Source organism: Hevea brasiliensis, chromosome 10, assembly GCF_030052815.1.
Source record: "Hevea brasiliensis isolate MT/VB/25A 57/8 chromosome 10, ASM3005281v1, whole genome shotgun sequence".
Taxonomy (NCBI): domain Eukaryota; kingdom Viridiplantae; phylum Streptophyta; class Magnoliopsida; order Malpighiales; family Euphorbiaceae; genus Hevea; species Hevea brasiliensis.
Window position 1 is genome coordinate 11,135,650 of NC_079502.1, and position 107,945 is coordinate 11,243,594.

At 34.3% G+C, this 107,945-nt stretch overlaps 4 protein-coding genes, 2 long non-coding RNA genes and 1 other non-coding gene across 8 annotated transcripts; 4 read left to right on the forward strand and 3 right to left on the reverse strand.

Moving 5' to 3' along the window:
- Positions 1-1,536: 1,536 nt before the first annotated feature.
- LOC110644681 (uncharacterized) lies at positions 1,537-2,631 on the reverse strand. Its single transcript, XM_021797584.2, has one exon. The coding sequence runs from the start codon at positions 2,549-2,551 to the stop codon at positions 1,952-1,954; it is 600 nt and encodes a 199-aa protein (XP_021653276.2). The 5' UTR covers positions 2,552-2,631; the 3' UTR covers positions 1,537-1,951.
- Positions 2,632-16,911: 14,280 nt separating this feature from the next.
- Positions 16,912-21,619, forward strand: LOC110644691 (glucose-6-phosphate 1-dehydrogenase, chloroplastic). 2 transcript variants are annotated; one of them, XM_021797595.2, is made up of 10 exons: positions 16,912-17,290; positions 17,899-18,095; positions 18,239-18,333; positions 18,428-18,542; positions 19,548-19,753; positions 19,833-19,982; positions 20,082-20,202; positions 20,285-20,514; positions 20,620-20,820; positions 21,214-21,619. In XM_021797595.2, the coding sequence occupies exons 1-10, from the start codon at positions 17,065-17,067 to the stop codon at positions 21,467-21,469; spliced, it is 1,797 nt and encodes a 598-aa protein (XP_021653287.2). In that variant the 5' UTR covers positions 16,912-17,064; the 3' UTR covers positions 21,470-21,619. The 2 variants fall into 2 exon arrangements, with proteins under 2 accessions (XP_021653287.2, XP_021653288.2); XM_021797596.2 differs by having other exon boundaries at positions 16,913-17,290; positions 17,902-18,095.
- Positions 21,620-45,078: 23,459 nt separating this feature from the next.
- On the forward strand, positions 45,079-49,756 carry LOC110644687 (transcriptional regulator STERILE APETALA-like). The gene is made up of 2 exons (XM_021797591.2): positions 45,079-45,443; positions 48,423-49,756. The coding sequence occupies exons 1-2, from the start codon at positions 45,192-45,194 to the stop codon at positions 49,575-49,577; spliced, it is 1,407 nt and encodes a 468-aa protein (XP_021653283.2). The 5' UTR covers positions 45,079-45,191; the 3' UTR covers positions 49,578-49,756.
- A 17,825-nt stretch (positions 49,757-67,581) lies between these two features.
- Positions 67,582-69,457, reverse strand: LOC131169492 (uncharacterized). Its single transcript, XR_009140432.1, has 4 exons — positions 69,142-69,457; positions 68,882-69,039; positions 68,379-68,437; positions 67,582-67,799 (listed from the first exon to the last, which is right to left on the reverse strand). It is a non-coding gene; the product is annotated as an uncharacterized LOC131169492 (long non-coding RNA).
- A 6,022-nt stretch (positions 69,458-75,479) lies between these two features.
- LOC131169493 (uncharacterized) lies at positions 75,480-76,283 on the reverse strand. The gene is made up of 2 exons (XR_009140433.1): positions 76,223-76,283; positions 75,480-75,647 (listed from the first exon to the last, which is right to left on the reverse strand). It is a non-coding gene; the product is annotated as an uncharacterized LOC131169493 (long non-coding RNA).
- A 1,504-nt stretch (positions 76,284-77,787) lies between these two features.
- LOC131170066 (small nucleolar RNA R71) lies at positions 77,788-77,894 on the forward strand. The gene has a single exon (XR_009141009.1). It is a non-coding gene; the product is annotated as a small nucleolar RNA R71 (small nucleolar RNA).
- Positions 77,895-86,718: 8,824 nt separating this feature from the next.
- On the forward strand, positions 86,719-104,639 carry LOC110641644 (receptor-like protein 7). The gene is made up of 3 exons (XM_058128537.1): positions 86,719-86,798; positions 87,069-87,297; positions 101,853-104,639. The coding sequence occupies exons 1-3, from the start codon at positions 86,719-86,721 to the stop codon at positions 104,637-104,639; spliced, it is 3,096 nt and encodes a 1,031-aa protein (XP_057984520.1).
- Positions 104,640-107,945: the final 3,306 nt, after the last annotated feature.

Here is a 107,945-nt window from a genome sequence, read left to right on the forward strand (position 1 = left end):
GGGAAGAGATGCTGGTTTATGAAAGTATATTTATTCGTAAGTGGTGAATGTCTATTTAGTGGAGGGGTTTGTATGTCTCTTTCATCCCATTTTTCAAAAGGGAAAAATGTTGGGGTGTCTCATAATGCTGACATGCTCTTTAAGTGAAAATATAAGCATCTCTTACTCTGGTTGGAGCTTGTCTCTGTGTATGCAAAATTGCTTAAATGATTGTGCATAATTTTCACTTAAATGCATGAAATTTACCTATAGATGAGTTGTTGATTTTACCCTTTCCAATCTAAGTCCTAGCACTAGCAAGACACAGGAAAAGTGCTCTAAGAAAGAGTTGATGTTCTGCTTGATGAACCTCTTTCAATGCTCAATGCCATGTTTGATAATATTAGTTGTTCTAGCAACTGTTAGTTGTTTTAATAATTGTTAGCTGTTAGTTATTACCTGTTAGTAATTAGCTATTTATATAATAGTTTAAAATAAAAGTATTCGGTAGAAATAAATGTTATATTAGCCATTAAATGTAAAAATAAGAGTATAATATTGTTATTGATTCTAGTTAAAACGCTCCCCCAAGGAGTACCTTTTAATAAACAACTTTATCAACCTTTAAAAACTAGTACAAACACTATGTTATTGACTGATATAAATAATAAATAATAGAAGTTATATTTTGACTAAGTCAGAACGCTAAACTCTGAGCCTAAATATTTAGCAGGCAAAGAAAGTTGCCTTGACAAGTCTCTTTGATGATTAAAGTCAGCAGCAAGCAATCGTGGAGACTTGTATACCTATTTCTATTGGCAAGTCATGAATCCTTATCAACAAGTATTATCCTCCAACTCATAAGGTTGTTAAGGCATGATCTTAAAGATTTATTAGGAACAATGAGACAATTCATAAGCTAGTTAAAACATGATCCCATTACAATCTTGGGATCCAAATTTTACACTGGAGGACAAACATATATACCTTATCAATATTAGGCCTCCCAGCTCAGGAACCCAAAAATAAAAGATTAGAATCTTGAGTGTGGCATATATATAAAATAATAAATCTTTAAATGAATAAATGAGGAGACTCGATTATAATATAATAAATTAGGCCAGGTAGGTGCAGAAGTGTGAACAAGGAGACTAGCTGGATTTGATCAATTCACTTTATTGTCCTTTTCTGTTCAAAGACCTGAAGTCAATAGACTAATTGCTTGGTAGCTTCTTTCCAAGCCATTATGAAAATAGAAATGTCAACAAATTTATCCAGATATTAAAAAATTATAAAAATTAGAGCTGACGAAGGGTCATGGATTTAACAATCTCCATAGGATTATATTTAATGTTATTAATTACACGTAATATGGAGACATAATTGCCCTATGAACTCCATGCGTGTGGCTCTGAAAGTCATTAATTAAAACTTTAATGTGTGTTTTGGGTTACAGTTTTATAAAGGGTCCGTAAAGTTACGTTGTGACTAGGCCACAACCCAACAGATAACGCTGGAAAGGGGAGAAGAAGAAAAGATCGAGAGGGAAAGACAGAATTTAGAGAGAGATTTCTTTGTATTATTTGATTGATATCATATCCCCGATTACAAATCTTGATTCTTATATAACTACAAGACTCTGTTACTTGGAACTAGCAACTATTAGCAACCCTAACAGAAACTAATTCTCTTTCTTGCTACCTTTACATGTCACAAGAAGTTAGGTCTCTTTTATGCATAGGGATTAGGGGGACGATTGATGCAGACAAGGGTGCACTGCACTGCGCAATTTTGTAATGGTAGATAGAGCACTTCTCAATGCACAAATTTCACAGAAAATTAATTAGCATTACAAGAAACCAGACAAGGGCTTGTAGAATATTTATACACAGCAAAATTATGGAAAAAAAAAACCCATAAAATATCTTAGTAAGTCTCTCTCCCTCTTCCCCTGCCACTAATGAATTAAGACTCATTGAGCTTCAAATCTGATTCCTTCTTTCATCTTTCTTATAAAATCATCACATTTCTTGTTTAACTCTTCTGCACTCAACAATCCAACTTCTTCTTCTTCTTCTTCTTCTTCTTCAACCGTAGCTATCCCATTCTCAATCCACTGTTGATCATCAGCTTTGTCTTTTGCGATCAAATGAACATTTCTCACCACAATCGAAGACTTGTGCTCAATTTCTCGTGCTTCTTCAACTTCCATGCCCACATTTTTTTCTTCTGTAACCACTGTTTTCACCTCTGATAATTCTTGTGATTTCATGGGGCTTCCTCCAATCTTTTCTCTGCTCTTACCAGTAATTTGATTAGACTCTTGAGGTTGAGAATTGCTGATGAGACCTGAATTCTTGACGATTATAACCAGAATCCCATTGCAAAGAAGGAACATGTAGTTCTTGCCCATCTTGCAGTTAAGGAACTGCATTAACTGGAACATTAAAGGAAATAGTGAAGAACTAAGAAGTATCACAAAGAACAAAATCACAAGCTGCAGGGAGTGAGAATTGCTGAATTTGCTCCAATTGGTTGGGTAGTTTTGATGCTTGAGCTTGATTGATTCCATCTCTTCTCAATTGGAAGGGAGCTTCTGGGGGAGGATAAGAACTAATGAGCTTTTGAATTTGGTCTGTTATGGGCTAGAAGAAGATGGTGGGTACTCATATAAAAATTGTTAGAACATCACAATCAATCTCCAATGTTTATTGGCAGAATTGCCCTTGCACACCAGACAAAAAAGATCTAAATCTTTTGGGTAGTTTAGGAACTGCACAAGTCAGTCAACTACTCTGTCATTGTATGGCTCTGATATTTGAAGGTGACTTCCAAGTTGTTGCGTTATTCAACTGAATAAGTTTAAAGATCAGTAATGGCAAGTGTAATGTTCGGGCAGCATTTGTTCAGTCCTAGAATCAAAGAAATTCGTTATTAAATTTTTCTTTTTTTTTTTGTACTTTTTTTTTAATTTGAAGTCTAAATTTCACATATGTGGAATGTTTCTAAAAAAAATTTTAGAAATTTATCGATTCAAAAGATGTTTATCTTAACTTATAAGTTGATTTATTTATTTATAATAATTTTTAAATTTATAAATTAAGTTTATAAGCTAAAATAATAAGCTGAGTAACTCAATTTTTCATTTTCATACTTATAAATTCTGCATTTATAATATATTTTGATCAAATATTTTATTATACTATTTTCATTTAATTTTTAAAATTTTATCATAAATATTATTTAATATTTTTTTATTTTAATAATAAATATGCTAATAAATTATTTTTTTATCAAAACATAATAATTGTTTATCAATAATTTATAAACACTTTAAAATTTTAAATATTTATAAGTTCTAATTAGTTTATAAGCACAAAACTGATTTTTATAAGTACCCTCTTATTCAAGATAAATGATAAATTCATATTGTAATATTTGTCTTATGCAATTAATTTTCTTAATGTGATGATTTGTAGAAGACTAAGGGAGTATAATTTCTCTAATTGCTTGGAGTTTAAGCAGGAATTATTGACTAGTAGAACTTCATGATATTAGAGACAACTGAAGCCGCTTGAGTTGTCAAATTGAATTTTGCTTATTTCATATCTGAAAAGTATTTCTGCTTTGGATGGTTCTTTTAATTTTTCATTAATTTTTGGATGAATTACCTTGAAATTTTTAGAATTTGTCATTTTTTCATATTTTATCTCTGAGTTTTGATAATTATATTAGAAAGTATTTAATTCTCTATTCATCAATTAACTAGTCCTTTTATTCAAACTTCAAGGATTATTTTCGTAATAAAATAAAACTTTAGAAATTAAATTATTTCAAATTGAAAAGTAGTTAGGGAATAACAATTAATTTAGACGGTATAGACTTATTTGTTAATAAAAATAAATTTTAAGAACTAAATTGTTATTAAAATGTATATTAGGGATTAATTTATAATTTTTGTTATACTTTAGGGACTAAATTATAAATTAATCATTTAAAAAAATTTTAAAAGGAAAGAATTAGGTAAGCATATTTAACGAGGAGGATTATGAACTTTTAAATTACCTACATAATACCACCCTCCCAAAATAAAGTAAAAAACTTAAAGATATTTTCAATACAGATAGTTAAAGCAAGAAATACTTTCAACGTGGCAAAGAAGGAAGCTTGAATGTAGACTTAAAGTGCCGAGCAAGAACAAAGGATCGAACAATGGCAAAGGCGAACAAAGCTATTGTTAGGTCCTTTATTCTTGCTTAGCTCGTTAAGTCTATGTTCAGGTTCCTTCTTCGTCACGTTGAAGTATTTCTTATTTTAACTAATTATGCTGAAAATATCTTTCACTTGTTGACTTTATTTTGAGAGATTGGTATTATTATATGTGTGAGAAAAAAAAATTGTGTCTTATTTGTATCCACAGTGGTATTTAAAAAGGATTCATAAGGAATTGGTAAGTTAAATAGCAGCATTTTTTTACTCTTTAATTGTGAATTTTTTGAAAAAAAAAAGGATTTATTTATTTGTGAAAAATTGAAGTAGTTTAAAAAAAAGTTTTTCAATAAAACTGGAAAATAGAATTTCATATTTACAAGTTCTTTAAAATTTAACTAAGATTTGGATAGCAGCTTTAAATTATTTTTTTATTATTTTCTTTTATAATTAATATTTTGTTTTTCAAATGAAAAGCCATAATTTTTTTTATAATTAAAAGAGTAAAAATTTAAACTAGCCCTTAAACTTTTACCTAATAGTCAATTTAGCTATCCTGTATAATTCAATTTTAGCTCAATTAAGTTTTATTTTAACAGTGTTAAGCATTTACTGTTAAAAATTAATAAAGTTAATTATTAATGAATAAAATAATATTTTTTATATTAAATAATATAAAAATATTGTTTACAAATTTAATATATATATATATATATATATATATATATATATATATATATATATATATTCTGTCATTAATTTTTGATCCATCACCAGATTTCTTCAAAATTTAGAATATGTTCTAAATCCACCTCTATAGTTACTAAAATACCCAAAAGTCCAATCTTTCTCTGCTGCAATTCCCCTTTATACTAAGAATATAATTGAAGAAGTGCAGATGAAACAAAAAAGAATAATAGAACAGTTTACCAAAGAAAATTTGTATTAATGATTTTTAAGAAACTCTCATGATAGCATTTCATTCCTCTTCCTATTCAATTAACTTCTAATTTCTCCCAAGACAACAACCAAGCAGATAATGAATTAATAAACCTCAAAATTCAACATTCAAAAAAACCACCAAATTGTTTAGAAAAAAGTTAGAAAATTAAAATAAGAGAGTATAAATTTTTGTTGATACTGTGCAAGCTTCCTGGTTGAGTTCTATGATCTTTGGCTTCTTCACAAATACAACAAGTTACAATCAAACTACTTATCAATGAAAATTAAGGGAAAAGCAAAGCTTTTAGATTGGGAAACTTTAGGTCAAACTCCAAAACTCCTTCACTTGTGTTGTTGTCTCCATCAATGTTGTTTTTCTCAATTTTTTTTTGTCATAAAAATAAAACGTACAAACAATATTTATGAAGTATTTAGCAATAGGACTCGACATATTGATAAAATCATGGCATTTTTAACTCATGATTATTTAAAAAATATTTGAGCCTGTGGTCTAATTAAAATTATGCTACAACTTTTAATTTCTAAAATTAAATAATTATTTAAAAAATATTTATTTATAATAAAAAATTAATTATATTATAATAAAATAAGTAAATAAATAATATATATTAAAAATTTTAAATTTAAAGCTTTTAAATATGTTTTTAAAATAATTTATTTTTTTATTATAAAAGTTATGAATAATCTTTTTATAAAAATCATTTCCTATTGTCTATGAGGGAACATGTTTTTTTATGTTTTTCCTTGTTTTTCTTAGAAAATGAAAACCGTAATTTTCTTTGAAAATGGAAGATAGAAAATTATTTGTCATAAGTAAATAGATCTTAAAAATTTTATTAATTAAAATAGATCTAATTATGAGTTAGTTTAGAATTAAAATCAAATAAAAATTAGACCAATTCAATATAAAATTGAAATCAAAGTGAAATCGATTAAAATTAAATGGATTAAAATTGGTCTATTTGATTTTAGACAAAAATCATATTTTTTTTTAAAAAAAAAGTCAAAATATTCTACCAGTTAAATTTGATCATAATCAAAATGGAATAAAAACCAAATCAAAATCAAATAAATCCAATGATCTAATTCTGATGCTTTAAATCCTAAACTTAAATCATCAATTTCGATTTGAAATTGGCTCGGACTGACCCTTTGCCAGCTCTAATCAAGCTTTAAAAGTTTAAATACAAGGAAGTTCATATAATCAATTAATATAATATGTCTTTTTTAGATCCTAATTCTTTTCACATCATTTAAAGTTTAAATTTCAGCACTTTCTTGAAATTATCCATTATTTCAGAAACTTTTTTCAAAATGCTAAAAAAAAGCCCCACCTAGAGAGCAAGTTATTGAAATGACTATAAAAATTTAATCAACTAAATTTATTTTTAAAATTAATATTTTAATATTTATTAGATTATATTTATATATATATTTTTATAATATTTTTAAATTTTATATGAGATATTAAAAGTATTTAAATTTTAAATATTTTTTCAATATTTATAATTAATATTTAAAATAAAAAAATTTTATAAAATGAATAATTATTTTTTAATATTTATAAAATATTAATTATACGTCTGATTCATTGGTCAGCCGTTGGTTTAACATGAATTAAAAAAAAAGTAATAAATAATTAAAAAAAATCAAATATATGTTTGGAGATTAAAGTTCAATTTCACCCATATTATAACACCCCTAATTTTTAAATTTATTATTTTGTGGGTAAATATTGATATTTTATTTTAATTAAATTTTGGAAAATTATTTGAGATTTTTTGGATTTTAGAAATCGGGTTCGATTTTTTAAAAATATAAAACTTTGATGATTTTTAAAAATTAATTTAAAGATCACGTGGCAAAACTAAAAATATATTTGGACTCAACGAATTTTTCTGAGTTTTCTATAATTTTTTCAAAATTTTTGGGCCTTATTTTCGGTCCCAAGGCAGAGTAAAAAAATTTAAAATTTTGTATCCTGAATCGAACTAGCCGAATCGAATCAGACCGGCCTCCCTTCTTCTTTTATTCTCTTCCCTGCGCGTCCCGACCCTTCTTCCTCTCTCTCCTGTTTTCTCTTTCCTCCCTCCTCCCCACGCCGGTCAGCCATCACCCTAGCCTCACTAGCTCGCCGGCGCGCCGCTTGGCCCTTCCCTCCTCGCCGGCCGCAACCTGGAACGCCTGGAAAGCGCGCGCAAAGCCACGCGACGCGCAGCGCGACGCCTCGCCTTCCCGGCTGAAATTCGGCCGATTTCTAAAATTCGAAAAATCTTTTGCATTAGCTTAGTAATATTGCTAAGGACCGCGGAGCAAAGTTTTAGAATTTTTAGAGCTTATTTGGGTAGTTTTTGCAAAAAAGATAAATTATAAGGACTAAACTGTAATTTTACATCGTGTGATTGATGACTGTTTGGATAGGCACAGGAGGGGCTGTGTGATGTGATTGAGCTGTGGATATATGGTTTTTGGATATAGAAGTGTGTTTTAAGCCTTTTTGCAGGTTGGGTAGGTCCTAGGTATAGGGGAAACTCTACCGAATTTTCGGCACGACTTAGGACATCTTTGGTCTTTTCTTAGCTTGTATTGAGTCAAATGTACTAAATAATTATAATAAAATTGTCAGATAAGCCGAGACAGCCTTTCTCCTCCGTCCAGCTGCCACAGTGACTTCGGTTGAGTCTGTGAGTAAAATATCAATTTTAATTGTAATTTCGATATTATTATATGTTCAAGCATGCCCATGCATCACTTATAAATATGTATTTATGTAGTTAAACACTAGACACGTTTTTATGTTGCATTCATAATTGTTGTAGTGCCATGGATGTTGTTTGTGGTGATTTGGAGCAGTGTGCGTAAGTTGATGTATGTGTGATATGGTGTTGGCTATGAACAGGACGGGTAGACACGGCTTGAGATCTTCACTAGGACCCGATCCTTCGGGGTAGACATGGCTTGAGTTCTTCGCTGGGACCCCGATTTGGTTTATTAAGCGAAAGTCCGGCTTGAGTTCTCCACTGGCACAGGTTGGATTAAGCGGGCTGTATAGGGGATCAGCTCCCATACATATGTATTGTTTGACATTATCGGGTGTGTGAGTGCTCCAAATTGCCTTTTTGATGTGATTTATATGAAAATTATGATGATGTTGCATTTCACTTCACAGGGTGCATTAGCTTTAGATAGCTATAGAGATTATGGTTAAAATTGATATTTTACTCTCTGAGTTGAACGCTCACTCATGTTCATTATTTTTCCAGGCTACAGGAGGATATTTGTTCTGGTTAACCTACTTTTCTTCTTCGCAGGTCGTCTATTAATGTTTGTATAATTCTGTTAACCCCTAGAACTTTGCATGTGTTAGAAATATTTATTTGATTGGGTTTGTAATATAATTTACCATGTTGGATCTGTAAACTTATTATGTGCATATATGTTGGACTGGATGAGGGAGCTGAGCTCCCATTTGACTTTATGTTATTATGAGTATGTGGATGGTGAGCTGAGCTCCCCAATTGATTATATATTGTGTTTACAGGTCGGGTGAGTCAAAAACTCTCTGTTGAAAGGTCCATTTTATGGTCGGACTCTGTCCGGTTGAATTCTTGAAAGTGGGCCCAAATGGGCCTTAGAGTTGGGTTGAGGAATAGTTAGGCTTACTACGGGCCTCGGGGGCTTTAGGCTGGCCCAGGTCCTAGTGCCAGTTCGGCCCATAGGTTGGGTTGTGACAAATGTGGTATCAGAGCTTAGGCTCTAGATTCATAGGCAAAAATTGTCTAAAGTGTTAGGAAGAGTCTAATAGGAGTCACATGTGAAAAATAGGGTCCACATTCGTCTTGCATTATCATCTTTGCTTCTAGTTTCTGCTTCATATAATTATGTGTAAATATAAGTCTATAGAGTTGTGTAACATGCCATTTTGAAATTTTGTGGACTAATGCTATTGAATTTCAGGAAAATGCATAGAAGCAGGAGAGCTGCCACTGCACCAGAACCAGATGTGCCTGACAAGGTGTCGGCATAGGATGAGGCGCCTGCCCCTAGGAGGCGGGGTAGGAGGCCTAGAGCTGTTCAAGTAGAAGAGCAGCTGCCGCCAGTTTAGGATTAGTCTTTTATGGCACAGGGTTCCATGGACCCAATGGCAGTTACTCTAGCTGGTTTGTAGAGAACCATTGATATAATGGCGCAGTATATGATTCACCCTCCACAGCAATAGCAGTCCACTGCACCAAGAGGGAAACCTTGCAAACAGATAATCAATTTGAAGAAGTTGGTGCCTGGTACTTATGATGTGTCAGATGATGCCTATCAATTTTTGGATTCCTGCAGACAGGCAGGAACAGAGTTGCAGTTGACTGATAAGAGACTTATAGAGTGTATGTAGCATGTCATGGGGCCTATGCCTAGACAATGGATGAATGATTACATATTACCTAGGATGGAAGGTTTGTCATGGATCCAGTTTGTAAAACTGTTTATCAACCGGTTTGTACCAGAAAGTTTCAGAGATCAAAAGCAGTGGGCCTTTGAGGCCTTAAGGTAGAATGGCAGGTCTATAGATGAATATGCTACAGAATTTCTAGAATTGAGCAGATATGCCCCTACAGCAGTAGCTACAGAAAGTATGAAGGTGAAAAGGCTCCTGAAGGGGCTGGACAGGAGGTGTGCAAACCTGGCCATAATGTCTGATCAGTCTTTTGATGTGGTAGTTGATCGAGCCTGACAAATTAAGATTAGCTACACCAGAGATGACAGTGGAAGAGCAAAGAAAAATAGAGCAGAGGGTTCTTCAGGTGTTCCCCACATGGGTGCTCCGGATAGCAGAGGCCAGAGTAATTATAAAGGAAGAAGTAGGAACAAGAGGAGTGGTTTTAGACACAAATCTCGAGGATTCAGACCCGGGTATGGATGCAGCAGTGGTCACAGTTCAGGGTACAACAGTTCTGGGTCTGGTTCAGGATCCTCCCTTGCGCCTTGTGCACAGTGTGGAAGAGGACATTCAGGACCTTGTCTGATGGGTTCAGGAGTATGTTTCAGGTGTGGCCAACCAGGTCACTTTGCTAGGGAATGCCCAGTGTTCAACGAGCCACAAATGGGGTCACAGGGTTCTGTTGCAATTGTTCCTCGTCAGTTGTATCCTGGTGCATCCAGCATGGTAGACAGTCAGTTCAGTGGCCAACAGGGCCGAGGACAAGGGGGACATGGATTTGGAGGCAGATCAGGAGGTAGAAGTCAGTACCAGGGTTCTGCAACCCAGGGTAGGGATCAAGCTCGAGTTTTCACCCTGACCCACCAGGATGCTCAGGCTTCCAATGCAATTGTGGCAGGTATTCTTCTAGTCTGTTCCTATGAGGCTCGTGTTTTGATAGATCCGGGTGCTACGCACTCCTTTGTCTCCCCAGTGTTTTCCATGAGATTGGGTAGAAATCCTATAACTTTAAAATGCCCTTTGTCTGTAGCTACCCCGCTTAGTGACACCATAGATGTAGATATGGTTTTTCCGGGTAGCCCAGTAGTAGTGGATGGAAAGATCCTCCCAGCAGACTTAGTTCCTTTACCAGTAATGGATTTTGATGTAATCTTGGGAATGGATTGGTTGGCCACTCATTATGCCACTTTAGACTGCAGGAATAAAAAGGTGTATTTCCACATACCTGGTGTGGAAGAGTTTAGCTTTGATGGTGACAGGAGCGTGGCTCCATATAATTTGGTGTCAGCAATTAGTGCTAGAAAAATGTTGAGGTGTGGATGTCAAGGGTATTTGGCATTGTTGAGATACATCTGTAGAAGGTGTCAACATGGAAAATGTTCCTGTTGTCAGAGAATTCATGGATGTCTTCCCTGAGGAGCTTCCAGGGTTGCCACCAGGAAGGGAAATAGCGTTCTGCATTGATGTTATACTAGGTACAAACCCCATATCAATGCCGCCTTACAGGATGGCATCAGCAGAATTGAAAGAGCTGAAGGAGCAACTACAGGAGCTTTTGGACAAGGGTTTCATACGTCCGAGCACTTCACCTTGGGGCTCTCCTGTTCTATTTGTGAGAAACAAAGATGGGTCATTGAGGTTGTGTATTGATTATAGACAGCTGAACAGGGTGACCATGAAGAATAAGTATCCACTTCCTCGGATCGATGATCTGTTTGATCAGCTCCAAGGAGCTAGATTCTTTTCCAAGATAGACCTGTGATCAGGCTACCATCTGTTGAGAATCAGGAATGAGGATGAGTCCAAAATAGCATTCAGGATAAGATATGGTCATTATGAGTTCTTGGTGATGTCTTTTGGACTCACTAATGCACTAGCAGCCTTTATGAACTTAATGAACAGGGTGTTCAGGCCATTCCTGGACCATTTTATCATCGTCTTCATAGATGACATTTTGGTATATTCTCGAACCGAGGAAGAACACGTGTAGCATTTGAGGATGGTATTGCAGACTTTGAGGGAGCACTAGCTATATGCTAAATTTTCAAAATGTGAATTTTGGCTAGGAAGCATCTCATTCTTGGGACACGTGGTTTCTAGTGAAGGCATTCAAGTGGATCCCAAGAAAATTGAGGCTGTAACTGATTGGCTTAGGCCTACAACAGTCATTAAGGTGCGAAGTTTTCTGAGCCTAGCTTGCTACTATAGGCGTTTTGTGCAGGATTTTTCCAAGATAGCAGCTCCCCTAACTAAGTTAACTCTGAAGAATGTTCCATTCATTTGGACAAATGATTGTGAGGAGAGTTTCCAGAAGCTTAAGGAGTGTCTAAACACTGTCCCTGTTGATATTACCGATGAGTGATGAAGGATATACCATGTACTGTGATGCCTCCAGAGTTGGCTTAGAGTGTGTTTTGATGCAGAATAGAAAGGTAGTGGCTTATGCTTCAAGATAGTTAAAGAGGCATGAGCAAAACTACCCCACTCATGATTTGGAAATAGCGACTGTAGTCTTTGCACTAAAGATCTGGAGACACTACCTGTATGGTGAAGTGTGCGAGATATACACCGACCACAAGAGTTTGAAGTACATCTTCTAACAGAGGGATTTAAACTTGAGAAAGAGGAGATGGATGGAGCTTCTAAAGGACTATGATTGCACCATCCAGTACCACCCTGGGAAGGCCAATGTAGTAGCAGATGCTTTGAGCAGAAAATCTTCTGGCAGCTTGGCGCACATACCAGCGGAAAAGAGACTGTTGATTCAGGAAGTACATGAGTTGATGGATCAAAGTCTGATCTTAGATCTTTGAGATGAAGGAAGGGGTATTGTTGGCTCATTTTTCAGTGACACTAGACCTGCAAGACAGAGTTAGAGTTTCCTAGCACAGAGACTAGCGATTGATGAAGATCATAGAAAGAGTACAGCAAGGTGAAGGTGGTGAGTTTGAATTTGCCAATGATGGCACCCTCATGCAAGGTTCTAAGATATGTATGCCCAATGTGGACAATCTCAGAAATGAAATCATGCGAGAGGCACCCTATACACTGTACAATGTCCACCCAGGCTCTACCAAGATGTACCACGATGTGAAAGATAGTTATTGGTGGAATGGCATGAAGAGAGACATAGCAGACTTTGTGTCCAAGTGCTTGACTTGTTAGAAGGTGAAGTTTGAACACCAGAGGCCATCAGGGAAGCTGCAAGAGCTCCCTATCCTAGAATGGAAGTGGGAAATGATTACTATGGATTTTGTGACTGGGTTGTCTCGTACCACGCAGGGATATGATTTGATATGGATAATTATAGACCGCCTAACTAAATTAGCTCATTTCTTACCTGTGAAGACCATATATTCTGTTGCACAGTACGCCCGGCTCTATATTCGAGAAATAGTCAGATTGCATGGGTTTCCTGCTTCCATAATATCTGACAGAAGGCCCCAGTTCACTTCTCAGTTTTGGAGGAAGTTGCAGGAGGCACTTGGCACACAGTTGAACTTTAGTACTGCTTTCCACCATCAGACAGACGGACAGTCCGAAAGGACAAAACAAACACTAGAAGATGTGCTTCGCATGAGTGTTTTGGATTTTGGAGGTCAATGGGATGATCAGCTACCTTTGGTGGAGTTTGCCTACAACAACAGTTATCATTCCAGCATAAGGTTGGCACCTTATGAGGCACTATATGGAAGAAAGTGTAGGTCTCCTCTGTGTTGGAAAGAAATGGGAGAAGCGAAGGTGCATGATGTAGACCTAGTGCAGTATACTTTAGAGATGGTTCCTTTAATCAGGGAACGATTGAAAACAGCTTTCAGTAGGCAGAAAAGTTATGCAGATCCCAGATGGAGGGATGTGGAATTTGCAGTAGGCGACTACGTATTTCTGAAGGTTTCTCCAATAAAAGGAGTCATGAGATTTGGGAAGAAGGGCAAGTTAGCACCCCGGTGTATTGGACCTTTTGAGGTTACTGATAGAGTTGGAGCAGTTGCCTACCGGTTGGAATTAGCACCCAATCTTTCTCACGTTCATCTTGTATTCCACATCTCCATGCTCAGGAAATACATTCCTGATCCTTCTCATGTGCTACAACAGTATATAGTAGAGCTGAAGGAAGAATTGACGTTTGAGGAGCAACCTATAGCCATAGTGGACTACCAAGTGAGGCAGCTAAGATCAAAATAAATCCCTATGGTTAAGGTTTTGTGGTGGAGCCAGTAAGTGGAAGAGTGCACCTGGGAGTCAGAGCGGGACATGCGTAGCAAGTACCCTTGTCTATTCAATGTGTAATTCTGTACTTTATTCTACCTTGTGTAAAATTTGAGGATGAATTTTCTATAAGGGGGGAAGAATGTAACACCCCTAATTTTTAAATTTATTATTTTGTGAGTAAATATTGATATTTTATTTTAATTAAAATTTGAAAAATTATTTGAGATTTTTCGGATTTTAGAAATCGGGTTCGATTTTTTAAAAATATAAAACTTTGATGATTTTTAAAAGTTAATTTAAAAATCACGTGGCAAAACTAAAAATATATTTAGACTCGACGAATTTTTCTGAGTTTTCTATAATTTTTTTGAAATTTTTGGGCCTTGTTTTCGGTCCCAAGGTAGAGTAAAAAATTTAAAATTTTGTATCCTGAATCGAACCGGACCGAATCGGACCGGTTGAATCGAACTGGCCTCCCTCCTTCTTTTCTTCTCTTCCCCGCGCTTCCCGACCCTTCTTCCTCTCTCTCCCGTTTTCTCTCTCCTCCCCACGCCGGCCAGCTATCGCCCCAGCCTCCCTAGCTTGCCGGCGCGCCACCTCGCCCTTCCCTCCTCGCCGGCCGCCGCCTGGAACTCCAGGAAAGCGCCTGTGAAGCCACATGACGCGTAGCACGATGCCTCGCCTTCCCGGCCGAAATTCGACCGATCCGGCCATTGTTTGGGTTGGGTCTTGTGCCAAACACCATCTACACCTCGAGAGCTTTCCATAGACACCAAGAACACCAAAATTCATCAAGCGGTTTGTCCAATTTTTGTTCGAAAATTTTTAGCCCATTTCTACTTTTGGGCTAGATTTCTCGCAACCCGTAAACCTCAAGAGAAAACCGAGAATACCAGAGCGCTCCACTCATCGAGAGCTTCGTGGCAATATAAATTTCAAAATTTTTCAATACCGTTTTTCGATGGGTCTCACGAAACTTTGTAGTATTTTTCCGAGCATTAAATGAGCTTAGAAAATTTCGTAAAAATTATACACTAACCCTCGTGTTGTGGGTTTCATGTAGATACCTTCAATTCATGGAAATTAGACAGTTGTCCGAGTTAGTGAATTTTCGGCTAGATAGACAGGCTACCAAAAAAGTCTCGGAATTGGATTGAGATTTTGACTACCCCACCATTGTCAAATGTCCCGAGAGCGCCCTCGGAGTCGGAATCGGCATAGGTAAACCCGAACCTTACTTTTTCGTAATTTTCTAGTGCTTGAATGGGATTAAAAATCCATAAAATATTCGTGGTAGCTCAGAAAATTATGATTCTTTTTTCATTAGCTTAGTAATGTTGCTAAGGACCGCGAGGTAAAGTTTTAGAATTTTTAGAGCTCATTTGGATAGGTTTTGCAAAAAGGGTCAATTATAAGGATTAAACTGTAATTTTACATCGTGTGATTGATGACTGTTTGGATGGGCCCAGGAGGGGCCGTGTGATGTGATTGAGTTGTGGATATATGGTTTGTGGATATAGAAGCGTGTTTTAAGTCTTTTTGCAGATTAGGTAGCTCCTAGGTATAGGGGAGACTCCACCGGATTTTCGGCACGACTTAGGACATCTTTGATTTTTTCTTAGCTTGTATTGAGTCAAATGTACTAAATAATTGTAATAAAATTGTCAGGTGAGCTGGGACATCCTTCCTACTCCGCCCAGCCGCCACAGTGACTTCGTTTAAGTTTGTGAGTAAAATATTAATTTTAATTGTAATTTCAATATTATTTTATGTTCAAGCATGTCCATGCATCACTTATAAATATGTATTTATGTAGTTAAACACTAGACACGTTTTTATGTTGCATTCATAATTGTTGAAGTGCCATGGATGTTGTTTGTAGTGATTTGGAGCAGTGTGCGTGAATTGGTGTGCATGTGGTATGGTGTTGGCTATGGACAGGACGGGTAGACACAGCTTGAGATCTTAGCTGGGACCCGGTCCTTCGGGGTAGACACAGCTTGAGTTCTTCGCTGGGACCTAGATTTGGTTTATTAAGCGAAAGTCTGGCTTGAGTTCTTCGCTGGCACAGGTTAGATTAAGAGGGCTGTATAGGGGATTAGCTCCCATATATATGTATTCTTTAACATTATCGGGTAAGTGAGTACTCCAAATTGCCTTTTTGATGTGATTTGTAAGAAAATTATGACGATATTGCATTTCACTTCATAGGGTGCATTAGCTTTAGATAAAGATTATGGTTAAAATTGATATTTTATTCTCTGAGTTGGACGCTCACTCCTGTTTATTATTTTTCCAGGCTACAGGAGGATATTTGTTGTGGTTAACCTGCTTTTCTTCTTCGTAGGTCGTCTATTAATGTTTGTATAATTCTGTTAACTCCTATAACTCCGCATGTGTTAGAAATATTTATTTGATTGGGTCTATAATATAATTTACCATGTTGGACCTGTAAACTTATTATATGCATGTATGTTGGACTGGATGAGGGAGCTGAGCTTCCATTTGACTTTATGTTATTATGAGTATGTGGAGGGTGAGCTGAGCTGCCCAATTGATTATATATTGTGTTTACAGATTGGGTGAGTCAAAAATTTCCCGTTGAAAGGTCCATTTTATGGCCGGACTCTGTCCGGTTGAATTCTTGAAAGTGAGCCCAAATAGGCCTTAGAGTTGGGTTGAGGAATAGTTAGGCTTACTACGGGCCTCGGGGACTTTAGGTTGGCCCAGGTCCTAGTGCTGGTCCGGCCCATAAGTTGGGTCGTGACACATATAATTAAGAAAATAAAGAAATTAAAATTTTAAATTTTTTTAGCTTAAATCAAAAAATTAAAATGTTCATTTTTAAAATTAAAAATTTGAATTTCTTAATTTTTTATTTAAATCAAAAAAATTAATAAATTTAATTCATATATTTAAGTTTTAGGCTAAATTAATTTTAAATAAAAAATTAAATTAAAATTTTTTAATAAATACAAATACTAAATTAAGTATTTTGCCTGTGTTTTGAGTAAGAAAAGCAACTTATAAAACTCAAAATTGAATTAATAAATTTGTAGTAATAGAAAAATGTAGAAAATAATAAAAATAATTAAAAAAAATCCTGGACCTCATACGCACAATCTCTTTCGCGTTTGAAAAGATGTTCCTTTTCAACTGCTCAAAAGGCCGCTCTGCAACTCCAGGAGCAATCGATGTATTCAAGTATTTTTATGTATTTATCCAATTTATTTTCGATATATTATTCCTTAATCTCAGGTTTCATTTGAATGGCTACTCGTTTGACAACTCCTTGTTCATCTTCTTCAACCAACTTCTCTCCTTCCTCGTCTTTCAACAATGAGGCAAAACTCTTCACTAGATTTATTTCCATGCCAAGAAAATATGGTCTCTCCACATGGGTGTCTCATATTCATTCAAAAACGCATGCCAGAAAGCATTTCCTCCTCAACTCCTCTAACGAGCATCCTCTAAATGCTTTCTCTTTGCAGGATGGTAAGTTCTTAATCACTTAGCTTGAAGTTTTAGTTTTAGTTCTTTAATTCTCCTATTTTAAGTTTTAGGATATTTCAGAAATATTTTGGTTTGATAATAATGGAGACTCTGTATTATTTGTCTTATTTGTGAATGCTGGATTTGGAAATTGGAATAGCATATGTTCATGTTAGGATGTCATGGCCAACATGAAGATAGGACCCTTGAGTTGGCTTTGAAATGAGAGTAATTGTTCATTAGAATATTATATCCCAATTGTTTTTTTTTTCTTCTTCCATCTATTAGTTGTATACTGGAAGCAAATTTTTTCTTGATTGCCCCAACAACTGGAACTCTCACTGATTCTCCAATTCGTGGTAGGATGGCTGTTTTGTTGTCAGCAGAAATAAGTAAATAAATGGGAAAACAACAACCTCTTTTGAAGTTGAGAAACTTGATCAACAGTCTAATTGTCACATAGCATGTCCACTTTTTTTTTTTTTCTTTTCCAGTATTAGCTTTTCAATGAACTGTCACATGACTATGCCTTTCAACGCTGCCCACATTTGTTCTGCATCATTTTTTTTTGTTCTATTACTTAATATTAATCATTGGGTGAGATTTTGAAGCAGGTTTAGCTGGAAATCCTCTAGCCAAAGAACGTATTGAACCTCCAGGCAAAGAGAGGCCATCCATTCCCATGTCAGAAGCCGAGAAAGAAGAGTCTACTCTCAGCATTACTGTTGTTGGAGCTTCAGGAGACCTTGCTAATAAGAAGATTTTTCCTGCACTTTTTGCTCTTTTCTATGAAGATTGTCTACCTGAGGTTCTAAATCTTGCTACTTTATTGAGTTTTGCATTGGGATAATGCAGTTAAATTAATATGTTTCAGTTTAGTAATAGTGTCCAATTCCATAAGTCGATGGCTGCTGACCAGTTTCTGTTTTCTCTTTAATGTTTTCTACAAAGAATTTTACAGTATTTGGTTTTGCTCGAACTAAGTTAACTGATGAGGAGCTAAGGAACATGATTAGTAAGACATTGACTTGCAGAATTGACAAGAGGTTTTTGACATTGCTATTCTATTTTGTACGGGCACTACTTAATTATTTGAACTTTCTTTTCATTATAACTATTAACACATAAGAGGATGTACAGGGAAAATTGTGACGACAAAATGGATCAGTTCTTGAAAAGATGTTTTTATCAGGCAGGTCAGTACAACTCTGAGGAAAGTTTTCTGGAATTGGACAAAAAGCTGAAAGAGAAAGAGGTGATGTATTATGAATCTTGTAAAAGCTTGTGCAGCATTAAATGTTTATTGTGTGTTTTACAATCTCTTTTGGGGTAAATGCAGCAATTTGGTGGTCATCAATAGATTTTAGCGGCAGATGTTAAAATTGATTTAGACTTTTTTACCAAAATGAATCAGCAATTGGGGTGCTCAGGATATCTGATAAACACATCCTACTGCCCTCTAATTACGTCAATTATTATGCTCTAAATTTAGTTTTTAAGGTTGGTGATTTTATGTCAGTGTTGTATATTTGAAATCCCATTGCTTTCTAATTTTATTTTTTTAGTTCCATATAGCTGATTTCACCATGAGCAGCTCCAGCTGTCAGGAGTGTCTTTGTTTCCAACTCTTTGCATTTGTCTGTGCCAGTGGGGATGGAAATCCAACTTCATATCTAATATACACAACTAGTAAACTTCTAGCAATGAGAAATTGGCTTTATGAGAACCAACTTCATGTCTAATGCATGTTTTAGTTTCAAAACTTTTTAGAGTAACTATTGATCTTCAATATCTTTTAAAAGAAATAATAAAAAAAGGTTGGGTAAATTCTTTTAATTTTATCATGGAAAACAGGAGTCTAATATAATTTTGTTATTGAGATCATCTTGAGATAGAGTAAACATGAGGTATTAAGTTGATTTTCTCTTTGGTGATGATAATGAACAGTTGAGATTTTATTAGTCCCTTTCTAAAATCTAAGTTTTGAAAAAAGATCCCAATTTTTTATTTTGAAATATCATAGTTGAAATTATGAAAATTGAATATCGTATGTTTGTACTAACACTAAAGAATCAAATCTTAATTTTGAATCCAAATAGAAGTTTTCTTTTATCTGCTGGCATTGCCTCAAATAATTATGTGGTTGATGGAATTCTTTATTGCATTATCAATTCTCTTATAAAATGTCATCAGTGTGAATTTATTTATTTAATAAAGATTTTCTTGAAGAAACTAATTATAAATTAATGCTTTTTTTTAGGCTGGAAAATTGTCGAATAGGCTGTTTTACTTATCTATCCCTCCAAACATATTTGTGGACGTGGTAAGATGTGCCAGTCATAGAGCTTCTTCTGCGAATGGGTGGACAAGAGTGATTGTTGAGAAGCCATTTGGTCGTGACTCTGAATCATCTGGTGAGCTAACCAGATGTTTGAAGCAGTATCTGACTGAAGATCAAATATTCAGGTTCATTTCACTTAGTTGCCACTCATTTCAAAATATTCATAATTATCAGAGAAGTCTATTTATGTTCAAAATTTATTAGGATTGATCATTACTTGGGCAAGGAGCTTGTTGAGAATCTATCAGTCCTTCGTTTCTCAAATCTTGTTTTTGAGCCCTTATGGTCAAGGAACTACATCCGTAATGTACAACTGATATTTTCTGAAGATTTTGGTACGGAGGGACGTGGAGGGTGAGTTATTTATGTTAATGGTGATATATCGTTGTTAAACAAAGATTGTTCTTAGAAGGATGAAATTCTTGAGTTCTACTTTTTAATTCATTTGATCAGATACTTTGACAATTATGGAATCATAAGAGACATAATGCAAAACCATCTGTTACAAATACTAGCATTATTTGCAATGGAGACGCCAGTTAGCTTAGAGGCTGAGGATATTAGGAATGAAAAGGTATTGCAAATAAATGTCCTTTATCACGAAATTATTATGAGTTGGTCTTAAATTGGTGACTTAATTAGGATGTTTGATTCAGGTTAAGGTTCTGAGGTCAATGAAACCACTGAAACTTGAAGATGTAATTGTGGGCCAATATAAGGGCCATGGCAAGGGTGGTAAATCATATCCTGCTTATACAGATGATCCAACAGTGCCAAAGGATAGTCTTACACCAACATTTGCAGCTGCTGCTCTTTTCATTAACAACGCCAGATGGGATGGAATTCCTTTTCTTATGAAAGCAGGCAAAGCTCTTCATGTTAAGCGGTAGGTAGAACATCTAACTAGGATCACCCCTCTTCTCTCTGTTATGTCCTGCTAGATTAGGATACAATGATCTTATGACCTAATGATTTTCTGATGGAAATCCAGAGCGGAGATCAGAGTGCAGTTCAGACATGTTCCAGGTAACTTGTACAAGCGGAATTTCGGAACTGATTTAGATAAGGCCACAAATGAGCTTGTACTACGTGTACAGCCTGATGAAGCTATATATCTGAAGATCAACAATAAAGTTCCTGGTCTTGGAATGAGATTAGATCGCAGTGACCTAAATTTGCTATACCGAGCAAGGTAAGAAGATTTACAAGGAAATGATAGGGTAGAGATTATGCCAATAATTTAACTATTTACCGTGCTAAACTCTTCATATGACCTTCATGGCAATTCAAATCTGAAGGAATACTCAAATTTATTTATCATTCCTGCATTGCTGCCCTTGGTATAGGCTAGAAGCATACAGCCTTCCACTTGCATAGTTTGAACACATCCTTCATGTCACAATGAGAAACCTTACTATTATGCCAAGGCTCAGTGTTAAATAGTTTTTCCTGATATAACTGTTACTGCAAAAGCAGAATTATGGACTAACGACTTTTTTCAATAGCAGTTGGAAAATTCTTAAAATGTTGTTGTTCTTCGGTTTCATATTTTCAAGGTAATTAACATTTATGAGTCAATATGAAGGTATCCGAAAGAAATACCAGATGCATATGAGAGGCTTCTTTTAGATGCAATAGAAGGAGAGCGAAGGTTGTTTATCAGAAGCGATGAGCTCGATGCTGCTTGGGCACTATTCACACCATTGTTAAGGGAACTTGAGGAAAAGAAGATTTTTCCAGAGCTTTACCCCTATGGTAGCAGAGGTCCAGTGGGAGCACATTATCTTGCTGCAAAACATAATGTTAGATGGGGAGATCTTAGCGGTGAGATTTATGAATAGAGAAGAGTTCATTGGAGCTGTGGTGTATAGGTGGTGGAGAGCATTTTAAAGAACTGAATGATATAAATTAAGATCAAAGTGGTAATCATTATGTATTGTTGAATAATAAGCAAATGAATGATATAGTTAAAATCAATGATGGTTAAATTATGTGTTTGCCTGAGTTTATTGCTTTTCTTGCCAATCAATGAGACCATATGCTCAACTGTCTTGGCTGAAGAAAAACTCCTAATCCTAAATGTTGAAACATAGTTCTACCTTGTTGCCAATGTGGAAGCATTGAACTCAAAAAATCAAAAAATAAAGAAGAAACAACATGATAATAATATTTACATAATTGACTCTCAAAATAGGCTATCATCTTTTACTATAGGTGTATTCTATGATTACTTGATTTAAAACAAAGTAAAATTACTTTTTTTTATGAAAAATAAGGTGAGTTAACGAAATTTTATAGTTTATCTCATTAAATTTTTGTAAAATGATACTTTTTTCTGTAAAGTAGTCGATTACGGAAAGTCTATTAACTTACGAAAAAAATAAAATTTCTATAATATTTTAAATTATTATATTTTTAACAACATCTTATATTTTAATTAAAATAATAGATATTGAATATGAAATGATAAATAAGTATATTTTATTTAATTTTATTTATAATATTTATAATATTATTAAAAAAATATTTTTTATGTTCTTCCATGTAAAGAAATTTTACTTTTCCCGTTAAGTTAATAAATTTTCCGTAATTGAAATTTTATGAAAAACAACATCAATTTACAAAAATTTAACAAAATAAATTATAAAACTTCGTTTAATCACTTTACTTTTCATAACAAAATAATATTTATTCTATTTTAAACCCAATAATTATAGAATACCCCTTTACTATAATCAAATAACTATATCAATAAACTCACTTTCTATAAATCCCATTACATCTAAGAGATTCTCGTTGATCAAATTATTACTAGTAATAAATATATTAGTTTGTCCTTATTCTCTTCTAAATATAACTTGATGCATTTAATACTTTAACTACATTATACATATCATAAAAAGTGTTTTCACTGCAATTTGCAAGTCATCTCTCTCCATGGGACTACAATGGAGAAGTCTTTTCCCTTGGACTCTTGTCTTTTCTTCACACTTCACAATGGGCAAAGGCTATCTTTTTTCATGGGCTGCAATGCAATAGACAATAGTCTTTCCTTTTTGAATTATGGCCTTTCTCTTCTAATGGAATAAAGCTAAACTCCTCCCACGATACTCCACCACTTACTTTATGAATAACATCATAATAGAAAAAAAAATTTTTTTCTTCTATGTAGGAAATAATCATTCATCTAATTAAAGAACATTTTTCTCATTCAAATTGAAAAAATTCTTTTTCAAATCTGATTAGGTTTTTAACTATATTCCAACACTAAACTTTGTATATTATAAGATAATATTATAAAAAAATTTACATATATATGCAAATGTTCAAAAATAAAACACATGTAATTTTTTTCAACTAGTTCCATTGAAAGCTATTTTCTACTTTTCTTTTTTAAACGTAGTCAAATTACTTTGTATTAATTAGTTTTATTTTTTATATTAATTTTTATATTTGTGTTAATTATCTAATTTTTTTTATTTCATTAATATAATACAATTATAGGTAATTAATATATTTTTGTTTAATTAACCAAAACCGATGAACAGTTTGTGGGTCAGATCCATACAGTAACCGGCCCTGCACCACCATAAAATCTTTGGCTGCTTCCTATGCTCTAGCTATCTAGCTCGTAATTAATTTGACGTAGAAAAGTAGGAAATCATAATCACAGAAAAATTAACTCCCGAATTTTTTAAAAGAAAAGAATTATTATTTAATTTTTATATTTTAATAAAATTAATTATTTAATATTTTTATTTTAAACAATATATTATTTATTTTCTTTATTTTTTTTAAATTCATGAAATGTTTAGTTTCTCGTTATTTTAAATCTAAATTTTCTCTAATTCAATGTATTTTGAGTAATATAATTATTTAATTTTTATAATTTTAAATTTATTATTCATTCAGTCATTATCTATAATTATTCTATCTTTTTTAATTAATTAGACTAATAAAAAGTTAACTATATATAATAAGAGTTTATTTGACATTACTACGGTCATGACCTAAACTTTGGGCCAGACCAGCATTAAGACTTGGGTCAACATAAGACCTTCGAAATTCGTAGTAAGCCTAATTATTCATACCCTAAATATTAAGCCCATAAATGTAATTCAATTTCAAGGAAACAAACAGATAGAGTCTAGCCATAAATTGAAGTATCCAATGGGGAGTATCAACTCACTTGACTTGTAAACACAAAATATTAAAATCTAGGGAGCTCAACTCACCCTCACAATTCCTAAACAGATAAATAATCAAATGGAAGCTCAACTCTCTATATCCATAGAAAATAAATATCTCGAACATCCCAACATGTCCACATAATAAGTTTACAATTCCAAAAGATTAAGTTATTACAACTCCATATAAGATTAATATACTACTAATATATGCAAAGTTATAGAATATGAATCAAGGAAATAAAAACACAATTAAACTTTTTTGGTAAACTTGCGAGAAAGAAAGCAGGTTATTTTCAAGAAGTACACCTATCACCTGAGGAAAAATAATTGAACAGAGGTGAGCGTTCAACTCATAGAGTAAGATATTAGTTTTAAATATAATTTTCATAATTATCTAGAATTAATGTATTGCCTGGATATGAAATGCAACATAGTCACGTAGTATCAAACAATTCAAGCAATATTCGCACAAAAGATAATATGGAGCATGCGCATACACGTGTGTCACATCAACATATATACATATGGGAGCTAATCCCCTATACAGCTCTCTTAATTCCAATATTTGCCAGCGAGATCAACTCAAGCTAGACTTTCGCTTAATAATCCAGGTGCAGGGATCAACAGATCAACTCAAAGCCGTATTTATCTCAATTTATTCACATATAAGGATTGGGTCCCAGCGAGTCAAGCTCTAGCCGCGACTACCCATCCTACCCATATCCATATCCACACCACACGCACGCTGACACACGCACATAGCTCTAAATTATCTTAAGGCGACATCCATAATAATTTAATTAAATAAATATGCAATACAAGACATGCCTAGTATTTAACTATATACATATATTTATAAGTGAATGCATGGGCATGCCTTGAATATATAACAATAATATTGAAATTATAAATAAAATCAATATCTACTTACAGATCAATCGGAAATCATTGAGGTGGCTGAACGGAGAAAGAAGGTTAACTTGGATCACCCAAACAATTATATCTATGAATTTATCAAAATTAAAGCAAAACAATAATTTAAATTGTCAAAGACATTCTAATTTTATGCCGAAAATCCGGCAGAATTTTTCTTGTACTTATAACTTACCCAACCTGCAAAGCAACTCAAACAATACTTCTAAATCCAAGGGACTTAGGCCCATATCACAACAACATCATACGGCCCCTCCTGGGCCCGCCAAACTGGATAAATTCTAAGTAACTACACAATTCAGCTATAAGCCTTAAAACTAACATTTTGCAAAAACAATGCAAACTAACCCCAAAAATTCTATAAACCTGTCTCGCAGTTCTTAGCAATACTGTTATATTATTGCAAAAGAAATTATAATTTTCTGGCTACCCACGAATATTTTATGAATTTTTATTCTAAACACGGCCTTAAGCAAAAAGGGCATTTCAGAGTTCGGGTTTACCTATGTCAATTCTGACACCTAGAAAGCATGTGATGCGTCTGAAAATGGTGAAAAACACTGTAATATTTACCCACTTTTGAAGTGGGTCTAGTAGCCTAATTGTCCGGCTCAAAAATGTAGTCCTGGTCTTCGGTGAAATTTTCTCAAAACGAGAATACTTACGCGAAGCCCACAACACCAGGAGTTAGAATATAATTTTTATTTAATTAAACAGACTCATTAAAGACCTTGAAAAATCACTGCGAAGTTTGTGGGATCCACCGGATTTTCAATATTGGAAAAATTCAGAATTGGGGTTGTTGCGAAGCTCTCGCCAAGCGAAGCATAATGGTGAAATCGGAGTCTCAATGTGGTTCACAGTTTGGAAAAAATCTATCTCAAAAGTCGAAATGAGTTAAAACTTTTTGGGCTTAATTCACACAAATCGTCTGATAAAAATTAGTGAAATTGGTGTCTATAGAAAGCTTTCGAAGAGTAAAACACAAAGGAAACTGGACCCAGTCTAATTGGTGGCCTGATCGGTTGAAATCGGCCTGAGAAGTTGAAACGTCGCGCATGAAAGGAGGAGGATTCTAGGGCATTTTATGGCTGGCTGGACCGGCGGCGCCTGTAGGAGAGGGTGGCCGAAGGTGCGCTAGTGTGTGGGGGAGGCCGGGGGATGGTTGGTTGGTGATGGGGAAGGGAGGAGAGAGAGAAAAATAAGAGAGAAGAAAGGTGTAACACCCCAAAATTTTAAATTTTATTATTTTATGAGCATTTTTGGTATTTTAATTTTATTTAAATTTTAGGAAATTTTTTTTGATATTTTTTGGATTTTAAAAATCGGGTTCGATTTTCCAGAAATATAAACTTTGATGATTTTTAAAAATTAATTTAAAGACCACGTGGCAAAACTAAAAATATATTTGGAATCTGCGAATTTTTCTGAGTTTTCTGGAATTTTTTTGGAATTTTTGGACCTCGTTTTCGGTCCCGAGGCAGAGTAAAAATTCAAAAATTTTGTATCCTGAATAGACCCGGCCGATTCGAACCGGACCGGATCGGACCGGTCGAATCGGACCGGCCTTTTCTTTTTCTTCTTCCCATCCCCGCGCGCGTCTGACCTCCTCCCCTTCTCTCTCTCTTTTCTCTCTCCTCCCTCCTCCCCTTGCCACGCTGCCACCTCCCCTGCCTCCCCACCTCACCGGCACCCCACCTCAGCCCTCCCCAGCGGCCGGCCGCCGCCTGGAACGCCGAAAAACTGCTCCAGAAATGACGCGCAGCGCGCGCACGACTCCTCGTCTTCCCGGCCAAAATCTGGCCGATCCGGCCACCAATCGGACCGGGTCTTTGTCTAAACTCATTTACTCGTCGAGAGCTTTCCATAGACACCAAGAACACCGAAATCCATTGAGCGGTTTGTCCAATTTTTGCCCGGGAAGTTTTAGCCCATTTTGACTTTCGGGCTAGATTTCTCGCAAACCGTGAATCCCACAAGAAAACCGAGAGTACCAGAGCGCTCCACTCGTCGAGATCTTCGCGGCAACATAAATTTCGAATTTTTCCGACACCGTTTTTCTGTGGGTCCCACGAAACTTCGTAGTATTTTTTCGAGCATTAAATGAGCTTAGAAAATTCTGAAAAATTTATGTACTAACCCCCGTGTTGTGGGCTTCGTGTAGGTATTCTCAATTCGCGAAAATTCGACAGTTGACCGGGTCTGTGAATTTCCGGCCAGACAGACCCGTTACCGGAAAAGTCTCCGAATTGGACCGAGGTTTTGGCTACCCCCCCATTGTCAGACGTCCCGAGCGCGTCCCAGAAGTCGGAATCGGCAAAGGTAAACCCGAACCTTGCTTTTTCGTAATTTTCTAGTACTTAAATAGGATTAAAAAATTCATAAAATATTCGCGGTAGCTCATAAAATTATGATTCTTTTTGCAATAACCTAGTAATATTGCTAAGGACCACGGGGCAAAGTTTTAGAATTTTTAGAGTTTATTTGAGCAGTTTTTGCAAAAATGATCAATTATAAGGACTAAATTGAAATTTTAAATACGGTGATGAATGATTGATTTGATGGGCCCAGGAGGGGCTGTGTGATGTGATTGAGTTGTGGATATATGGATTGTGAATATAGAAGTGCGTTTTTGGCCCTTTTGCAGGTTGGGTAGGTCCTAGGTATAGGGGAGACTCTGCCGGATTTTCGACACGACTTAAGACGTATTTGGTCTTTTCTTGATTTGTGTTGAGTCATTTGTATTAAATAAATGTAATGTAATTGTCAGGTGAGCCGGGACAGCCTTCTTCCTCCGCCCAGCCGCCACAGTGACCGTTGTCAAGTCTGTGAGTAAAATATTAATTTTAATTGTAATTTCACTATTATTATATGTTCAAGCATGCCCATGCATCACTTATATGCATATATCTATGTAGATAAACTTTAGGCACGATTTATGTTGTATTCATAACTGTGAAAGTGCCATGTATGTTGTTGTGGTAATTTGGAGCAGTGTGCGTGCGTTGGCGTGCGTGTGATGTGGTGTGGACTATGGATAGGACGGGTAGACACGGCTTGAGATCTTCACTGGGACCCGGTCCTTCGGGGTAGACACGGCTTGAGTTCTTCATCGGGACCCCGATTTGGTTATTAAGTGGAAGTCCGAGCTGAGTTCTTCGCTGGCACAGTTGGAATTAAGAGAGCTGTATAGGGGATCAGCTCCCATATATATATGATTGATATTGCTGGGTGCGTGAGTACTCCAAATTACCTTTTTGCTGTTATGATGTGAATTTATTGCTGATGTTGCATTTCACTCTACAGGGTGCATTAGTTTTAGATAGTTATAGAGATTATGGTTAAAATTGATATTTTACTCTCTGAGTCGAACGCTCACTCCTGTTCAATATTTTTCCAGGCCACAGGAGGATATTTTTGAGGTTAACCTGCTTTCTTCCTCGCAGGTCGATTATTAATGTTTGTATAAATTTGTTAAATCTTAGAATTTCCGCATGTGTTAGAAATATTTAAATGATTCGGGTCTGTAATATAAATTGTTATGTGGACCTGTAAAATTATTATATGCATGTTTGATGGACTGGATGAGGGAGCTGAGCTCCCATTTATCTTTATGTTGATTTGAGTATGTGGAGGGTGAGCTGAGCTCCCCAATTGATGATATATTTTGTTTACAGGTCGGGTGAGTCAAAAACTCCCCGTTGAAAGGTCCACTTTATGGCCGGACTCTGTCTGGTTGATTTCTTGATATTGGGCCTAAATGGGCCTTAGAGTTGGGTTAATTAACATTTAGGCTTACTACGGGCCTCGGGGGCTTTAGGCTGGCCGAGGTCCTAGTGCCGGTTCGGCCCATAGGTTGGGTCGTGACAAATGTGGTATCAGAGCTTAGGCTCCAAATTCATAGGGAAAAATTGTCTAAGTGTTGGGAAGAGTCTACTAGGAGTCACATGCGGAAAAATAGGGTCCACATTCGTCTTGCATTGTCATCTTTGCTTCTAGTTTCTGCTTTATATATTGTGTGTGTGAATATGAGTCATAGAGCTGTGTAACGTGCAGTTTGAATTTTGTGAGCTAATGTTGCTGAATTTCAGGAAAATGCGTATAGGTGAGAGCCGCCATCGCACTGTAACTGGATGTGCCTGACGAGGTGTCAGCACAGGATAAGGCGCCTGCCCCCGAGGAGGCAGGGTAGGAGGCCTAGAGCTGCTCAAGTAGAAGAGCAGCTGCCAACCGTTCAGGATCAGTCTTTCATGGCACAGGGTCCCATGGACCCCATGGCAGCTACTCTAGCTGGGTTACAGAGAACCATTGACATGATGGCACAATATATGGTCCACCCTCTACAGCAGCAGCAGTCCACCGCACCAAGAGGGGAACCTTACAAATAGATCATCAATTTCAAGAAGTTAGTGCCTGGTACTTATGATGTGTCAGATGATGCATATCGATTTTTGGATTCCTGCAGATAAGCAGGAGCAGAGCTGCAGTTGACTGATAGAAGACTTATAGAGTGTATGCAGCATATCATGGGGCCTATGCCTAGACAGTGGATGAATGACTACATATTACCTCGGATGGAGGGTTTGTCGTGGACTCAGTTTGTGGAACTGTTCATCAATCGGTTTGTGCCAGAAAGCTTCAGAGATCAAAAGCAGTGGGCCTTTGAGGCCTTAAGACGTAATGGCAGTGCGTAGATGAATATGCTCTGCACTTCGAATCGAGCAGTTATGCCCCTACAGCAGTAGCTACAGAAACTATGAAGGTGAAGAGATTCCTAAAGGGGCTTGACAGGAGGTATGCAAACCTGGCCATAATGTCGGATCAGTCTTTTGATATGGTGGTTGATCGAGCCAGACAAATTGAGATTAGCTATGCTGTGGATGACAGCGGAAGAGCAAAGAAAAACAGAGCAGAGGGTTCTTCAGGTGTTCCCCACATGGGTACTACGGATAGTGGTGGTCAAACTAATTATAGAGGAAGAAGCAGAAATAAGAGGAGTGGATTTAGACACAAATCCCGAGGGTTCAGACCAGGGTACGGATCCAGCAGTGATCACAGTTCAGGGTACAGCAGTTCTGGGTCTGGTTCAGGATCCTCCTTGGCACCTTGTGCACAGTGTGGAAGAGGACATTCAGGACCTTGTATGATGGGTTCAGGAGTATGCTTCAGGTGTGGCCAACCAGGTCACTTTGCTAGGGAATGCCCCGTGTTCAGTGAGCCACAGATGGGGTCACAAGGTTCTGTTGCAAATGTTCCTCATCAGATGTATCTAGGTGCTTCCAGCATGGCAGGCAGTCAGTTCAGTGGCCAACAGGGCCGAGGACAAGGGGGATGTGGATTTGGAGGCAGATTAGGAGGTAGAAGTCGAGATCGTGGTTCTCACACACTCAGTAGGGGTCAAGCTCGGGTTTTCACCCTGACACATCAGGATGCTCAAGCTTCAAATGCAGTTGTGGCAGGTATTCTTCTAGTCTGTTCTTATGAGGCTCGTGTTTTGATAGATCCAGGTGCTACGCACTCATTTGTCTCCCCTATGTTTGCCATGAGATTGGGTAGAAACCCTACAACTTTAGAATGCCCTTTGTCAGTAGCTACCCCACTTAGTGACAACATAGATGTAGATATGGTTTTTCCGGGTAGCCCAGTAGTAGTGGATGGAAAGATCCTCCTAGCAGACTTGGTTCCTCTACCAGTGATAGATTTTGATGTAATCTTGGGGATGGATTGGTTGGCAACTCATTATGCCACTTTAGACTGCAGGAACAAAAAGGTGTATTTCCACATACCTGGTGTGGAAGAGTTTAGCTTTGATGGTGACAGGAGCGTGGCTCCATATAACTTGGTGTCAGCAATTAGTGCTAGAAAAATGTTGAGGCGTGGATGCCAAGGGTATTTGGCATTGGTGAGAGATACATCTGTAGAAGGTGTCAACATGGAAAATGTTCCTGTTGTCAGAGAATTCATGGATGTCTTCCCTGAAGAGCTTCCAGGGTTGCCACCAGAAAGGGGAATAGAGTTTTGCATTGATGTTGTTCCGGGTACAAACCCCATATCAATGCCACCTTACAGGATGGCCCCAGCAGAATTGAAAGAGTTAAAGGAGCAACTACAGGAGCTGTTGGACAAAGGTTTCATACGTCCGAGCACTTCACCTTGGGGCGCTCCTGTTCTATTCATGAGAAAGAAGGATGGGTTATTGAGATTGTGTATTGACTACAGACAGCTGAACAAGGTGACTGTGAAGAACAAGTATCCACTTCCTCGGATCGATGATCTGTTTGATCAGCTTCATGGGGCTAGATTCTTTCCAAGATAGACCTGCGATCAGGCTACCATCAGTTGAGAATCAGGAATGAGGACGTGTCCAAAATGGCATTCAGGACAAGATATGGTCATTATGAGTTCTTAGTGATGTCTTTTGGACTCACTAATGCACCAGCAGCCTTCATGGACTTGATGAACAGGGTGTTCAAGCCATTTTTGGACCGTTTTGTCATCGTATTCATAGATGACATTTTGGTATACTCTCGGACCGAGGAAGAACACGTGTGGCACTTGAGAATGGTGTTGCAGACTTTGAGGGAGCACCAGCTATATGCCAAATTTTCAAAATGTGAATTTTGGCTAGAAACCATCTCATTCTTGGGACACGTGGTTTCTAGTGACGGCATTCAAGTGGATCCCAAGAAAATTGAAGTCAGAATCGATTGGCTTAGGCCTACAACAGTCACTGAGGTGCGAAGTTTTCTAGGTCTAGCTGGCTACTATAGGCATTTTGTGCAAGATTTTTCCAGGATAGCGGCTCCCTTAACTAAGTTAACTCGGAAGAATGTTCCATTCATTTGGACAGATGACTGTGAGAAGAGCTGCCAGAAGCTTAAGGAGTGTCTAACCACCGCCCCTGTGTTGACACTACCTATGAGTGGTGAAGGATACACCGTGTACTGTGACGCCTCCAGAGTTGGCCTAGGGTGTGTTTTGATGCAGAATGGGAAAGTAGTGGCTTATGCTTCAAGACAGCTGAAGAGATATGAGCAGAACTACCTCACCCACGATTTGGAAATGGCGGCTGTAGTCTTTGCATTAAAAATCTGGAGACACTACCTGTATGGTGAAGTGTGCGAGATATACACCGACCACAAGAGTTTGAAGTACATCTTCCAACAGAGGGATTTAAACTTGAGACAAAGGAGATGGATGGAGCTTCTGAAAGACTATGATTGCACTATCCAGTACCACCCTGGGAAGGCCAATGTAGTAGTAGATGCTTTGAGCAAAAAATCTTCTGGCAGTTTGGCGCACATATCAGCAGAGAAAAGACCATTGATTCGGAAAGTACATGAGTTAATGGATCAAGGTTTAATCCTAGATCTTTCAGATGAGGGGGTATTGTTGGCTCATTTTTCGGTGAGGCCAGACTTGCGAGACAGAGTTAGAGTTTCCCAGCACAGAGACCAACAATTGATGAAGATCATAGAAAGAGTACAGCAAGGTGAAGGTGGTGAGTTTGGATTTGCCAATGATGGCGCCCTAGTGCAAGGTTCTAGGATATGTGTGCCCGATGTGGACAACCTCAGGAATGAAATCATGCGAGAGGCACACTACACACTGTACAGTGTCCACCCAGGCTCCACCAAGATGTACCATGATGTGAAAGATAGCTATTGGTGGAATGGCATGAAGAGAGACATCGCAGACTTTGTGTCCAAGTGCTTGACTTGTCAGAAGGTGAAGTTTGAACACCAGAGACCGTCTGGGAAGCTGCAAGAGCTCCCTATCCCAGAATGGAAGTGGGAAATGATCACTATGGATTTTGTGACTGGGTTGCCTCGTACCACGCGAGGATATGATTCGATATGGGTAATTGTAGACCGTTTAACCAAATCAGCTCACTTCTTGCCTGTGAAGATCACATATTCTGTTGCACAGTATGACCAACTTTACATTCGAGAAATAGTCAGATTGCATGGGGTTCCGGCTTCCATAATATCTGACAGAGGGCCCCAGTTCACTTCGCGATTTTGGAGAAAGTTGCAGGAGGCACTTGGCACACAGTTGAACTTCAGTACGGCTTTCCACCCTCGCAGACGGACAGTTGAAGGACAATCCAAACACTGGAAGACATGCGTCGCATGAGTGTTTTGGATTTTGGAGGTCAATGGGATGAGCAGCTAGCTTTGGTGGAGTTTGCCTACAATAACAGTTATCACTCCAGCATAGGGATGGCACCCTATGAGGCACTATATGGAAGAAAGTGTAGGTCTCCTCTGTGTTGGACGGAAATGGGGGAAGCGAAGGTGCATGATGTAGACCTAGTGCAGTACACTTGCAGGTAGTTCCTTTAATCAGGAACGATCAAAACAACTTTTCAAGAGGCGTAAGAGTTATGCACTGCACGGAGGGATGTGGAGTTTGCAGTAGGCGACTATGTATTCTTGAAGGTTTCTCCCATGAAGGGAGTCATGAGATTTGGAAAGAAGGGCAAGTTGGCACCTCGGTATATTGGACCTTTTGAGGTTACTGATAGAGTTGGAGCAGTTGCCTACCGGTTGGAGCTACCACCCAACCTTTCTCACATTCATCCCGTGTTTCACATCTCCATGCTCAGGAAATACATTCCAGATCCTTCTCATGTACTACAGCCGGATGTAATAGAGTTAAAAGAGAACTTGACGTTTGAGGAGCAACCTGTAGCCATAGTGGACTACCAAGTGAGACAGCTGAGATCAAAACAGATCCCTATGGTTAAGGTTTTGTGGAGGAGCCAGTCAGTGGAAGAGTGCACCTGGGAGTCAGAACGGGACATGCGTAGCAAGTACCCTTACATGTTCAATGTTTAATCATGTGCTTTATTCTGCCTTGTGTAAAAATTCGAGGACGAATTTTCTGTAAGGGGGGGAAGAATGTAACACCCCAAAATTTTAAATTTTATTATTTTATGAGCATTTTTGGTATTTTAATTTTATTTAAATTTTAGGAAAATTTTTTTGATATTTTTCGGATTTTAAAAATCGGATTCGATTTTCCGGAAATATAAACTTTGATGATTTTTAAAAATTAATTTAAAGACCACGTGGCAAAACTAAAAATATATTTGGAATCTACGAATTTTTCTGAGTTTTCTGAAATTTTTTCAGAATTTTTGGACCTCGTTTTCTGTCCCGAGGCAAAGTAAAAATTCAAAAATTTTGTATCCTGAATCGAACCGGCCGAATCGAACCGGACCGGATTGGACCGGTCGAATCGGACCGACCTTTTCTTTTTCTTCTTCCCTTCCCCGCGCGCGTCTGATCTCCTCCCCTTCTCTCTCTCTTTTCTCTCTCCTCCCTCCTCCCCTTGCCGCGCCGCCACCTCCCCTACCTCCTCACCTCACCGGCGCCCCACCTCAGCCCTCCCCCACGGCCGGCCGCAGCCTGGAACTCCGGAAAACGGCTCCAGAAACGACACGCAGCGCGCGCTACTCCTCATCTTCCCGGCCAAAATCCGGCCGATCCGGCCACCAATCGGACCGGGTCTTGTGTCTAAACTCATCTACTCGTCGAGAGCTTTCCATAGACACCAAGAACACCGAAATCCATCGATCGGTTTGTCCAATTTTTGCCCGGGAAGTTTTAGCCCATTTTGACTTTCGGGCTAGATTTCTCGCAAACCGTGAATCCCACGAGAAAACCGAGAGTACCAGAGCGCTCCACTCGTCGAGAGCTTCGCGGCGACATAAATTTCGAATTTTTCCGACACTGTTTTTCGGTGGGTCCCACGGAACTTCGTAGTGTTTTTCCGAGCATTAAATGAGCTTAGAAAATTCTGAAAAATTTATGTACTAACCCCCGTGTTGTGGGTTTCGTGTAGGTATTCTCAATTCGCGGAAATTCGACAGTTGACCGGTCTGTGAATTTCCGGCCAAACAGACCCGTTACCGGAAAAGTCTCCGAATTGGACTGAGGTTTTGGCTACCCCTCCATTGTCAGACGTCCCGAGCGCGTCCATGAAGTCAGAATCTGCAAAGGTAAACCCGAACCTTGCTTTTTCGTAATTTTCTAGTACTTAAATAGGATTAAAAAATTCATAAAATATTCGTGGTAGCTCATAAAATTATGATTCTTTTTGCAATAACCTAGTAATATTGCTAAGGACCACGGGGCAAAGTTTTAGAATTTTTAGAGTTTATTTGGGCAGTTTTTGCAAAAATGATCAATTATAAGGACTAAATTGAAATTTTAAATACTGTGATGAATGATTGATTTGATGGGCCCAGGAGGGGCTGTGTGATGTGATTGAGTTGTGGATATATGGATTGTGAATATAGAAGTGCGTTTTGAGCCCTTTTGCAGGTTGGGTAGCTCCTAGGTATAGGGGAGACTCTGCCGGATTTTCGGCACGACTTAGGACGTATTTGGTCTTTTCTTGATTTGTGTTGAGTCATTTGTATTAAATAAATGTAATGTAATTGTTAGGTGAGCCAGGACAGCCTTCTTCCTCCGCCTAGCCGCCACAGTGACCGTTGTCAAGTCTGTGAGTAAAATATTAATTTTAATTGTAATTTCACTATTATTATATGTTCAAGCATGCCCATGCATCACTTATATGCATATATCTATGTAGATAAACTTTAGGCACGATTTATGTTGCATTCATAACTGTGAAAGTGCCATGTATGTTGTTGTGGTAATTTGGAGCAGTGTGCGTGCGTTGGCGTGCGTGTGATGTGGTGTGGACTATGGATAGGACGGGTAGACACGGCTTGAGATCTTCGGGACCGGTCCTTCTGGTAGACACGGCTTGAGTTCTTCTGGGACCCCGATTTGGTTATTAAGTGGAAGTCCGAAATGAGTTCTTCACGCACAGTTGGAATTAAGAGAGCTGTATAGGGGATCAGCTCCCATATATATATGATTGATATTGCTGGGTGCGTGAGTGCTCCAAATTACCTTTTTACTGTTATGATGTGAATTTATTGCTGATATTGCATTTCACTCTACAGGGTGCATTAGTTTTAGATAGTTATAGAGATTATGGTTAAAATTGATATTTTACTCTCTGAGTCGAACGCTCACTCCTGTTCAATATTTTTCCAGGCCATAGGAGGATATTTTTGAGGTTAACCTGCTTTCTTCCTCGCAGGTCGATTATTAATGTTTATATAAATTTGTTAAATCTTAGAATTTCCGCATATGTTAGAAATATTTAAATGATTCGGGTCTGTAATATAAATTGTTATGTGGACTTGTAAAATTATTATATGCATGTTTGATGGACTGGATGAGGGAGCTGAGCTCCCATTTATCTTTATGTTGATTTGAGTATGTGGAGGGTGAGCTGAGCTCCCCAATTGATGATATATTTTGTTTACAGGTCGGGTGAGTCAAAAACTCCCCATTTCAGGTCCACTTTATGGTCGGACTCTATCCGGTTGATTTCTTGATATTGGGCCCAAATGGGCCTTAGAGTTGGGTTAATGAACAGTTATGCTTACTACGGGCCTCGGGGGCTTTAGGCTGGCCCAGGTCCTAGTGCCGGTTCGGCCCATAGGTTGGGTCGTGACAAAAGGGAGGGAGTGGGGCACAGGGAAAGAAGAGGGAGGGGAAAAAGAGACCGGCCTGATTCGATCCGCTTCAATTCGGTTGGCTCAATTTAAGGTATCTGAAATTTTATTTTTTTTGCTTTACCTTGATACCCAAAATGAGACCTGAAAATTTCGAAAAAATTATAGAAAACTTAAAAAAATTTATGGAGTCTAAATATATTTTTAAACTTGTCACTTGATCTTAAATTAATTTTTAAAAATTATTAAAATTAATTATCTCAAAAAATAAAAATTTGATTTTAAAAACCCAAAAAATTCAAATTAAATACTATAATATTTAATGTATTAAAATATCATAATTTACATATAAAATAATTATTTTAAATTTAAGGTGTTACAACTATTAGAATAACTATTAATTATTTAATATTTCTATTTTTTAAAATATATTAATTAGATAATATTAAAAAATAATTTAAAATTAAATTTAATAAATTTTACTAATAAGAATACTTAAATAAAAAATAATTTTTTCAAACAACATTTAAAATAATATTTTTTCTAAAAAAATTAAATAGTAAATTTTATAAAATCAAGATATTAAATAATTAATTTTATTAAAATACAAAAATTAAATACTAATTCTTTTACCTCTAATTTAATTTTATTAATTTTTATATTTAAAATGAAAATTTTGATAATTTTAATTTAAAAAAATTTTTATTTTAAAAAAATAAAATACTAATTCTTTTACCTCTTATTTAATTTAATTTTATTAATTTTTATATTTAAAATGAAAATTTTGATAATTTTAATTTAAAAAATTTTTTATTTTAAAAAAATAAAATAGGTAAAAATTATTTTAAATTCTTTTCTTATAAATTATTCAAAATTAAGGAAAAGTAAAGAGAAATGGAGAAGGAATTGTCATCGTAGGGTGAGCCATTGATTTCCCATTCCTAGTGTGAAGCCCCATATATCGAGCGGATAGATAGGAGCAGATTCTAGCAGATTTAGGAAACTAGACTAGCCTGATGGTACCACTCCTGAAAAGAGTGGATCGTCGTTACTTTGTACTTTGCTTCCAAACGGTTCTATCAGCGTTTGCTTTGCATTAAAAGCAACAAACCAAACCATGCATAATTTAAACTTATCTTTATATTTATTCAGCCTTATTTAAAAATATATATTATAATAATATTATTAGTTGTTCTTTCATTCCATCGAGAAAATTGGTATCAAGACACGAGCGTGCAATCTTTCTTTTGAGTCCCCTCACCGTTCCAGTCAAAAAGGGCCTGCTCTGTGTTAGCCTGCCTGCATCTTCTCTCTCATGAGAAAATTGTTTATTCACGTTAATCATATCCATCGCAAAAATAATGTGTGCGTGGGTTGATTGGCTAAACTCAGCGGATCTCCTCCGCTCAATAGCAATAGATTTGATACTCTTCGAAGTTTGAGTTGATCAGCTACTACTTCATGATACATGCGGAGTGTTGTATTCTATATCTTGGTTGATCTTATGCTTTTTTCTTATCTTTTTTTTTTTAAAAAAAGAAAATTTATAAGTTTTTATTCTCAAACAAAAAATTTTACAAGTTCTTAATTTTTAAAGTAAATAAATTGTCATTAGATTATTTTCACGAACAAGTAGATTTTTAGGAATGACAAAGAAACATAATCCAAAGGGTTAGTACATTCAATAAGAAATTTGCTTTTAGTTCATCTTGTTTAGAAGTTTGCAAACTTAAGTTCTCAGTGTAAATGAATTGTATTTAATTGAATTAAAATGATTAATTCAATATAAAGCTGACCCATAATAATAAAAGAAAATCATTAAAATAAATTCACACTATAATAAATGTTAAATTTAACGGTAGTAATTTTTATTATTAAATGCATAAAATTTATTGTCAAAAATTTATACAGTAATACATGAATTGTTATATATATTTTTTTATTAATAAGTAAAATAAATGCATAAATGAGTTAGTGAAAGAAATAGATTACTGTTAAAATCATGACAAATTTAATAGAATTTTTATTTCTGTAAAACACACACGCGTGCGCGCACATTCCATATCCAATATAGGATCCCAAAATACCAGTCCCTGAGCATGCTTGACTCACTCACAAACCTCAACTAGGGCCACATCGGAAAACTCAGCTTTCCCTTATTTTCATTCAAGTGCCTTTATTTTTTTGTTAAAATCATGACAATTTTAACAAAGTCATTGTTTTTTATAATCCACACTCACGCTCAACTTACTCGCAGACCTCAACTAAGGCCACACCAAGACACTTAGCTCTCTCTTGTTTTCATTCATGTGCCTTTCTTTTTTTATAGATAGATATAACACACATACGTACAGATTAGTAATAGGAATAGATCATTATTAAAATCATAACAATTTTAATAAAGTCCTTATTTCTATATAACCCACACACACGCACACTTTATATCTGATATGAGATCTCGACTGATCGAATTACTACATGTTACTGCTATAAAATTGTGGCGATAATTATTTTACAATAAAATTGTGATTACTGGAAAAAATAATTATTGATAACAACAACTAATGTTGCAAAAAATTTGTAATGATAACAACTATTATCATTATATATATATATTTTTTATATACTATTAACAACAATTATTTATAGGGCTGGATGTTAATTTTATAGACAATAAAATTATTATTATTATAAAATTTTTATTAAAAAAAATAACATTTATAGTAGTATAAATTAAAATTTAAAAAGTTAAGTTACTGATTTGCAATACAGATCACCAAAGGCTTAAATTTTGTAATTATAACATTAAAATAATTAGTCTAAATGAATTACATAAGCCCCTTTATTTCTGTTTTGTTTGAGAAAACAATGCAATCACATTGTATTTTGGGAGCAATGGCTATCATTGTGGAAAAAACATGAGAACATTCTACCGTAAAACAAATAATTCTTTGTAAAAAATTACAACCACAAATGATTAATTTAGCACGGAATTAAAGTTATCTCAATTGATGTTAAAGTTTGTTCTATATGTTATTAAATTTATAATTTAATAATCGAATTATCATAAAATATATAGAATTAACTATTTAATTAATATTATCATGACCCTTTTCTTTTAAAAAATAAACTTTAAACTTTAATTTAATACAACTTGAATTATAAAATTAAAATTCCAATGTGTTTAATTAATTTAGCCTATACATTTCTTTCTTTAATGATCTTAGATTAGGTGTTTGTTCATTGGGCGATTAGATGGGTTGAGGAAAATTCATATATATAACTCTTATAACTCATTAAAATTATTTTTATCCAATTAAAACTTTTAAAATATTATTTTATTTAATAAATTTAGACTGATTAATACTTTACACACTTATTTTATTTTAATCTTTTAAAGTAAATAATAAAATCTCAAAAAGTCAAAACTTATTACTAAAGTCTAAGACTTTATTTGGAATAAATTATTTGTAAGAAAAAAATTTAATTGAACTCTCATACAATCATATTTGATTTTTAATTCTTTTAAAATGAATTTTTTTAAATTAAAAAGAATTAAATTCTTTTCTTTTAAATATGAGAATTAATTAAAAAGAAATTACTTGAATTAAATTATTATAAAATTCTATTTTTCAAATAGGGGTAAAAGATGTAGCCTCTTTTTTTTCTCTAATTCTTAATTAATTTTTATTTCTTTTCTTTCTCATATTCATACAATCACAGTTTTCTCTCTCCCTCATTTCTGTTTTTTATTATTTTCTCTAATTCTCTATTAATTAGTTTTTTTTTTATTTTTATTTTTATGTTAACAAAATTAGAATGCAAACTTAATTTCATAAAATAAATTTTTATTTCTATTTTATAATTAATATTCTATTAATAATAAAAATTAAAATTTTCAAATATTTATGTTTATTTTAATTAGAGGTAAATTTTATTTGTTTAAATTTATAATCGATTGACAAATTGATATTTGTTGATTTTTCATTTAATCTTATGTCATTTCAGTATTTTATTTTATACTTGGTGGATTGAGAATTATTCTACTTATTATTTTGATAATTGACATGTAATGTATGAAAAGTTTAGTATATTCATTAATTCATTTATTTTTGAAATTGGCATTGATAATACAGATTACAACTGTAAGTTTTAAAGGGCTTTTTGTGGATTTTCTCACATTGAGTGGAGTTTTTATATGTTTCTGTTATTGAATTTTTTTTTTTTTTTGGAAAAAAGTATGTATTTTATGATATGCAAATTCTTCTTTCAATAAGAGATCTAAATTTAAAAATTATTTGATGGAGTGATAAATCTAGTAAAAATAATATACAGTAAAAGAGTGGAGTGCATGGCTCATATATTGGTCAATGTATGGCTCATATATTGGCTAATCTATATGCTTTGTCAACATTGTTGAGTTTTTCAAATTTTTTTATATTATTTTTTATATGAGTGATTAGTTTCATTTATAAAAAATAAAATATATTGATTTATACTTTTTTAATTCTATTTCTAATTAATAAAATATTTTTCATTTCTATAAAAAAATATCAACACAAATTTTATAATAATTTACCCCTAAAAAGATTTATTCTAATATCATCAAGGACTTGTAAGTCATTTAATAAGTAATCGTTAAATAATTTAAATTATTTTAAGTTTTTTTATTTTTTTAATTAGTCTTTTTGTAGCTAATTTATTAGGTATGCATTTATTACATTTAAAAAAATATTTAATGATTTGTTTAAAATTTTATTAATTGTATGACATAATTCTTTTATATATATTATCTAATTACATATGTAATAGTTTCAATTATATTTTAAACAATTAAAAAGCATAATTCTAGATTTATTTCAATAATTATTGATTTTAAAAAATTTTCTCTCAATTCCAATCTTTTTTCCAGAAGTAATAATCAACTTAAAATTATATAATCTTTTAGATATACATTAATGCGATTAAGGTAAAATTAAATATTTTAAAAAGTAAATATTAAGATATTAATATCCATATCTAAAAGTTTTATACTTTTACTTAGCTTGATTGAGTGATTAAAGATAATTATTTATTAAATTTAAATTTAAATTGAAATTTTTACTCTCTTAATGTTCTATTTAAAAAAAATACATAGCAAGAAAAATTTTAATATTAATGAAAATAAATTCTTTAAATAAAAAATAATTAAAAAGAAAAAGAAAAAAGAGAGCAGCAAATCGAGGGAGTAACAAGTACCATGAAATGACAAGTCTTGCATTCCAATAGCTGCTTGGCCACTACTGAGGCAAATCATTACTAGAATTCACAGCTTCTTTTATATATCACCTTTTGTATAGATTCTATAGAACAAATAGTACGTACAGCTAATTAATAATCATATGGAATGCAGACAAGAGGGACACCAACTTCACGCTTGATTTAAGTTTTATAACGTTTTTGTCCAAAACTCGTCAGGTTTGATCATATCTCACTCCACAAATCATCATATATGCTTCCTCCTTTCAACTGCTTGTTTAATTTGCCTCCTAAGTATCTCCATTCTCAACCCATTGAGGCTGGATTAATTATTAGGCTTTTCGACTCTGTCTTTGTCCCCTAAAGTGTAAACCAATGATCTATGCAGTTCGGTTTTATTTGAGGTTCGAAAGTCAAGTACATCTCTTGCCTTTCCCAAGTCATTTCTTGTTTCTTTTTAATATATTTACTTCTAATTGAAATTTAAACTCGAAATTTCTCAGTTTAAATATAATTTCAGTATATTTAGCCTCAAATTATTTCTTTTTAATTTGTTCTTGCTATTCTGTTTCTTTATTAGGTATGCCTTTTCATTTGCTAAACGAGGCTAAGTTATTTTTTATCTAATCCCAAACAATAGAATCTATTTATTGTCCAAATTGATTAAATTATATATATATATATATATATATATATATATATATATATATATATATATAATTTTAATAAATTCGAGTTTTATTAATTAAGTCAAATTAAATTTAAAAAAAAAACTTCAAAGCCCTATATTAGATACAGCCGGGGGCAAGCCTTGAATCGGATCATAATATGCTTAGGTCAAATTCAAAATCAACCTAGTCAACAGTTTAAAGGATTGAAATGGAATCGAATTGGCTACAGAAGGCTAGTTTCGATACCCCTTCCCAAACTCATAACCGAAACTAGATTGAAATTAACATTTTGGTCTAATTCAAATCAAATTGTCTTTTGTGTTTTATTTAAGGTGGTAGTTTTAAAGGAAATCACATAGACCAAACCATTTTTCAAATTGGAAAGGAAATAGTAAAAAAATCAAAATTAATATTATCAGACTAAAACTAAATAAAACAATAACTGGTTGAAATCGGATTAATCTAATCCAATTCTAATTGACTCATTTCTCAATTTTTGAATCACTGATTTCAATCCGTACTAGACCGACAGCCAGTCATACCCTATATAACAACTTTAAAGTTTGATTTGAATAAGATATATGATATCAATTTTTCAATCAAATCAAATATCTTAGAGCCCATAAGCATGCATGTCTATTATTTATAAATTTGCATCCCATTTTAAGCCATAATCTCTCTCTCTAGGTTTTAGAGACAGAAAACTTTCTCAATTTTTATTTGTTTTCTTGCATCAAGGGTGTCTCTTTTGCCGGTCACACGGCTTCCCCTGCCCTACTGGGTAAGAAGAGCTCCTCTCTCCACCTAGCTATGGGTCGGTTCTCCCCATTTTAGGTGGTTGTACATATTTACTTTTAGGTTTCTTTGGTAGTTTGGGGTTCAAAGAGAGAGCTTTTTGTTTAATCGACCATGTTCTGGGCTTATTTTCCTATTTGTGGTTGATTTGGTGCCGATCTAATGAGTCTGTCTCTAGATATACCATATTGTAGGTGTTTTGTCTAGCCTGGTGGTTGGTTGAAGGATATGTTCTTCATCCGCATCATGCATTATGCATCTCTGGCTCTGTGAGAGTTCGTTTTATGGGGTGGGGTACCTCGAAGGTCTCTCACCGGCTTATGCCATCAATGGTCGACCCTTGGCTTCACATGCCATCTAAGCTCTGCCTCACCACTCTCTGCTCTACGAGCTGTTAATCTATCTTGCAATACCTTTTGCCTTCCATGGTCTCAGATCTTCATAATTTTAACTGATCTTGCTTTGGAAGTTCTCTGAGTTGGAGTTTCTTGGCTTAGTTTGGGAAGCTCTAAGTTCATTGGAGACTATCTGGGTTACTCCTTGGCCCCTACATCGATGATGCAGTGGTTCTTGGTTTGTTCTTTTGCCAGGTTGATTCCTAAACCCGTGTAGCTAGGGTTTCTGCATGGGCTTTGTCCTTTTTTCTATGGACTTGTATTTAGGAGCTTTGTTAGGTAGATTATTGTTGTAAACTATGGACTTTATAACTGGGCTTTTATTGAATGAGGATTATCTTTCGGGAAAAAAAAAAAAAAGCCATTTCCCTTTATTTTAGTTAGAGACTAATAAAATTTGAATCACATGACCTATATAATACTGTAGCTTCCATTAAGTTTGCAGTGAACCCAAGGTTCAGGTGTGACTAGCATTGAGGTCCCTCCGCTAAAATAGAAGAGAGAATTAGAGCCTGTTTAGCATTGAGTTTTAGAGTGTGAAACTATTTTTTTGAATAAAAGCACCATTTTTATGTCGTTGAGAAAAATAATTTAAAAAAAATTTTTTTGTTATTTTAATATTTTTATGACTAAAATTGAATAAATTTAATTTTTAATTATTTTTAATACTCTCTAATTAATATATTTAAAAAAATAATTTTCTCAATAATAATTTGAACAGTAATGCTAAACAGACACTAGGTCACCATGGCATGGATATTGAAAACTCACATACTGTAGCATCAAAATCTACACCACATAAAGAACAAAACTAAAGAAAACTCCATAATTATTTACCATATATAATATCATTTAGGAAATAAAGAAAAATGACAAAATGAAAGTTTATTTTGTATAGAATAAAGTACAGAATGAAAGTTGGTCCAAAGAAATGTACGAGTAAAAGAGCACCTGAAAGCACCATGACTAAATGCTATGGCCACAAGTTTGTTTTATGAACCTCAAGAAACAGAGGATTTTCCCCGCCGTCTTTGCACTATGCAGTGCTTCCCAACTGCCACCACCTAAAAAAAAAATTAGTTAGTGTGAAAGACATAATATATATATATATTTTTTAAAAATGATAAATTAATATTAAATTCATAATTCAGCCTATTAAATATGTATGCAAATAATATATATATATATATATATATATATATATATATATATATATATATATATATATATACACACACACACTTCCAGACACCCTCTTTTGAGATTCACCAGATAAGTTTTACTTGCACTCACCTTAATAGTTTTATTTTAGTCATCATATTTTAACATGTTTCAATAAAATCATTTATCTTTCATTTTTTATTTATCAGCACTCAGTCCTACTAGAATCTAATAAATTTTTAGTAAAATCTTTTATGTGATGTATCTTATATATTTTTAAATCATTTTTAGGTTAGATTAAAATTTATTCTTCTTTTTTAATTTTTTTTATATAATAAGTAACAAAGAAACAAAATTTATTTATTTATTTATTTTTTAATCTGACCTGATAATGAGATAAGTTTTTTATAATTTAAATTCACAAACTGTATAGGAGATTCTACCATATTTTGGTCTGAGTGATTATTAGTGAAAAAAAATAAAAGATAAGTGGAGGGACTGCTGGAGAAATTTATCTGACCCCCACCCTGCGTCTTTATCTACAACTTTTTGTCCTTGTTGCTTTGCAGCCATATCGTCTTTCTTCCTTCTTCGATAGCCTCTTTCACTTGTTATATATTTGTTAAATCTATTCATTAATGTCTTCTTCTTCTTCATCATCGTCTGGCAATGGTGGAAATGGGAATGGGAGTGGCAGAGGGAATGGTAGCGGAGGTAATTATGGTGCAGGAGGGGGAGAATACGAAGGTCCATCAAGGTCCCGTCCACGTGCCATAAACGAGGTCTGGCCTGAGCCTTTTCTAGAGGCTCTAGCTGCCCAGGTCGCCATTGATGCTTCTCGCATTTTTGGCCGCCTTGCCGCAGCTCAAGCTCTTGCTAATGTGTTTCAGGTGTGTTGATCTTGATCTTGATCTTGATATATATGGATTCATTATCAGTGTATATATGAAAAAGAATAAGCCATGTTCATGGTTAGTTGAGGATTCTTGATTGAGATTTTTTTTGTGATATTGGTTTTTGATTTCTTTGGATAATCTTGGTAATCAGTTAGACTGGAGAGAGAATAGGCACTAGAATAGAATAGAATAATTTACATTATTACCAGCATAAGCGACATATTGTTCCAAGAATGGACAAAAATCTTGGTCTAGTCAAAGTACTGCCTGGGACTCTGCAGGATGCTATAATTTCATAAACTCCAATTTTCAGATTATGATGTGAGATTCCTTCTTATTTGAATGCAATATATACAAGCTGGGAAACTGAAGAAATGCTGACATTGGAATGTGCTTGGATTTATACGAGCATCCAAGGAGAAACTGAGCCTTTGGAAACAACTGCTTTTGATGGGTCCATTTCTAACTAAATTTATGGTCTCTTTCAGATTGTGTAATTTCAATCTTTGCAAATTTACTTCCTTCTATCATTACAGATGGTCTATTTTTGTGCCCCCCTTTTCATATCTTGAGGAAAAGGACTTTTTTGGGCTTGCATTTCCCTTTCCCTTTCTTGGCATGATCCTTTTTAAACTCTAGAATCCCTTGCCTTTTTTACTGAACTTTCGTATCTCCCTGGAAAATTTATCCAAGATACTTTTCTAAACTAAAATGTTCAACTCTGCTTGTCTTGAGGAAAGGGACTAGCTATTTGCTAATAAGCAACTTCCCTTCCTCTTCTTATTACTCAGAAATGATAGTTCGACTAAAAAAACTCAGAAATGGTAAAATAATAAAATACCCATTTTATTTTCATAATTACAAATAAAATTTTGTAGCAAAACAAGGGAATAATTGTTGACAAGATCGTTAAAAAATGAGTTATTTAGGAAAAGGAAAACGTTAGAATAATAGTATTGTATTACTATTAAAATAGTACCCTCCATTAGGCTTTTAAATGGATCTCGTAAGTTGATTGTTGTAGTGGCATCAGTCAATGCCAAAAAGCACATGAAGCCTAATGCTGGTTTTATAAACCGATGTCTCTTTGTCACTTCAAAGATAAGCTGTTCTCGCTGCTGCTTAGCCCAGAGTCCGTTGGTGACTTCTCTTTTGTTTTTTCCGTTTATTGAATCATGGCTGGATGTTCTTTCTTCTTATTATACTATATTTATGTTTTCCATTTTTCTCTTCCTTGTTGATTCATGAGATTTTCATTCTCTACCCTCAAAAAGCCATCCCAATTAAAATTCTTGTTTAGCTGCTTTAAATTTTTATAATTAAATTAAAAGATTTCTTTTTATTTTTTGTCAGAGAGGTAGGTCTATGTACTCAGTTGCTCAGATGGGCACACATAAAGTATAGGGAAGATTATAAATTTCTCTCAATGCAGAAGAAATAGTGTTGTTTTTTCAGAAAAGTGAGTCTTCTTTAAAGAATATAAAACAAATTTTATATAACCGTGAAAGATGATATATGAAAAAAGTGTATATTCTTTTTGTAAAAAAATAATTATTAAATATATTAAAAATATTAAAAAATAATATTATTTTATAAAATATAATTTTTTTATAATATAAATACTAAATTTTATATAATTATAAAAAATAATATATATATATATATATATATTAAATGCAACTAATAATTTTGACTGGTATACGGAGATATGTCTGGGAAGTAGAAATTACAGAGAGTCAAAGAAACAGCAGAAAAGGTAAGTAAGCGAGGGAAGATGATAGATTCGCTTCTTTTAACGAGACAGGTCTTTGGCCAACTCTTTCTTGGAAATGAAAGAGAGAGAGAAATATTGTGGGCAAGCACGCTTGGAGTTGTAATCCTATGTTTTATACATGCATGTATAAGCGATGTATATATATATATATATAAGTTGGACCACAGCTAATGGGATTTTGTCCTTTTCTGTTCTCCTCACAACTTTCAACCACTCCGAAATTTTCCCATTTGCTGCATTCCTCTATCTCGAGTACTTGACCCAGGGGCTTATTTTTTAATTTTATTTTGTGCATGTCTATTGTTTCTTGTTCTTTTATCTCTCTACGTGTGTATAGATTCGCATTGTACTTTGTGTACTTATCCTAACGCATGGATTGAATAATAGCAAAATCTTGCAATGACAATATAACAATAAAGACGGAGGTGTCGCAGTCTCCCTGATAGTAGGATGTAGGTTGTGTTTGAGGCTCTCGTACCACTACATGTTTTTGTCTTTGCTCCAAGACAAGTCCATTCTCCATTGAAAGACACTCTACCCATCTTTCCTTTATTTAGAATTCTGACTGCTTATGTCTTCTGACTTCTGAACCAAAAACAAGTCTCTTTCTTTCGCATCTCTCTCTTTCACATTTACAACTACTTTCTCTTTCTGCTTTCTATCTGTGTCCTGCTTCTCCTGCTGTGGGGCCAGCTTCAAGTCCTTTCACAGTTATCATTAAAGCTAAACGGGGTTTGCCCCATGTAATGCTGATGGAGTTAAGCTTATCTACCTCCTAGCCTGGCGATCACCTTTCTCTTTCGTGTTGTTGAACGTTCACATGCCAAACATCTTAGCAGCTTATTTCACTTCCTTTGGTGCTCAGTTCCTTTTGATTTATTGATCATATAGCTATAATGATTTTGGATCGTTATTTGCTGAGTTTACCTACTTATAAAACAAAACTCAGCGTCCACTCTCGTAACATTATGATCTAAATTGACTGGAGAATGGAAGAATTTTCAGTGCAAAAAATCTATATCATATTTATTTTTCCTTGCATTAAATAAGAATATAAAAATTTGTTCCAATACTGGGAAAATTTTGGGGGACAAGAACCTTGCATGTGCTTACTCAGTTTTTTATGAGGGTTCCTGCCTACGTGCATGCATCATGCATGGCCGTCCTTAATGCATACGTGTTACTTTCTTTGCTTCCAGGTATCTTCCACGTGGCGAGCCGTCTCGCGCTCCGATCTCCTATGGCACCGTCTCGCTCGCTGTATCTGGGGCCGCACTCAACTCCTCCACGATTCGTGGCGTGAGGAGTACATTTACCGCCATCGCACGGCTAGGAACTTCCGCAACGGTACATCATCCCATTTTATTCTTCACTTCGATCCTACTGATGTCGAGGACCCAAACGATCCCGACGCTCTGACGTGCCTCTGCCTTGCTCTCTCTGATCACCACCTTGCTTGTGGCTTCGCTGATGGTGCCGTTCGACTGTTCGACCTCCACACTCGTCTTCACAGGCGCACCTACCTCCCCCAGCACCGCGACCGCCTGGGCCGCTTCTCCCGCGCTCTCTCAGGCATCATCATTAATGATGCGCACTTGGTTTTTGCTACATTAGATGGCGACATCCACGTGGCAATTATACACAGCAATGAGGCCCCACGTAGGGTCCACTTTGGTGACGTGGTGAGGGATGGAGTGTTGGTGGACTTCACTGGTCGTGGGCAATGGTGGGTGGGCCTCCATGCTGGAGTTCCGGGCCGGGCATTTCACATATGGGATAGCAACACCGAGCAACTCATCTACGTTGGCGGGTTGCTGACGGATCCGGACTCGGTGAGGGCTTGGCACACATTAACAGAGTTGACCGAGTTAATAGGGCGAGTGAGGATTACGAAACATGAATCGGTGGTGGCATGCACGAGTCAGAGGCTGATGGTTATTGATCTAAGGAACCCAGAGGTAATATTGCATGAGGAGGAGTCCAGGAGAGGAATCATAGTTGGGTGTTTCGATGTGTGGAATGATGCTTTTGTAGTGGTGGATAGCAGAGGCCTGGGTATCGTGCGCAGGGTGAACACATTACAGGAGGTGTGCAGGTTTAACGTGAGGCCACAGAGGGGGGCGATGGGGTGCATTAACGGAGGTTACGCACTAATGTGCGCAGGGGGAGTAATTAGGGTATGGGAAATAGAGGAGCACGAAGGAGGAGATATAGGGGAATTACGAGAGTATTTGTACAACTTGAGGGAGCGAATAGGAGATGTCAACGCTCTAGTGGCAGACGATAGACACGTGGCAGCGTCATCAAGTGAGGGGTCTATACACGTATGGGATTTTGGGGCACAGGAGGTATAGAGCTGTAGGGTAGGGGAGGCAGCGTATTAGGCAGTTGGGTTTGTTGCAGAATGGTATAGTTAGGGCCGGACGCTAAGAATAACTGACATTAGGAAAGACAGTTTGACAAAGAGAGCTGTGTCACAGTCTCTCTCTCTCTCTCTCTCTCTCTCTCTGTGTTTATGTTCAAAGATGGTGATTCGTAGTTTTAATGCAGGGACTGGGACGCAGGGGGGATGAGATTCGATGTGTTCCTTTCGTGGTAGTTTAATTAATTTGTAATTGGGACATTTTGATTAATTAATCTTGAATCTCAAGTTGATTTGAATTTACATAGTTTTGGGCCATAATTATTTAGTTTTCTTAAATAAAAATACCATTTAAATTGCTTCAAAAAAATATAAATACAATTTAAATTTTAATATATTATAATTTAATTATTGATAAGTATTTTAATATTTTATTTTCATAAAACACAAATTAACTATATTTATTATATATAATAAATATATACATAATTAAAATTATCATATTATTTACTAAATTTAATAAAATTTATGTAACATGTTATTTATTATTAATTTACTTCATTTTATCAAATGATAGATTTAATCACTTAATTAATTTAAATATATAATTTAACATGTATTTAAAATTTGCAATAATTATTTCATAATATTAAATATCTTATTATGATATAATAGTTAGAATCTTTGATTATGAATGAAGTTTAATTAAAAATAATTTTAGTTTTATTGATTTAATAAATTTATAATTATAAATTATTAAGAAATTAAAGAAAATGAGAAAAGGTATAATATAAATATTTCTATTTATACATATCATTGAAGTACATGTTTAATTGTCATAATTAAATACATAATTAATAATATTAAAGTATTTAAAAAAATATGCATAAAATTGATTATAGTACCAACTATTCAGTTCGATATAGTCAAACAAGGATTTAGTACATTCTTAGTTTAATAGTTAGTAAATAACCAAGAGTTACATTAAAATAATAAAATAAGTTTATTTTATTATTTCATTATAATATTATTCATATATTATTTATTATTTATTTATAATTTTTTCTAATTAAATTTAGGAGCAGGGCTGGTGGACCCACCTTCCTGTTGAGGGGCACTAGCCCCTTTTTTTTTTTTTTAAATGAGATATGTTAATTATTAAGCAACTTCTTTTAAAAAAAAACTTTTTTTATAAAATATGAGTTACACATTATTATAATCATTATGAAATCCGTGATTTAATTTTTTTATAAAATTTTATATTAATTTTTTTATATATAATATTATTATAATATTATAAATGTTAATTAAATAATTTTTTTTAATAATAATTTTATTTTAATGTGAAAGATATTTTTGTTCTTCCAATTATTTCTCTCCTTTCCACACACACATACACACACACACACACATATATATATATATATATATATATATATATATATATATATATATATATATATATATATATGCTAAAATAAATTATATAATTTTTAATAAATTAATAATACTTATAGGATTATAATATATTTTTGAGTACAAGTAGAATCATTATTAAAATAATATTAAAATTTTAATTTATATTAATTATTGTAATATTAAAAAAATAATTATTAGGTATTTAGTAATAAATATTTTATTGCTAAAAGCTATTAGTGACGATATATATGTAAAATCATAAAAAATTTAGCGATAAATTTTTTATTGGCTAAAAGATTAGCGATCATAATGTTTGAAAGATATTAATTGCTAAAATTATCAGCAACATATATTTTTGTCACTAAATAGTATTAGCGACAAATTTACATGATTAACAACATGTTATATTCTTTAGTATAAATTATTGGCGACAAATTATTTATCTTGGCTATAAATATTTTTTTATATATTTTTGTAAATAATAGATGGAATGATAATATTTTATTTTTTATTTATTAATTTTTTATTTTAGTTAATTACTTTTTGAAAAATTTTATATTTAATTAAAATTAAATATATGTAGAATTAAGAATTTAAATTTATTTAAACTCTAAAATTAAGAATTTTAAATTGATACAACTTTAAAATTAATTTAAATAATAAACATATAATTAATTATTTTAAAATTTTATATTTAATTTAAGTTAAGTAGGAATAAAACTTTTAAATTTATATGAACTCTAAAATTAAAAATTTTAAATTTTTACAAACTCTAAAATTAATTTAAATAATAAAAATATAATTATAATTAATTTTAAGAATTAAGGGCAATTTGGACAAAGTCAATGTTCCCCTTCATGCATTTATATGTAATATAAATTAAAGTTTTAATAAATTTTATATTTATTTAAATTATTAATAATTTTAAAATTAGTGATTAAATTTATTAATGTCTCTAAAAATTTTCTTTCGAAATTTGAGAATAATAATATTATCAAATTTAATATTTAAAATTAATTTTACCATTAATTATGAAAATAAATTAAATATTAAAACTAAAAAATTATTTTTTTATAAAAATTTGTCTCTATTTTTTTTATTCATATAGAGTCAAATTTTTAGTCATTATTTATTATAATAATTATAAACTATTATTTTAAAACATTTATTAATTTTAAAAATCTCTACACACACTTAAACTCTTAAAACCAAAATTTAATATTTTTTTATAACACTCTAACTCTTTAATAGAGCATTATTACAGAGCTGACATTACTCTCAATTTAAGTTCAATAAATTATATATCGTTTATTCTTAGTTCAACTTTAAATTTAAAAGAAATGAATTTCTCAATTGATAACATTTGTCAATTAAAAATGAATATCTCTTTAACTGTTTGCTATTATATATTGCTAAAGAAATTATTGAAAAGTTTATTGTAAATTTATTTATAAATAATTTTTGTGATATAAAAAAACAATACATTTTTTTTAATATGTTACATATAATAATAAAAGTAAATTAATATTTAAATTTTGACCCTCTATACTCAATTTTGTGTTCGCCACAATTAAGAAAAATAAAAAATTGTGCCCACACCCCTGAATTTAATTGCTTGTGTGCTACTTTTTGACCAAATACATCATTACATGAACTATTTGGAATTTATTTGTTGAACACTAGATTTTCTTTTTTTTTTTTTAACTTATTAAACACTTGAAGTTAGAGGTAAGCACTGTTCAGTTTGAATCAAATAAATTAAATTGAATCGCTTTAATTTAATAATTCAGTTTGATTTTACATTCTAAAAATTTCGATTATTTCAGTTCGGTTCAATTTTGGAGAGAAAAAAATTGATTGAACTGAACTGAACCAATTTACTTTATTAATTTTTAAATTAATTTATTTTATAGGAAATTTATGAATTATTTGTAATTATATATATATAAATTATTTAATTTCATTGATTAATGGTTATTAGGTTCAAATCAATGTCATAATTATATCAAAAACTTAAAAATTAAGTCCAAATTAAAAAATCTATTAAAACTCAAAATTGATCGGTTTGAATCAAACTGAAATAAAATAGAGCGGTTCGATTCAATTCATTTTTTCATTTATTTTAGTTCAATTTAATTTTTAAAACATAATAATTCAATTAATTCAGTTTGAACGGAATGCTCAGCCCTACTTGAAGTTGCTAAAATCATAGTAATTAAACACAAATTGATTTATTCAATAAATTTGGTAGCTACATTCGCAAGAGTAACTCTTTAAAACAATATTGCTTATGTGTAATTTATCATAATTTAATAATATTATTTTGATAAATTATTGAGTGTACTCATCATTGATAAAAAAATTATTTATTTTTTAAATTTAAAATGTGGGATTCACAGTAGAAATTCTACTGTGATGATGCATATATATCAAGAGTAACTAATAATTATCTATTATTTTATTGTTAATAAGACCGGAAACTCTCCTCTCTCTCTCTCTCTCTTTCTACTGTACCGCCACTATTCTATGCCCCTCCATCATCATCACCATCCTCCTCCCACTCCTCCCCATCCTCTGCATATTTTGAAGGATGCAAATAGAGCTTCAGATGGCAAACTTGTGGGTAATGAATTGCATTAATCTTCTTTCATCCTCTGGTATTGCAATGCTTCAATCTGCATTGTTACCTTCTCTTCTTGAAGTGTGTTTATCATAGCCATACTCTGGTTTATTGCAATTGCAGAAACACTCCTCTCTTCCTCCAATTCTGCATATAAAGCGTTCAAATCCTTTCGCTTAGCTTTAAGAGCTCATTCTCATTTTATTAAACCTTTCTATTTTCCTAGAAAAATTTAAAACTGTATAACATGAAGTTTAATAACAAGTTATTTATCTATATTACATAGGGAGAACATTCTTGCTCGGGCCGATTTATGGATCACCTGTGGTCCTTGTATACTTTGCAAATCGACCAGCCATATATATGTATATATATATATATATATGATTCCATCTCTCCATTATGTTGGGAAGTGTAGAGTTTCATATATCAGAGGTGTACATTAGTGTACCCTAAAAGACACTATCAGCAAATACATAGCCCTGAAGACAATTGATGTGTACGGTCCTTCTCTTCTGGTCTGATATGAACAGGAGTATTCCTTGTGCAAGCAATGAAAACTAGGACTGATATGGAGGTCTCAAAACACATTAACCATTTGCTGACGGCACCATTCTGTATTCATCCAAAAATAGGACGTGTTTGTGTACCTATTGACCCAAAACATTGTGAATAATTTGATCCTACTATGGTACCAACACTTTCCTAGCTTTTGAAAGAACCTAACATGGGAGGAGTGAGAGCAGATGATGGTAAAGAATTGTAATAGAACCTCACTTGGACAATCACTCAGCTTTTCAGATTGTCATTCTTGCGACCTCTTTTAAAATCTGTAAGAAAGAGATTGAGAGTTTACATAATGCGGAACTACAACGGTCAAAGAATTCACAGAGTTGGTAAACGCTTTCCCAAATCATTTCATCTTTGCATGGAGACGGTCCTGTTGTATTTTGTTCTTAGCCGTACGTGCTCTACAATACCAAACAATATATATAATTATATATATTATAGTGTAACTTAACGTATAGATGTCTTGCTCTCTGCTTTTCTATATAATCATTAGCATCTCAAGCCAATTATTTATACGCTTGCTTTGCTCTTATGTCAATTCAACAAAGCATGATAATTCTATGTTGACTCTGATGAAGATACTAGATGAATGAGAACTAAGAAATATTAAAATAAAAAAGGTAAAAGAAAACTCTCAACAGAAGTTGGTGTCTTAGGAATTTTTCTTCCTTGGCTTCATTTGATTTTGAACACATAGATGAATGTTTGCTTACTGCTTCTTGGTTCTTATCAGCTGAAATCAACTTTTTCCTTTCTATGGAAGTTTTTTTTCTCTATAGTTTGGACCTGTAGGGCAAAACTTGCTTTAGAGAGGTGGTGCTTCTGGACTCTGGCTTAAGGTCTAGTTCAGAAGTTAGATTGTGGATCTTAGGGTTTTTGAAAAGTGGCATCCCATGAAACTTTTGAGAATACAAGGATAAAGTGAGGGGCATTTTTGTATTTTACTAGAGCACAATCATATCATAGTCAGCAAGAATTGGCTTGAATTTTGACTTTTTAAATGCGTTTGAAACACGCGTTTGATATCTAAATTCAGGCTTAATTATTTTGATTTAATTGAGTTTAGGTGTTCAGTAGATTAAAAAAAAAAAAATTAAGTATTTAACGGACAATACAAAATAGTTTAAGTGCATAATGATGTATTTGGCCACTACTTTTTTTGTCCCACTCACTATTTTTATTAGAGAACAACTCCCTTTTAAAATCATACTAGTTTTTAATATATTAATCTACCATATTATACCTTATATATACCCTTTTTTCATTTATATTTAAAAATTTTATTAAAAAAGTTAAAAATTCTAAACATTTACATTCATTTCAATTTTAAGTAAAAAGTTTAATTTTATTAATTTAACCTTTGAATTTTGACATTAATTTTAATTTTAGACATTTGCATCGAAAATTACTTCAATTGAATTGAGTGTTTAATTCATAAAAATATATATTTTTTAATGATAAATGTGGAGCTCACTATCCAAATCAGCCCATCATAATCGTGATTTCATATATTTTCATTAATGAAATAAATTAATTTTTAAAATTAAGATAAATAATAAAGGTTGAGGATAAATTGATGAAATTTAAAATTGAAAATGTACCCAAAGATTTCGATTTTTTTAATTTTAGTAATATTAAAATTTCAAATATTCAATCTACAAAAATAATGAAATTGAAAATTTTGTGAAATATATGTCTTAATCGGGCTAACTCACCCTCAAAAACTAGCTCAAGGAGGTAAGAGTGTTCAAGGTCTTATAAGGGGACATTACCCTTATCCAAAATCAAAGTGGGACATTAACACACCCCTCTCATGCTTAAAATCAAACACTTAAAGTTTGAAACACTTCTGGGAGTCCCAAACATTAGTTAAGGAGGCTTTGATACTATCTTAAGAAAATGGGTTGGACCTAACTAAACCCCCAAAAGCTAGCACAAGAGGGAGGAGTGCCCAAAACCTTATAAGAGGCATGTTACTCCTATCTCAAATCAATGTGGGACATTAACAATATATGTCACCCATTAAAGAAGTACTTTAGAATTATTTCTCTAATGAGCTTGGATAGCCTTTGCAAACTAATGAACATAAGCCTATGAGAGAGAAATGATTGAAAGATTAAAGGAAAGAAACAAGGATATAGAGAGTATAAGAATTTAAATATGGATAATTTGGTATTTATTATAAAAATAACAGCAATAAAAGATAATAACATGTAGAGAGAGAATAGAGAGAATTTTATTATATGGATGGAAGATAAGTCCAAAAATGATGATCGCTATAGACTTGAGGAAACTCTATTTATAGCATGCAAATAATATCCTAAGAGATAAAATATTAAATCAGATATTAAATAAACTCATGGAGAAGATAAATTGATTCATTGAAAATCTAAATGGACATCCATCATAAATATAAATTTATAACACTCCCCTTGGATGTCCATTACATGAAGAATATGTCTCATTAAAACCTTGCTAGAAAAAAAAACCCAGTGAGAAAAAAAATCCTAGTGAAGGAAAAAGAGTACAGTATTCTTTGTACCTAAAAAATTAGCTCCCCCTTATGGAGATCTGCTTTTAAAATCTTAAGCCAACGCATTCCAAACTTGTACACCATTTTCTGAAATGTTACAGTCAATAAAGACTTGGTGAACAAATTTGCCAAATTTTTACTTGAACAAATTTGTTGCACATCAGTGTCATCATTCTTCTGAAAATCACGTGTGAAAAAGAACTTTGGTGAAATATGTTTTGTTCTATCTCCTTTGATGAATCCTCCCTTTAATTGGGCTATGCATGCTGTATTATCTTTATATAATACTGTAGGTATGCTATTGTAAGACAAGCCACACTTCTCTCGAATAAAATGAGTCATGGACCTCAGTCAAATGCATTCTCAACTTGCTTCATGAATTGCTATTATTTATGCATGATTTGAAGTAGTAGCCATGATATAACTATACTGTCACAAGCAAATAAATAGCCTGTTTGAGATCTTGCTTTGTCTAGGTTGGATAAATATCCTGCATCTGCATAACCAATCAGATTTAGTCTAGATTTATTGAAATAAAATAAACACATATTAATGGTTCCTTTTAAATATCGCAATATATGCTTGATTCCATTACAATGTCTTTGAGTAGGAATGGAACTATATCTTACGAGCATATTAACAGAAAATGCTATATCCGATCTTGCAGTAGTGGCAAGATACATAAGTGCACCAATTGCACTAAGATCTGGTGCTTCAAGACAAGGAGTTCAACATCTTTTTGAGATCAAAATGGGTCTTTATTTACATCAAATGATCAAACAACCATTGGTATGCTCAATGGGTGTGCTTTATCCATATTAAACCATTTCAAAATCTTTTCTACATAGATAGATTAATGAATAAAAATTCTTTTTAGTAAATGTTCAATTTGTAGATCGAGACAAAATTTTATCTTTTCAAAATCTTTCATTTCAAATTCTTTCTTCAAATATTTCACTGCCTTTTAGAGCTCTGCTGAAGTTCTATTGAGATTTATATTATCAACATATATAACAACAATAACAAATTCAAATACCAATTTCTTTCCAAAAGTACAAGGACAAATTGAGTCATTTATATAGCCCTCTTTTACCAGATATGCACTAAGGCAATTGTATAACATGCACCCAGATTGCTTCAAACCATACAAAGATCTTTGCAATTTAATTGAATATATTTCTTGGGAATTTGACTTATAAGCTTCAGGCAATTTAAATCCTTTTGGGTTTACATGTAGATGTTAATATCAAGTGAGCCATATAGACAGGTTGCAACCACATCCATCAAATGCATTTCAAGACTTTCATGTAGTGCCAAACTGATGAGATATCGAAATATAATTGCATCCATAATAAGAGAATATGTTTCTTCATAATTGGTACTGTTTTGTGTCCGCAAGTGCACGGGTCACAGTAGTATAGTTTTAAAAATGATATCGATCCCACAGGAAATTGTGCTTAAATTGAAAATAAAAGTATAAGCTAATTAGAATGGTAAAATTTAAAGATATTAAAAATGAGATTTAAAATTAAAATTTGTATTTGAGGAATTTAAACTAAATCAAACAATTAACTAAATTAATTAAATTAGATTATCAAAAATTAATTTGAAATTTCTATTTATGAAATTAAGAGGAATTAAATCTAAATTCAATAAAAATTAAAGTGATTCTAGAGATTGGATTTTCCATATTGTTTGCATGTGGTTTATCCCTAATTTAGCCAAACACATGAGAATTGCAATTTTGAGGGAAATCAATTCTTAAATTTTTGAAACCTTTTTCAAGCATTTCAAAGTTGGTTTTCATTAAATCAAACCCTGTTTTCACGGTATTTCAAACCTAACAAAAACCCAATTAAAGCTCTAATTGATTTTTGGAAAGTTCCCCTTAATCCTCTTAGCTTATCTCTAACACCAAGAAAATAAAGTTTATTGCAAGATTATCTATCCCTAATATTCACTTTTCAGTCCATCTATTAAGGATTAAAGCTTAACTTAATGAGGGCCCATTCATCAAGCAAGGCAACAAGCTCACAAGTAATAAATCAAAATGTAACAAACCTCATTTAAATGGCTAAATCAGTTCAAAACCACAATACAAAGCAATATTTACAAACCCATCTCTAGAATCTCAAACAACTACTCACTAATCATAGTTTCTAAACAAACCCAAATGTATAAATGAAGAAATAATGGAAATCTAAGTTAAGGAATAGAAAAACCCAGAAAAACGCAGAAGAATCTGCTGCTGGATGAGTGCAGAACGTGGGTTTTGCTGCTGCAGAAATGGACAGACGAGCTCCTCTCTTTCTCTCCTTCTTTTCTTGCCAAAAATGCCTCCCTTGCTCCCTTTTGAAAGAAAATGATAAAGGAGGCTTTATATGGGTTAGGGGTCTGCCCTAGAATGGGTAAAAAGGTGAAAGATTCCAGAGAAAGTGAGGTAAAAAATCAGAGTAACGCAAATGCCACGTCAGCCATTTCCAGTAAAAAACGACATAAGCTGAATCGGTTGTGTCGCGGGTTATGTCGCTGGTTGTGCAGCAATCTGTCTGAATATCTGACGATCGACACAACCTGCGATATAAGCTCAATTGGTTGTGCTGCAGGTTGTGTCGCTCTCGACCATTTTCTACTCAACTTTAAAATTGTATTTGCAATTCAACTCTAATCTCTTCCAAATGGCCACTCTGATCAAAATACACCAAATTTCTCCAAATTTAACCTACAAAACAAGAAAATTCTAAAAATTAAACTAAGAAGTGTGAAAATTATAAAATTGACTAAATATATGTTAATATCTATAATAATAGCTATGAACAAGGGTAAATTGTGTGCAAAAATTACCCCTAAATGATGATCTAAAATGCATGCATCAAATTCCCCCATACTCAAACTCTTGCTTGTCCTCAAGCAAAATTTCATTAAAACTCATATGGAAGGGAATAGAATCAGTCTTTGAAAACACAAAAATCACTAATCCAAACCACCAACTTACCTCTAGCCACCAACATTCCAAGTTCCCACCAGCGAAGCACAAAGAATGAAGCAATCACTCTCAACAATTACAAAATAGCTAAGAATTAACCAATCAACCCAAGCAACAAATACCAACCAGCTACAAGAGTCAATTGTGCCAAAACAAACCTAAATGAAATAGATAGCCAATGTGTCTCAAATAGATGGTGAGTAATGTATGGAAGATTATATTGCCAAACCCATATGCAAGCATAAAAGATCTAACTCTACTAATGTAACAAGCATTTTTCAAAGAATCATTAGGTCTTTTTAAGGGTTGTAATGGGGTCAAATAGGGTAAAATTGTGGTTAACAAAGAAAGGGAATAAGGTAAACAAAATATGAGAATAATATTAATCATGAAACTCAAAGTGCATCCATATACTTTGTTTTTTTTTTTTTTTTATCAAGAGGAAAGAAATTCATAATGAATCTCAAGTGCTATCACAATGACTATATAAAGGGACTATTTTTATACTTTTTTTATTTATTTATATATTTTTTTTATTTTGTATATGTCCCTATTTCACGTCACACCCAAAATTACCTTTGGGATATTTTTGGTGATTTTTTTTTCTTTATCAACTTTTCACAATTATTCTAGCACTTTTCAAGATGTTTCAATCCTCCGAGTTTTTTTTTTTATTTTTTTTATTTTTTTATTATTATTATTATTTTTTTTCTTTTTCTATATGCACTTAATTGCTAAAATATTATTCTCATAAATAGGTGGTAGTGTTTAGGTTTTATGGCTAGGTAAATGATTTGGGTTTCAAAGAAATTAGGGAATTAAGCTTCAAGGGGGTTTGCAAGGGTTAAAATGAAATTAAGGTAGGTTAAGGCTAAATGTGAGGTTTAAAATATGAAGGAATGCCTAAATCATATTCTTATCAAATGCAAGTTAAAAATTTCGCTTTGAAAGATCTAAGATGCTTGTTCTAGGAATGGTGAGACGACAATAACCATTTTCTTCCTTAAGGCTTATCCAGACACTCAAAACTCAAAATAACTAATCAGAATCTGCATACCTAGATAAATATATTAATTTTCAGCTATTAAGTAAGAGAAAGAATAATGCTTATGACTTTGTATCCAGCTGGAACTTTCATTCCACTAACCATCTAAAGGCAAGTTGGATTGCTTGAATAAGTTGCTTATGGAGTTCAAAGACTGGTTTAAAAATTCAAAAATTTTAAATGAACAAATGAAATGCATGGATGTATAAATGTATAGTGAATCTATATGCCACTAAGTACTAAGTATATGAAACTATATGCAGTGTATGTATGTGAATATGTACAAGTATGAAGTAATGAATGAGTATGTCACTATATGCAAATGAAAAAGGAAAAATAATTTTTGCAAAAAATTTACCCTCTCCCCCATACTCAGAATGAACATTGTCCTCAATGTTAAAAGAGTGCAAGGAATGGGATAATTTGGCTATGTGTGCATAAAGAATTATTACCCTGTTTCATAAGTGATAGCACAACTTGTGTTGAAAGTGACACAAGCTGAGATAAGAATTGTTATCTCATTGAAGGTGCAGCCAATTTAATTAAATAAAATTTAGACAGCTGCTGCACTCATTACAAAAGAAACAGTGGAGTGGGATCCATTAAATCAATTAAACTCAAAAAGTTGAAATAGGGAAGTTAAGCTCAAAAATATAACCATGAGATACCCACTCATCAAGTGAAATTCCGAAGTAGCATATAAAAGCAAGTGAGCAAAGTATTAAAGATTCAAAAGAAAAATATACTTATGAGCAACTAAAAAAAAAAAAGAAAAAATACTGAATAAGTAAATGTTTCAAATAAAAGAAAAACAACACAAGCAAAATATTAACTAAACAAGTTACTAAAAACACTAATTAATTAAGCAACTAAAATAAAGACATGAAATGTTTTTTTTTTTTTTTTTTAATCAAAATAGGTTAGTGGGCTTTTGGGCTTGGGGTGGCTGCTGGCCCATTCTGGTGAAGTGAATTCTTATCCTGCAAAACAAACAGGCGACACAAGTTAGAACATAAGGATAGGGGGGTTATGTCGGAAGTTGTGCAACAATCTGCCCAAAATTGTGCCCAGCGAACATAAGCGATGACACAAGCAAACCGGTTATGTCGCAGGTTGTGTAACAATCTGCCCAAAATTGTGCCCAGCGAACACAAGCGACGACACAAGCAAATCGGTTATGTCGCAGGTTGTGTAACAATCTGCCCAAAATTGTGCCCAGCGAACACAAGCGACGACACAAGCAAACCGGTTATGTCGCAGGTTGTGTAATCTGCTGCCCAAATTTGACCAAATTTCATAGCACCTAAAAAATTGAAACAAATTAGATTTCAAATGATTAAACCTTCATAACATGAATTCTAATTGTTCAACTTGTTATGTTCATTAAATACTCATAAAAAATAATTTTTCAAAGCACCAATTCACACATCCATATTCAAATAATTTTCTTGTTAAACCAAGATGACAAGGTTTGGAAAAATTTTCTCTTAAAATAAACAAAAAGGGCAATGAATCCAGCAATATGTACCAGCAAAGTAAGTGAACAAATTTAAAACTAAAATTTAAAGCTAAAAATTTAAAGCTAGACTAAAACAAAAAATTTTTATATGCTCATTTGCTTGCAATGCATTGCATCTCATCTGCACAAGGAAATTAGAACAATGTCAAACTCTGAATAAGGAGTATATGAAAGAAATAAAGAATCAATGAAAAATTATGAGTTATGCACAAAAATGCTAAGTTTAGGTCTTTAGCTTGACCATACTCACTCAAGATGTTATGGAGAATGAGAAAGATAGCAAGTTGCTATCTTCTCAATTGGCTCACCAACTGAATAGTGCCTCAACCTTTGCCCATTTACCTTGAAATTACCAGATTTTTCACCAAAAATTTCCACAGCACCATGAGGAAAGACTTTTACAATTTTAAATGGACCGGACCACCTTGATTTTAATTTTCCTGGAAAAAATTTTAACCTTGAATTGAATAAGAGAACCAAATCTCCTTCTTTAAAGTCCTTTTTCTTGATATGCTTATCATGCCATTTTTTAGTTCTTTCTTTATAGATCCTAGCATTTTCATAAGCATCAAGTCTCAATTCTTCTAATTCATCAAGTTGCAAAAGTCTTTTATGTCCAGCAGCTTGTAAATCAAAATTGATTGCTCTAATGGCCCAATAAGCTTTATGTTCTAACTCTACGGGCAAATGGCATGATTTCCCAAAAACTAACCTATAAGGTGTAGTTCCTATGGGGGTTTTAAATGCTGTTCTATATGCCCAAAGAGTGTCATCTAATTTAAGGGACCAATCGTTTCTGGACTTATTGTGATTTTCTCCAAGATTTGCTTGATTTCTCTATTTGTGATTTCTACTTGGCCATTTGTTTGAGGGTGATATGGTGTGGCAATCCTATGCTTTACCCCATACTTTCTCATCAATTTTTCAAATTGGTGGTTGCAAAAATGGCTACCACCATCACTGATTATGGCACGTGGGGCACCAAATCTTGTCAAAACAAATTTTTTCAGAAATTTCACCACAACTTTTGCATCATTGGTAGGTGTAGCTATAGCTTCTACCCATTTAGATACATAGTCCACCCCTACCAAGATATATTTATTCCCATAAGAAGATGGAAATGGCCCCATGAAATCAATTCCCCACACATCAAACAATTCAACTTCTAATATGGACTGTTGGGGCATCTCATCTCTTTTGGAAATGTTGCCTACCCTTTGACACCTATCACACTTGCTTACAAAGTCTCTCACATGTTTAAACATATTAGGCCAATAGAAACCTGATGTCAAGACTTTTTCAACAGTTTTTGAGACACTAAAATGACCACCATATTCAGAGGAATGACAATGGTAAATAACATCATGTATTTCTTCCTCTGGTATATATCTCCTAATTATTCCATCATTACATCTCCTAAACAAAAGAGGTTCTTCCCAAGAATAAAATTTAATATCATGCAAGAATCTTTTCTTTTGCTGCCAAGATAAATCAGGTGGCAAGACACCACAAGACAAGAAATTCACAATATCAGCAAACCATGGAAGTGCAGAATTCAACACATACAACTGCTCATTCATGAAAAACTCATCAATTGGCACAATTTCATCATCTTTATTTTCAGTTTTTATCCTAGAAAGGTGATCAGCCACCACATTCTCAACACCTTTTTTATCTCTTATTTCCAAATCAAATTCTTGAAGTAACAAAATCCATCTAATCAACCTAGATTTAGCTTCTTTCTTGCTCATTAAATACCTTATTGCTGCATGATCAGTGAAAACTATTACCTTTGAGTTGACCAAATAAGAACGAAATTTATTGAGTGCAAATAATACCGCAAGGAACTCCTTTTCAGTTGTAGCATAATTGACTTGCGCTTCATCAAGGGTTCGGCTTGCATAGTAAATGGCATAAGATTTTCTATCTTTTCGCTGGCCAAGGATAGCTCCAACAGCAAACTCGCTTGCATCACACATGATTTCAAATGGCAAAGTCCAATCTGGGGGTTGCATGATAGGAGCTGTTGTTAAGGCCGTCTTCAACCTGCAAAAAGCAACCATACAATCTTGATTAAAATCAAATTTAACATCATGATTCAAAAGATTTGTTAAGGGTTTAGCAAGTTTAGAAAAGTCCTGAATAAATCGCCGGTAAAACCCGGCATGTCCAAGAAAACTCCGCACTCCTTTAACAGTGGTTGGAGGGGGCATTTTTTCAATAATTTCTATTTTAGCTCTATCCACTTCAATTCCCTTATTTCAGATCAAATGCCCTAAAACGATCCCCTCTTGGACCATAAAGTGGCATTTCTCCCAATTCAACGCCAGATCATTATCAGCACATCTCTGCAAGATTTTAGACAAATTAGTCAAGCATGAATCAAAATTATTACCATATACTGAAAAGTCATCCATGAAGACCTCCATAATTTCTTCAATAAAATCAGAAAAAATGGCCATCATGCACCTTTGAAATGTGCCAGGTGCATTACACAATCCGAATGGCATCCTTTGATAGGCAAAGGTGCCATAGGGACAGGTAAAGGTAGTTTTTTCTTGGTCATCAGGATGTATTGGAATTTGAAAGAAACCAGAATATCCATCTAAGTAACAAAAGAAAGAATGCTTGGCTAATCTCTCTAACATTTGATCCATAAAAGGAAGGGGAAAATGGTCTTTTCTTGTAGCATTGTTCAACTTCCTATAGTCTATGCACATTCTCCAACCTGTAACAGTTCTAGTGGGTATCAATTCATTATTCTCATTTTTAACATTCATCACCCCACCTTTTTGGTACAACATGCACAGGACTAACCCACTCCTCATCGTAAATGGGGTAAATAATTCCAGCAGCTAGTAATTTTAGGATTTCCTTTTTCACAACATCCTTCATTGTAGGATTCAATCTTCTTTGGTGTTCAATGGAAGGTTTACTATTTGGCTCAAGGAAAATCCTATGCATACAAACTGTTGGACTAATTCCCTTTATATCATCAATTGCATAACCCAAAACTCTTCTATATTCTCTCAAAACTCTCAACAATTTTTCATTCTCAATATCAGTCAAAGATGCATTAATTATAACAGGATATGTTCCATTGGGTCCAAGAAAAGCATACCTGAGGTTGGAAGGAAGAGGTTTAAGATCTACCTTTGGGGCATCCTCTACCTTTAATGATGGTGGTTTGATCTCCAAAGTTTGCACTTCTTCAAGCTGAAAAATTGTGGCTTCAGGATGTGGTGGAGAGCTCTTCAAGTGTTGTGTAAAAGTAGCTATGTTGTGATTATCATCATCAATGCTCCCACCATGGACTAAGCAATTTTCAAGAGGGTCTTGTGGATAGCTTTTTCTGAAATGCTCTTGAACAATCTCATCAATAATGTCTACCCGCAAACAAGACTCAACTTCTTCATGTTTCCTTTTCATGGCTGGATTGATGTTGAAAATCATTTGATCATCTCCCACTCTAAGTGTCAATTTCTCACCCTTTACATCAATTAATGCACCAGCTGTTGCCAAAAAGGGTCTTCCCAATAAGATAGGAACTTTTGTGTCTTCTTCCATATCTAAAATGACAAAGTCCACCGGAATGTAGAATTTCCCAACCTTGATAGGCACATTTTCTAGAATGCCTTCCGGATACTTAATTGAACGGTCAGCCAATAAAAGATACATGTTTGTGGGCTTCAACTTCTCATATATTGAAAGAGGCATTAGGCTGACACTAGCTCCAAGGTCACATAAGGCATTTGCCACACAATTATCACCAATATGACAAGGAATGGAAAACACACCCGGATCTTTGAGTTTGGGAGGTAACTTCTTCTGAATTATAGCACTACATTGCTCTCCCAAGTTAATGGTGTCATAATCTTCTAGTCTTCTCTTGTTGGAAAGAATCTCCTTTAAAAATTTGGCATAACTTGGCATTTGGGATAGTGCCTCAGTGAATGGCACATTGATATACAACTTCTTTAGCACTTCAAGGAATTTGCCAAATTGTTTGTCTAGCTTGTGCTTGATGAATCTTTGAGGGTAGGGAAGGGTGGGCTTGTACGGTTCAGGTGGGATGTATGGTTTCTCTCCCTCATCTTGCTCACTTTTGCTTTCTTCTTCTTTTTCATTTTTCTTGCTCTCAACTGAATTTTCTTCTTTTGTGCTCTCTTTTTCTTCTCTCTTGTTTTCACTCTCTTGACCAACTTTCTTACCACTTCTCAAAGTCACAACCTTACATTGTTCATGAGGGTTTTGTGGTTGGCTAGGAAGTTTCCCATAGGATTTACTTCCCGATGAGCTTGCTTGTTGAGCCAATTGAGTCTCCAACATGCGGTTGTGGACTTGTAATTGATCCATGGTTTGTCTCATGTGTTGCATTTCTTCCTCCAATTTGCTATTCATCTTGCTTTGTTCAGCAAAAAATTTCTCCATCATGCTTTCCAAGGTTGGTTTCGGTTCATGAGATGGAAGGGATTGTTGTGCTCTTGCTTGATATCCAGGTTGTGGCTGCCTTGTGGGCTGAAATTGAGGCTGAAATTGAGGCCTATTTTGCTGCATAAACTGCTGGTTATGAGCATAATTTGAGCTTTGACCTTGTTGAGCAAAAGTTGCTTGTGGTCTCCATGTTGAGTTGTTCACATTAGAGTAAGCATTTCCCATTGGTTTTTGTTGATAACCTCTTGCATAAGCAACTTGTTCTTGCAAATAATCATCACCATAAGAAGAGTAATCAACTCCACAACTTTGAGTTCCATCTGTGTAGGCAACTTGTTGCATAGTTGTAGGAGTTGAGGTTGTTGCCTTTGTGCAAAAATCACTAAGAAGCTGAGTTAACTGATCAAATCTTGCATTCATGTAGCTAACTGAGTCAAGTTCATAAATCCCAGCCTTCTTTGGCTCAAGTGCTTTAGGATTTCCCCACAAATGGGTATTATGAGCAATCTTCTCTAATAAATCATAGCATTCTTCACTTGTCATTCTCATGAAATCTCCTCCTGCTTGTGAATCAATTGTGTTTCTTATGGCTGGAGTAACTCTGGTGTAGAATGTCACGACCCAACCTATGGGCCGGACCGGCACTAGGACCTGGGCCAGCCTAAAGCCCCCGAGGCCCGTAGTAAGCCTTAACTATTCATTAACCCAACTCTAAGGCCCATTTGGGCCCAATATCAAGAAAACAAACGGACAGAGTCCGGCCATAAAATGGACTTTCCAACGGGGAGTTTTCGACTCACCCGACCTGTAAACACAATAAACAATCCATTGGGGAGCTCAGCTCACCCTCCACATACTCATCAACATAATAATAAATGGGAGCTCAGCTCCCTCATCCAATCCATCAAACAGACTTAAAATATTTAAGTTTACAGGTCCAACATGATAAAAATATTACAGACCAAATTCAAATAAATACTGCTAACACATGCGGAAATTCTAGGAGTAATTAAAATTACACAAACATGGATAAACAACCTGCGAAGGATAAAAGCAGGTTAACCCAGAATAAAATATCCTCCTGTGGCCTGTAAAAATTTTTGAACAGGAGTGAGCGTTCGACTCAGAGAGTAAAATATCAATCTTAACTATAATCTCTATAACTATCTGAAACTAATGCAACCTGTAGAGTGAAATGCAACATTAACATCATATTCACATCATAGCATCAAAAAGGTAATTTGGAGCACTCACGCACCCTGTAGCATCAATCATAATATATTGGGAGCTGATCCCCTGTACAGCTCTCTTAAATCCAACCTGGTGCCAGCGAAGAACTCAAGCCGGACTTTCGCTTAATAAACCAAATCGAGGGTCCCAGAGAAGAACTCAAGCCGTGACTACCCCTCGAAGGAACGGGTCCCAGCGAAGAACTCAAGCCGTGACTACCCCGTCCTATCCATAGTCCACACCACATCACACGCACGCCAACGCACGCACACTGCTCCAAATTACCACAACAACACTCATGGCACATTAACAGTTATGAATGCAACATAAATCGTGCCTAGAGTTTAACTACATAAATATATTCATATAAGTGATGCATGGGCATGCTGAACATATAATAATATCGAAATTATAATTAAAATTAATATTTTACTCACAGACTTGACGACAAATTACTGTGGCGGCTGGGCGGAGGAAGAAGGCTGTCCCGGCTCACCTGACAATTACATTACATCTAATTAATACAATCTGACTCAATACAAACAAAGAAAAAGACCAATTACGTCCTAAGTCGTGCCGAAAATCCGGCAGAGTCTCCCCTATACCTAGGACCTACCCAACCTGCAAAAGGGCTAAAAACGCACTTCTATATTCACAATCCATATATCAACAGTTCAATCATATCACACCCCTCCCGGCCCATCAAATCAATTATCCATCACAATACGCAAAATTTCTTTTTAGTCCTTATTATTGATCATTTTTGCAAAACCGCCCAAACAAGCTCTAAACATTATAACACTGTGCCCCTCGGTCATTTTCAATATTACTAAGCTATTGCAAAAAGAATCGTAATTTTCTAAGCTACCACGAATATTTTACGGATTTTTAATCCTATTTAAGCACTAGAAAATTACGAAAAAACAAGGTTCGGGTTTACCTTTGCCGATTCCGACCTCGGGGACGCGCTCGGGACGTCTGACAATGGGGGGGTAGGCAAAATCTCGGCCCAATTCGGAGACTTTTCCGGTAACGGGTCTGTCTGGTCCGAAATTTGCAGACCCGGTCAACTGTCGAATTTCCGCGAATTGAGAATACCTACACGAAGCCCATAACACGGGGGTTAGTACATAAATTTTTCAGAATTTTCTAAGCTCATTTAATGCTCGGAAAAACACTGCGAAGTTCCGTGGGACCCACCGAAAAACGTTGTCGGAAAATTTTGAAATTAATATCCCGCGAAGCTCTCGTCGAGTGGAGCGTGCTGGTAGCCTCGGTTTTCTCGTGGGATTCACGGTTTTCGAGAAATCTAGCCCAAAAGTCGAAATGGGCTAAAATCTTCCCGAGCTAAAATCGGACAATCCGCTCGATGGATTTCGGCGTTCTTGGTGTCTATGGAAAGCTCTCGCCGAGTAGATGGTTTTGGACACAAGACCCGGTCCAATCGGTGACCGGATCGGCCGGATTTGGCCGAGGAAGCTGAAGCGGCGCGGCGCGCGCAGGGGGAGAATCGCGCGCGTTTTCCGGCCGCTCGCGCCGCCAGCCGGGACGGCCGGGAGGCGGCGCCGCGAGGAGGACGCAGGGAGGCAGCCGCCGGGCGGCAGGGGAGGGGAGGAGAAAGAAAAGAGAGAGAGAAGGGGAGAGCGTCGCGCGCGGGAGGAAGAGGAAGAAAAAGAGAAGAGACCGGTCCGATTCGACCGGTCCGGTTCGATTCGGCCGGTTCGATTCGAAATACAAAATTTTGAATTTTTACTCTGCCTCGGGACCGAAAACGAGGTCCAAAAATTCCGAAAAAATTCCCGAAAACTCAGAAAAATACGTAGACTCCAAATATATTTTTAGTTTTGCCACGTGGTCTTTAAATTAATTTTTAAAAATCATCAAAGTTTATATTTTCGGAAAATCGAACCCGATTTTTAAAATCCGAAAAATCTCAAAAAAATTCCTAAAATTTAAATAAAATTTAAATATCAAAAATACCCATAATTAATAAAATTTTGGGGTGTTACATTCTTCCCCCCTTACAGAAAATTCGTCCTCGAATTTTTACACAAGGCAGAATAAAGTACATGATTATACATTGAACAAGTAAGGGTACTTGCTACGCATGTCCCGTTCTGACTCCCAGGTGCACTCTTCCACTGACTGACTCCTCCACAAAACCTTAACCATAGGGATCTGTTTTGATCTCAGCTGTTTCACTTGGTAGTCCACTATGGCTACAGGCTGCTCCTCAAATGTCAAGTTCTCTTTTAGCTCTATCACATCCGGCTGCAGTACATGAGAAGGATCGGGAATGTATTTCCTGAGCATGGAGATGTGAAACACGGGATGAACGTGAAAAAGGTTGGGTGGTAGCTCCAACCTGTAGGCAACTGCTCCAACTCTATCAGTAACCTCAATAGGTCCGATATACCGAGGTGCCAACTTGCCCTTCTTTCCAAATCTCATGACTCCTTCATTGGAGATACCTTCAGAATACATAGTCGCCATCGCAAACTCCACATCCTCCGTCTGGGTCCGTGCATAACTCTTACGCCATCAAAAGTCTGTCTTGATCGTTCCTCGATTAAAGGAACTACCTCTGAAGTGTACTGCACTAGGTCTACATCATGCACCTTCGCTTCCCCCATTTCTGTCCAACACAGAGGAGACCTACACTTTCTTCCATATAGTGCCTCATAGGGTGCCATCCCTATCTTTGGAGTGATAATCGTTGTTGTAGGCAAACTCCACCAAAGCTAGTGCTCATCCCATTGACCTCCAAAATCCAAGACACTCATGCGAGCATGTCTTCGATGTTTGGATTGTCCTTTCTGATTGTCCGTCTGTCTCGAGGGTGGAAGGTCGCATCAAGTTCAATTGTGTGCCAAGTGCCTCCCGCAACTTTCTCCAAAACCGAGAAGTGAATCGGGCCCTCTGCCGATATTATGGGCCTAACTCCATGCAATTGACTATTTCTCGAATGTAGAGCCGGGCATACTGTGCCACAGAGTATGTAGTCTTTACAGGTAAGAAGTGAGCTGATTTGGTCAGACGGTCTACAATTACCCATATCGAGTCATATCCTCGCGTGGTACGAGGCAACCCCGTCACAAAATCCATAGTGATCATTTCCACTTCCATTCTCGGGATAGGAGCTCTTGCAGCCTTTCCCCGACGGTCTCGTGTTCAAACTTCACCTTCTCGACAAGTCAAGCACTTGGACACAAAGTCCGCTATGTCTCTCTTCATGCCATTCCACCAATAGCTATCTTTCACATCATGGTACATTTTGGTGGAACTCGGTGGATATCGCATGCTGTGTAGTGTGCCTCTTGCATGATTTCATTCCTGAGATTGTCCACATCGGGCACACATATTCTAGAACCTTGCACTAGGGCGCCATCATTGGCAAATCTAAACTCACCACCTTCACCTTGCTGTACTCTTTCTATAATCTTCATCAATTGTTGGTCCCTGTGCTGGGAAACTCTAACTCTGTCCTGCAAGTCTGGCCTCACTGAAAAGTGAGCCAACAATACCCCCTCATCTGAAAGATCTAGGATTAAACCTTGATCCATCAACTCATGTACCTCCTGAATCAATGGTCTCTTCTCTACTGAAATGTGCGCCAAACTGCCAGAAGATTTCCTACTCAAAGCATCTGCCACAACATTTGCCTTCCTGTGGTGGTACCGGATGGTGCAATCATAGTCTTTCGTAAGCTCCATCCATCTCTGTCTCAAGTTTAAGTCCCTCTGTTGGAAGATGTACTTCAAACTCTTGTGGTCGGTGTATATCTCGCACACTTCACCATACAGGTAGTGTCTCCAGATTTTTAGTGCAAAGACTACAGCCGCCATTTCCAAATCATGGGTGGGGTAGTTCTGCTCATGCCTCTTCAGCTGCCTTGAAGCATAAGCCACTACCTTTCCATTCTGCATCAAAACACACCCTAGGCCAACTCTGGAGGCGTCACAATACACGGTGTATCCTTCACCACTCACAGGTAGTGTCAACACAGGGGCAGTGGTTAGACACTCCTTGAGCTTCTGGAAACTCTCCTCACAGTCATCTGTCCAAATGAATGGAACATTCTTCCTGGTCAACTTAGTTAAGGGAGCCGCTATCTTGGAGAAATCTTGTACAAAACGCCTATAGTAGCCAGCTAAACCCAGAAAACTTCGCACCTCGTTGGATTGTAGGCCTAAGCCAATCGCCATGCCTTCAATTTTCTTGGGATCCACTTGAATACCGTCTCTAGAAACCACGTGTCCCAAGAATGAGATGCTTTCTAGCCAAAATTCACATTTTGAAAATTTGGCGTATATGGTGCTCCTCAACGTCCGCAACACCATCCTCAAGTGCCACACGTGTTCTTCCTCGATGCGAGAGTATACGAATGTCATCTATGAATACGATGACAAAACGGTCCAAAAATGGCTTGAACACCTGCTCATCAAGTCCATGAAGGTCTTGGTGCATTAGTGAGTCCAAAAGACATCACCAAGAACTCATAATGACCATATCTTGTCCTGAAAGCCGTTTTGGACACGTCCTCATCCCTGATTCTCAACTGATGGTAGCCTGATCGCAGGTCTATCTTGGAAAAGAATCTAGCCCCTTGGAGCTGATCAAATAGATCATCGATCCGAGGAAGTGGATACTTGTTCTTCATACCACTTTGTTCAAATTGTCTATAGTCAATACACAACCTCAACGACCCATCCTTCTTTCTCACGAATAGAACAGAGCACCCTGGGTGAAGTGCTCGGACGTATGAAACCCTTGTCCAAAAGCTCCTGTAGTTGCTCCTTGACTCTTTCAATTCACTGGTGCCATCCTGTAAGGTGGCATGGATATGGGGTTTGTACCCGTAAAAAAATAAAAGCAGAACTCTATTCCCCTTTCTGGTGGCAACCCTGGAAGCTCTTCAGGGAAGACATCCATGAATTCTCTGACAACAGGAACATTTTCCATATTGACACCTTCTACAGATGTATCTCTCACCAATGCCAAATACCCTTGGCATCCACGCCTCAACATTTTTCTGGCACTAATTGCTGACACCAAATTATATGGAGCCACGCTCCTGTCACCATCAAAGCTAAACTCTTCCACACCAGGTATGTGGACGTATACCTTTGTTCCCGCAGTCTAAGGTGGCATAATGAGTTGCCAACCACCCATCCCGTGATTACATCGAAATCCACATCGTAGAGGAACCAAGTCTGCTGGGAGGATCTTTCCATCCACTACCACTGGGCTACCCGGAAATACCATGTCTACATCTATGTTGTCACTAAGTGGGGTAGCTACTGACAAAGGGCACTCTAAAGTTGTAGGGTTTCTACCCAACCTCATGGCAAACACAGGGGAGACAAATGAGTGCGTAGCACCGGATCTATCAAAACACGAGCCTCATAAGAATGTACTAAGAATACCGCCACAACCGCATTTGAAGCTTGAGCATCACGGTGGGTCGTGGTGAAAACCCGAGCTTGACCCCTACCCCGAGTGGCGTAACCTTGATATCGACTTCTACCTCGACCGCCTCCAAATCCACGCCCCCTTGTCCTCGGCCTGTGGCCACCGAATCGATCGCTGCCATGTTGGAAGCACCGGATACAATTGTCGAGGAACATTTGCAATGAACCCTGTGACCCCATCCGTGGCTCATCAAAACGGCGATCTCTAGCAAAGTGACCGGTTGGCCACACTGAAGCATACTCGACCCCATCAAACAAGGTCTGAATGTCCTCTTCCACACCGTGGACACGGTGCCAAAGAGGATCTGAGCTGACCAGAATCGCTGTACTTCGAATCGTGACCACCGCTGATCCGCACTGGTTCAATCCTCGTGGTTTGTGTCTAAAACCACTTTTCTTGTTCCTACTCTTTCCTCTGTAATTACTCGCCACCACTATCCGGAGTACCCATGGAAGGGACACTGAGGAACCCTTCGCTCGCTTTTTCTTTGCTCTTCCATTGTCATCCACAAAGATAATCGATCTCAATCTGTCTATCTCGATCAACCACCACATCAAAAGACTGATCAGACATCATGGCCAGGTTTGCATATCTCTTGTCAAGCCCCTTTAGGAATCTTTTCAACTTCATCTTTTCTTTAGCTACTGCTGCATGTGCATATCTGCTCAATTCAAGAAATTCTTTAGCATATTCATCTACAGACCTGCCATTCTGTCTTAAGGCCTCAAAGGCCCACTGCTTCTGATCTCTGAAGCTTTCTGGCACAAACCGATTAATAAAAAGTTCCACAAACTGAGCCCATGTCAAACCCTCCATCCGGGGTAACACGTAGTCATTCATCCATTGTCTAGGCATAGGCCCCATGACGTGCTGCATACACTCTATCAATCTTCTATCACCAATCAGACTGCTCTGCTCGTCAGAATCCAAAACCGATATGCATCGTCGACACATCATAGGTACCGTGCACCAACTTCTTGAAATTTATAACTGCTTGTAAGATTCCTCTCTTGGTGCGCGATCGCTGCTGCTGTGAAGGGTGGACCATATACTGCGCCATCATGTCGATGGTTCTCTGCAGACCAGCTAGAGTAGCTGCCATGGGGTCCATGGGACCCTGTGCCATGAAAGACTGTTTCGACCGTGGGTAGCCGCTCTTCTACTTGAGCGCTCTAGGCCTCCTACCCCGCCTCCTGGCAGCGCCTCATCCTGTGGCCGACACCTCGTCAGGCACATCCGCTCGTGCGATGGCGCTTCTTCGCTTCTACGCATTTTCACGAAATTCAAAAGATTAGCCCACAAAATTCAAAACTGCACATTACACAGCTCTATAGACTCATATATATACATAACATATGGAGCATAAACTAGAATCAAATATGACAATTAAAGACGAATCTGGACCCTATATTTCCGCATGTGACTCCTAGTATACTCTTCCCGACACTTTATACAACAATCCTAAGAACTGGAGCCTAAGCTCGATACCACATTGTAACGACTGACCAAATTTGGGCCAAGATTGTCCGCTTTGGCCCGTGGGCCTCACGGATTTGTCCCTTGGGAGGTTTCGCTCCCAAAAGCGCTACGACCAGTTTAGGTGACCCCACATATATGGCCTGATTCCCTTCTCCCATTTCCGATGTGGACGGGCGGCACTGCAGCGTTACGTATCGCCGCCCCACACCGTTACAACCCACCACCACTGGGGCGCCTCGCACCCACTGCATCGAGGGAGTCCGGCTCTGATACCACATTTGTCACGACCCAACCTATGGGCCGGACCGGCACTAGGACCTGGGCCAGCCTAAAGCCCCCGAGGCCCGTAGTAAGCCTTAACTATTCATTAACCCAACTCTAAGGCCCATTTGGGCCCAATATCAAGAAAACAAACGGACAGAGTCCGGCCATAAAATGGACTTTCCAACGGGGAGTTTTCGACTCACCCGACCTGTAAACACAATAAACAATCCATTGGGGAGCTCAGCTCACCCTCCACATACTCATCAACATAATAATAAATGGGAGCTCAGCTCCCTCATCCAATCCATCAAACAGACTTAAAATATTTAAGTTTACAGGTCCAACATGATAAAAATATTACAGACCAAATTCAAATAAATACTGCTAACACATGCGGAAATTCTAGGAGTAATTAAAATTACACAAACATGGATAAACAACCTGCGAAGGATAAAAGCAGGTTAACCCAGAATAAAATATCCTCCTGTGGCCTGTAAAAATTTTTGAACAGGAGTGAGCGTTCGACTCAGAGAGTAAAATATCAATCTTAACTATAATCTCTATAACTATCTAAAACTAATGCAACCTGTAGAGTGAAATGCAACATTAACATCATATTCACATCATAGCATCAAAAAGGTAATTTGGAGCACTCACGCACCCTGTAGCATCAATCATAATATATTGGGAGCTGATCCTGCATGCCTCTCTTAAATCCAACACGGTGCAGTGAAGAACTCAAGCGGACTTTCGCTTAATAAACCTAATCGAGGGTCCCTGAGAAGAACTCTAGCCGTGAATACCACTAGAAGGAACGGTCCTGCCAAGAACTCAAGCCGTGACTACCCTGGCCCCTATCCATAGTCCACACCACATCACACGCACGCCAACGCACGCACACTGCTCCAAATTACCACAACAACACTCATGGCACATTAACAGTTATGAATGCAACATAAATCGTGCCTAGAGTTTAACTACATAAATATATTCATATAAGTGATGCATGGGCATGCTGAACATATAATAATATCGAAATTATAATTAAAATTAATATTTTACTCACAGACTTGACGACAAATTACTGTGGCGGCTGGGCGGAGGAAGAAGGCTGTCCCGGCTCACCTGACAATTACATTACATCTAATTAATACAATCTGACTCAATACAAACAAAGAAAAAGACCAATTACGTCCTAAGTCGTGTAAAATCCGCAGAGTCTCCCTATACCTAGGACCTACCCAACTCGCAAAAGTGCTTAAAACGCACTTATTTATTCACAATCCATATATCAACAGTTAAATCATATCACACAGCCCCTCCAGGGCCCATCAAATCAATTAGCCATCACAATACGCAAAATTTCAATTTAGTCCTTATTATTGATCATTTTTGCAAAAGCGCCCAAACAAGCTCTAAAAATTATAAAACTTTGCCCCGCGGTCCTTAGCAATATTACTAAGCTATTGCAAAAAGAATCGTAATTTTCTAAGCTACCACGAATATTTTACTGATTTTTAATCCTATTTAAGCACTAGAAAATTACGAAAAGAAAAGGTTCGGGTTTACCTTTGCCGATTCCGACCTCGGACGCGCTCGACGTCGACAATGGGGTAGGCAAAATCTCGCCCAATTCGAGACTTTTCCAGAACGGGTGCATGCAGTCCGAAATTTGCATCTTGGCCAATCGTCGAATTTCCGCGAATTGAGAATACCTACACGAAGCCCATAACACGGGGGTTAGTACATAAATTTTTCAGAATTTTCTAAGCTCATTTAATGCTCGGAAAAACACTGCGAAGTTCCGTGGGACCCACCGAAAAACGTTGTCGGAAAATTTTGAAATTAATATCCCGAAGCTCGCCGAGTGGAGCGTCTGGTAGCCTCGGTTTTCTCGTGGATTCACGGTTTCGAGAAATCTAGCCCAAAAGTCGAAATGGGCTAAAATCTTCCCGAGCTAAAATCGGACAATCCGCTCGATGGATTTGGCGTTCTTGGTGTCTATGGAAAGCTCGCCGAGTAGATGGTTTTGGACACAAGACCGGTCCAATCGGTGACCGGATCGGCCGGATTTGGCCGAGGAAGTCGGGCTGAGCGGCGCGCAGGGGAGAATCGCGCGCTTTTCCTGCTCCGGCACAGGCCGATTACTGGGAGGCGGCGCCGCGAGGGGAGGACGCAGGGGAGGCGGCTGGCCGCCGGCAGGTGATGGGAGGAGAGAGAAAAGAGAGAGAGAAGGGGAGGCGCTGCGGAGGAAGAGGAAGAAAAGAGAAGAGACCGGTCCGATTCGACCGGTCCGATCGGCTCGATTCGATTCGGCCTTCGATTCGAATACAAAATTTTGAATTTTTACTCGCCTCGGACCAAAAACGAGGTCCAAAATTCAAAAAAATTCAAAAACTTCGAAAAATACGTAGACTCCAAATATATTTTTAGTTTTGCCACGTGGTCTTTAAATTAATTTTTAAAAATCATCAAAGTTTATATTTTCGGAAAATCGAACCCGATTTTTAAAATCCGAAAAATCTCAAAAAAATTCCTAAAATTTAAATAAAATTTAAATATCAAAAATACCCATAATTAATAAAATTTTGGGGTGTTACATAGAAATTCTGAACAATCATCCATTTTGGTATTTCATGATGAGGACATTGCCTTTCAAGCTCCTTAAATCTCATCCAAGATTCATACAAAGTTTCATCATCCCTTGGCTTAAAAGCTACCATCAAATTCCTCAAATGAGTGGTCTTCCCAGGTGGGAAAAATTGAGATAGAAAAGCTTGAGATAACTGTTCCCAAGTAGCTATAATAGCTTGTGGAAGTGAGTCATACCACTCTAATGCTGAATTTCGAAGAGAGAATGGAAATAAGGTGAGTCGAATCACTTCATCTGAAACTCCAGGTTGTCTTTGTGCCACATATCATCAAAAATTTCTTCAAATGAGAATGAGGATTTTCAAGTGGACTACCTCCAAATTGTGAATTCTGAACCATTTGAATGAGACCAGTCTTTAACTCAAATTGATTAGCTCCAATGATAGGTCTGTTATCTCTCACATCAGCACATCTAGGAAAAGCATAATCTAACATGGATCTTCTCTGAGGATCATTTTGATTAACAACTTCATTTTGCCTATTTTGCTCATTTCCTCCATTGTTTCCACCAATAGCTCTATTTTGATTCTCCATATTTTCAATTGTCTCCTCTTGCTCAAATCTTTGTTATTCTTCTTTTTCTACTTCCTTTCTTCTTTTGTATTCCTTTTTGTTGGCTCGACAGAATTTTTCAATTTCAGGATTGAACAACAATTCAGTATCACTTGTGCTTTTCGATCGTCTCATAAACAAGAAAAGTACCTGAAAAACACAAGGAACAATAGTGAAAATAAAAGAAAATAAAAATTCTAATCAGCTTAAAACAATTAAAATCCAACTTAAAAACAAACAATTCCCCGGCAACGGCGCCAAAAACTTGGTACTGTTTTGTGTCCGCAAGTGCACGGGTCACAGTAGTATAGTTTTAAAAATGATATCGATCCCACAGGGAATTGTGCTTAAATTGGAAATAAAAGTATAAGCTAATTAGAATGGTAAAATTTAAAGATATTAAAAATGAGATTTAAAATTAAAATTTGTATTTGAGGAATTTAAACTAAATCAAACAATTAACTAAATTAATTAAACTAGATTACCAAAAATTAATTTGAAATTTCTATTTATGAAATTAAGAGGAATTAAATCTAAATTCAATAAAAATTAAAGTGATTCTAGAGATTGGATTTTCCATATTGTTTGCATGTGGTTTATCCCTAATTTAGCCAAACACATGAGAATTGCAATTTTGAGGGAAATCAATTCTTAAATTTTTGAAACCTTTTTCAAGCATTTCAAAGTTGGTTTTCATTAAATCAAACCCTGTTTTCACGGTATTTCAAACCTAACAAAAACCCAATTAAAGCTCTAATTGATTTTTGGAAAGTTCTCCTTAATCCTCTTAGCTTATCTCTAACACCAAGAAAATAAAGTTTATTGCAAGATTATCTATCCCTAATATTCACTTTTCAGTCCATCTATTAAGGATTAAAGCTTAACTTAATGAGGGCCTATTCATCAAGCAAGGCAACAAGCTCGCAAGCAATAAATCAAAATGTAACAAACCTCATTTAAATGGCTAAATCAGTTCAAAACCACAATACAAAGCAATATTTACAAACCCATCTCTAGAATCTCAAACAACTACTCACTAATCATAGTTTCTAAACAAACCCAAATGTATAAATGAAGAAATAATGGAAATCTAAGTTAAGGAATAGAAAAACCCAGAAAAACGCAGAAGAATCTGCTGCTGGATGAGTGCAGAACGTGGGTTTTGCTGCTGCAGAAATGGACAGACGAGCTCCTCTCTTTCTCTCCTTCTTTTCTTGCCAAAAATGCCTCCCTTGCTCCCTTTTGAAAGAAAATGATAAAGGAGGCTTTATATGGGTTAGGGGTCTACCCTAGAATGGGTAAAAAGGTGGAAGATTCCAGAGAAAGTGAGGTAAAAAATCAGAGTAACGCAAATACCACGTTAGCCATTTCCAGTAAAAACGACATAAGCTGAATTGGTTGTGTCGCGGGTTGTGCAGCAATCTGCCTGAATATCTGACGATCGACACAACCTGCGACATAAGCTCAATTGGTTGTGCTGCAGGTTGTGTCGCTCTCGGCCATTTTCTACTCAACTTTAAAATTGTATTTGCAATTCAACTCTAATCTCTTCCAAATGGCTACTCTGATCAAAATACACCAAATTTCTCCAAATTTAACCTACAAAACAAGAAAATTCTAAAAATTAAACTAAGAAGTGTGAAAATTATAAAATTGACTAAATATATGTTAATATCTATAATAATAGCTATGAACAAGGGTAAATTGTGTACAAAAAATTATCCCTAAATGATGATCTAAAATGCATGCATCAATAATCAATACCAGGTCTTTGCGAAAAACCTTGTGCCACAAGGCATACTTTATATCATATAATTTCATTATGCTCAGTTTTTTTTCGAACAAAAATCCATTTGCATTCCACTGGTTTCACACCCTTTGGTGTCTAGAGTATAGGTCCAAAAACTTTACATTTTATAAGTGAATTCAATTCTGATTGAATTGCATCTTTCCATTTTGGCCAATCATGTCTTTGTTGATATTCTTCAACAGATCGAGGTTCATGATCCTCACTATCTTTAATAATATCAAGAAAAATAGTATAGGCAAAAACATCATCAATTACTGTTGCCATTCGATTTAAATTTCTCCTTACATTGATCAAACTTATTGATTTCTCCTCATTTTCTTAAGGTTCGGGTCTATGAATTTTTTAAGGAATTATCTCTGTAGGAATTTCTTGATTAATAATATCTTGATCCTTTTCATTTGATTCTTTAATAGCGCTATTTATTGTTTTCTTCCTTCTAGGATTTTTATCTTTGCAACCCAATGGTCTACCATGCTTCAGATGTACATTAGGCTCATTAGCAATAGCACTAATAGATGGTCCTGTGAGGACATTAATCCGAACTAGAATATTTGTAGCTAGTATATGTGGTTTGGTTATTCTTTTTGAATTGGTAAATGCGTCTAGCATTAATTTGCTATTATTTGCAAATGAATAATCTTTTGAACTTCTTATTCACATATGGTTGCATGAGGGTCAAGATGATGTAATGATGGATTCTTCCATTCAATTTCTTGTTTGATTTCCTACATTTCTCCCTTTAATTTTAGAAAAATCGTTTCATCAAATTGACAGTCAGAAAATGAGCTATAAATAAATCTCTTATCAATGGTTCAAGGTAGTGAATTATGGAGGGTGATTCATACCCAACATATATGCCTAACCTTCTTTGAGGACCCTTCTTGGTGCATTGTGGTAGTGCTACTGGCACATATATAATACATTAAAAAATTCCTAGTTAAGAAATATTTTGTTTATGACCAAAAGCCAATTGTAATGGGGAGAATTTATAATAATTTGTTGGCTTAAGACAAACAAGTGATGCTGCATGAAGAATAACATGACCCTAAATAGAAATGGGTAATGTTGTTCTCATAAGTAGTGGTATTCTTATCAATTCGAGACATTTAATAAATGATTCTACTAAGCCATTTTGTGTATGAACATAGGCTATAGGATGTTGAACAATTATTCCAATTGATAAACAATATTCATTAAAAGCACGGGATGAGAAATCCATAGCATTATCAAGGGGAATAGATTTAATTAGATAATCTAGAAATTATGCCCTTAATCGAATTATCTGTGTAAGTAATTTCACAAACATCAGGTTGCGAGTTGATAATAGACACACATGTGACCATTTAAAAGATGCAACTATTAAGACCATAAAATATGTAAATTGTCCACTAGGTGGGTGTATAGGTTCACATTTATCCCAATGGATATGTTTTAAAAGTGCAAGAGATTTAATTTCAACCTTTGTTAGTGATGGCCTAATAATCAATTTGCCTTTATAACAAGCAGCATAAGAAAAGTCGTTAGTTGTAAGAATCTTCTTAGCACAAGAAACGTTAGGTTTTTTAAAGGGTGGCTATATGAATTTTCAATTATTCTTCTCAGCATTATAGATCCAGGATGGCCCAATCGATTATGCCAAAGTATAAAATGTTTGGATTAGTAAACTTTTGGTTTACAATCGAATGTGCTTTAATTGGTTTACAACAAAATTTGCTTTTGTATTTTGATCTTTCCTTTTTAGTGATGGTTGATAAAGATCAACAAGATGTTTTGGCGAGGTATGCGACCAGTGTCCTTTCATACCACATTAATGGCATACTTCTTTTAAATTTTTACATTGTTTTGTTTCTTGTTTCTTGTCATTCTTTTTCTATTTCTAGTGGTAGATGTATTTTTCCATTTCTGGTGGTGAGATGTATTCTTAAAATCTGATGAATTATAAATATAATTACCACAATTGAAATGCATATTTCTTCCTCGACCACAGCCATGACCTCTTTCACGTCTAGAATAATAAGTAGAAGCTTCATTCACTTCAGGTAATGGGGTAAAACTAGTTGGTCGACTTTCATGACTTTTTATTAACAATTCATCATTTTGTTTAGCCATAAGAAGGCATGAAATTAATTCAGAATATTTCTTAAAGCCCTTCTCTCAAGATTACTGCTGTAAGAGCATATTCGAGGCATGAAAGGTGGACAATATTTTTTTTCTAACATATCATTATCAGTAATAGTTTCTCTACATAATTTTAATTGAAAAGTTATTCTGAACATAGCAGAATTATACTCATTGATTGATTTAAAATCTTGTATCCTTAAATGTATCCAATCATACCTTGCTTTTGGAAGAACAATCATTTTCTGTGTCATACATTTCTTTTAGATTATTTCATAGGATAAGAGGATCCATCACAGTTACATATTCAACTTTCAATCCTTCATCAAGGTGATTGTAGACACCATATTTTGGTCGACCTTCGAATACAAGGATTTTTTAAAATTGAAACTTCATTGTGTTATCCGTTCTCGATCAATGTCCCAATCACAAGTAGCTTTTCTGAACTCACCAATGGCTCGTCTCTGGAACAAATCGATCTCACGCTCAAGTTAGATTGCTTTCCGATCCCTTGGTCTTTATCCGATGAGTTTGAGTCAATATTGGATCTCCGGACTGTCCAATCTTGCTTGCTATTGTTCTTCGATCTCTCTATATACAAATACCGCAAAATTTCATTTAACTAATGTTGTGATTAGGTTTCTCACTTGAATTGCCCAGATATTCCTCAAATGAAGTTAAGGTTTTATCCAATCTCTAAATAATGGTTCCGACCTTAAAAAATTCAAGTCATTTTCAAATCTTTACAATTCTAATATTCTAAAGTTCCATTTGATATTTCGTCATGGCTCCATCTGATCTCATGTTCACGTGTAATGTTTTCCAATCTCTTGGAGTAACTTGATATCCTATGATTAAAAATTGCTCTCGGGTTTAATGTTTAACTGCATTCAATCGATTAAGTACTTAGGTAATTTGGTTTGGTTGCTTTCCGATCTTATCAAGAAATTGAACATAAAAAGACTTTGATTCATTTTAAAATAAAAATGTACAAGTCATTCGGCAGGAGGGTCTCCCCTAACCTGTTCTCTAAGTATATTATCAGTTCCATCATCCTCTCTCTCACTCAGGCTCCTCATCGCTCTCCTCTCCACCTCTAGGGACAAGATCCACCATCCAGGAGAAGTCTTCCTCAGGATAGCGCCTCACAAGCTCGGCCAGAAGATCGCCAAGAGCATTTACATAAGCACCAGCTTCTCTCGCTACGACCTCTTCTTCTTTCACTTTGATCTCCTTGGTAAAGCAAGTGACATCGGCAGTTCGGCAGGCCCGAGCATCTTCGAGTTTCCACTCTAGTTTAGCTATCCTATCCTCATAAGATTTCGTCTGACCTTCTATCTCGGCGATATAGTCCTGAGCATATGAAAGTTGGGTTTTGGTGCAAGCTACGTCCTGGACCGCTTTCAGAATTTTGTGTCTCAAGAGATGAGCCTTTTCTCTGATTATATGTTGATTCACAAGGCTCTCTATGCTCAAGCTCATTGTTTGAGTCAGGAGGTCGTCAATGCTATCCGGAGTCAATCTATTTCGATCATCCGGAAAGTAGATGGTGGCACCCAAAACCTTGGCCAGTCCAGGATTCCCCCAAACTGAGCGATTCTTCTCCAACGAGTGGATGAGGACCTGGGCACCACGAGAGAGGGTCCTCGCATTAGGCTGGGAAGTCCCTCCTTCCGCACTTGAAGAAACCAGTAGAGGCGGTGGTTCATCTTGTCGAGGAGGGGAATGAGTGATCTCTATCTCTGGGGTTGGCTGTTCTGGAGGTCAGGACGAAGAGCCCGACCCTTCTATTGAGTCATGCCTCGGCATCTGGGATACAGCAGCAATTTTCATTTCTCAAACTTTTTGGGTGACCTCCCTTTTCCGCTTACGACTCTCCTTCGTACTCTTGTCTCCTGCTATACCTACACAGAAAATAAGTTAGTGAGATCAACAAAGTTAGGAGACTGAAGATTTAGGTTGTACCGATCCCGGGTCCAAGGTTAGAGAGCTACAGCTCATAATTCTCATGGGCGATCATTTGCATTAGCCACCACTTCAGTTCGGCCATAACTGCATCTAAACATGAATACTTGTGAGTGGTCGCCTGATCCTTCAATTCCTTTACCATGGCATCCTCATCTCTATTTAGGGCGATCTTCTTTGGAACTGAAGGGACCAGGTATTGCCAACTGCATGGGATACCCTCAAAGCCATTCGGGATCTTACTCCTCAATATGAAGAATCAATTCTTCCAATTCTTCAATGAAGAAGGGAGATCGGTAAAAAGCCCACAGTGCAGCTTGGCTTAGAAAAACCAATACTCGTCGTCCTTCAGCCGAGCGAGCCTGTGCAACTCAGCAAAAACCTTTGCTGTAGGCTCGAGCTTCTTAGCTCAACATAAGCCTCTGAAAGCCACCAGAGTCCGCCAAGAGTTCAGGTGCACTTGGGCTACACAGACATGATGAAACTTCAGAACGGCTCTAAAGAATTCGTCCAGGGGGACCGAAGCCCGGCCTTCAGTTGTTCTTCACATACCATGATCATATCATTTTCTTCAAAGAAATGTTCAGCTTGGAGATCGCCATGACATCTAATGAGCTCGAAGGAGTAAGTTCGAAGGTTGTATTCTTGACTAATAGACTGCAGATCGGTCTCTTTGAGAACCGACAGCAACTCATCCACGAGTAAGTTTTCTTTCCCTAAAGAAGATGCTTGTTTTGACTCAGCCCCCCGACCGTGGGCTGGGATAGAGGTTGTAGAAGGTTCAGATCACCCGCTAGGCCTGACCACCTAAACTTCGTCCGATGTCTATGAGATATGAACAGAGGAAGGACTAGCAGCTCTCTGACCATCGGTACTGCTCATTTTCAGAAAACGAAAGTGAGAACCAACAAAGAAAAGATCAAAACTCTTATCGGAGTGTGAATCGGTGCCTGAAAACTTTAGAAAGCTAGAGGGAGTGTTGAAGTCATTGGGGGAAGGTCTGAAAATGACATAAGGAAACAAATGGCTAACCTTTCCCCTATTTATACTCGTCTGAGCATTAAATGCTTACGAAGTCCCAAGTGACGCATCAGTTAGCCGAACCAAGCCGCCTCCATGACACATCACAAGAAGATTCCAGAAACATAGTAAAAAGGTCGGATAAATGAGATCGGTCAACGAAGGTCATCAGAATGAACAAGTTTCCAAACCCACGGATCGGCAAATGGCGATTCGTCTAGGGATCAGATCGGGCACATTTATCAAAGATCGAAAAAATAACCAATACAATAATAAAACAAAAACATTCAAGTAAAATTTCATTTCATTTTCAAAAGATCAGATTACATCATTTGGGCGATCTCAAAAGATCATATTACATCATTTGGGCAATTTCAAAAGATCAGATTACATCATTTGGGCGATCTCTCAAAATCAGCACTACATTCTGCCTAACTTAAGACTACTCCGAAGCCCAGAATGCTAGCCTATGTCAAAGCCTAGTCTTGTGGCTGAATCAAAAGATGTGTTTGATCACAAAGCCAACAATAAATACTGGGCAGATGTACAGCTCAGATGGGGTGACTTTGACTCTCATGATATTGAGCGGTGTCATTATCGATGTCATCGATAAGAACCGAGCTGCAATCAGGACCTTCGAGATGATAAGAAGCCAAGTGAACTTCAAGGGGTGGTCACCGATATTAAGATTGAAATTACCCGTCCTCTTATCAGAGATTGATCTACGAGCCATGTCGATGGGCCGACCTGAGATCGGCGTTGTAGTTAGTTTCAACCTTGATTGGTTAATTAGTCCAATTCCCTCACCATCATCGGATGACACCCTCATGAACCTCTGATCACCGGAGTTGCTCATTTTTAAGAAATGAACAAAGAAAGCATTTGGAAAAAGATTAAAGTGGTTGTCATGGGAAAGATTCTTGTTGGAAAAGCCAAGAATTGAAGAATGAAACATTGAAGATTCATCAGAGAAAGTTGTGGATATGCAAAGGAAAATCCCTCGTCATATATATAGGACATCGGTATTTATTGCATATAGAACTCGAAGAGGATGCATCGGTAACTAAATAATTTATTGCTTTGATCGATACAGGTCAGATGGAGAGGAAAGATCAGGAATAAGAGAGATCGAGAAATAAGAAGGGACCCGATGCAAGAGACAGAGATCGGAATAATGACCCTAAAAGGGGTCGGTCATAATGGGAAGATCGAAAAAATGAGGGACGACCCATAAGATCAGAGAACTCAGGGAATTGAATAACTTCTAATCATGGCCTTTAATTAGCTCCCTCCACCGTCAGATCCGAGTTAGTTAAAGCATCGCAGGCATGATCTGATCCTCATCACACATCTCATTTATAAGGACACACTCCTAGCCGTCAGATTCCAAATGGTTAAAGTAGCCCAGTACATCTCGATCTACGCCGTTGATTATAATTGTAAGGATGGATTTAGAGCCCTCGGATCAAAAGCAGACGGCAGAATCGGCACCTTTTATTCCTGACCTTTGGATCCATTTTGTAAGGCAAGCCCCTTAAACTTTGGATCAAGGGGTGAAAGGACAGAAATTTTGGATGAAATCCCAACCCTCAATTTTGATTCTCTTTAATTTCCAGATATCAAATTATATCCTTTTGAATCTAGGCCTTCCGTCTCCTCTTGATGTAATTCTAACCCTCCACTTTGAGCACTCATTCCCTATAAATACCTGCATGCAATACTGTAAAAAAAAAGGTGTTGATTATCGTGAGAAAACTTTGAACTTTAACATAACCTTATTGTTTGTCATTCAAAGCTCTCAAAGTTTTGAGAAACTTCTGAAACCAGTTTTCTGGAGTATTTTGCTCGAAAGAGCTCTAAACCCTGTGACTCTCATCCTTAGTATCTGTTCATTGTCTGGCGAGCCCAACCCCCACTTCACTTCGTCCCTCAAGTCGGCTCTAGTTTTGCGGCCATCTCAGTCTTCAGCTCCCAAAGATTTGTTGATACCGGTGTCAGCTCACCCGTCGTCTAACTTTCTACAGGTAAGCATCTAATCTACCATTTGTCGAATACCCTTGGCTCGTTTCTTTAAGTTTTTTAAGGCATCTGATCACGCTGAATCTTAAGATAGGTTGTCTTAGCTCGTAATCAATATTTTTGCCTCTTTTCGTCAATTCACAAATTTCATCTTTATCGTCACTTTATTTTATTTCCCTCAAAAATGAATGTTCGAGTCATTAGTGACTCGTAAATACTCTAAATAGTATAGGTTAAGGTAATGCCCCGATAGCTTTTAGTCCCAACAAATGAAAATAATAAGAGAACGAGCATGACTCAAGTAATCATAGAAAAGTCACTATAAGCTGGAAAGGTCGGAAGGAGAAAATAAGTCACAAGATCGGGCCCTTAAGTGAGCCTAGACGATAAGACAATGGATCGAGAATCGAGACAAAGTTCAGATTTCAGATAGGCGACCCGAAAAAGGACAGAGTCAAGAACCAAAGGGTTCAGGTAAAGCAACCATGCGAAAGATCAGCAAGGAGCTCGGCTCAACGTTCACCGTTTAGTTATGGGATTCCATAGTCTAGGAAAAGCGTTTCAAAGGGGCCTCCGTGCCTTCTGTAATTTTTTTCGATACGAAGGGGATCGGGATAGAACCCTTACCTGAATCCCAAGGTTAGAATTTTAATAAAACGCTATTCTTACAAACACTAAGAGATCGGGGGAGAGTTCTTACTTGAGTTCTCAGCTTAAACTTTTAGTAAAACATATTAAGAGATCGGAAGAGAGTTCTTACACAAATTCTCAAATTCTTAATACACTAAGAGATTGGGGGAAAGTTCTTACCCGAATTCTCAGCTCAAACTTTTAGTAAAACATATTGAGAGATCGGGAGAGAGTTTTTACTCGAATTCTCAACTTAAATTCATAATACACTAAGAGATCGGGGGAGAGTTCTTACCCGACATCTCAGCTTAAACTTAAAATATATCAAGAGGTCGGGAGAGAGTCCTTTCCTAGATTCTCAACAAAAATTCTGATAAAATACTTCGAAATGGGAGAGAGTCCTTCCTCCTTTAATCCTAATATATCACGAAACTCTCTATATGTTCTAAACAAGGGATTGGCGGGAGAGTTCTTCCAAAGTACCCTGAGTATTATGTTGAGGCCCGATAGGGGGTCCTCTTCAAGGTGCTCATACCTATGAAGCAAAATTCCCTCTAAAAACATCATAATTTCAGTATTCATATTAATTCTCAAAATACCTATTATACAACGCCCATTCATTGAAGGGTCATCTCATGTACTCGTGTTCTTGGGCAACCCGTAATAGTGAAATATTAAATATTCCTTTTGTCCATTACAAAGGATTAACATCATCATTCTCCTCCCCCTAACATCAATTTCAATTCATAAAGAATACCTCATTAAATTCGTTTACCCTTGTTGAGGGACGAGGTAGGGTGCTTAACACCTTCCCTACCCGTATGTGGACTCCGGACCTAAAATCTTTGTTTTCGAAGTGGTTCTTAATTTTTTTTTTTACAGATGATTTTCTTTAATTTTCCTCAAAATTAAAGTGGCGACTCCTCACTTTTCCCACTTCAGTGAGAATCGTCCGACAACCGTAAAGTTCTTACGACAGTGATGGCAAAGGAAAATTATTACTTTGACACGGTCTTATTTTGATGCTTTATTTTTGTCCTTGATGGTGTCTCCAATAACCATTGCATCTAAGCGAATTTCAGCATCTAAAATCCATGATAGATAATTCTTACTCGAAATATTAAGGGCCACAAATTCAAGTTTTGCAAGATTCACCATAGCGAAGAAAGTACCTTAAGTCTACTTCAAAACAGGCGCTCAGAATGGTAGAATCACGTGGTAATAACGTACTATAAAAATAACAACAATAAAAGATAAGAATATGTAGAGAGAGAAAGGAGAGAATTTTATTATATAGAGAAATCCTATTTATAACATACAAAAGAGACACAATATTAAATGAGATATTAAACAAACTTATGGAGAAGATAAATAGATTAATTGAAAATCTAAATAAACACCCATCATAAAATATGGATTTATCACAGTATTTCTATAATAAATTAATGGCAAAATATTTTTATTGCGGATGGAGAGACTACTAAAGAAATAAAAAAAAGGACTAATTAATATAATTATAAAAATTTAAAGACAATTAATAAAAAATTTAAAAATCTCAAAGTAATTCACCTTTTCATAATAATGTAATAAACTTTATAGGAGTTTTATGATATAATTATCTATGGCTTCATTTCAAACAAGTCATGTGTGAGAAAAGAATTTAATTAAATTTGTAAATAATTATATAATTTTTGGCTTAATTTATATTTCCTTTAAATGAGCTTTTTTTTTAATTAAAAGAATTAAATTCTTGCATTAATTATCTTTTTAAATATGAAAATTAAAAAAAATCAATAAATTAAATTCTTATAAATTTTTAGTTTTAAATAAATCATTAATTAAAAGAGAATCACAGTAACTTTTTCTAACATGTGTGTGTGCGCGTCGTGCGCGTGTACATAACTTATTTTTACAATATCGCAACATCACTTAGATATTAGGTTCACTGTGATTTGCTGGCTTTATAGTTCGGTTCGGTTAGCATAAAGAAAAAAAAAAAAATATTAGCTAATCAGTTCAGCTTGGTTAGTTTAGTCAAAATAATTGAGAAAACCAAAATTGTTTGGGCTCATATATTATTAAGAGAGTATTAAAAAATAATTTAAAATTAAATTTAATAAATTTTAATTATAAAAATATTAAAATAATAAATTAATTTTTTTTAAATTATTTTTTTTAACGACATGAAAAATAATATTTTTATTTAGAAAAGTAGTTTTAAGCCTCTAACCTTAATACCAAATAAGCACTTAGACAAAAAAAAAAAAAAATCAGCATACAATGCCAAATATAGCGATTTTGGAGTAACATCTTAAATATAACTTAAATAATTTAAAGAAAAATAAAATATTAATATAATAATATTAAAGAAATTTTTTTTTTATTAATTTACGTATAAAAAGAATTAAACAAGGTTATTTTCATTAATTAGGCCATTAATTTGAACAAATTAAATAATATTTTAATAAAAATACTTAATTTTTTTAAGATATATAAAAATAAAATAACATTTAAAATTTATTAAATACATAAAAATGGGAGAGAAGGCATTTCATATAATAAATATCTATATATTATATGTATATTAAAATAAAATGAATAAAATAAAATAATATTAAAATAAATTAAAATTTATTAAAGACATGAAAGGGAGAGCGAGGATTAAGCCACGTGACAAACTCTTGGAAAGAAATGTCACGTGGCAAATTATTGAAAAGGTTTAGGATGTTTGATTTATTATTAGTATTGTATGGTTGATATGACACACTAAATAGATAAATTGTGGATTGTTTTTCAAATTTAAAATATAAATTATTAGATTGGACATGTAATTTTTTCTTGAAATTTTATTACCTTATTAATTTTGTTTAATCAAGTTAACATTCTATTTTTTAATTTTCATTGAGAAATTAGTGCTCAATTTTATTTTTATTTTATATTATCCTTTTTTTTAACTTGAAAATTAATATTATTAATATTTTTATTTTTTTATTTATAATTTTAATATTTTAATTAATGTATTTCAACTTTGTTAAAATATTTTTTATTAATAACATAAAATATAAAATATTTATTTATATTCAAAAACTTAAACTTAATTATAAATTTTTCTATTAACAATAATAATTATTTTATTATTTTATCTATATTTTTAAAATTATTTAATTATCTTAAAAAAATAATTATTTTCTTATTTCAATAATAAAATAAATGATATAATATAAAAGATTAATAATTATATATTTATTTAAATAATATAATATATTAATTTAATAATTATATATTTAATTTAATAATAAAATAAATAATATAATTTAATAAATTTATAATTTTATATTTATTTAAATAATAAAATAAATTATATGATATATACTAAACTTTTAAGTGTTTCATATAATAAATATCTATATATTATATGCATATTAAAATAAAATTAATAAAATAAAATAATATTAAAATAAATTAAAATTTATTGTAGACATAAAAGGGAAAGCGAGGATTAAGCCACGTGACAAGCTCTTGGAAAGAAATGTCACATGGCAAATTATTGAAAAGGTTTAGTCTGCTTTATATGTGTGTGTGAAAGTTAGAGTCTCAAACATGATTAATAACAACTTAACACTTGTATTCATGATAAATAATTAAAAGTAATAATTTTATTTTAAAAAATAAAATATTTAGATTTTATAAATTTTAAAATATTTAAAATTTTATTTCAATTTGTCTTCTTTGTATATTTAATTATTGATAGTAAATAATACTTAACTTAATAATTTTAGCTTAAAATATATAGTACAATTAATATAAATATAATTTTAGTTATATATATATATAAAAGAAATTAATAATTTATTTTATAGATAGTAATAAATATAAGATATAATTAATATGAATAAAAATTATATTTATAATTTCATTTTAGTTTATCTTTTTTATTTTATTAGTGTATAGAATTTATAAATTTTAAAATATTTAAAATTTCAATTATGACAGACTACCTTTTAATATTTTAATTATTATTAATATATATATATATATATATATATATATATATATATATATATATATATACACACACACACATACTTGTACTGGTATAATTAAAATGCTTTTATTTGAAAAATATAAAATATTTTAAACATAAAAATATAAAATATAAAATATTTTCGTTTTCATTTTAACTTATCTCTTATTTTCATTTAATTATTAGTGTATATAAAATATTTAAATTTAATAAATAAAAATATTTAAAATTATTTTATTAGATAAAGTCTAACTTTAACTTATCTCATAAAAAGATTTGTCTATATATATATAATTTAAAAAAATAAATAATATTTTTTATTTTCAATAAATTTCAACTTAATTAAGATAATCATTCAATTTAATTATGAAAGCCAAAATATATATTTAATAATAAACTTATTCAATTCCTATAAAAAAAAGTCAAATATCTATTTGTTAAAATTTCATAGCTGAAGAAATAATTCTTAATAATGGGTTGTCAATTACTTTTTTATTTTTTTATTTTTGAATTCTAATCGAAGATTGAACTTAATTTTTACAGTTTTGAGATAGCAAAATTCAACCTAAATAATTTGTATTCACTAATAATTAACATTTGGCATAATGAAAAAAAAATATTTAAAAATTACAAAATATTTAAAATTAAAAAAATAAATATTCGAAATTTTATTTTAACTCATCTTCTTTAAATTTTTAGTATAAATTATTTAAAATTTCATTTTAAAAGTTCTATTAGATAAGACTAGCTGAGTTTGAAATTTAATTTTAACTTATCTTTTTTTAATACCAAGTAGATATAAAAGGAAGTATTTTTAGTAGCAAAATCATGAATTAGAAGCTTTAGCTCAATAGGCGGTTTTCTTAGCCAAAACAAGAGGCTTCGGTCATGCCATAATTGAAGGAGGCAGTTTAGCTATGATCCAAGTAATCTCCAGTAACCCTAAACCTCTATCAATTCAATGATCAGACCAGTTTTGAAAACCATGAAATTTAATAAATTTTCACAATCGAACCAAACTGATTTTATTAAAGGAATTGAATCAAACCGAATCAAAATATTCGGTTCAATTCGATTATTCAGTTTGATTCAGCAATAGATATGCAGATTGCATAATTTCTAGAAAAATCACAATGTAAACAGACCTCATACAGAAAAGGAAATCAATACAGATGCACAATAACCTATAACTAATAACGTCATTTTTTAGATAAACTAATTACATTAATTAAAAAATTAAAATAATAAAGAGATATCAACAGACCCACAAAATAGTTATTTGATCTCTTTCAATTAGTGTTCACATCTAACAAAAAAACAAACCAATATGAAACAGATTGTAGATTTAGTGATTGGAAGTTATTATTGGTTGGACTGAATGGTAGATAAGAAAGCATTATTCTCCAAGTTGCAAGGAAACTTCTTCAAAATTCTCAAGAAGTGAAAATAAAATGGTCATCTTCTTTTCCTCACTTTTTTCATTAGGGCAAAGTGATCTTTTTACAAAATACAAGTCACTGGAAAATGGAAATGGAAAGTGAAGACAACAACTATACAGAGATGGAAATGGAGAGGAGACATGGTTATTGCCAAGAAAGGAAGGGACTGATGAAATCGAGAGAAGCAATGAGAGAGACAAATCGCAGATGAAATGGAGTCAAGGAAGTTAAATGGAAGTTGTTGCTTGGTGTTGCAATGCTTGGTGAAGATGGATGAAGAAGGGATTGACTAAACTCAAATGGATGACTAGGGTTTGTGAAGGGCTGAAGGCAAAGTCACGAATATATAGTATTGATTTGAATGGCTTAGATCATCTGAACTCAAATGGACGGCTAGGATTTAATTGATGTTAAATTAAAAATTTGATGCATCTTGAGGGATCAAACCTAGGACCTATGGGTGTCTGCAATATGCTGTCAACCATTATGCTGCATGTATTCTTCATATTCTATTTATATTGGTTTGCTTCGGTTTAATTTTTTTTTTTTTAAATACTTAAAGGATCGGATTGAAATTTCAATTTGGTTCAATTTCATCAGTTATTTTGATTTAAATCGAATTCTGCTCATCCCTAGGTGAGAGACTAAAAAAAAAATTATTAAAGCAATTAGACACTATTTAGATTATGTTCAACTACTAGACGATGAAAGACTTATTTGATATTACTGTTGGAGTTGATGTTAAGAAAAACATTGTTTTAAATACACTAATTAGAAAATATTAAAAAAATAATTTAAAATTAAATTTAATAAGTCATAGTCAGAAGAACATTAAAATAATAAAATAATTTTTTCTAAACTATTTTTTCATCGGCATCCAAATTGATGCTTTTTTTCATGAAAATAGTTTTAACCATCAAATTTCAATGCAAAAAACTAAATACCGTCCAACTACTTTTTTAATTTTTTTTTATTTTCAATATTATTATTATTATTAGTTGGACGCTTTTATGGCTAGTGTCTCCCCCTCCTTCTCTTCTATCTCAACCCATATCACCCCTCTTTAATAAATATTTCTCATATCACCCTTAAATGGTTATTTTTTTTGAGATGCAATTTTTAGCAAAAATACCCAAGTTTTCACATGTTTCATCTTAGTCGGATCATTCACCAACCAAGAAAATGGCATGTTTCTTGTAGTGGAAGATTGAATAATGTTTTACAAGGACGCGTTTTCTTTTTTAAAAGAAGGACACGTTTTCTTTGAACATTCAAATCTGCTTCACTACATTTTCTTGAGCACATTTAGTTCTGAAAATAGAGAAAGAAAGGACTTGATTACAATTTTTCTTTTTCTTTTTTTAGAAACTCAATGAACATTTGCTAGGATGTGGCTCCTCACACATAAAATATTTTTTTAGTATAATTTATTTTTATTAAAATTCAAACTTGAGAATTTATTTTCTTGGAGGCAACTCCAATACAATTAAACTAAAACTCATAAGTATGCTAATAAAATATTTAATAATTATATAATATAACTATTTCATTAATTATAATTAAATTCTAACAGCTTTTTTTACTTATTGTCAATAATATCTTTAAATTAGTATATGTATTGAGATTAAATTTTTTCAACAATTTTAAAATATATTTAAATTTTTTCAACAATTTTAAAGTATATTTTTTCACATTAGTTTTGATATAATTGAAATCTTTAAAACATTTTAAAGTATTCTTAACAAAATTAAATTTTATTTAAAAGATAATTTACAATATAGTCTCTAAGATTCGACGAAACTAACAAATTAATCCTTATATTTTTAGAATCAAACAAGTTAGTCACTCACATTTCTTTCATTAGCAAATTGGTACTCCGTTTAACTTCCATCCAATTTATCATTAGGTATATGAAAAATAATCAAAATATCCATAATTCATTTTTAATATGAAACAATTAAGTTCTTGAGATTTTATCTTATTAACATGATAATAAATTTATTTAAATTTTATATTTGAATAGTTAATATATTTTACATTTAAATAATTATCGATGTTATATTTAAAATATAATATGTACACTTACTATAATTAAAATATAATAAAAATAATTTTTTAAAAAATGTTTTATATACATCATGTTATAGATTAATATTAGAAGAAAATAATTCAATTTACATTAATCTTTTTTATATGCCTATGAGACTAATTTTTATTATTACTTAAAAAACATTTTAAACTATATAATAATAAATTATAGCTTTATAAGAAAATATTAAAAAAAGGACATCGTGTAATCTATCTTTTCTTTACATAATAGTTCATTTTTTTTATCATTATTTTATTGTCCAAATTAATAAATTGTATAATATGAAAAATGAATTATAAAATATAGATTTATTTAATTTAAATATTATATTTTTCAATATATTTTATATAATGTTTATATAATATATAAATATTAAATATTTGTTATATTTAAAATATATTTATTATATAATATTAAATATATAAAATATTAACAAAAGATATAATTAATAAAAGAAATGAACTCTATCTAAGGATTTAAACAATCAAAATTTTAAATTAAATACATTTGCATGGGAACACAAGATATAATTATGGTTATAATTAGAGCCTGTGGCTTTTAGTTCTCATCGAGTGCAAAACTTATTAACTGGAAAAATAGAAAATGATTATGGACTTATTATTATTATTATTATTATTATTATTATTATTATTATTATTAACTCTTAATTAAATTTTTGGATTATTTGTGTTTGTGCAAGTTAAAATGAATTCTGTGTAATTTGAATCGAGTGAATCGAATCAAAATTTATTATTTTTAATTTTCATTTATGTTTTATATTTTAGATATGTAAATTTCATTATAAAATAATTTAAATGAAATTCAACTAATATAATTGAATTGAGTTTTAATGAAATTAAAATTAATTAAATAGAATAAAAAAATAGTAATTAATTTTAAGTAAATCGAAGGCAATATTAAGTCAATCATTGAAGACTGTGCATGTCGCTATAATGTTAGATATAATGTTTCAATCAAATCTAATTGAAATTATATCACATATTTTATGGGGCCACAGTCAATAATATATTGTGATGAAGTTTTCAGAATTTTCATGTTAGTCCGATCCATCATTCACCAACCATGAAAAAGACATGATCATGATAGTGGAACACTAACTAATGTGATAGTGATTTACAAGGACATATATTGCCTTGGAATAATTAAATATTCGAATTAATTGATGAAAATAACTTAGTTGTTACAAAAAAAAAATTAGCAATTTTATTAAAAGGGGTGTTTAATTCATTTGTTGAATATAACTAATAAGAGAACTTATAGTTAATATAACTGAGATTCATATTGACTCTAAAAATTGAAACTATTTCAAAATTGCTAAATCTTTATTTAATTTTTTTTATAAAAATAATCTTACTTTTTTCTTTTACTTTTTTTTTTTTGACATATTAGAACATCCCTGGACATTCATTTCACTTCATGATTCATAGAAGATTAATTCTTTCAAAATTCATTGCCATTCTTCCCATCAATGGATTTTGCAAAACTAAAATTTAAGTCTTCCTTTTTAAAAAAGCAATGGGCCTTACAATGCTTCCTTTTGTTATACAATTAACGCGTAAAAATGGAAGTTAATTTTGAGCTTCAACGTTAGCTTGCGAGTTTATATGATAATTATATATTTATTTCTAATAATAAAATAATTTATATGATATATTTTTATTAATTTATTTTACATCTTAATTGTAATAGTTAAATATAATTTTATAAAATACTTAATATAAATGAGTTACTATCAATTAATAACTATTAAATTAACTGATAGTAACAATTATCAACTATTAACTAATGTAGGCATAGTTTTACTAAATGTCTATATTATGTGATTAGTTACCAATTATCAACTTTATTTAACAATTAAATTAAGCAAGCTCTGAATTTATGATGAATTGAATTTAGTTATGCAGACAAGTTTTTCATATTTTTATTAATAATGTTTTTCCATTTCTTTTAGGTTGGTTTTGAAATCCTAAAATTAATGGTTAAGATTTATAGTTTTTATTTATTTTTCAATCTAGAAATTTTGAAATTGTTGATATACAGTTCGAATTTTCATTGAAACAGTCTAAATATAGAATTTAAATATAGTTTTTTTTTTTGGGAAACATTTGTTAAAACTTTTAGTTGCATTGAATTATAGAATTTAAATTTTAGGTTTAATTAAAGTGATTTAATTTTTATATATATTAATAAATTTCAATTGTCTTCTAAAATGATAGTTTTAAAGTAAATATTAGCTTTCAATATAAAAGCATAATTAACTGCACAGTCGCATAATGCTGGCTATAAATTAAAGCCACTGGCAGAATTTCAATTATTGAACTTTTAGTAGTTAACAGAAAAGAAAAGAAAAGAAAAAGAAAAGAATAGAAAAAAGATTATGGAGTGTATTAAATTTTAAGTTTAATTACTTTTTATGTGTATTAATAAATTTCAATTATCTTCTTTTTTTTTGAAGCAATTTCAGTTATCTTCTAAAATGATGGTTTTAAAGTAAATATTTGCATTCAATATGAAAACATAATTAAGTGCACAGTAACATAATTCTTGCTATAAATTAAAGCCTCTTTTAGGAGTTTAATTACTGAACTTAGTAGTTAACAGTAAAGAAAAGAAAGATAATATGTGGAGCTATCCTTTTACGGGCTATTGCTTTCCATTCTCTTCTTCCATCTTTCAGCATTCACTCGCTCTTTTAATTCTTCTTTGCAGCTACGATGCCATTATGATGAGACGTTAGGCTTACTTCAATTCATGCAAAGCTTTTTCTCATCCCCTCTTTGCTATTAATCAAAATGTTAATTTTCTGCAGAAAATTAATGTCCCAACCCGATCCCACAGGCCGTACTGGCACTAGGACCTGGACTGGGGTAAAGCTCTCGAGACCTATAGTAAGGCTTACTAATCCCAAATTCATATCTAAGTCCCAAAATTGAGACCCAACATACAAATAAAATAAAATAAAATAAAATATTATATTATTATTTGGGTTAACCTAACTTGATAACCATCAAACACTAAAATTAGGAGAGCTCAGCTCAACCCTGATACCATCATTTATAAATTATTTAAATATCATAAAAATCTTGATTTATTAATATCAAAAATGTAAATTAACACAGTTCCTAACAAGGTCCGTATTATTGCTAGCACATGCAGAGTTCTAGATTTCAATTTTTAGAAAAACATGATACAAATAAATAACTACTAATAAACATGCGAGGAATGAAGCATATTATTTTGTAAAAGAATTCCTTCTGTAACCTGAAAAAAATAGAGTGAGCAGGAGTGAGCATTCCATTCAGAGTAAAATATTGATTTTGTATATAATTTATATAATTATCTAAGTCCAATGCTCCCTAAGAATGAAATGTAATATCTTCACATAATTCAAGCAAGTTAAGTCATAATCGCATCAAAGGCAATCTGGAGCACTCACACACCCGTGTGTCAAATACATACTCAACACACACACACACACACACACACACACACACATATATATGGGAGCTGATCCTCTATACAACTCTCTTAGTTCCAACATTTGTCAGCGAGATCAACTCAAAACTGAACTTTCTCTTAGTATCCAAATGAGGGGGCCAGTGAGATCAACTCGAGCCGGGCTTATCTTGACTTATTCATAATAAGGATCAGATCCTAGCGAGTCAGGCTCTCTAACTGTGTCTATCCTTCCTACACATATCCATATACACCACATGTACACCAACTCACATGCGCAGCTCCAGATAGCCATAAAATAACTACAACAATATCATCAATTATATATGCAATACAAGGCGTGCCTAATAATTAACTAAGTACATATATTTATAAGTGATGCGTGAGCATGCCTTGAATATATAATAATATTGTAATTATAAATAAAATCAATATTTACTCACTGATTGATCGAGTAGACTGCAGCTGGTTTGACTGAAAGAAGAAGACAGCCAGCACCGATCACCTAAACATACACACTGATCTCTATCAAAAGATTGATAAAATTAAATAATTGATTTAAACTATAAAATGAAAATAATTTCTAAAATCTTTCCAAAATTTTGGCAGAGTTTTTCCTGTACCTAGGACCTACTAAACTTGCAAAGTGGTTCAAGTAACACTTCTAATATCACAAGCCTCAAGCTCACATATTAGCAACATCACATGACGCCTCTTGGGCCTCCAAACCAGACCAAATCACACAATCAGACAATTCGATTATAAGGCTTAAAATTGATATTTTTTCGAAAATCATCCAAACTAATTTTAAAAATTCTATAATCTTGCCTCGTAGTCCTTAATAAATTTATAAGACTATTGCAAAAAGGAATCAAAATTTTATGGCTACTCGTAAATATTTTATGAATTTTATTCTAAATCAGGTGTTAGGCAAAAATGAATAACTTGGAGTTCGAGTTTACCTATGCCAAATCTGACACCTAGAATGCGTCCGGAACATCTGAAAATGCTAGGATCAACTGTAAATATGACCCCTTTCCATGATAGCCCACCGGACACTTAGACCGGGTCAAAAACTCGGTCCCGAGGCTGGTGAGCTATCACTGATTCGATTGCACCTAAATTAAGCCAAAAAATTGTCAATAATTATCATAAAATTATTTTTAACTTTTGAGAATTGAAAAAGCCTGAAGATCTCACCAAGCAATTTGAGCCATCCGATGATAGGCTTTTTCAAACGGTGTCCGATCGGAGCGGGGTCGCTACCTTGAGTTCATTGGTAGCCTCGGATTTCCGATCCAATGGTCAGATCACTAGAAAAGTGGCTGGAAAACTTGAAACCTATGTGTTTTTATTTCAACTTTCTCTCGTCGGTTCTCCTTCCTCCGGCCACCAAATGGAGTGCCACTGGTCCCATCTGAAAGCCTGTCATCCCAGAAGTTTGTGGCACTTGAAATCATCAGAAATGGCCACTGAAATCGATCCAAAAGACGTCAGAAAGTTGGGCCCCCATTTGTGTGACTTCTCTCTCTCTTCTCTTCTTCTAGTCGGCGCTGCTGCAGTCCATTACCGTCTAGTGCCTCAGTAGGGGGATGTGGGGAAGGTCTTGCCGGCGGTGGGTGATTGAGGGTTACTAGAAAAAGGGAGGGGAGGGTGAGAGAGAGAGAGAAGACGGGGGAGAGAGATGAAGGGGGGGGTCTTGCCCCAAAAAAAATCTGGGTTCTTTTTTTTTTTTTTTTTTACTTTTTAATGAAAATTACATTTAGTTCCTTCAAGTTTCAAAATCTTCTAACTAAGTCCAAAATTATCTTCAACTAAGTCCAAATCTAATTTATCACTTTTAAAAATTAAATTTTAGCTAAAACCTTAATTAAAAAAAATAATAATAATATATTATGAAGTTGTAGATTAATTAAAATAATATTAAAGTAATATTATATTACTATTAAAATCTATAAATCTTATATTTTAAAAAGTCAGATTTTATAATTAATATTTATTTATTTATTTATTAATATTTACATAAAAATACAACTTTTGGATCACTTGAATCAGCTCAATTTTGGATTGAATCATATGAATTATTGGACTAATCTGAATTAAATTCACAATTTTTTGAATTATAATTAAAATTGACTATAAATAATTTTAAATTAAATGAGTTTAAATCAAATATGCTATGTATGAACTTAAATTGATTATAAACTTAACACTATAAATATGCCATGCATCAAATAGAATAAATACATGATTTATTGATAATTTTTTTATTACTTTCTGCTCACCATTTAAATTTTATTTTATAAATAAATTATATGACAGAATCATTAGAATAAAATTATTCAACTAGTATAATTGAACTGAGTTTTAATAAAAAAATTATTTAAAGAGATTGAATTAAAATCGTAAATTTAAGTAAAGGGAAGGCAATATTAAATCATTAACAGGAAGACTTGACTAATCATAAAAATATATAAAAAAAAAAAAAGAGGAAGACTTGAGGTAGATATTCATTGCAATCAAATTAAAAGACATGTTCATGATAGTGGAAGACCGACTAATATGTGTTCGTGAAAGTGGACGCCTTTTTTGACTAACGTTGTAACGAAAAAAGTGATTTGGCATTTCAGACACAAGCGGAATGACTTGCGATGTATGAAAACACATTTGTACAAAATAAAATTTTTGCATTCAATATAAAAACATAATTAACTGCTCAGTAACATAACTCTGTCTATAAATTAAAGCCTCTTGCAGGATTTCAATCACTAAACTTTTAGCAGTTGACACAAAAGAAAAGAAAAGAAAGATAATATGGAGCTATCTTTTTACGGGCTATTGCTTTCCATTCTCTTCTTCCATCTTTCAGCGTTCACTCACTCTTTTAATTCTTCTTTGCAGCTACGATGCCATCATGATGAGAGCTTGGCCTTGCTTCAATTCAAGCAAAGCTTTATCAGTACTTGTGATTTTGGCCTTTCAAAATTGGAATCATGGAAACTCATCCATGGAGAAAGAGGTGACTGCTGCTCATGGGATGGTGTGGAATGTGACTACCAAACTAATCACGTCGTCAGCCTTGACCTTAGTGGCTGTTGTCTCTTTGGTTCTATCAACTCCAACAGCACCCTCTTCCGCCTTGTTCACCTTCAAAACCTTAATCTTGCCTACAACGACTTCAACTACTCACAAATACCATCTCAAATAGGCCTGCTCTCAAGCTTAACTCGTCTCAACCTCTCTGGATCTGATTTTTCTGGCCAAATTCCACCACAAGTCCTCAATCTATCCAGTTTGATTTCCCTTGATCTATCCTATAACTATCAAGTGAAGCTCCATAAGCCTAGTCTCAGAGATCTAGTTCAAAAATTCACCAATTTGAAGGTACTTCATCTCTCAGAAGTGAACATTTCTTCAACAATACCTGATATCTTGGCAAATTTTTCATCTTTGGAATCTCTCCGTCTCAGTTATTGCGGACTGCGAGGTGAATTCCCGATTGACATTTTTCAGCTTCCAAACCTAAAGATACTTGATATAAGCGACAACCCAGATCTCAAAGGTCATTTGCCCTCTTTCGAACTGGGTAGTCTCCTAAAATCATTGATCCTTTTTGGAACTAATTTTGTTGGAGAGTTACCTTCCTCTATTGGAAACCTTGCCTACTTGGAATATCTGGATTTCTACTCTTGCAATTTCACCGGACTGCTTCCTTCTTCACTCGGTAACCTTACCAAGCTTACCCGTCTCAAACTTACCGTCTCAACTACTTCTTCCTTGTCTTGGATTGGTAAACTGTCAAACCTCAAAACCCTTTCTCTCGTTCATGTCGGATTGAATGGTGATTTTCCATCTTCGCTCAAGAACCTGACTCAACTTTCATTTCTGGATTTGAGCTATAATCAACTTGTTGGACCAATCCCTTCTTGGCTCATGAACCTAACCAAGCTTGTTGTTTTATTTTTAGACCATAATCATTTTAGTGGTCAAATCCCATCGTCCTTAATTTACGGAGCACGCATTCAAGTCTTATCTTTGAGCTCTAATCAATTTTCAGGTCAAATCCCATCACAAACTAACAATTGTTCCGAACTGATCGAGTTAGAACTTTCATCAAACAAATTGCGAGGCTCCATTCCAAGCACTCTATCTAGCCTCAAGAATCTTCAAATTCTCAACTTCCAATCAAACAATTTATCTGGTGTTGTGGATGCGAATATCTTCTTTCAGCTCAAAAACTTAGACAGATTGATGTTATCATACAACAACTTATGGTTGCTCACCGAAAGCAGCACAAATGCCACCATTCCTAATTTTATTTATTTAGGATTGGCTTCTTGCAACCTTAGTGAGTTCCCCCATTTCTTGCACAATCAATATGAGTTGAAGTTTCTAGACCTTTCCTCAAATAACATACAAGGCCCAATACCTTCATGGCTGTGGAGCATAAGTATAAATTCATTGCAGTATATGAACCTTTCTCATAACTTCTTAACTGGTTTTGAGGATGGTCCGGTCCTTCTCCAATGGGCTCATCTAACCATTTTAGACATTGGGTCTAATATGTTACAAGGATCACTGCTCTCAGTTCCATTGTTCTCCACCAATTACATTGATGGAAGTATTTCTCCAGCATGGAGAAATGAATGCAATTTGAGATTTATCAATTTGAGCCAAAATAGGTTGCAAGGGCAAATACCAAGATTACTGGCCAATTGTTCAATGTTAGAGTTTATCGACTTCGGTAACAATCAATTAAATGATAGTTTCCCCTCTTGGTTAGGAAATCTTCCAGAGTTGAGAGTCCTCATTTTGAGATCCAATGGCTTTTATGGTGCATTGAGGAAAGTTGGAGCTCGTAAGTTTCGTAAGCTACAAATCATTAACCTATCTCAGAATACATTCACTGGGGATCTGCCAACTAAATACTTTGAGATATGGGATGCCATGAAGGTTATAAACTCTAGCCACATGACATATATGGGTGAAATTGACGTAGATTCTGGCTATCTTCCAGAATTTGCCTATGACAATCATGATTACTCAATGACCATGAATAACAAAGGCTCAGCATTAGAATATCTAAAAATTCCAAGCACTTTAGTCGCCATTGATTTCTCTTATAATAGATTTGAAGGGCCGATTCCAAATGTCATTGGAAATCTTACTGCACTTCATTTGCTTAACCTTTCCAACAACATGCTCACTGGTCATGTACCATCATCTTTGGTAAATATGAAAGCATTGGAATGCTTGGACCTTTCTGGCAACCAGCTTTCAGGACAGATACCTTTGCAATTATCTGAACTCACTGCCCTCTCATCTTTCAATGTGTCTTGGAACCATCTTTCAGGTCCTATACCACAAGGACAACAATTTGACACATTTGATAGCAAGTCATATAAGGGAAACTCAGGATTGTGTGGACCTTTTTTGGAGAAGAAATGTGAAAGTTATGAAACTTTTCCATCAACTCCCTCCACTATTAAAGAAGATGAAGACTCGGGATTTGGATCTTTCTTTAAAATTAATTGGATGATAATATTGATAGGTTATGCAGGTGGCTTGATAGTTGGAGTGGTTGCTGGGAATGAGTTCACCAAAATAAAACATGATTGGTTTGTGAAAACTTTTGGAAGGAAACAACTGAGGAGGCAAAGGAAGAAAAACATAAGAAATATAAATTAAATTTTATTAGGCAAAGTATCATTTGTATGACTACAAGTTATTTATCTTTATTTCTATTATCTTTCTTTTTCTTTTTTCCTTTGATTTTCTTTCGTTCGAAGGTTTGATTTTCCTTTGATGTTTAAGTCAAGCTTGTATTGTGCCTAAAACTTCCTAGTGATGTTATCATGTTAAAATTGCAATAGTTTTAAAAGTGATTCAGTCCTGTCCCTAACCTGCGTAAGTGTGCTCTTTCCTTCGACAAAAAAAAAAATGTTATCTTGTTAATTTTCTTCTAAAGTATGTGTCATCTTTTTTGGATTTGTAGTGAATTGCTGCAAAAGTTTATATTTAGCCAATTCAAATTCAATCCTAGTTATGTTAACCTGTACTTAGACTGTAGTACTTTATTAAAGAAGTATGCGACCAAACACCTAGCTGCTATTAGTTATAGAATAGCATATATATGATCTCATTTTGTTTTCATTAATCTTCAGCATCAGATTGCAACTTTTCATTTAAAACAATGCAATTCATTTACAAGCACAATCAAAATGCTGTAGTTTTATTCTAAAACAAAAATAAATAAATAATAATTTGGAGCGCTTTTACATAAATGTACACTTCTCTAATTTTACTATTTCTTCAACAAGTCCACAAGCAAGACACAAATACAAAATTCAAAGTACAATGCCCAAGTTTGAATTAGATTTGATAATAGTAGCACGAGCAACAAAGGACACTACGATAATTCACCTTATGCTCTATATCATGTCACACTCATATAAGCTAAAGTTTTAGAGGCAAAATAACCTAGTATTTTACTATTGACTTTGACACAACAACAAGGTCACACACAAGGTAAGTCTTAATATTTAACAGTACATTAGTGGCAATATATATATCATTTTTATTTATCATTCTTCTTTCAGTTGACATAATTAAATTGAGCTTTCTAATATTTTAGAAACCAACAGATCACTTGGTGTTAGAACAACAAAAATTTTATTGCAAAAGAACATACGAAAGCTTCAGTGGCTTAATACAGATCCAAAATCACTTAAAAATATAAGACTTTTCCAATATTAATGGTGATAATAATAATAATAACCACAATGCCAAAAACATGTAAAACTCTATTTCACCAAGGATTGAATGTTTAAAACTTATTAGAAATCAGTGCTGCAGAATGCATCAAGACTATTGAGGCAACCATTAGGTTTTCTTTGAGCTACTTTAGTTTCACTTCACTCTTTTTTTCTTTTTAATACGAACCCATAAACTTTCAATAAAAAAAAAAAAAATGTGTGGAGGTTTTGCAAAATCCAAGTCGTAGTTCTAGAATTACCATTCTCCCTTGTAAATATTTATCATCAAGCGTTTGATTTCCAGCACCTAATTACAAATAAACCTAGTTGATCCTTTGACCTTAATAGTACAAAATATAATAGGAAGTTTCCACACTCAAGTTCTTTCATGTAAGAATTCCAATTACCAAGCACTTGGAGGATGCTTCCCCCTTTATCAAGGAATGATTACATATCTAATAAAAGTGCTGTTATAGCAGACATGTAAATCTAAGGCACACACACAATTACACAATTAAACAGTATAGAAAAGAGAAAAGAATAATACAAGATTGATTTGACCGTAAGGTCTACATTCATGGCTAAGAAGAGAGAAAAAGTCCATTATGATAAAAAAAGAGCAAGATACAATCACTTAGAATTTTTCGACCCTAACTCCAGTGTATTTTCTGAATATTTCACAAATCTCACACAAAGTGCAGAATATTACAATATTTATATTAGTCCATATAATATTATAATCATTCAGAACTCTCAAACCCTAATCCCAGTGATATAAAATTTTTAGATCGAGTCATAATTTAAGTCCATAAAAAAATATATTCAAAATTCAAGCTATATAAAAATAATAAGTGCAGTGCAACTACTATATATTTATGTTACCAACTTAATTCACATATTTCCCTATAATAAATAAAAGAACTAACTACCGAGAAACTCTTCATGTTTAGATATCATCCCACTTCATAAATTCTTTTTCCACATTTATAAGGGTTTCAGCACTATAACAAAATAAATATAGCAGGATTTTATAAAATATTTTATTGGTATTATGGATAGTTTTATAAGTTTTTTAGTGTTTTTATATTAATCAGTTATTTTTATTAATTTTAATAAATTTTTTATTTTTAATAAATTTTTCTCTTTTTTTGTCTTCACATGAATAACGTCATAAGCTTTCTTTTATTTGTTATTACGTGTTTGTTTATTTTAGCTATGCATGGCCACTTGGAAAAATAAAACATTCATTCAATAAGTACATCCAGCAAATCACATCAGGAGAATGATGATGGAGCAACATGTGGCTACATATTGACTTGACGCATGAAACGAATAAAAGAAATAAAAAGAAACAGCATTTGAATGAATTTGGGGCGTGGCCAATGCGAAGTTAGGACGCTGCCAAAGCAATCACAACCAGGTAGTGATTTTGGAGCGACGCATGTGTACTGGGCGTGCGCCGTTCGTTAGCTGGGTCCCTTTCTTTTCTTTTAATGACAGCCGAACCCTAGTAATATAAAAGACGATATTTGGAGCAAGAAGGATAGAGATTTAAGCTTTGGAGATTGAAGAGAGGAGTATCTGACTTGCAATCATCTTGATTTTTTTTTTATCTCTTCTCCCTTATTTATTTTAGATTTAATTTTAAAGTTTATTGTTAGTATGATTCTAGACTTTTATTCAATTAAACTTAGTTTTGATTCTTGATCATGAGAAACTAAATTTATTTCTAGGGTACTTGATGTAGCTTGATTTTAATTTTAATTTATTTTCTTTATTAATGTAATTATTTATTATTTGAACTTAAAATGCTTTTGGGTATCAACCCTTGTGGTGTTTGATAGGTCTCAATTCATAATTAGTACTTGAAAGGAAAGTTGTGATTTATGAATAATAATAAATATAGTATGAATAATAACTGGAGCGGGAGTAGAATATTTGAGCTATGGGATTTTGAGAAGAACCAAAGTGTTTAGTGAAATAATTGGGATTTACTCTGCTAATGGGAGATATATTATATATTTCAATTAATATTTTTAATAAGAGTGGGGAAGGATTATTAAATAAATCAGGGATACCCTAATGTTTTATTAATTGGATTTTTACATAACTTTTATTTTGATCTTTAGAGTTAATTTTAATCTTAAGTTAAATTTATTTTTCATTATCATCCAATATCGATAGCTTAGATATTAGTAGAATTAGAGTATATTTTTGATACTTAAACCTAGTCCTTGTG

Coding starts and splice junctions, on each gene's coding strand:
- LOC110644691 (XM_021797595.2), top strand. CDS start 17,065: ATGGCTACTCGTTTGACAACTCCTTGTTCATCTTCTTCAACCAACTTC. Junction 18,543..19,547: donor AAAAGCTGAAAGAGAAAGAG/GTGATGTATTAT, acceptor GCTTTTTTTTAG/GCTGGAAAATTGTCGAATAG. Junction 20,821..21,213: donor AATTTGCTATACCGAGCAAG/GTAAGAAGATTT, acceptor GTCAATATGAAG/GTATCCGAAAGAAATACCAG.
- LOC110644681 (XM_021797584.2), bottom strand. CDS start 2,551: ATGGAATCAATCAAGCTCAAGCATCAAAACTACCCAACCAATTGGAGC.
- LOC110644687 (XM_021797591.2), top strand. CDS start 45,192: ATGTCTTCTTCTTCTTCATCATCGTCTGGCAATGGTGGAAATGGGAAT. Junction 45,444..48,422: donor CTCTTGCTAATGTGTTTCAG/GTGTGTTGATCT, acceptor CTTTGCTTCCAG/GTATCTTCCACGTGGCGAGC.
- LOC110641644 (XM_058128537.1), top strand. CDS start 86,719: ATGGATTTAGAGCCCTCGGATCAAAAGCAGACGGCAGAATCGGCACCT. Junction 86,799..87,068: donor CTTTGGATCCATTTTGTAAG/GCAAGCCCCTTA, acceptor TGTCATTCAAAG/CTCTCAAAGTTTTGAGAAAC. Junction 87,298..101,852: donor CGTCGTCTAACTTTCTACAG/GTAAGCATCTAA, acceptor TCTTCTTTGCAG/CTACGATGCCATCATGATGA.